The sequence below is a fragment of the Manacus vitellinus genome, unplaced genomic scaffold, assembly GCF_001715985.3.
Source record: "Manacus vitellinus isolate BGI_N305 unplaced genomic scaffold, ASM171598v3 scaffold_18_pilon, whole genome shotgun sequence".
Lineage (NCBI taxonomy): Eukaryota > Metazoa > Chordata > Aves > Passeriformes > Pipridae > Manacus > Manacus vitellinus.
In genome coordinates this window covers 1144727-1288905 of record NW_021939324.1, presented here as the reverse complement: position 1 = coordinate 1288905, position 144179 = coordinate 1144727, and the positions used below count along the sequence as shown (strand labels likewise).

General features: G+C 41.0%; 2 protein-coding genes across 3 annotated transcripts; one reads left to right on the top strand and one right to left on the bottom strand.

The window, feature by feature from the left end:
* The first annotated feature begins 2826 nt into the window (after window positions 1–2826).
* Window positions 2827–54722, top strand: LIFR (LIF receptor subunit alpha). 2 transcript variants are annotated; one of them, XM_008921614.2, is made up of 21 exons: window positions 2827–2917; window positions 10837–10943; window positions 22944–23098; window positions 23798–23918; window positions 26261–26412; window positions 28143–28306; window positions 29098–29272; window positions 29545–29814; window positions 31883–32012; window positions 33843–34006; window positions 35251–35396; window positions 37956–38121; window positions 38275–38345; window positions 38781–38994; window positions 46443–46622; window positions 48222–48323; window positions 49900–50067; window positions 50726–50887; window positions 51928–52021; window positions 52556–52634; window positions 53292–54722. In XM_008921614.2, the coding sequence occupies exons 3-21, from the start codon at window positions 23017–23019 to the stop codon at window positions 53928–53930; spliced, it is 3279 nt and encodes a 1092-aa protein (XP_008919862.2). In that variant the 5' UTR covers window positions 2827–2917; window positions 10837–10943; window positions 22944–23016; the 3' UTR covers window positions 53931–54722. The 2 variants fall into 2 exon arrangements, with proteins under 2 accessions (XP_008919862.2, XP_017925785.1); XM_018070296.1 differs by having other exon boundaries at window positions 2827–3241.
* Window positions 54723–66020: 11298 nt separating this feature from the next.
* EGFLAM (EGF like, fibronectin type III and laminin G domains) lies at window positions 66021–138685 on the bottom strand. Its single transcript, XM_029959025.1, is given in 24 exon segments — window positions 66021–67059; window positions 67599–67702; window positions 68773–68856; window positions 71402–71545; window positions 72400–72478; window positions 76967–77147; window positions 80620–80736; window positions 82293–82404; window positions 86802–87045; window positions 87780–87905; window positions 90773–90962; window positions 92813–92957; window positions 94029–94129; window positions 95257–95357; window positions 97830–98166; window positions 98411–98526; window positions 107103–107269; window positions 113786–113921; window positions 114174–114291; window positions 118616–118642; window positions 120271–120354; window positions 122269–122381; window positions 138560–138599; window positions 138602–138685. Coding segments are annotated over 24 exon segments (3105 nt in total). The 3' UTR covers window positions 66021–66904.
* Between the last annotated feature and the right edge of the window lie 5494 nt (window positions 138686–144179).

Genomic DNA, 144179 nt, shown 5'->3' with positions numbered 1-144179 from the left:
ATAAAAAAGAGATAACTGATACCAACCACTTGTAGTCTTCTCACCTTGAAACTTGTGCTATATAGTCTTGTTTTAAACAGTATCAGATCTAAAAAGTTTCTTAACTTTCAACTGAGTCATTAAAAATTGAGTCATCAATACAATATCAAAATCTTAAAATAACTTCATGAACTACCCCTACCTCTGATTTCTCCTGGCAGCTTCTTCTAATTTCACAATCACATTTTCCTGCTTAAAAAAAAAATGCAAACACCCCCAATTCCTGTATGGGATGTCTGTAAATCACAGGGAAGAATACCTTACTATTAAAAAAAAAAATAGTAAAAATGCTTGAGTTTGTGATCTAGAAAATTTTCCAAATCTTCCACAACTACTGATGGCACCATATACATGATGGTACCATATATAGGGCTTTCTAACAAGTACAATGTCTGTGAGCCTTTACTAAAGTTGAAATAACAGGAGCTGCAGAAAAGAAAGGTGATACAATTTCATGTAATGTTTTCAATGCCTTTGAAAAAAAGTCCCTGTATCATCTGTGGGTCTGTAATCCACAGCACATGTGTATTCTGCATCTCCAGAGCCTTGGACGCAGACTCTAGGGAAGGCAACAGTTAGTGAGATCTGGAAATGGAGAAAGGCAGAGGCAGTCCTCTCTTGGACAAGGGTGTACAATGCAATGTCCACCTTCTCCCCAAGCTTCATGGTGCCATGAGTATTCCCAGTTTCATTGTGATCTGGCTGCTGTTGCATGGAAATAGGGTAGGAGGCCTTCTAGGTTTGAATGGGAACTAAATAGAAAGATTTTCTTAGGTAACTGGCATATCAAACCTCTTTGTGCCTGGAGTGAAGTTTAGACCACAGAATTAGCCATCCAGCAGACCTTTTCAGGGGTAAGAGATTTGGCATTATGAAAGGCTGACTGATGTGCTGGAAAGGCAACTGCTTAAACCTACTAAATAGAAGATGCCTAATAGGATCTTCTCTTAAAGTCTATCCATCGGTGGAGTTAAGAGTGTTTCAATGCGCATCGAGAGAAGACACCACGTTGTGCTCGGGATTCCCAGCCTAGGGCTTTTCTTCAAATCATGTTTAAAAAAATCCAAGAATGGTATGTGGATAAGGAGACTCAATCCTTCTTGAGGTGATGCAGGCCAATCCATAGACAAGTCTCAGCGTTCAAGGTCTGAAGTCAAGAGTGTCTTTGAGCCAGAACAGCTCTGAAGTCACATATCTTGATGTATGACCCAACCACAAGGTTCATAAGATGCAATTCTGTTTGCACAAGCAAAAACACTGGAAAGAAGAGGAAACGGGGGCAGATTTCTTCTCTACAAAATAAACTGTATTCACTTAGACCAGGCAAACTATATGCAGGACAGCAGGACAATGTGGATTTCGGGACCTGAAATCATCTACTTATCCAAGATGGAACACAAGTCTGGCCCAGGATTTTCATACAATGCAGTTCCCTGTAATATGGGTTCTGAGACAATCAATCTGCAGCAACTTGGAAGCCACAGCAGGAAAACCTAGGCAGAAAAACACAAGGAAAATCCAGCAGTTACTTTTTCTGCCCATTCTCCTGTGGTTGACTCGGGCACAAGAGAGGAGCCACAAACTTGCCAACTCTACTGATTTTATGGGTCTCGTGGCATATTTTTTTTTTAATTGCTAGACCCTTGAGACTGTGGGATTGTGAAGATTTCAAGTTTAATTTAAAAGAGAGGCTGGCATGCAACTGTTGTGGCTTCCATGAAATGCTGGAGGTCAAGCCCCAGACCTCAAAAACTAGAGGCAAATACAAAAATAAAATGAGTCAAGAAGGGCCTGGGTCTGGAGGGCTAGGCCCACTGCGTCAAACCCTGGAGGGCTGGCAGCGCTGGAGGCATTCAAAACACTTTTCTAAGAATAATATCTGACCGTGTCACAGAGAGAACATGAAAGGCTCAGATCATATCCGTGACTTCACCTTCCCCCGCAGGGCGCTCGCCACAGCCCGCCGGGGACCCAGCCACGCCACCGAGTGTCCCCAGCAGCTCAGTCCCCACCACACCCCGGTGACACGAGTAACGGGGCCCTGCAGCCCCGGGCAGCTCCGACCCGGCAGCACCGGGGCTGCAGCAACGACAGGGCCGACGCCGGGCCAGGCTGCGGGAGCCGGCGGTGCCCGGGGAGGGCCGGGGGCGGGCGCGCTGGGCGCTTGCACAGGTCGCAGTGCTCCGCCGCTGGTGCAGTCCGCAGCTTTCCCTGCTCCTCTATCCTCACTCCTCCTCACCCTCCTTCTTCCTTCCCTTGTCCTTTCCCTCCCTCCCTCCGCTCTCGCTGCTAGCACATCCTCCTCCTGTCCGGCGCTGCGTCACTGCTTGCCCGCCGGAGCTGGGCCGTCCGGGAATCGCGTCACGGCTCCGCACATCCCTGCGGCAATTCGGCCTCCACAGGGCATCTGGTTTTTTGCGTCTTGTCTTTGTTGTTGTGCGAATGGCGGCGGTCGGGAGTGCCAGATCCTGCTTGTCACCTGGGAGGGGGCGGCCCGAGGGGCGGCAGTGATGGTATGTTCCCTCCATCCCTCCCTCCCTCTGCCCGCCCCGGGGAGGTGCCGGCCGGGAAGGGGCGGAGGGGGGTGTCTGCGCGGCGGGGATTTTCTGGGAGACTCTGAGCTCGCCTCGCTGGTGTCCTGTGGGTCGGGACTTCGGTCGGGCTGGGGACAGTGGGGCGGGGGCGGGGGCGGGGGCCGGCGCGTCGGAAGCCGGTGCGTGGCGCGGAGCGGGCAGAAGCTGCCCTCGAGGGCGCCGGGGGAGCACGGCGCTCCGTCTCCACCCGCTGCCCGGAGCCTGCGACTTAAATAGAGGCTGTGTTTTGTCAACAGCTCATTCTGCTGGCCGGCAGGTTGGCTGGTTCAAGGACTGAGCGGCGGGTAAATACTATTTATGCCTCTTTCTGTGATTTTATTTTATTCTATTTTATTTTATTTTGGATAAGCAGCACCCTTTTGAAAAATGGGACCTTGGGAGGACAATCCACAGTCCCTTCTGCGTTTGGGGAGCATCCAGACATGCTGGGCGCCTCGCTGCGCACTGGCTGTGCAAGGACTCCGACGCAGTGGAGACACAGCTTGCTGTGTCTGTTTTGAGTGATTGAATTTCTGATGTGTGCAGAGATCGTGTTTGAAAACGGATCTCTCAAAGCTTCTGAGGTAGTTCTGAAAAGAACGTTATTCCCTTGTTAAAATTCAACGTGTGTAAGTATATTTGGATGAGGCATATTGTGCTCGCATGCTGTGTTTTGCTTTGGTAGGAATTGGTTATATGCATGGTTTGTTTTTTAATTGTAGTCAGTGGTGAGTGTCTGGGAAGTTTGCTATCAGTGGGAATAAAGCTCTGGATAGATATTATAATCATCTAGTACTGGGGAAACTTGGACCATGAGCTGTTGTTTAGGAGTTGTCACTTTGATTCTTTTCCACAGACTTTCACACTTAAAAATCACCATTGAAAAAATAGTCAAATATTCATATTCAGTAATCAATCCATGCCCCGGCAAATTCCCTTCAGAGAAGCATGGGCATGGGGTAGATTTCTGCTGTCTTTGAAACCCAGCTTGACCTAAGTAAGGCACTGTGACTTGCCTTTGACATCTCACCTGCCAGTCCGTTCTGCCTTTTCTCCTTAATGTAGAAGAATTCTTCAAATTCTTCTCAAACCCTTAGTTCAACCCCACAGCATGAATCCAGAGTGTTAATCAGACTTAGGAGGTTTAGTAGCTGTGGGAAAGATTAAAGTCTATGTCATGCCGTGTTCCCTCTCAAATCAGCATGTGGCAATGCCAACTGAGACAGTATGTTGCTTGATGTAGATCCATCAGTGTCCACGTGCTTTATATATGAAGCTTTGCACATCCTGTAGGGAAGAATGCATGAATGCCTTGATCTGCAAAAAGTCTGTGCTTGTACTTAGCTTGTCAACCATTATATGCTGTATGCTTTTGGTGATAAAGATAAGCTTTGATTTTTGTTGAACTCTGTACATAAAGCTAAGCGTAGACATAGAAGTCATTTGGATTTGACCACAATGTGAATCAAAATCAAAACAAAAATCATTTATTTGATGGTGGGAAGGATTTGGATGTGGAAGAGGCAGAAGCAAATGCCATAAGTTGACTCACAGAATGAGTAGTGCCATATCTGCAGTTGGTTGGTATTTCTTGGCATGAGTTGCCTGTCATTACCTGGAGATGGGACTGCAGATTACTCCTGAGAGGTCTAAGGAATGACAGTCTAGTGTCAGTAGACTGCAGGTCTATGATCTAAGCTGGAAAATGTTGCAGAAGTGGAAGGCTTAAAAATCCCTGCGTTGGAGCTGATTTGGAGTGTAACTTTTAGGGAGTCACCTTATTTTGTTTATTTTCTGTTTACCAAGTCTTTGCATCCTTTCATCTTATTGCTGTTTCACCTATTCAAACTTTAATCAGTGTTATTAACTGATAACAGTTTCCATTGTGCACTCTCCAAACACACAGCTTTAGTTACCTAGAGCAACCCATGGCAAGCCCTATCTATGAGTAAGATTGTGCAAAATCCCTTTACAGGTGTGCTGTGGAAAGGGAGAGACTTAACCTTTAGGGGAGGGCATTCTCAGAGTTGCCAAAGGCAAATAAGGAATACATTGGAACAGCAATTTGGGTGGAGATGCTCTTCTGAAAGAGAGGAAGACTTTTTTGCAGGTGGCAAAGCTGTTGCTGGTATTTTAGCAGGTATTCATAAAGCTTTAATTTTCAAGTGCTTGTTGAGTTACAGTCTATGGCTATAAGGTCACGTCTATTTCAACATCAGGCAGCTCAGGGCTTTAGTAAATGTTCAAAAAATATCTGAATTTATTGACATCCATAGGTAATGCTAGAACAGAGTTTCTCAATGTATTAGAAACAGCTCTCTTAGAGTATGAATGTGGGATTGTTTAATCCAGTGTGTGACTGACAGCAAATTTTGTGCCTTATGAAGATATATTTAAACTTCATGCGTTGGTAAGAATTCCACCTGGCAGTCTTAAGCAGTCTAGATGTGTGTAAATACCAGCTCTGTCTTGCAGAGTGCAGTGCACCACAAGGCTGATGAAGATGGATTACGTTTTTCTGCAAATGACTTAGTCGATGATGTGACCAGGTGAATGAGGTTCTTTTCCAGTTAAGCTGTGTGCTAGTGCTCAAAGAAATGCAGAGAAAATTCGGCAGTCAGTATCAGTGTTGATACGTTAGTTGGATGAAAGCAAAAATGATCTGATATAGTTTTAAATGATAGTATTACCTTGCAATGTTTTTATTTGAGCTGTTGAAAGACAGGTTTTGGACAACGGAAGGGAAATCTGAAAAAAGAAACCAGAAAACTTCTTGGAATTAGTTTTGTTTCATTTTCAATAGTACATACTGATCTAGGATGCAGTACTAATTGAAACACTGGGATCTTAGATTCAGACGTGTTGAAATACAGAGAGGATTCAAGTGAAGGCATGTTAGCAATAGAAGAAAAGGTCTGCTGAAGGAGATTTAAAGATACTTGAATAGGTGGGAGGACTGAGAATGCAAACAGCATACTGATGGCTCTTTGAGAGGGGATGCTGTTCCTCTGAGTTAGAGGTTGATTCATTTGCAGGAAGACATGGAGAATGGGTATGAAAGGCAGTTTTACTCTGTTTACCATAACTAACTAGAATTAGTTGAAATTATTCATGTTTTGGTGTCTCTCCCCCTGAGATTTACTTATGACTACTTTTTGACTGCCAGGCATCAAATTTCTGTCTAAAAATAAGAAAAATAAATTGCTTCTAGGTAGGACTTAAGAGGTGGTTGTGCTCTGTACTCCCAAGCTGTTGGATGCAATTTCTTCCATTACCAATTAAATGTAGAAGACCAAAATAATCCTTGGAAGCAGGACCTAGAGTCCATAGTCCCTGGCTTCCAGTGAGTGCCCTCTCACAAGGACATGGAGTCCTGCTCTGAGACAGTGGTTACTTAAGCCTCAGAGAGAAATGCCATTGACAGAAAGGCTAGCGAAGTCTTCATCCTGACTTATCTGTCACTTTGAGTAGTCTCTGGAGGTGGTCAGAGGTGTTTGCCATACCCCAGCGAGTGCTACAGTGTCTCAGCTGCCTTAGGAAAGGGAACACTCCTGCCGCTTTCTTTTTCTATGACTTGATACAAAAAGCTTCTCATATTTCTGTGGAACTTGATTCTGTGGTTCTGTGCACTTCTTATCAGCAGATACAGGCAAGGAGTAATTTCTTTGTGAATCTTGAGTGTCTAAGCATCAGGCAGGTGGTGCAGCCCTGTCAAACATGAGACTGCATCTGTGCATGCTGATGCCTACAAAATTTATCATCACCTCTCCTTTTATTTTCTTTTCCCCCTCTCCAATACTTAGCTGCAGTTAAGTGGGATTTTTGAACATTTCTTTTGGTTGAAGCATCAAAAGTGTGGGATTTATAGGTGCTTAAATGTCACCAGGGCTCATCTTCCAGAGTCTTATAGATTTCTTCCAGAATTATTAGCATGGCAATGATGAGGGCCATATAAGTTCCTAGATGAACAGATCTCTTTTCTTACCTACACTTTGAGGGCTTTAGGGGCAGCTAGGATACAGAAAATGCAGAGGTTCCCTGTGTTCTTTGCTTTCCTTCCTTACTGACTTATTGTTTTAGAATGAATGATGTCTGGAGGTTCTTATTGCTTGCTGAGAAAAATATCTGGGGACTGTTTTTCATATGTACCATCAGTTTTTTGCTGATCATTGCTATCCTCCTTTCTCTGGAAAATTTGCAGTGCCTATATTTACAGACTGCTGGAGCCCTCCTGCGCTGTGTCTGTAAGGTCCTTGCACTCCTGCAAGCACCAGAAATTCTCAGCAGGGAGTTTTGCCACTTTGCTGCTGTCTGCCTTTCCCTGCTGCTGTCTCTTGGAATCACTCCTAGTAGCAGGTTTCACTGCAAGCAGAAAGTGCTTGAACTAAAAATAACTCCTAAGCCATTGGTATGAATGTTGGTCAGGGTGTAAGGTTTTGAAGGGCATATGTCTGCCCTCCTTTCCGTGCACTGTCTGGAGCTGGCACTGGAGTGGGGTCAACTGTTGCTACAACAGAACCAGCTTTCCCTTATCCCACAGGCAGAGAACTGCTGAGTTGTCAGCTGTTGAGTCCAAATTATGCCTTTTACCTCAGGGAGCACAAGTTATAAAAGCACGTGTCATGGAAACAAGGACAGCAGTGTAGCAATTCCCTGCTCTTTCTGCCTCACTTCCTACCCTGCGAAAAATCAGACTCTCAGCACAGCCCACAGCAGAGGATGGACTGCCTCTGTTGTCAGCTTGCTGTTAGTACCAGCTCCCCACTCTCTTGGGCTATATGTTGTCAGAGAGCAGAGTCTCCTTTCTCTCCTGTAAACCCAGCAATTCAGGGGCAGTTTCCTGCAAAACCAAAAGCACAGCCTTTCAGCCAGCCTCAGTCTCCTGGTGTTAATCCTTAAATAGATAAAGTAGCAGTTTTTATGCTGCAGCATCTTCCTTGCCAGTAGGCTGCTTGTGGTGATACAGTAACATTGGTTGGAATATTATTGTGAGGGTTTTTTTATTTTTTTCTTTTGTGTTTGTTTGTTCATTTGGTTTGGTTTGGGCTGGGTTTTTCTGGGGGGAGGGCAGGGGACAAGGGAAATGATTCCATATTGATGAATAACGTTATACCAGTGTTCTCTGCTGGTATTGCTTACTGCGTTTTGAACATCAGTCAAGAGTACTTCCTTTTGGAACATACACATATTCCAAAATTAGAGGTATATATTTTTGCTTGCTTTATACCTACAGTTACACTGGTAACAGCTTTGTAATATTGACTGAACCCTGATAGTTTCATCTCAAGGTTGCCTGGTAGTTCGTAGTGCCTAATCATGGAATTTAAATAAAGCAATGTGTTTAGGTGATAAACACTGTCTGAAAAGTATGCTGGAATGCTTCTTATGCTTGCATAATTTTGTCATTATTGCACAAGTTGCTTAAAGGTACAATAAAAGTACGAGTAACAGGGATGATTGAAGGTGGTTTACACTGTCAGTCTGGCTCAGAAATTGTCCCTGTTTTACTTCTGGGCCACAGCCAGCCATTTAAGCTAGTTTTACTCACTGAATAAATCTGTTACTTCCCTCCAAGAGGAAATACAAGCTCAGTTGACTAGATAGCATAGTTAAGGATAGTTAAGCATTTATTCTGGATGGCGTGGATATGGCCTATGGCAAGCTTGGCTAAGGTGGTGAGCAGAGCAAGCCAGCTCTATTCAAGCTGGCTTTATGCCCTTGAATGCCCCCCACATTGAGCCCTTGGGCATGACACACATTTCAGCCTAAAGCTTTAAAAACTTTTTTCTTTTCACTTCAAGGGCTTTGAACTCAGAAGCGCAGGAAAAGCTCTTTTGGAGCCAGATGGTGACCCAGGCCACTTGCTGCAAAGATGTCCAGTCCAGATTTGAACATGGTGGTCTCAGATAGTGTGAAGGTGATCCCATCTACAGCATTTAGGCTGTGGGTGAAGACACCTCCACACTGCTGTCCATCAGGGTGGTCTGAGCATCTTTAATATTCATGTTTTCTGTCACTTTATAAACTGCATTTCAAATTACTTGCATAATTGAGAGTTGCATCCCACATGCCTTGGAGAACCCAGATGAGAGGGAAATTTGGACAAGGGGAACAAGAGCCATGACTCTGCTGAGCATGTGGCTGGTCTGGGTAGGCAGTTTCCTTTTGGGGTTGTTTGGTGGTATCTGCCTTAGCCTGGCAACCCTTCTCCCTTCCAAACAGGACTTAGTGTGGTCATCCAGAAGCTCTTGTGCCAAGACAGCAGTGCTGCTCATCCTGTTATGTAACTGTTTGGATGGCAGATCATGGTTTTGCACTTCTTGAACTGAGTGATCTAATGGCCTCTCTTAACTGTAAAATCAGTGAGGACAGAGCTTAAAAATATCTTTCTTAAATAATTGGTTTTAATATTACTGCTGGGCAAAAAGGCTTCTTAAATCAAATAAATTTCAGAAGAAAATTATAGTGGTCAGTATTATAGGTGGAGCTTCTGCAGATTCTGAAGCCCAAAGATGAATGTAAGTTATAAGTGTTCCAATTGCAGCTAATTTTTACAATAATTCATGTTTTGGATCAAGTTCAGCACTTGTGGCAAAAGATATGTTTGACCTTTGAGGTTTTACAGCTAGTCTGGAGCTAAAACCAAGGAGATAAGCTTTCGAAGTTTAATTCTAGGCAGAAAAAAAGAGAGGAGGAGAGAGAGAAAAAACAAAACAAAAATGAGATTTATATTGTAGACGTCAGTGTTGTCTTGAGTTGTGTACAACAAGAACTGAAGTACTGTGTGTGTGAGGTGACTGTAAATGTCAGACAAACTCTTTTACTCCTCATAGGGTTTCTTCTGGTTGTGAGGATAATAATATCTGTTCCCTGGAGTCTACCTGTTCCTCTTCCTTTTCCCCTTCTTCCCCCTGCTCCAAATGCTTCCAAAGGTCATGGCTCTGGGAAATCTTTTAGTGCACAGGTCTCAAGGCACGTAACTCATAATTCATCTGCTAGAACAGCATTGTCACAATTCCCAATATAGAACAGCCTTCTGCTCCAAGTTAAATGTGACTGACCTCTCTCTTTTTTCAAGATGATGGGAAATTTTTGGAAGAAAGTATTTTTGACCACATGTTGCCACATATTTCAAATGAATCAGAATCAGTCTGGGTGTAAATCCAGCAAGGTGTCATGTGACCCTTATTTTAAATCTTGCTTCAAAGTCTGTAGTTTGTCCCTTGTATATTGTATTTCTTCACCATTAAGATGCATATTTATGTGAGATCTCTCCATGATTTCTGCTATTCTAGTCTGACATTGGTGTAATATGAACTAAAGGCTTTAATATAGGAAGCCCTATATTTGTAGTGAGCCCATATTTAGAAGGTTTTTTAGGAATGCATCCAGTCTTATTTTTTGTTAATCAGTTCCCCCCTCCCTTGGAGAGTTTTGCCAATGCTTAATTAGTTTTACTTTTTGCAATGTTCACTTTTCAGTGGAGGTCTACTACGTGGCATTTCCTCTGGTGTCTTATGTGGTGGGTTAAGTTTAAATCCTTTCTCTGTGCACGTAATTGAGACTGTGACCAAGCAACCTCACTGAACTAAATAGTTGCATTGTTTTAGCCTTTGCAACAACAAATGATCTCTTAGACCCAAACTGCTCAAAGTAATCATTTGATCCTTTTTATAAATCAACTTTGTACTGGATGAAACTACTTCCACTGCTAATGAATGACTAGTTTTTCTCTTGTGCTGTTGGATCAAGTGCTTTTGTAAGGTAACCTGATCTATACAGAATAAGTTGTGAGGACTTTTATTTTTGCTTGAGCTATGATAACTGATAGTTTGAAAATTGAATGTTTACCGGTTGCTTCCTCATATTTCAACTAATGAGTGGTGCAGCTGGTGTTAATATGTGAAGAACATGTCCTTGAAAACGTTAGATTCTTATCTGTTATCTTTTTGCCCTGCTGTATGCATGCTTGCTAATCAGTAGGTAACTCTGGGTTGGAATTTGGGCAGTGATTGCTGCAGACAAAAATGGGAGCAAACACTCAGCATCACAATAGCTGCCCATAGAATTAGGTCACTAACAGGCTTTCAGCAAAATAATGTTAATTTTTCTCTCCACACACTCAAACACTGAAGGTATATTTGTAATTCCACATCTTTTCTGAGTGATCCTCTAGTGTAGCATTCTTAGCAAGATATTAATTTCAGGTACCTTTTAATTTCAGGTACCTCATGTGACTGTCCAGTTCAGCATTCATTTCTCCCAAACCGAAGACTAAGGACTGAGCCTGTCACAGGCTCCTGCAGTTGGGCTCCTGCCAACAGTACAAATGTAAGTTTATGCATAAGCTAGAATTAGTCATCTACTTATGTGTTTGCAAATTCAAGAGCAATATGTATGTAAATGTGGTTACTGAGGCTTCTTATCTTGCATGAATCTGCAGTAAGTCAGTCAGGGGCAGCACTCCATGGCTTTGAAATACCCTCTCATCAGAGGGCACAGATGATCTCTGATGGCATTTAGCTGCTTGTTTCATGGGGCTTAAGAATTAAGATGAGTAAGGTGCTGCAATATAAACCCAGCTATCTGATGAACTGACACTTTAATAACGGTTTAGCAGGTATTGGTAATAATTGCCCTGAGTCTATCTCTTCTTTTGAAATAATGTGCATGTATCATGTATCTGGATGGGCCTGTTTTAGGTGCATGAAGAGCAGAATTTTTCCTAAGGAAATTCTGTTCCTACTAGAATAGAAGCTAAAAATAAACTGAAGCAGAACATGTCATTCATGTACTTACACCAAAAGGTTAGTTCTCCAGTTGATGCTCTCTTCAGGTTCCCCTTGCACCCATGTTCTCTCCCCCATGTCTGGGCATCTCAATCTGCAGCCACCAGAGAGACCATTGAGAATTGCTGCACGTCTCTCATTCCCACAGTTGAACTTGCTCAGCACTTTGGAAACAATAGCTGTTTCATTGCTGAGTTGTGAAACAAAAAAGTCAAACTTATCGGCAACAATGCATGAAAAATGTGATGAACAGCCTTCCACAGGAAGAGATTTTTCCATTCTGCTGTGTAGGTATACAAAATTTATTGGTGTCAGAAGCTAATAAGTAAGAAATCCTTCTTCTTTTGTACGTTATCTGCCAGCTCAATGCTGAGAGAAGTAAACTGTAAGATTTACTAATAATAGCAGGAAGGAAGAACCCTGTTAAGCAAAGATAGAAAACTTGGACTGACTTGTGTGTGTAAAATGCAAGGTTGTTTTTTCCTCTCCTCGGCCTTTTTTTATAGTCAACCTTCAGAAACTAAAAAAAAGAACTTCAGGAGGTGAATCTCACTTTCAAGGGAGGATTGAGGGAGAAGGAGCAGATGCAAGTTATAGATGCTGTAGTGATGGTCATGTGAAAGTGATGTGAGATGTGACCCTTAAAATTTCTGTTTTGTTTTCTCATTCAAAGTGTGAATCACCTCAGGAGAGACTTGTGGAACTGAATCACTCTATGTTCTGTTAGTAGCAGTCTCAATTTTGTATGAGCTGCTTTCAGTTTTAAATGGGGTGCAGCAGATGCTGCTGTCTAAGCACTTGCTGGTGGATTATACACAGGTACTCGATTTACTGCTCTTCCTAAGCTCTAAAAGAGACAGCAAAACATTGCTTTATTTTACAGCAATAAAAATTATGGGTCCTAACCATCTTGCATATTATTTTAAAATGTTCATATCTTCATTGCTTTGTTTCTTTCACTGAGCATTATTTTAATGATTCAGAGTTTGATCTAGCAGAGTACTTTTATAACAGTCCATTCTGAGACCCTCCATGAAACATCTGAAGAGCTTTGAGGAAAATAAAGAAACTTCCTAATATAAGAAAACTCCACCAGCAGACAAAACCTAAACTTTTCATTTAGATTATTCTGAATATACTTAGGAAGTTTTTTGCATCTCTTTTTTAGTGGAACTGAGAGATCTCAGTCTATGTTTGAATCCTATTTGAAATAATTCAGCAGAAATTGAGAGGAAAATTTGAACTTTATGTTTTCTTTTTATGCAATGCTCTTCCTAAACGGAATGATCAGTCTAATTTATTTGACAGTAAACTATTTATTTCGATTAGGGCAATGCAGTTAAGGAAGTGCTGCATGTTTGTAGAGGGGATAACATCAAGGAGCACACTAAAACTGAGATGAAATTCCGTGTTTTTTAGCAGCATCTGAGTGTATTAGAGAGGTAGAAAGGATAAAATGAATGAATCAGTTTATATTGAGATACTGGGTTGCTAGCTGTGCTGCTACAAGATACACAAGTGCACCATAAATCCTTTGCAGGGATCTGGGGACCTCTGTGAAAGGAGCAGAGTGGACAAGGAGGAGTAATATTAGCTTCAGACAGCTGAATTAGGTGTGCCTGCATGACTTTTGGGTCCATAGCTCCAGTGAAGGCTGTGAACAGCTAGAGGATGAGGGGGTACTGGTACCATGAGCAACTGTGCATTCTGAGTACTTAAGATTAATTTCTACACTTTGATGCCTTAAAAGGAGGATATGCATGTATATGCATAAGAGAAAAACTCGAGGGGAGTAAGGTACAACTAAAACAGCCTGTAAAAGAAATAAAGTTCAACTTCTATCTAATTACACATGGACAGGCTTGTTCTAATAATGTCATATTATATTGTAGACCTTCCTTCTTTGTCTTTGGGAGGGGAATAGCAGCATTCAGGGCCACTTGGGAGTGGGGCAGAGAGTAAAGCATTTGCCCCCCCCGGTGGAAGGGTAGTCTACACATAATAACATTTCTGCAGTATGTCGTCATGTGATATGTCACATACTTGCTAAGAGTGGAAATACAGCAGGGCATGAGAGCTTTTAAAGTTTCAACAAAGATTACTACAATGGGAATTTATCAGAAAATATAGATCTATAGTTTCAGGAATTGCCCATTTCCTTGATTAGTAAAAGAAATCAATTTATTTCTCGTAAGTGACTCTCATTCCTTGCATTCACTCTAAAAGAATATCACATGACTATTGCTCCTTTTTCTCAATATATTATTTAGTGTGAAAGCCGCATTTCAGCATTCAGTCTATTTATATGCTGTTTGTACACGTGGAGCCAGACTTTCTTTGGATTTGGTTCATTGTACCTTAAAAATAATTTTAAAAATACCACAGGTTTCGTTGTAAACAATGAAGGATTGCAACCCTTGGGTCATTGCCAGTTGTTTAAAAAAAATCGCACTTGGAATTACTTCAATAATTATCAGTGTTCTCTTATAAAACTAATTAGGCTTTTCCTGTGATGGAAAGAAGATTAAAGGTCATATAGTCCAAAATAAGTTCTTGGACATTGCCAGATTAAAGAAAATAAATTCTTTCATTAATTAGGTCAATGTATGTAATGTTTTATTAGTTCATAAGGATGTATAAGCTGAAAAGAACTGGCAGGGACAGAGTTATGCAGATAACATGACTGATAAGGAACAGCAATTTTATTCTGCAGACCTCTTTGTAAAATCTGAGTGATATGGTCTGGCCCTTGAACCTCACATGGAGTAAAGCACGGTTGACATTGTGGGCAAATGACATTTTCCTCTGAAGACTTGCTGTCTTGAGAACTACCTAGAGGCTAACAGTACACCCCCTCCCAAAACTGAAATGTACTTTGGAATAATTGGTTTTGAGTTTTGCTTCAGTTCTGTGTCGGTAAAATTCAGTAAGCACTGGAGAAGTGGGAAACATTCTCTGTGGGTTTTCTTTGGATTCTTGGTTTATATACTGCAAAAAAATGTGGATGCATTTGTTTCTATGCTCTGCACCTGTATTAAGTACTAAAAAGGTAGAGTGGGTAGCCATCGCAGTCATGATAAGAGGCATTTTTTATGTATGCAAAGTCAGACTTGTGTGCCTTTGCTCACTGTGCTTATTCCATGCTGTGTTGCAGAGCACAAGAATTCAAGGAAATGTGTCGACCATGAGGTCACCAAATTCAAGCATATCAGGAAATATGTGTAGCTGTATCAGATTTACACAAATACATCCTTCACCTCCAAACAATATTAGTTTGTCAGTTGTAGTAAGTATCAAGAAAATTTTTTGAATGGGTTAAAACACGAGTGTGTAAATGACTCTGAGCCGTTTCCTTATTCTGCACAGCACAATAGCCTAGGAGATCAAAAGTTTTCTTTTGGCCAGCAGTGTCCCCTAACCTTCACCCTTTGCTTTGTTCTTTGTTGAGATGATTAGGTGGTTTCCATCTGCACCTCGATGGGAGAAGAATCTGTGCTTGTTAATTTGAGCTGACTTCCTAAGGAAGTTGGACTTATCTGATCATGCGTTTTCTGTCCCTTTTACCCCTGCAATAACCTTTGGACACGCTGCTTAGGTTCAGTTCACTCAGGATGAGGAGATGAGGTCTCAGCATACCGTGTCCTAACAAGCTTGATGAAACCCTGCAGCTGGATGGAGAAACCATGCTGAGGAAATGGCTGCAGAGTGAAGTCAACCTTTACTGAACTGAAATCCAGACCTCTCTAGCGTGCCTTCTCTGATCTCTAATAAGCCTTAGGGGTAATCTATAATAACATTGGCCTAATATGTAATAACAATAAATCACGAACAGGCTTGCAGATATCCCAAAACATATTTAGTCTATTTTTGGTAGTATTCGGGTTCACTGTGTTTCTCAGAAGAGTTTGTTTTTTTGTTGTTACCATCTGGAGAGCAGTGGTTGTGTTCTTAGTAGTGATGGATATGCATGTATTTAACTACGTGCTTGATGGCTAATTGATATGGCAAGGACTTCCAGACTTGGGAGTTAGACACACAGTTTTCCTTTGAAAGTGCCTTTGTTCTTCTGAAAATCTCACACTAGGAGATCATGCAACATCTGACTTGGAGACCACTCTTCGTGGGATATGCTGAACAGTGTGTGAAACAGTTACTCTGGTAGGACTAAGGGTTTCTAAATTAACATATGGTTTAATTGGAGACAGGCATAATTCAGTGAGACCACAAGGCAAAGTGTGAAAAATGTACCTTTTGCTTGAAAAAGACAAAAAAATGTCATCTGCTAAGTTACCTTTTAGTTATGGTAAAAATAAACCGTCAGTTCCTAGAGTGTCTCTTTGCTTGTTCTGCCCTTTCAGTCCCCTGGTCTGCTTGACTGCTCCACCTCTTGAGTATCACTGTTTTTTTCTCTCCAGATCATCTGTTCCAGCAGGGATATTCTTCCTAGTGGTCTCAGTCTTGTTTTTGTTTGGTGGGATTTTTGGTTTATGGGAGTAACCTGAAGGAGTCTTTCATTGTACTTTCCAAACCCTTCACAAAATTTTATCCATGGCTGTGATTAAACTATGTGGTATCTGCTTCTGCTACATATTTTCCTTTCTTTGAAAAGGCAGGTCCTAAGGTCTCAGTTTCTGTGTGTGTGTTGATGTTGTGCTGTCCAGCTGGTGCTAAATACTTTCAGAGAATCATCCTTGAGTTGTGGCACTTATTCATGGATTTGTTGTCTCATCTCCTAGCCAGGTGAGGGTGCTTCTCATGCTGATTGCTACCTGGAAGCAGCCAACAGCTCTCCCAGTCTGCAGCTTGCTTATTTGTATTTGCAGTGTCTAACTGTCCTGGGATCAGGGAAAAAAAGGAAGAACTGAAATTACTGGAAAGCAAGGACAGCTGCAGTTTGGCCTTAGAACCTGAGAAAGTTGAAACACTTACTGCATCTGGGATGCACCTTTACTCTTATTGGTAAAATTTCTTGCCAAAAGGCTTACCTCTGTAAATGGTGCTTGTGACCAGGAAAATGCATTGTTGAAGTGTTGATCCTTACACTGTGTGTTGTGTCGTGACTTCTCACTTCACCTTGCAGAGCAGAGGCAGGATGAGGTGGCTGCAAGATAACTGCAGTGACTTCCCAGTATCTCAGAGGTGATGCTGCTGTTTGGCAACTAGAGAAAGCAGTGAGGAGGGAATTTTTCTCCTTGTGCTTGACAGGAAAAAAACCCGGCAAAACAAATGTCTCATAGGACTGAAAATTTGGCCTTGTGTACTCCTGCACATTTACTGAATAATATATTAACACCCTGTCTTTGTTTCCTTTCTTCCGCTGCTGATTAGGGGAGAGCATGCAGATAGGCAACTTGAATTATTTTATCAGCTTTTAGATAGAGAAATAGCAGATTCTTACATTAATTCCTCAGAACTGGGGAAAGCCAAATTCCCAAATGGGATTCAGTTTTCATTTATAAACGAGTTTTAGTGATTCATGTCCTGTGAATCTTTTATAAAGCGGAATGGTGCCATGTTATAAAACAGAGAGGGAAAGCCTGCATTTAGATTACTGAAGATTTTTGTCTCAACTTTGGAGATTTTTTAAAGGATGTGGAAGAATGTACTCTGTTGAAAAACAGCCAAGCTCCCTCAAACAAATCTTATTAATTCTACTTTCATTTTTTTTATTACTCAGATAGCTTTAAAGTCAAAGAATGAAGGCTGTGGGATCAGCAAAGCTGTTCTAAAGGAAACCAGTTCATCTTCTGTTTCTGTGTCCATTGCCTTTACTGTCAGCTGTATTGGCAGTTTGCTTGGTTTCCCAGAAATGTGTATTTCTGGCATGGTTTTTCAGATAGGGGAATTTTTTTTTTGGAAGCTTTCTGTTGGCAAAAGTAGGATGTGTAATTTGATATATGCGTTTTTATCTGCATGTAAGTGTGTTTTCTTTCATTTTGAATGTTGAATTAGTATCTTTGGGCAGACACAAGTAAAATGAGCTTTCTCTACCTGCTAAAAAGAGTAATTTTTCTTCTAGCAATAAGGTTTGATCTAGGTGTAGACTTAGCACCTGCATTTCTACTTGATTATTTGGGATTATGGCTGCTCAATATTGCCAAAAATGCAGCCTCTCATCAATCTCTACAACATTTTGGTGGTGTGCTATGTAATTTTCCTTGAGACCTTTTAATGTTCCGCTTGGTGGCAAATAATTGTCATGATACCTTTAATTATGGAGAAAAAAAAATTGCAACTTGAGAAAATTTATGGACAAGCAGATCTCTCCTATTGTGTTTAATACATATATTTTTACTGATTTTGACTACTATTCTCCACTTACAGGTTCCCTAAACCTTTTGTATAAGGTGACTTTTTAATAATTTCTTTTCTAGTGTCTGCTTATGGAGCGCAAACAGTTCTGTGAAAACTGCGGCAACTAATCCTCAATTCGTAGACATTTTTAAAAAACAAATCTGGAGGTTTGTGACTGTCGGATCAGACTGCAGGCAGAAAGAAGGCCAGAAAGTTTATTGATACTTTTTTTTTTTTTTTTTTTTTTTTTAGCTCTTTTGTTTGTTTGTTTTCAGAGTGGTTTCCAAGCACTTGACAATGAAATACACTCAGAGACCAGAAAACTCAATAGTAGAATAAAGCTTTGGAGAACTTTTGTGCTTAGAGAACTAATCTGTTGCAACTGACTAAAAAAACACTTTTTTTTCTCCTTTGAAGAGAATTGAGCATTTGGTCAGCTATGCTTTTAAAAAAGAAGATACTCAGAATCAGTTAAGCCAAGAAATAGATAATAAGAAGCGCAGTCAGTAGAAGACATACCAGTTATTTTCTGGTTTTCCCTTTAAGAGGTTAAGTCTAAAGGGGCTGGTAATGGCTTAAATGCTCCCCTTTTCTCAGGAGGTCACAGAATCTTTAACCTTCTTTACAGCTGACAAGATTTTGAAGCAAAGCTGTCCACAGATATTTTCCTAGGCGCACATTATTGTCCTGAGTACTGTTTCCTCTCTTATCTATCTGATCACCAGTAGTTGCACTGTCTGCATCAAAACATCTTTAAAAGTAATTTAAAAGTCCATGGTGGGTATTGAGCTGTTTTAAATATAAGCCATCAACTGTTGGCTTCAATGAATAGGAGTGTGAATCTAATTGTTCCTTTGCTACCTTACCTGCATAAAAGGGAATTTAAAATTTCTTCTTTCCAACCTCAGGCACAAGGGTAGTTCCATAAAGCTCTGTGCAGAAGTCATGACATCCCCATGTACTATAGCTTCCAACAGTTATTATGGAATCCTGTTTTTAGTAGATTCTCTCAAGTATGAGCAGTTATATACTGAAGCCTGTCAAGCCTTTGCTGTCAGTATGGCATGAATTTGTATGTGAATACTTTTTGCAGACACACATGGTGTTGTTCCTTAGCATAGGTTTATGGGAGGCTCTTTCCTTATTTGAAAATTTCAAAAGTGAGAGACCATTTCAGGCAAGGCCATTGACATGAATTTGCTGTGCAAATACACTCACGCTAAGTCAGGACGTTTGCAGTCCATTTGAGGATGAGATTGGAGTCTGAAGTACTTTTTTTTTTATTCATTCATTCATGGCTAGGCTTTGCAAACGAAGATTTGGGAAGGCTCTATCTGCATTTGTTACAGGCACGCTGGTGGCTTATGAGACCAATACAAGACAGACATATCCGATTGCAAAAGGCACAGCAGAAAGGCTCCTTAGATGGTATCTTCTGCAAGACACGATTCTTTCTGCGTTGCCTTTTCTCCTCGAGAGTGATCCTGCGTGTGTTCTCAAAGGAGACAGCTGCGTTATAGATGGTGTGTCTCCAGGCCTCCCGATTGGAGGCCAGAGTAGACCAGTTATGATGATCAATGTGGCCAAGGCTTAGATGTTGTTTCAGGGAGTCCTTGTATCTTCTCTTTGGGGCTCCTCTCTTGCGGCAGCCAGTGGCAAGTTCACCATAAAGCAGGATCTTAGGGAGGCGGTGGTCCTTCATCCTGGAGACGTGCCCTGCCCAAAGCAGCTGTGTTCTCAGTAACATGGCCTCTATACTTGTGACTGCTAGTCTGAAGTACTAAATAAACAGCTATGTGGCAGCTTTATACAGTATCTGGGGCTGGATCACATACTGAAATCAAGTCAACAAGGTCTGAATGTTGGGAGAAAGCAAACATGTCATGAACTGTGTAAACACATACTACGCATAGGTTTGCCATAGAAAAGTTCCTTCATTGTGCTTGATAATGCTGAGGCCTCGGGGCAGAGATATTTCAAGGCTGTGGATACAGCAGCTTTGGTTCACAGGGGAATATTTGTTCCAAGAATGATCAGAAATATAGAAACTGAGACTGGGAAATGGTAAAAAATAAAAAAAAAAATTTAAAAAAAAAATTGGAGTTTTTAAGGGAGATATTAGAGATCTGATATTAGTCATCTATTCTGTAAGGCATTTCTGCAAGGCAGAGGTTAAACTGTTCTTTGCTGGAGATAAGACAAAGTAATGTGCTTAAAATGGAGCAAGAGATAGTTGTGGAACACATTTGGAACACTGATGATAGTGCCAGTAAAGTGACACGAATATGTTGCCCAAGGAAATTAGATTGTTATGGGATTTGCTGTTGCTGGTATTATTTAAGATGAACAACTGTTAAAGGTGGTTTAGTTGCAATTTAGTCTGGTGGAGACAATTGGCTAACCCCCTTGGTACCATTTTTTAAAAATAAAGACTTGCAGTGTAAAGACGTTTGTGCTTAGTAGTAACTGCTCCTGTTGAGCTCCAGCCAACCATGGTCAAGATTTTGCCTTCCTCTGACTATGTTGAGCTCTCTTGTCCTAAATAACATCCTAAGAGTACATCTGCCTAGAGGATAATATACTTCTCATATCTTTTAGGCTAAGGAAAAACCTCCATGCCTTGTTTGATTTAGACTTGAACTGATGGGGGAAGCAGCTTTCATCCAAAGAAAGTGAACTTCCTATTTTTAATGTAACTCAATTATTTTGTAACTTTATAATTAAAACAAGCCTATAAATGGGGATCTTTTTTCCTGACTAACGGCATTTAATTATGTGACACGAGGCTTTTATTTGCCGACCTTTCAACAAGTTATAAAATGTTTGTAAGAAAACAAGAGCCAGGGAGTCTACACTTCTTACGAAAGACTGTGGTTAACAAGACACTCATCATGCCCTGCATAAGAGTACATAGGTTCCCTTCTGTGCCTGACTCTGAAACAGAAATTAAAACTATGCTTGAGTTAGGAGAACTTGGTATGACTCAGATATCTTGTAATGCACTGCTGTGATGTACTCTTAAAACTTCTGCAGTAGGACGACCACTCCATGTATTGAAGGAGGTGCAAAAAACCAGAAGATTTTCTTAAAACACACACACACATAGTTGCTGAATGAACAGGTTTTGCATAAACCTACAAGGTTAATGTGTTTAGAGAGTTGAGATTAATGCTACAGGCTTGGGATTTAGTTAGCATCACAGAGCAATTTTTTCTCCTTCAAGTAGCATATGTGCTTTCCTTTTTTTATCCTTTCCTTGACTGCCAGAAAGCCAGCTGATAGAGGATTGTCAGGTGATTGTGATACAGAACTTTAAATTTTAATTTTAGACTTTTCTGGAAACCAGAAATGGTCTTTGAAGAAGTCCTCAGAAACATAAAATTTACATTTATATCACAAGTAGAAATTAGTCCTTTTATTCATGTAACTCCCAGGTCTGTCTGAGAGGTCTTCAAATTTTTTATGAAGTTAGAGCTTTATGAGCAAGGTTCAAACCTGGAGGTAACATCCCATTTCCTCATTAATAACATGGACAAATACATGAAGACCCTGAGATACACCAAAATATGGTGGGGGACTTCAGGCAAAGAGATTATTATATTTTATGTGCTGGTGGATTCTTGATTCATCTTTGCCTAGACATAGATTTGTCAACCTCTTCTCTTGTTTTGGCTTTTAACAAGTTTCACAGCATGGATATTACAGATTACAAATATATAAAAGAAGAACTGAGTGCGTCTAGGGGAAGTATAGCTTACATTAGTGTGTTTTTAGTCAGGTTTTCAGGTGGTTTGAGGACATGGTGAAATTAAAATAATTTTTAAGTGTTTTTGTTCCCTCCAGACATAACAGTGGTCTTTACCATGTCTCATCTCTTGTGTACCTGGGACTTGCCTTCAGCCTGGTTATTGCAGACCAAGAGAAGGAAGGGAAGTGGCCCCTTGTGAGCAGCTCTGGATTGTTTGGCATAGTTCTGATATGTTTCTCCTCTCACAGTGCCAATTGGTGAGGGACAGAAGAACATTTCAGGCATCCCCAGCTGTCCCCTGCAGGAGGATTCCTTTAAAAAAATTAATAAAAAATACATGGTTTTACTGCAGGGATGAGGAAGCATACTCCTGGTAGCACAGGGGACTTCAGTGAATAGAGCTTTCTTTCAAAATTTCATAGGCTTTTAGGCAAAGTCTGTTGTTTTGACAATGATGTACATCTAGCTTTGGAAGAGATTTCAGAGACAACATCAGGACCCTTGGAGCCTGGACAAAATGGGAACAAAACTGCTCTCCAGGACAGGCAGGCTTGGCCATGTTCTAACATGAAACAGCTCCTGCTGTTGGTTGCTGAGAGAAGGCCTCTTGTTACATGGGAGTTACGGTCTCTGAAAGGGTGCTCAAGTCTTCAGAGATTTCAGGTAGCAGGTAAATGATGCACCAGGAATTGACTAAGCTTTAGGATAAACTTTCCTGCAGTTTTTCTTTTTGAGAACATAAACTGATGGTTGTTGATGTGTGAGTGGAACTAAAAGTGTTCCCTGGGTCCCACTGAAGAGTTGAACTTCTCTTTATAAAACATGAAACCCCTTTATCTTCGAAGAGCACATTAAATATAATATTCTAGATAATTTTTTACCTTGAGGTGTCAGTTATAGTAACAAGTATCTCTTGATAGACAAATGGCTCATTTTTTTTTCCATTATTTTTCCTCAAGGCATTATTATTTAACACTGGATTGAACCAGTGATCCTGGGTGATCAGATCTGGTTCTGCAATGTCTCGGGCATCCCATAGGTTTGAATAGTAGCAATATGAAAAATGAGAAGAGGAAAGAAGAAAACAGATGTTATATCCTGTCCCCTTAAATGCATAAATGAAGCAAGGGATGTTTCCCTTCATGGTGTACAAGATCCTTTGTGAATGTGACATTTCATCTAAGTTGAAGAGGCTTGTTCCAGGGGATGCCATGTCTGTTCTGTTCTGATATCAGGTGGTCCTGAATGATGCCTGTGGACCATTGAGTTTTACATGTCTATGATTCTTGAGGTTGTGTTTGAAATGTCTTACTGAAAATGTACACATCAAGGAGTTGTTGGGATAGAGAAAAGGTTTGCATGACAGACAAAGGAAAAGGAGTTGCTACGCCTGGGAACAGTACTGAAGAAGAAAAGTAGATGGAACAAAATGTGGCATTTGTGGAGTACCAGCTCTACAATTTATATGGAGTTTTTTATTATTTTTGTGTTTAATTTTAGAACTGACCAGCTTGTTGGAAGATGATGTTTATTCCTGCTTAAAGCTGCTGTTCTGAAAATAAACAGTAGAAGAATGTGGAAGAATTCAAGCCTCCGCTGCCTTTTAGCACTAGCTATTCTATGCCTAAGAAGCTTAGTATATAGCCAAGAGATAGGTGAGTTCATGGTAGTGTAATTCACTAATTACTTTTTTTTTCTATACTGACGCCTTGTAATTACATTGCTTTCCTACTAATTGTATATTCAGAAACTGTCACCTCTGTGGCCCCACACCATGGGGAAATAATGCCAGGCCTGGTTTCTGCTTTCCAGCACCCATCAGCATCTTGTAAACCAGTGCAAAACTGGGTGTTAAATTCTCCATAATGCAACTGATAGTCTGCATATGCAGTTGATGTAAATGCCTGCATTGAAACCTTCTTGCTGTATACGCCAGCTGTCTTCAATAATTTCACATGTTATCATTAACTGCCCTTCTGTCATTAATTGTCTTCCATGTGTAACAGTGGAGAAGAGCAAAAAAACTCATTAAATTTATCATCAAAGATTGAGGTTTTGCCATTGGCCCAAAGCCTGCTTATTAGACTAGGCAAGGAATGGATATTGTGGAAGGAGACAGCTACCTGTGTTATGCACAGGAGTACAAGCCCAGATCTTAGGTAATTCTAGAAAGCTGAGAGTCTGTGGCTTTCTAATCAGACACACAAATCGTTCAACAGTTTTCAAATACTGGCCAGACAGGCATGCAATAAAACTGTAAAAAGAAAGGCTACAGATGTGAACAATAGCAGTAGTTTTACAGTTGCTCACTTTTGACCTGCAGTTTTGAAACTGTATTTCTTCTATGATTTCAGGTTCTCTAGGGCACCCCCAGAATTTGAAATGTATAACGCACAATTTACATGAAATGATCTGTACTTGGGATGTGTCTCCTAGAAGAAAACATGGACAAACTGACTTTTGCTATGCTGCCAAGTAAGTCCCACATATACCTGGTTGAAAAATAGCAAATTGTGATGAAAGTTTCTCCTTAGTCACTGCCCATGGAATTTGTGATGCTGTTTTTTCCCAGCATCTCCCCATCACTTTTCCTTGGGTGGTGCTCCCTCCAGGCCCTGTTAACTCAGGCAATGGCAAGGTTTCTGGCAAAGTTATTCCACGCTAACAATTTGCCTGCCAAAATCTGCTTGCTCTTTTCAAAGGACTGGAAGATGCTCTTATTTACTCAGACTTCTCTGTGTGTCTGCCTATCCCTTGCTTAGAGTTTTCATGAGGGATATCTTCAAAACAGGTTCAGTCCAAAAGGAAATGAGAGTTGGAAGCAGCAAATCCTGATGTTATGGGCCAAAGCAGTAGAATATATGACATAAGTGTTGAGATTCACCTGTGGAAAAACAAGAAAAATCTCTTGGTGGCTGCCTTACAATCTTTATAAATTTTAAACTGTCTGAAGAGCATTGCATTAGAGGAAATGTACAAATTATTTCATAATTAGAATGGCTTTTGTGAAGTGAATGAGAGTGGAGAATTCTGAGAAAAGTTAAAAAACACCTTAAATCTTCTGTGTTTTTTTCACTAATGAGAACTACATGTTCAAATCCCCATGCAGTAGGTCTGCCAAATACTTATGTGCTAGGGATGAGTTCAAATCCATTCTGCATCTTGATCCTGCCCCTAGTCCAGATATTTATACAGTCTTTTTTCCTGTAAATTCTGCAGGCAGTCCAGACTTTTCCTTGGGGTCCCGGGGCTTGGCTGCACTTAGTCCACCTACATGCTTGATTCTCTGCGTCTCATTATTCCTGCTGCATTGCCAGCTATCATTTCTATTTAAAAAAAAATAATCCATATATGTGACATTGTGGCCAGAGTTCAGGAGTGCAGAGTTCAGGAGGTACTGCCCTCTAAACAGGAACAATCATGTAGCTGCTGCTGTTTCTCCTTAGCAAAGCAGAACAGGCTGGGGGCCCTGAAGCAAAGAGGATGAGAGCTGAGCTTAGTGCAAACATCCCTGAGGGAAAGAGGTTTTGTTTTTCGGTTGCCCAAACATCCTCTAATAATATCTCAGTACAGAAGAGGAATAGTCTTTCTGAGCACTCAAGTCTCAGCTGGCCTTCGCTAGCCCAGAGTCTTGCGTGAATCTTAAAGAGTTCAGCCCAAGCTCTTGACTCCTGCTGATGGGAGCTCGGGGTCCCGTTCCAGTTCATAAGTGAGTAACAGTCCCTCAGCAGGAAGTCTGGCATTGTTCTCTCTGCTTTCCTTCCTCCCATCATTGCCCCAAGAGGAAGGTCTGGATTTTTCCAAACTTTCTGCCTTTCTAGTTGCATATCAGTGATAATGAGCAAAGGGACTTGACCCATCCATATTATTGTTTCCTCTATATATCTGCATCCCCAAGACAAAAGCCAGATCAGATCGTGCTGAGCACTGCACAAACATTAAGCACAAGTTGTATTTTCACCTGGGATCTTAGCAGTCCTCTCCCCTGCCCTCTGCTCTTTCCTCATGAACTGAGCAGCAGAAGGGAGCTAAAAAATTTGTTCTAAGATGCAGACACAGGTGGTAAATCTGCTCCCATATGCCATTACTTTGAGAAGAAATGAAGGGAGAGGAAGTCAGGAAACATAAATGGTAGGGGAGATACTGTTAGGTTTGGGCTTTTGTTGGTTTTTTGGGGGGGTTCTTTGTTTATAATATTTTTTAAATATTTTTATTTTATTTTGCTTATTTTTAAATATTGATTCATGATGACTGTAGGTTTCAAAAATGTATCTTTTGCTGGCCTCAAGTTGTGCCAGAGGAGATTTAGATTAGATATTAGGAAATTTTTTTCACAGAAAGGTTTGTAAAACATTGGAACAGACTATCCAGGGAAGTAAGGGAAGTCACGAGCCCTAGAAGTGTTCAAAAAACATGTGGATATAGCTTAGTGGACGTGGTTTAGTGGTGCTGGTGCTAGGTTGACAGTTGCATTTGTGTTGAATAATCTTAAAGGTCTTTTCCAAACTTAACAGTTCTGTGATTTTCAATAAAAGATCGGGTTTTCACTTTGAACTGTTCTCTTAACAACTGGTAGTTGCATTACGCAGCTAGTGCACAGCCTATGGCTACAATGAAAGTGACTTGAAAGATGAGGAAATGCCTATTAATCTGATACTAACCAAAGCCCTTGGAAGTCTCACTCCTTCACAAACTTGATATGGAGCTCTCTGTTTATTAGAGGGAATTTGTGTTTTATTAGTGTCCAAGAATAGGACTTAACTTGCCTTAGCTGCCTATCAGCTGAAATAACTGCTTAATCCTCTCTGTCTTTTCAGTGACCTCCCCACTCCGGTGTGTTTTAAAACTAAGGAGAAAAGGGTTGAGATTCCAGTCCCACACAGCTCCAGCACAGTGACAATAACTACAAACAGCATCTCCGGAACTGCTTTGGCTACCAAAGAATTTAAAATTCACAAGAAAGATATCTGTAAGTATCAGGTTTTATGTGTGTATACAAAGCCTTTACACTGTGTTTAACAATTCTCCAGATGTGTATATGCTTGCAGTTTTCTTTGACAGTATTCCTGTAGCTAAAATGTTGATATACTGAGTCCATATGAAGCTACCGTGCATCATAGGTTTTTTTCTCTAATCCTTCAGAGGAAAGAAAACTCCTCTTACCCATAGCTCATAGTAGAGAAGTCAAGAGCAGAATGTGACAAGGAAAGCAAAATACAACACTGTTACATCCCCAACTCTTTGCCCTTTTTTATCTTAGTTATGAGTTAGGAAGGATTTGTAAACAAATTCCTAATCTACATACTGAGGTACCTGCATGGGTTTTAAAGTGCTTTTGGTCAGACTTGGCTTGGGAAAGGCAGAATAAACTCCCTAGTGTCTCTTCTTCCATTTTGGATGCTACAGAATGAAGTAGCTTACTCCTGCAATTTCAGAATACTTCAAGGGAAATTATATCATATGTCACTCCTGACAGGATCATATTGTCCTAATATATGCCAAATTTACCCGTTCTGTTCAGCTGTATATGAAACTGAGAAAATACGTTTATTCTTGGGAGATAGACTGCTTCATGTTGGAGTCATAAATAAGTCAGACTTTTTCCCACTTCTTTCCATACGAAGGAAGAAGTTGTAAACTGAAGATGGCACTGCCACCATCTTCCATGCTTGCTTTAGGCTTCAATTTTGGTTTGATTCCTTAGTCCTTTAGTGTAGTCAAATTCTAATGTCAGTAATATTCCTTATCCATGCTTCTGTTTACAGTTGAGAGCTGCTCAAGAACTTTAACAAAATGCAACTCACAAATATTTGGGCAACACACTGGGTTCTCCAGGATATTGCTGACTCCAGGCAGGATGAGTCTCTCAGGTTCATCACAGGTTATCGTAGGCAGTGTTGAACTGTGCTGAACACTTTGCAGCTCTCAGATCCATGTTCAGGACTGAATTGGATGTATCACACGTTTTAAAAATATGTTTTGTCTTGCAGCAGGCCAAATGAACTGCCATAACCCTTGTGTTACCATAATTCTTCCCTGCTTCTCAGTCTCTTGCTTCATCACTGCCCATTTGTAGAAGAGGTCTTCTGTTTAATCTCCCTGTCCTGTCCACATCATGATGTCATGCCTTTAGTATTTCTTCTAGCTTAAAATCACTTTCCCCATGGTCTTCTTCAGGCCCTCATGTGAGCTTCTTCCGTCCTCTGCTTCTACTCTCCTTTTTCCCTGCTATCATTTTTGTTGCAAATCCCCACTTCCTTACTGGTATCCAAAACTTACTTCTTTTGGGGATGGTTTTCCATCATCTTCCCTAGAAGTGTTCTTATGCATGCTTCAAAGACTGTCACCATGTTTCCTTTGCCTCTGCAGTATTGAATATCCTGTAAAAGACAGGATACCTTTCTTTCTTAATATGCATTATGAAGAGTCATATTCATGACCAGTTACTCGCATATCTTCATGCTGAGATATCAAAAAAAAATGCTACCTAGTGATTCATCAGCACTTGTGCTTTCCTGAGAACTTTCATGCTCAAGTAATGACAGAACCTCTCTCATTCTAATTACAGAGATTGAGTTACATGTTTATATGGCTACTAGCCAGTTCAGAGCAGAGAGACGTGGCTGTTGAACACCTGTAGGGCTCGTGTTGCTGACTAATGACTTGAGTATGGGGTTTTTTCTCCCTCTCTTTTTCAAGTGTTTATTCCTGTCGCTCCACGCATTCTTAGTTTAACGCCTGACTTTTCAACTTCCACATTAAATCTGAAGTGGAGTGATAATGGATCGGTCTTCCCAGATGGACTGGATGCTGTTTGGCAGATTCAGATACTCCGAAAAGAAACAATGGAAAAAGTCACGCAAGTAAGCCCTTTTCTTCCCTTATGAAAAATACATATGCAATTTTTGCCCTTGGTAATATTCTGAGGTCATTTGAAGAAAGCTGAGAATGATGAAGATTGTAGAGCTTTGTAGAACCTTCTAGTCATGCTTCTAGTATGTAATTTCTTTTTAAGTTTCAAAGTTATGAGAAGACTGACTACTATACTGTCAGTACTGAGTCACACCATTTTATTTTTTTTAATCTAGTACAGGGATTTTTTAATTAGAACTTGCTTGTAAATTTGGCAGATATTTTACACCATTGTCTCTACTTCTCCAACAGTATGTCAAGTCTTGGTCTCTGAATGCTCAGCTTGTTTTTTTCTTTTTTTTGTAACCACAGTTCTTCCAAGCCAATTTGTAGCTCTGTTCTAAGCATTTCAGTAATGGAGAAAAGACAAAATGTGCAGCCTGGGACATTTTAGAAAATTTGGAACATTTCACTGTCTGGGAGTGGCCCAGGATACTGGGATGCAGTATATACCTATTTAAATGCTTGGTGAGCTTCCTGCTCTCTCTCAAATGTCTGCCCTCTGGTATTTCTTGCAGACAGTCTACCTGGCTGGTGGGCTTTTTAGTAAGTTAGGCTTTTGTCCAAGTAAGTTCACTGTGCAACTGAAAGTTAGATGGGACACTCCAATAATCTCTCAGGATATTATGCTTTAATTCATTTAATTTGCCATTCTGTTGACACCTTGGAGATTATAAGTCATTATGAGCAGGTGTTTATAAGCTCTATCTTTGTTATTTTTTTGCGTGTGAAAACTCTGCAGGTTACTTACCACTCAAAACTGACTCACGAAGACATGATTCTTTCTTGGAACTGGACGTCAGATATGCCTTTGGAGTGTGCATCGCACTATGTGAAGATTCGCTGTTATATTAATGTAACACAGTTTGTTGGCGTCAAGGAGTGGAGCGACTGGAGCCCAGTAGAAGTGATCCTTGGTATGTTTGTTCCCTTGCCACCACAGGGACTTTGATTTCTTTGTAAGAAGTGAGCCAAAGTCAGAGAAAAAGCATTAGGCATTAATGGACTGCTGGCTTTGAGGATGTTTTGATTGGAGAAATAATGCAATCACTAGTTAATGAAACCTAGTAAACATTTATTTGTATGCATTGGAGTGCTCCTCAGTCACATTTTAGCTGATCAGCACCATATTTATAGCAAATTGTTCATGTGGGATTTTTGTTTGTTTGTTTTCTTTCTTCTCTACTAGGAAAAGATACCGATCCCAGTGAGAGTGGAGTGTTTCCTCTGGATACTGTGGTGGCAGTAGGTTCAGATGTAACATTTTGTTGTATCCATGAAGAAGGTCAGAACATAACAAATATGAGTTATGGATCAAAGCCCTACCCAATGATACAGCTGAGCAGTCGGAGCCATGCAATCAGAGTACTAAATGCCAGTGCCTCAGATTCCAGTGGAACAAACGTCGTGTGCAGACTCAACAATGGAATGATGGAGGGAACTGTCCTGTTTGTAGGATGTAGGTATCATTATGTTTACTAACCTCGGGAAAATCAAAATCATTTTGAGACTCTTAGAGTTCTGCTAGGAAACAAATACTACTGTGGCTTTCCTCCCCCCCCCTCCCCCCACCCCGCCTTTGGTTTTGAGCATGAACTGGGATTGTACTTGTTTCACTGCGGAAACCCCAGCTCATGGAGAAGACACCAAGTTTGGGAGGATGAGAAGGTACCCATATAAGCCCTCCTCTTTTAGAACCTGGCCCAGTGCTTCTTTCTTTGATCTCTTGTTCTAAGGTACTTTTTCATGATCTGGAACACTCAGTAGTTTATTGCCATATGAATATTCATCCCCGGTCTATATCACTGTAGGTTTACATCTGTTCTGGTTTAGTCCATGGCAAGGTGAGAGTAAGAGCAAGAATTGTAAATGCAAACTTTTTTTTACCAATCAGTCAAATGAAGACAATAAAACAGACTTGCAACAAAACATGCTCATCCAGGGCAGTAGCTCCTTGGGAGCTAATTACAGCAGAGGAGACCAGCCGACAATTCCTTTTTCCTGGACACTCTTCTAAAACACCCTTTCAGTATTTTCTTTAAAGGTACTGAATGACTGTGCGTCTTCTCTGCCAGGATCAGAAATCTGTTCCAGAAACAGATACCTGTGACTGAAAGTACCTCGTGTTTTTTTTCTCGTAATTGGTCATTTTAGAGCTTTGTGTGTTTTCCCCACATGGATTTTGAGAGTTATAATCTTCCGATAGCTGTTCATTATAATCCCATTCCCCATTACAAATGCCTGCCTTGAAACTTAGAATCCTTGGGGCTGAGGAAAGGGATAGGAGAAACTGGATTCATTTTCAAAGTGTGCTCTCATCTCCAAGCTGTGCTCTCATTGACTTTGTCTATTAAGTTTGTGATAGCAAATGCAAAACAGAATTCAGCCTTTGATGTTTTCTCAGTGATATGTCATTTTTACATTAATTGCACTGTATTTACTTTTGTGGGAGAATCATCCAGGTAATTAAGTCAGTGATTCAAGAAAGAATGCCCTGACAATCCCATAGGTTTCTCCTATGCAGTGGTTTTCAAAGAGATGAGATTCCAAGTCTTGTTTCTTGTCAGTATTTCTTCTAGTGGTGTCTACAGGGAGAGGACTTGTGATGGTCCTCTTGCTGATGAGAGACATTTGGGGAAGAAAAGGTAGAGGAAGGAAACATAATGCCTTGGTTAAGCCTAGGTCTGTGTTCCTTTTTGGCCTGCTGCTCATAGTTGGAACTAAACCTGCCACTGTCGCCTCTTGTGTTAGTGCCCCTTCTCTAGGGCAGCTATGTGGATATTATTGTGCTACCTTTGGCACACCTTTCCAGTCTCATACATCTCAAGTGTATGAGACCTGAAACAAGTGCTCTACTTACTCTCAAGTTAGCATGGTTGCCCTCTCTGTTGGGAACACTGCCCATCTTTTCCAGGAAGGCACTCAACACTGCCCTAGTAGGTCAGCAAAAAACAAGATTTAAAAGAAAAAGATTGGCACTTCCAAAGCCATGGGAAAGGGGATGAGCCATTCAGGCCTTGCTTTAACTTTCAGATTCAGTGTGGAATTCCTGCCAAAGGGACCATCTCCTTGACGTGACTTGTTTGGAGAATTCAAAACAGTGTTGGGGCTGGCATGTTAGAAAATGTGACGCACAGCCGACAGCTTTCCTGCATTGCTCAGCGGCTAAACTGATGCTAAGAATTTCAGAAAAGTCTTGGCAGAATTTCAGTGAAACACTTCCAGGTCAGAGCCTGGAGCTTGTGAACATGTTTGCATGTGATTTACCAGGTTACCCACCCACTTAGAATCCTCAAGTCAAGTGTTAGTCAGATGGGGCTGATAATAATTATCCATCTGTTTTATTGTGACTTTTTAAAGGCATATTTTTGTATGGTTGAAGTGTAACTGTTGCCATATATTTGTGAAGCACGCAATCCAGACCCAGAAAAACCAAATGGTGATGTTTTCAGGAAGCCAGCGACCCAAATGTCACACTAGAATGGCAGAACATCAGCTAACTCTTCTGGTTTCCTTTCATGCTACAGATGCTCCTGATATTCCCCAAAACCTCAGCTGTGAAACACCCAATTTCCAGATAATAAAATGCACCTGGAAACCAGGCAGACCCAGTGGACTGTATGGAAAACGAAGAACAAAGTACAGTTTATTTGAAAGGTAAAATTAATCAGCACTAAAAGGAGTAAAAGGGTACAACTGGAATACTTCCATTGCTGCCTGTGACTTACTGCTCCATGCCTATTTAAATGTGATAGTTTTCATTGTTTAGAGCCTAAAATACTTTCCAGGAGTTTCTGGAAGTTGTAACTAAACTTGGAAAACCCTTGTCTAGCCCTGCAAAATTCCAGTGGAAATTAAGGATGACTTTTCCCAGAGGTTTATGCCATTATGAACTCACAAGTAAATAAAGGGCATAGAGTATGAGGCTGCTGCCAACATACAGATAAGACCAATATGAAAATATAGGTAGATAATAAGTCAATCACTAATTTTTAATTTATTTTTTTTTTAATATGAAAACTGGGTCAGATTGTCTGTCAGACGTTTACTGAACTTCTGCTAGGCAAGATGGCAAGAAGCCCACTGAGAAAGAATTATAAAACAGGTCATGGTGCATTTCCCATGCCACTAGGAGAAACAGCAATGAGCCTACAGCCATTCTCCTCTCAGCATTAAGGATTAGATAGTGTCGAGCAGGCAAAGTATACATATTAACTGTATAATGTTGAAAGGGAAGAAAGCACTGATGTCATCCATGGAAAGTAGTTGAGTGATGTCCCACCACATTGTCTAATGGAGTAGGCCATGTAAGGCCTTAAAAGTGAGGAATCATTGGTTGGAATAGCACTTGCAGTTGGGATTCCTTGGTAGTTGTGATTAGAAGTTAGTGAGGAGTTAACAAAATTCACATGGAGAGGAGGCTCCCATGTAATGCCAAAGGAGCAGTCAGGAAAAAGAGCCAGGAGAGACCTGAGTCACACAAACTGATGAGAAATGGAGTCTTGTGGTGGCTTTGAAGCAAGTCAGAGGCCATGAGGATTGAGTTACTGCCATAGATATCACCCAGGGTGCTAATGCTAAAGAAGTCATTGGGTAGGGTGCAAGGAGGTGGACAAAAGAGAGCAGGTATTCAAAGGAAAGGAGCTCCAGTCACTCGCTGCTGATATTCAGCTTATAAACAAGGATGTCCAGTCTTTTTATGTTCAGCCCAAAGCTGTGAGATTGATGTGATGCATTTCAGGGTAAATATTCTCATTCTTGTTCTCAGCCCACACTGAACTATTGAAATAGAGAGTATGATGTGGAGAGAGCTCAGAGCTAAGCTAGAACACAATAAAAATGCCTGAAGGAAGAAGTTAATTAAATTTGTGCTACTGAATGAGAGGCTTACAGAGATTGTAATTAAAGCAAATATACATACATATATACAGATACACACTCTAGATTTTACCCCCAGAGATGTACCACTGGTGTTGGCTGTTACCAGACTGCCTCTCCTGCTGTTGATTAAAAAATAATTGGGAATAACGGATGTATTCCAGGTAACAAACTTTAGTTCAGATTTGACAGGGCTTTTAGAAGGACAATATGTGTAGCATCTTACTAGTTCAGAAAGCAATTAAAAGAATTCTTTAAATGTAAATGTATGCTGATCTGAACAAAGATACTTTGAGTCAGAATCTTAGTCGTAACTTGTGAGGTGGTTTTACAGGACCTACCTGTTTTCAAGGCTTTTGAGAAGTGAGTGAATGGAAATGTTATGCTAGTAGAAGAGGAGAGTTTCATGTGAGAACAGGGCAAGTCATGATTGTTGCCACTTTAACCTGCGTTGTGGTGTTAGATATGCCTCTGCAATCAAATCAATCTGTAAGCTGTGTGAACTGAACCCATCATTCTGTACCGTGTTTTCAGTCTAGAGTTCTAACTGTTGCTAGAAATTAACTTATTCAAAAATTAACCTTTTCCCTCTCCTTTTTTAATTTTTAGAACATCTGGTAAAAATGTTTCATGCGAAGTCAATGAAATGAACAGACAGCATGTCTGTGGCTTTCCAGTACTGCCTGATCAAAAAACCTATGATTTCATATTAGGTGTCTCCAACCCTATTGGGCAAGCAGAGTCATCTCTTTTGGTTGATATAACTCAAAGAGGTAATAGTAATGACTTAAAAAGGCAAAAAGATGTGTTTACTACATGCTAACCATTTGTTTGTTTGGTGTTTGAAGAACTCTGACATGATATACTTTTCATTATTTTGCTTTATTGTCACCAGCTTTTTGCTGTATTTAATAATTTGGACTTGAAAATAACTCAGGACATGTTTTTAGGCAGTGGTGTGTACATGGAGATGACAGTTCTCAATAGAAATGCTACCAGATTGTACACACTGCTAGTGTTGATATAAATGCTACTGGTGACCTAATAATTAGCTAGCTGCTGTTTATTGGGAATCATAGAATGGCTGGGATTGGAAGGGACCTTAAAAATCATTTAGTTCCAACACACCACACACACTCCTCCCACCCCAATTCCTGCCATATCCCACCTATTAGATTAGGTTGCCCAGCGCCCCATCCAACCTGGCCTTGAACACTTCAGGGATGGGGTCTTCACAGCTTCTCTGGGCAAGTTTATGTATTGCTTCATATTTTATTACACATCAGTAATTTAAATTTAGATGTAACTCTATGAACTGTGGATGACCTTGTATTTCAGTCTCTGTTTATAGGGCAAAATACCATACAGTTTTGCAGCATCAGGGTTTGGAGCATGAAAAAAGTAGCACAAACAGATAAAAGGTAATATCGGGACTATCAAACGCTGTTGGTAATAACCATGATCATCTGCTGTCATAGTTTGGAGAAAGAAATAACTTCTTTCATTAGACTTTCAGTTTAAACAAGGAAAGGGAGATGACCACCTTTTTAACACTGTCTTCCTCACCCTTTTCCTTCTGTCTCCTCAACCACAGCTGAGATTTCAGATGTTCCTATTGGTTACAGTATTCTGCCATCCCCCAGAAAACTGAATTTAAACATGAAGATGGTGCATTTTTTTTAATCCAGGTCCCAGATCAACTATCTTAAGATTAGAATTCTCAGAGTACTTTTTTGATAAGGTCAGTAAGAGGGAAAATATTTATCTGTGTCTCCAAGTTTTTATCTCATGTCTGGTACACTCAGTCTTAAGTAAATCTATTTCGATGTTTGATAGCTGAGAAGAGTGTCAGGAATGAGACTGCTCGCAGGTGCCTTTCAGCACCAGTTTTCCCAGTTGCTGATTGGATCACTTATCCTTCTGATTCTCTTTGATCTTTTAAAATCAGATTTTTCTGAACTGAAATGAATATGGTTTTTTGACTTAGAACTGAAGGTTTTTTCTTTATTTTTTTTAGTTCATCCAAAAACCCCAGAGAAGTTGACTGTTTCTGAAAACAACTCTACAAGCATTCATCTGCATTGGTTTATAAATGGCAGCTTTGCTGAGATCAGGCTTCTGTGTCAAATTGAAATTAGCAGTGGTCACTCTGAGCAAAAACTAGTAAGTGTTGTTTTTAAGGGATTATTTTTTGGCACAGACGTCAATCTTTTTCACTGAACTAATCACATTTCAAATTCTTTTCTCATGCTAAGAGCTTCACTCTGATAATCTTATTAAATGATTAATGTAGTAATGAGTAGAGGTTCATTTACTAAAATCAGAAAACTTCCTGTTCATCTCTGTTGTTGCCTGGTTTCTCTCTCTTTTTCTTTCTTTCTTTTTTTTTTTGTTTGTTTTTTTTAGGGTTTTTTAGTTTGTTTTTTTGTTTTGTTTTAAACCATTTAGAGCAAAGTCAAATTACACACCATGTTATTTGGTACTTGGAGACTGTGCATAGTGCTTTATGCTAATTCTTTAGGTAACAGTCCTTGTGCTTTGTCCTTCTAGGTGCAAACTTAACATTAACTATTAATACACAGCTGTTCCAGGATGCACTGCTGCCTTGAAGACTTCCATGGTGGTTGTTTCAGATCTTGTAGTCTGCAGCTGAATTTCTCTTTTCGTTTCTTTCCCCTCGGAGAATAGTTCATTTGTTTGCTGTCAGCCGTTGACATGCATGTGGCCATAACAGGCAGCTGCTAAACCTGCTTGTATGTCGGTGATGTAGAGACAGGATAGGGAAGGATTTTCCCACTGGGTGTATCAGTAGGTAATCTCCCAATGAGGAGAGAAGGTGGTATTTGTGGGCTGGGTTCAGATTTTCAGCCGTTCAGGCTCCCAGCTGCTGCCCAGCTTGGTGCTCTGTGTCACTGACTGGAGTTGCATATTTACTCTGCTGACTGTCAGAGGAGCTTAGGATACTAATTTAGACACCAGCATCAGACACTGACTGTAGGTGGTGGGAATATATCCTCTTCTTAACTGCTTAACTTAGTGTGGTGTGACCTGTGTCACTGGGGAAGCCTAATGACAGCTGCATGTTCAGTTGGCTTGAGATTTACGCCCAATTTCTTTGTGCATTCAGATCTCTGAGCATTTTGGGTAGGCACATGCTGAATTGTCAGGTCTTGCTGTACCGAGTCTGAATTTGTAATTTTAGCACATTAACCTCAGAGGCTGTTTTTTACAGTGCTTGTTTGATTTTTAGCAGTATTCTATTACCCTCTGCATTTAGTTGCTAGTTGGGCACAGCGGTTGGGCACAGCCTTGAATAACTTAGGTCAAACCACAGAAATTATACAGCTAAGACTGAAGATAATCATTATGTACATGCCTCTAAAATAATAGGGTAGTAGTTAATGCATGCTCTGTAAGACTATTTTTAAAATACTTTCAAAGCTCTTAATGAGTGTGTAAGCCTTAAGCTTTTATGTTTTCTCTGTAATGACATGTGTTAACTAATACCAGAGATAAAGTACTGCGAAGGAACTCATAGGTATTTTTCGAATACGAAGCTCAAAGCCTGGGGCACACAGTCATTTGTGAACTCTGCTAGCAAAGCAATCATCTGGGGCCGTGGAAGGTATTACACTTCCACAGAAGTTTGATTCCCGGCACCTGTATCAGAGCCCACAGCTACAGATATTTTGTAATGCAGCAAAGAGCTCCATAGAAGCTTTTAGAGCTTGTTACGTCGTCGCTGGTTGCTTAATAAAAAAACTCCAGGAGTTCTCCCTAACAAACAAAAGTAGCTGTGAAATTGTTATGGAGTTTTACATGGCATTTTGAGGATGTTTTCAGAAGCTTTTCCATCCGTATGAGAGATTGTTGGCTTTTCCAGTATTTTTGAAGTTGTCATTTGGCTTTAGAAGTGCACAATTTGTTGCATCTTAAAGTCACTTGGAATCCAGTTTTTGGCAGCTGTGGTGCACATGTGTTATAATTAGATTCAGTAAAAAATATTCCCAGGCTTAGGATTTCCTTAAGTAATCATGCAACTGAAATGCTTCCTAGACTCATATCATTTTAAGAATAATAGGAGAGACTAGTCCTCTCATAAGAGCTGTGAACTGAGGTCACCTAGGTTAGATTTGGATACTATCTTTGGAAGGAAAAATGGAGGAAGCAAACTATGATAAATATCTTGCTCTAACAAGCTGTCTTTAGTGTACTTCTGTGCATGTCTCTTAGGAAAAAAGCCTCTTTGCTGACAGTCTGATGTGCATGTGCTCAGGGGAAGTGCAGGTTCTGAATAACAGAGGTGAAATCCTGGCCTGCCTCATGTGAGCAGTTTTGCTGCATATAGGAGAGCAGGGGACTGGATGGGATAGATGGGAAGCTACAGCCTGCTACTGTGTGCAGAGCTCCTCCTGTTGAAGGCTCATCAGTGTTCCCTCTGCTTTTCATGCTTTACAACTCAAAAGGTGCTTCCTACTTTCATATTTCAATTTCTGTGCTATTTATGACTTTATTTGGGTGGACCTCTGAAAATTTTTCCTTTGTTTAGGGTGACTGCATAGGAAATATTTTTCTTTTTAATTATTTTCTTCATAGGGCTTGACTGCAGCTTTCACACTGTGAGCATTCTTGGGTAAAAATATCACCTTTTTAGGTAATGACTTGCAGCATAATCTAGGAGGAAAAAAATATATCATGTCAATTTCTGTAAATTTTTAACAGCTCAATATCTCCATACCTGGTGGGAAATCCTCAGCTTACACAGCTCATCTGAATGCATTGCACCCATATACCAAATACCAGTTCAGGGTGCGCTGTTCAGCTGCTGACCATTTCTGGAGGTGGAGTGACTGGAGCCGGGTAGAGGAGTACACAACATCAGAAGCCCGTAAGTTTATCTGACTCTTTGATGAGAAAATGTTGGACTTGTGAGGCCATCTATTTTAAAATTAGTCGTCTAAAAACCTAACTTTTCAATAGATGGTAAATTGTCTACTGTGCAACTTGGGAAAATAAACTACCACTCTTATGTTTTTCTAAGCTCCTGCAAGAGGACCAGACATCTGGAGAGAGAGAAGTTCTTCTGGAGAAAGTCTAAAAATCTTCTGGAAGGTAGATAGGACACTTGAACTTTTTATGTATATTATTTAAAATATTATGAAATGTAACTGTATAAAAAATATTTTCTTACACATTTATAAATTAGTGAACTGTATAGTCAGTAAACCATACTGCTGTTCTTAGCTTTTTTTTTTTGGAACTATCCATTGAGACAAACATTTTTCCCCAAATGAAAATATTATTGAAATTTTATAATTTAAACATTGCATTCAGAAGCATTTCACAGGAAGAATTAAACTTTTTATGCATCCCAGTTGAAAAGTAAAAACTTGGAAACTTATGTGCTAATTCTTCTTGCATAACTTTTTTGGCTCATAGTCTTATACAGACATCAGACTAGATCAGGAACATTAAATTCATATTTTCCTGTGTCTTCTTTTGTATATTGCATTTTGGGTTTAATGGTTTTTCTTTATCTATTCATAGCCCTTACCCCTTTCTGAAGCCAATGGGAGAATAATGTCTCACGAAGTGTCCTGCTACCTGCTAGAGACACCACTGGAGCATAAAGTAGTCACTGAACCCACAAACAGCACAGAGATAAAACTTGGAAAAAATGACTGTGTAATTAGCGTTGTAGCCAAAAACCAAGCAGGCTCGTCTCCTCCTTCAAGGATAACAAGCATGGAACTTCCAAGTGGTGAGTACTCCCAGCCATGAGTTAAACACCTTCAAAGCCAGAACGAGTTTGTTGATTGAAAAATAATGATTTGTTTGTTTTTGTTTATTTCCCCACCCAAATCTACTGGATAGGGGAAAAAAATGCTTCTTTGCTTTCAGTGTAGCGTCTTGCCAATGAATCATCATCATGGCTACGCTTCGCGAACGAAGATTTAGGAAGGCTCTATCCACCAATGAATCATACTCTCTACATAAAGGAAGGGTGATAGTGCGCACTCTTTGCAGCTATTTGCACTTTCTGGAGACCTCCCAGGAACAAAACGAATGAGACTTCAAAGCACTGGTGTGGATATTTAGGGAGCTGAGTTTATTTCTGTGTGTTCTTTTTGAGACACTGAGAAGTGTTACATGCTAAAGAGAATCAGAATAAAGTTTTGGGGTGTTGTGTGCCTTTTTGAGGCGAGAATTGTCAGTTCAATGCCTGTGAGCTCTGCAGGAGAATATTAATTGGGCTGGTTGGTAAAGTGTTGGCATCCTCGTGCTAGGCAGACAGTGTTTGAAAAGGAGGTAGGGCTTTAGCTTCCCAATTAAAGCACTGCTGCTCTTGCTGAGGGCTTTTGTAAAGGGAAATAGCTGAGCCAGATAATGATTTTCTGCTCATAACACTGAACCTGGGGAGAAGATAATATTGCACAAGGTTGTTGAGAGTCGGAAGTTGCTGCCAGGAAGAGTATAATCTCCCAAAGCCCAAACCTCTAGCTCCAGATCTGGCTGATACTCTGCAGGGGCCTTTACACAGCAAGGCCTCTCTCTGCTTGTTTGCCAGGAGCATGCATGGATCTGCTTCTCCTTGCCCACCTCATCATCATGGCTAGGCTTCGCGAACAAAGATTTAGGAAGGCTCTATCCACGTTTGTTACAGGCACGCTGGTGGCTTATGAGGCCAATACGAGACAGACATATCTGACTGCAAATGGCACAGCAGAAAGGCTCCTTAGGTAGTGTATTCAGCAAGACACGATTCTTTCTGCATTGTCTTTTCTCCTCAAGAGTGATCCTGCGTGTGTTCTCAAAGGAAACGGCAGCGTTGTAGATGATGTGTCTCCAGGCCTCCCAATTGGAGGCCAGAGTAGACCAGTTATGTTAATCAATATGGCCAAGGCTTAGATGTTGTTTCAGGGAGTCCTTGTATCTTTTCTTCAGGGCTCCTCTCTTGCAGCAGCCAGTGGCAAGTTCACCATAAAGCAGGATCTTAGGGAGGCAGTGGTCCTTCATCCTTGAGACGTGCCCTGCCCATCGCAACTGTGTTCTCAGTAACATGGCCTCAATACTTGTGACTGCTGCTTGTTCTAGAACAGACGTGTTGGTCACATAATCTGACCAGTGGATGATTAGGATTGTTTAGGAGGCAGCGTTGATGGAAGCGTTGTAGGAGACGCGGGTGGTGGCGGTAGACAACCCATGCTTTGGAACCATACAGGAGAGTAGACAACACTATGGCTTTGTAAACACTGATCTTGGTACTTTTCTTCAAGTGTTTATTACGCCATACTCTTTTATGGAGTTTTCCAAAAGCACTATATGCCTTTGCTAACCTCTTGTCAATCTCCCCATCAATCTTACCATCTGAGGAGGTGAGGCTACCTAGGTAATTAAACTGCTGGACTGATTTGAGCTCTGATTGGCCAATGGGGATATAGGGATGATGGAAGGCTTCCTGAGGTGCAGGTTGGTAGAGAACTTCTGTCTTCTTTAAGCTGACTTCCAGCCCAAAGAGCTCAGCAGCGTCTGCAAAGCAGGATGTTAAATACGGCAGAGCTGCTTCTGTGTGGGTGACAAGGGCGGCGTCATCAGCATAAAGCAGCTCCCGGACAAGATGGTTTAAGGTCTTGGTGTGGGCCTTCAGTCGCCTTAGATTGAAAAGGCTTCCATCAGTACGGTATCGAATGTAGATACCGTCCTGATCATCGAGGTCTGCCGTGGCCCTTTGGAGCATCATGCTGAAAAAGATTGTGAATAGAGTTGGTGCGAGAACACAGCCTTGTTTCACACCATTCTTTATTAGAAAGGGCTCAGAAAGTGCACTGCGATATCTGACTTGGCCGTGCTGATCCCCATGGAGTGAGATGATCATTTTAAGGAATTTAGGGGGACAACCTAAACGTTCCAAAATCTGCCACAGACCTTTTCTACTCACAGTATCAAAAGCCTTGGTGAGGTCAACAAAGGTTACATAGAGACCTTTGTTCTGTACCCTACACTTCTCTTGCAGTTGTCTGAGGACAGATACCATGTCTGTGGTACTTCTGTTGGCTCTGAAACCACACTGACTTTCAGGAAGAATTCCTTCTGCAATAGCGGGTATTAGTCTGTTCAAGAGTATTCTTGCCAGGATTTTGTCAGCAATGGAGAGCAGAGTAATACCACAGTAATTTGGGCAATCTGATTTAATTCCTTTCTTCTTATACAAAGTGATAATGACTGCATCTTGAAGGTCTGATGGTAGCTCGCCTAGTTCCCAACAGCGCACCACAAACTCATGAAATTTAGCATGGAGTGCTTGGCCCCCATGTTTACAGACTTCGGGTGGAATTCCATCAACCCCAGCTGCCTTGCCAATTTCCACCTGCTGTATGGCCTTGAGGGTTTCTCCTAAAGTGGGGGCAATATCCAATTCATTCTTCACCGGTTGTTGTGTGATGGACTGAATTGCTGAGTCTTGGACTACACGGTTGGTACTGAAGAGAGTCTGAAAGTGTTCAGATCATCGATTCAGAATGGAGGTTTTATCTGTTAGAAGCGTTTGACCATCAGTGCTGAGTAGAGGGCTTTGGACTTGGTATGTAGGCCCGTATGCTGTTTTCAGGGCCTCATAGAATCCTCTGTAATCACCCATATCTGCGCATAATTGAGTTTTTTCAGCTAGGTCAATCCACCACTTGTTCTGGATGTCACGGAGTTTCTGTTGGAGTTTGCTGCATGCAAGATGAAAGGCTGTTTTTCTTGCGTGACAGGATGGCAGTGCAAGGTGTGCTTGATGAGCAGTTCTCTTCTTCCTCAACAACACTTGGATTTCTTGATTGTTTTCATCAAACCAGTCCTTGTTCTTCTTGAGGGAGAACCCTAAGGATTCCTCAGAAGATTGCAGGATGCTGTTTTTAATATGGTGCCAAATTGTTTCAGGAGAGGAATCTGCAGAATCTGTGGAATGGTTTTCTAGTCTAGTTTGAAGGTTTGCCTGGAATCTGTCTCTCACTGTGGCTGATTGGAGATTATTAACTTGGAGTCTTCTTCTTGGGATATTGCCCCTTTTAGGTTTGAATTTGAGATTGAAGTTGAGTTTACAGCGCACGAGCTAATGATCTGTTTGACATTCTGCGCTGGGCAACACGTGGGTATGGTGGACATCGCAGACATCTCTCTGTCGCACCAAGACATAATCAGTGAGGTGCCAATGCTTAGATCGGGGGTGCATCCAGGTTGTCTTCAGACTGTCTTTCTGCTGAAAGATAGTATTAGTGACGGTGAGCTGTTGCTCCACACAGAATTCTAGCAGAAGTCGACCATTATCGTAGCAATTTCCAACACCAAGCTTGCCTAATACTCCTTTCCAGGCTTCAAAATTCTTACCTTCTCTGGTGTTGGAATCGCCAAGGATAATGATCTTATCATCTGCAGGCACCTTTTGGATAAGGCGGTGCAGGTCAGTGTAGAAATTATCTTTTTCAGCAAGTTCAGCTTGGAGAGTTGGGGCATATATACTAAAGATGACAACATGTTGCTTGTTGTGGAGTGGAAAGCGTAGGGAGATAATGCGATCAGAATGACCTGTCGGCAGATTTTCGAGTTTAGGAACAATAGAGTTTTTGATCATGAAGCCGACTCCTGAGAGATGTTTTTCGGTTCTGGGCTTACCTGACCAAAAGAGTGTGTAACCGGCACCATATTCTCTGAGGCTGCCTTCTTCATGAAGGCAAACTTCACTGAGAGCAGCAATGTTGATGTTGAGACGTGACTGTTCATGGGATATTAGGGCAGACCGACACTCAGGACGTCCGCTATCTGCAGAATCGAGCATGGTTCTGATGTTCCAACATGCTAGAGTTAATTTAGGTACACCTTTGGAGGCAGGTGCATGCCTTTGTCTTTTGATCTTTGTGTGACTGCATTGGAAGAAGATGCCCGTTGGCCTGCAGTTAACCAACCGGGTGAAGGTGGAGATGAGCTTTGTTTAGGCCACCTTTTCTAGGCCCCTCTCCGAGTGGAGCAAGCAGTGCTGTCTTTGAAAAGGCTGCTTGGTTGTTCGGGGTGCTACCCCAAGAGACTGTCATCTCCGGTCAGTCTCAAATGACCGATATCCTGAACCGCCTGCATGCGGGGTTGAGTCTGTGGCTTCCAGTGCACCTTTCACCTGCCGTTTCGACCCTCGCCCGTCACTACAGGGCTTTTTGCATGTGGGTAAAGCCTTCAAGCCTGTGCAATGGATTTTTAGGTGAGATGCAGTATGCGCGGAACTGAACCCACCCTTTAATCCTGAGGTTCATCTGCCAGGGCCGAGCGAGCTTGGACAGTGGCAGCGAGATCCTCAGGATGTAGGTTTGATTAGAGTGACCTTCTCTTAGATGGATGGCCTTACAGGGCTCAGCGAGCTCCATCTACCCAGGTTTGGGATTAGAGTTGTCCTTCTCCTAGAATGACTGTCAGAAGGCTAAAGAGCTCATCCTGCCCAAGGATGTATTGTGTCTGACCCTGCGGTTTTGGCCTGTCTGGCATGGGCGACCCTACCAAAAGCATGTACCATCACCAGCATAGCTCGCAACCACATAGGGGTACACAGGCTACGTTCCTGTTAGAACGGTTTGGGCAAGTCTTTCATTTCCTACTTTCCTATCACCTATCTATAAACAATCTGAAGGAGATACCCAGGAACAACCCTTTGTCCTGTCCACCATTCCAGGATGTAACAGAGCAAAGCAAATATATCCAGAACATGCCGAACCTGGGCAGTAGCCACAGATGAACCAAAAACAAACAGACAAACAAACAAAGCAACCGTTCTGGCCCCAGTACCCATCCAAGGCAGGGGTGCCTTTCAAGGCCCCAGCCTGGTCAGGACCCCCATTATTCCAAAAGAACCCACTATCCACCCTGACCTTATCCTTCACCTACTGTGTTACCGTATATCTTCAGGTGCACTGCTCACCTGCGACATTTCATACGGGATTGTCCCGCTCTCCCTCCTGCCAGTCGGAGGACCCCCTTGGCCTGCTCGACACCCTACCCTAATCCTTCCCCCCACCCCTGTGCTCCAGTTTCTACCATTGCCTCTTGTCCTATTGCTTGGCACCACTAGGCAAAGCCTGGCTCCATCCTATTGGCACCCTCTCTTCAGATATTGATAGACATTGATGAGGTCCCCTCTCAGTCTTCTATTCTTGAGTCTGAACAGGCCCAACTCCCTCAGTTTTTCCTTCATAAGAGAGATGCTCCATTTCCTTAATCATCCCACTGTACCCACTCCAGAACCTCCACATCTTTCTTCTCCTGAGGAGCCCAGAACTGGACATGGTACCAACACCAGTACCTTAGAGTATGTTCTTAGTCTACTTGTTGAAGGGAAAAGTAATTGTATGGGACAGTTGATTGAAAGTGCTTGTAGAGCTCTCCTTCAGCAGCAAAAGAACAAAACCCTGGGAATTGGAGAGGTCTTGTAATAGGTTTGTGCTGTGGGATAGTTGATGGCAGCTAGAGGTTTGCATTCATTTATAGCTTTCACTCAAGTATCTGATGTCCCCTTCGGTGTTACCCAACTTGTACTCATTAAAGATTTGCTCCCAAGTTGGTATAGGAATTATCTGAGTCACTGACTGGAGTCATGAAAGATGACTCATTCACTGAACTGGATGACATTTTTGCCCAAACATCTTTTCTGTCTTCTTCCTGTGTACAGTCTGTAAGTGCTTTTAATGTCCATAAGAGAGCAGTGGCTCTGAAGCTGGAGATCTGCTGAGGTTGTCTGAAAACTGAAAACACAAAGAAAGGATATTCTGCCTTAATTAATTTGTCACTGTCTCTGCAAAGTGCTCTGAAGAGAGTCGGGGCATATAATCTGGTTGTTCCAGGCTCTCCTACCACAGTAGTACTCTAGTCTAGTAGTTGGTTTCTCCTAGTCTACTTTGCAGCTATAAATGCATCAAAATGAGCAGTACTGCCCATGGTGAATTTCTAGTCATCCAGCTCAGGAAATGAAATTGAGTGTCGTGTATTTAAGCATTTTTCAGAGCACGTGGTCACAGTCAGTAAAACCTCTTTTCTGTAAATAGGAAAATTAAAGCCAGCTAATTTGAAATATTGTCTTTTCCAGCATCATAGAAGTGTAGTTTCACTGGATACATAGTATTTTTTTTGGAAAAAATACGGAACCACTTGTGGAGTTGACTTGGTTTTTTAATCGTATGTCTTTTTCTTGCCATGAGCAAGCTAGAAAAGGATTGTACACTTAGCTGTATGTTAAGATTATTTAAAAATAGACGTTCTTCAACATTCACAGCATGTCTGTGAGAGCAGAGTTTTCATAGCACTGATTCCTAAAAGCTGTCCTTGCCCCTCAGCCTTCCATAGTTTATAGCTTTAATAAAATGAAATAATAGACTCAGTAGAGAGCGTAAATGAGAACACTGAAAAAGGAAAACTAAAACCCTGAGATTGTTTTTGCAGATCTGTCATGGGGCCACTGCTTTTGTGGTGGCCTTTGGAAACCATCCCTTAGCTCTGCAGGGTCCCGGCTGATGGACAGCCATGGAGGGAAGCTGCAGGAATCAGAAGCTGTTCCCAGATCTGATCACTTCAAGGGAAGCTAAACCTTTGGTAATCAGAAACAAGAAAAATAGACAAAAGGCAAAGCTTGTTTGCTTTTGTTTTGTTTTGTCTGTTTGTTTGTTTAATTTACCCTTGGTAGACTGAAGCCTCCATAAAGATTGCCAGGGATGTGATTATTGCTGTTGATTCTTGGTGAAAAATGGTTGTCTGTGGTTGAGCGAGTGACAGCAAGACACTCTGAAAGAAACACAAAGCAAACCATTTGATGAAATGACAGCAGGAATTTATAGCTGGAGGCTCCTGCCAAATTGGTGTCAATTCATATTTGAATCTGACATCTGCTGTAAATCCTTACCTTGAAAAAGTGGTTTTTAAGCCAGTCCTGAGTTGCTGCATTTCTTGTCACCATACTTAAGGCTGGCTGAGGGATTTGCTGCAGGCTACATGTGATTTTGAGCACTCCAGAAAGCACAGCTGAGTGCAACACAGTTGCACGGTTGTTGGATTTCACAGTTCATGCACACCTCTAGTTCTTAGAAATGACTGCTGTTTATAAAGCTATTGTGCTGTGTCTGGAAGGCTTTCTTCATCTTGGGCTATAGACAAGTGTCTGCCCTCTGATTGATTTTTGCGTCACCTTTGTTGCAGACAATATCATAACAGGACAGGCCATGGCAATGGGGAATGGAATTAATGTTTCTTGGGATTCTTACCCCAACATGACCTGTGGCTACGTAGTAAAATGGTGTCGTTCATCTGGGTCTGAACCCTGTAGTGTGGACTGGCAGAAATTTCCTTCAAACACAACAAATGCAGTGATAAAATCTGGTAAGTCAAAAATAATTTCTTACTGGTCTTTCTGGAGAGCCTGAGGAGTGAATGGAGTGAGAGCAGCACCAATGCTATAGGTTGAAGATTGTTTCATTGCTGCATACTTGTGTAAATAAATGAAATCCTTCTTGGTACTGTGTTTATTTTAATTTTTTACACAGTCTTGCCAAATCCAAATACCAGTCTTGAGTTAACTTTTATCATCCTGTGTTTATTAACTGTTTTGAAATTACCTCTTCTAGCTATACCCAACAATTTCCTAACTTAGCCTAATGCATAATGTTTAATCTAGGGTTTGGGGTTTTATTTGGATTCCAAACATAAACAGTGCTGCTCAGGATGGGGGAAGACTAATCCGTTGTTTTTACATGAGGCAGATTTTTTTAAGTGTGACCTCCATGTGTTGGCTTGCTGTCAACAATTGAAATTTCCTGGAACAGGGCACATTCCAGGTCTCTAGATGCTGGTGGGCAGATCAGGGAAATGAAACTCAGCTGTGGTGCGACTAGGAGGAGCAGAAGAGGAAAGAGAGGACCCATGAAAGATACAAGATTTTTTTTTCTCTGCTGTCTCAAACGGTGTATATTTGCTTTTTAGAAGAGTTTAGTATAAAAGTCTCCATTCAGGAAAACAACTTGGAGCTGTGTACATAGGAAAGTTGAGGGGGAGTGAGACCCAGGAGGGTGGGGGCAACATGCTTTTCTGTCTGTAATTACAACACTGTGTCCGTGTTGTTTTGTTCTGTGCTATCTAGAGCTTGCTTTTTTCAAGCAGACAATACCATGTCTGTCCAACTACGCACTACCCTACTCCTGAGCTTTTCCCTGGAATGGTTCTTGCAGCACATTGTGGGAGTTATCAAGCTGCTAGGGCTGGGCTCAAGTGGGCAAATCCACCTCTGTGCTTAATTCAGTCAGGAGAATCTCTCAGACTGGACCTGGATGCTTTACCCACTTCTGTATAGTTTCACACTGGCATCTTGTTTAGAAAAAATCTTGAAAGTAGTGTACAGCCCTGACTTGAAGAAAGCCCAGAAAGTGGTGAATTATTTACATGTTGTAGTAGTATCAAACACCTGTGTCTTCATCAAACACATGTGAAGCGTAATTTTTAAGACTGTTTGTTTTTTAAAGTCAGTTCAGGACTGAAGTTCATTGCTAGGGTGCTTCATTATCACTTTTGAGCGTTATTTCCATATCTTTCATACTGTTGCTCCAATAAGACTGGTTATTTCAAATTGTATTTGTATTTCTGAGGAGGAGGCAGGATCTACATGGTTGCTGTGGGAGGAAAGGAAGGGGATTATTTCTGGTAACTTCAGTTTGTGTTTACCTATGGAAAGAGCAATTTATGCAATTTGAGTAGCTTGTTTTGAATCCTCTTTGTTTCGTACTAAATTTTCTCTGGGAGCCAGATTAGGTTACTGCTTCTAAACCACATCTGATGGCATGGCTTTTGTAGGAATTACAAGTAAAGATGGTATTTATGCCATTACACTTTGTAATTTTTTAATACATATTTATGTAATAGTCATGTGAAACTTAAAAGCATCATTCTTCAGAAGTGAAATATTCTTACAGCAATTTTCTCTTGCAGCTCTGTTTAAACCTGGCGTGAGATACAGTTTTTCAGTGTATGGCTGCAAATCCACTGGATATCAGTTGTTGAAAAACATAACTGGCTATATGAAAGAGCTGCGTAAGTGCACTTTATCATTCAGGATCTCTACAGAGTGAATTTAGACTATTTTTAGCTCAGTGTTGGCAGAAGAAGATTAAGACCAGAATCACCATGCAGTACTAGTGACTTGTGTTTGTTCTCTGTGTATAACTAATATATTTCTCCAGCCAGTTCCAAGCATGCAATAACCCCATGTTCTCCAGCTTGTGTGGTGGCACAGAGGTTCACTCTGAAGACAGTGGTCTTCACAATTGGAGGCACAGGCATAATTTGAAACACATGGCTGACATCACTTCTGCAGGAGAAGAGGCAACTTCTTTGATTCATCAAGTCAAAGTAAACTTTTGAGCACATTTGGTACAGCTCAGCAAATATAAAAAGTGTCCATAACATTTCTGTTTGAAAACGCTTCTTAGACCAAAACTAGAACTCAGAGCACAAGCCACTTTGGGAATTGTGCTTTTATTGTGTCTCATACCAATCCTGTCTGGGTAACTGGGGTTTGACCCAGGGCTGAACTTTGCTGGCCTGGAGATACATTAGTGTCTGAATGCTTTCTGTTCCCAGGTGTCTGAACATGACTTTCCCCTTTAAGACCACAGCTGTATTGTATTGTATTGTAACTACAACACCCATTTTGCTTTGAAGTTCAATGTGTGATCTGCTAGAATAGTTTGCCTGGAAAACTGAATTGCTGACATAATCTGAGCCCTTGGAAAGGCAGTTGTTTATTTCATTGCTAAGGTTGAAGGTGAGGTTAAGGCAATATTACCAGAAACTCAACTTTCAATCATTTGTATATCTGTAAAAATTCTGAACAGTTTCCCAGAAGAGTTTTCCATATGTGTTCTGACCAGATCAGGAGTTTTCAAGGTATAAAGAGTTTGGGGGACTAAAAATGCATTGAACATGCGGAAGAAACTTATTAGGAACTGAGAATGTATTCACGTTGCACAAGAGCACAGATTCGTTGTAAAACTTCAGATTTGCTTTTGGACAGATAACCAAGAGAAAAATGGATGCATTCTTAAGCATGATTTTAGCATTGGTAGATCAAAGGCAAATGTCAGGCTAAGTCCTGGTGCATGTGACCTTTCAGTAGGCTTCAGTTATTGGAATAAGGACTTGCAAAGACTGCTAAGGGTAGCTCTTTTAAGCTAAGATAGATTTCCATGATAGGAATGTGGAGTTTGTTTAATTTTAGGAAAAGCTATGAAGTTAGAGTTAAAGCCTTTAAAAGCTAAGTAATTTGTGTCCTCTGAATGTTTATAGAATCTTTCAGGGCTTTTTGCAGGAAGAAGGGTATTTACATGTATGAGTCTGTAAGAAGGCTGACTGAAGAGAAATTTTTATTTCAGCATCTGTTAGTAGATAATACTGGAGTAAATAATAACAATGAGACCAAGGTAGTTGTACTTCTGTAGCATTACCTACTAAGTCTTTTCACATGTTCTTAACAGCGAGGGAAAAAGTGTCGAGGAAAAGGCTGGAAATGCTAACCCTGAAATAAAACTGATTAAACACTTACATCGTTTCAGCATTTAATGTTAAGGTGATTTCTTACTAGTTTCTTTCTTCATAATTCTCCCTACAGCTCCAAAAAGTGCACCAAATTTTACTGTCGAAGAAACTTCTTCAGATTCTATATTGGTAAGATGGGAAGATATTCCTATTGAAGAATGCCGAGGGTTTTTAAAAGGATATCTTCTTTCCTTTGCAAAAGGTGAAAAAGATGCTTTAAAGCCTAGACTTTCAGAATCAGGTAAATGGATTGTATAGATTACAACTTCCTTGCTTATTCTATCTTCCTTTTTTTCTTTTTTCTCCTTTTTTAAAAAAAAATAATTTCACTTTAATAAAAAAGATACTTTAATAATAATTCACTTGCATTACTCATTGGCATAACTGGCCCCTGATATGTGACAAAGGCATTTAAAATAACCAGCTCCTTGTGTGGTTAGCACAGTTGTTTTTTAATATAAAGCAAAAGTTGGAGAAAACCCTGGCTCAGTCAGGCCATAAAGTTGTGCAGTGACTAAGCAGCAATGTGTCACACTGTCCTGTGCACAGATACCCTGAGTAGATGAGACAGGGGGAGGTTACATGGCTGTATTTAATAGGGTATATTCTTTCAGTGGCCATTTTGTACAGAACTGAAGCCTGACTCACACTGACATAAGAGGACAAGCAGGAGTGTAAGGAAATGAGGTCACTCTGCAGTGGCAACACCATACTCCTGTGCTGTTTGGTGCTGTATAAGCAACCAGCATTGATAGGATTCCTTATTTCAGTTTTTCTTTACGCAGACTGTTCTTCAGGTTTCATATGCTGGCTTCAAGAAAGTTTTGCTAAAGCTCAGGCTGTCTTTGTGAATCCTTTCTTACACAGTTATGCTTTTCTGACTGCTTCCAAAAAAACAGGGAATCCAGAACTTAAAGTTAACAACATCACTAACTTAACACAGAAGTCTATGAAAATACTTGATCTTCAAGGGAAAACAAGTTACCAGCTGGAGCTACAAGCCTACACTGCTGGTGGGTTGAGCCCTCCAAACAGCCTTTATGTCGTAACAAAGGAGGACTGTAAGTTGATTATCCCTGTTCATTAATAGTCTTAAGTACAGGAGCTGTACAATGTATATAAAACTGATTTTATTTTGTTGGATTTTTTCTGGTCTTCCTAGGGAATTTGGGCCTATAGTCTGATTTTTCCTTTATTTAGATGTTTATTTATAAATACAAAAATTGATACAGTTCAGGGTGAGGGAAAGATCCTTTCTTATTGCAGCTACTTTGTAGTTCATGGTAACATATGCAAGAAAAATAACTTCTAAGCTACTACTAAATATAGTGGAGCCTGAGCTTACTCTTCTCAAGCAGCTAGTTGTTTTGTCAGGTTTCCCATGATGAATATCTGCTAATAGATGGTGGGAAGAAAGACATTGTGGAAATATTTATCAGTTTCAGAATTGTAAACAGATGCCTCTCTGCTTTGAATTCAGTTTTATTGATCCCCTGACAGAAACAAACACAAAAAGGCAATTAGAAAAAAAAGAGATTGACTTTGGGGAATGAGAGAAAAAAAAAGTATTTCTAATAAAAGACACTGTGGTGCAACTGAAATACATGAAAAATCAAATTTGGGACACTTAATATCAATGGAGGAAGGCAGTGGGAATGTGTTGGAGCTAAAACCTGGGGATTAGAAGCCTTGTAAACCATATAAGAGACAGTGCAGTTAGTGCAATGAGTTGTTGGCCTATAAGAGCCATTACCAAAGGCTTGGCCAGCTCAGGTAGCATGAAAGTGCAATTCCAGTGCTTAATGAGAACAGAATCACAGTGGGATTGGTCTTGTGCAGCACATGAAGCCTTTTGCGAGTAAGCAATCAGATAGAAGTATCTGCTGATTCCTGTAGTTGTCACTGAATCAACTCTGTTTATTGGGTGGACTTTTGCCCTTCCAGCCCAGAGGAAGGGTAATGGTATAGGTCACACTTTGCAGGCCACTGTTACATGAGTTTGATGAAATGGTCTTTAATCACCGTGGATGTTGCAAAAGGCCTAAAACTTGCTGATAACTTTGGATATATATTTACTGTCCTTCCCTTTTTTATCCCCCAGCTGTAGGATTAATCGTTGCAATTCTCATCCCCGTGGCAGTGGTGGTGCTGCTTGGAGTGGTGGCCAGCATCTTCTGCTACCGAAAGAGGGAATGGTGAGTGCCTGCATTCAGTTCTCATCTTTTCATGGAAGTGTTGGTTTCAGTGCTAGGGTGTTCCACCATTGTAGTCATTCTTTGTCTCTAAGTACCCAAAGATGTCAGTGGGCTTTGTTCAAAGTTGGATGGCAAAAACACCTTGTAGAACGAGACACATTAGAGAGAGGTCAGAGTGAGGAATGCAAAAAGGTTTTTCAGGAGCCTGTCTCCCAGTGAGCACTGTTTATAAATGGTTCCCAGATGGAAATAAACTGGCAACATACTGTAATTTGTGCCATCCACAAACACTCAGGTAAACATCTCATCTTTGACTTTTAGTAAATGTGACATATCAAGTTCCGTACTTAAAAAAAATAAAAAAGAAAGTTGCTGTTTTTTCCATTATGCTCAGGGAAAGTTCAATGCACTAAATCTTTGCACCAGATGTCTTCAGTATTCTGAATTAAAGAGAAACGTCCTGACTCCTTTTGTGTATTTGCAATCTGTTCAAGCCTTGCTAACTTATAGAAGTTTATTCTTTCATCCTTAAAGGATTAAAGAAACATTTTATCCAGAGATCCCGAATCCTGAGAACAGTAAGGCACTGCAGTTTCAGAGGAACATCTGCGAGGTAACTCTGATTTTAAATCTAGTATTTTAAACTTTTGAAAGATATTGCAAGTTAAAGAATTCTTTTGCAAACCTTGACTCATCTGTTCCAATTGCAGAAAAAACCCTGTGGCAGGGGGAAACAAGCCAGTTTACTGAGTAACTTTGGTCAGGTTGTTGTTAGTGTAGTTATTTGTAATGTTTGCACTAGGAAAGGGCTGCTGCATTTCTCTTTTCCTGAACTAATGAGAAGTGTCAGTACGTGATAACGATGTGGGAGTAACACACCGATCTTCGTGACAGTGTTAGCAGAAGTAGAAAGTATGGGGATGTGTATATGCCATATCCTAACCTCCTGGTAATTACAGTAGATGGAAGTGGGCATTTAAACAGCCTTCTGGAATGGGTTATACAAAGCTGAGATTTGGGGAAAGAGTTCTCAAACACTTACTGCAAGATCTCAAGTCTCTTTAGTTTGTGTAAAATACTTTTAACATTAACAGGAATATGTGAAGAGCCAAAAAATCATAACCAGTTTTTGTGGTTATAGTGTATTAATGGCTGTGGGATGAGTACAATCCACAAGTGACATACTGGTGTAATTTGGGCGAGTTGTTGCTTTCATGTTTTCCAGATTTTTTGGCTAAGTCTTTCCCCCTTCTCCTTTTTCTCACTTCAGGGGAATAAGACACTTAAAACACTGGAAATGAACCCATGCACCCCCAATAGTGTTGAAGTGGTGGAAACACAGTCTGCAGCTCCCAAGATTGAAGACACGGAGATGATGTCCCCAGCAGCAGACACCACCGTGCCTGAAGATGGCTCTGACTCAGAAATGGAGAACCATGTTGTTGTGTCCTACTGCCCCTCTATCATTGAGGAGGAGATCTCAAATCCCCCTACTGATGAACCTGGGGGGTCATCTCAGGTGGTTTACATTGACATCCAATCCATGTATCAGCCTCAAATTAAATCAGAGGAGGAGCCAGAAATAGACGTGGTGACTACAGCAGGCTATAAGCCACAAATGCAGCTATCCGTCAATGCTACGAATACAGAAAGTCGCTCACCTGTGGAGGAAGAATTGGATAAAACTGCAGGTTACAGACCTCAAGCAAACACAAATGCCTGGAACATGGACACTCCGGACTCTCCTGGATCAGTTGAAAGCAACAATGAAAATGCATCCTTTGGGAGCCCATGCTCCATTAATTCCCGACAGTTTCTTCTTCCCCCAAAGGATGATGAAGACTCTCCTAAACCCATTAACATAGGGTGGTCCTTCACACATTTTTTTCAGAACAAACCAAATGATTAACAGTGAGTCCTTGTTGCTCCTGAACCAGCCTTCTAAATAAGCTTTTATTCCCAATGTTGTAAAGAAAGCAAGAAGAAAAGTGCAAAAAGCATGAATTATTCTTGGAGACAGTCAGCAGAAGTTCTAGTGAGCTGAACGTTACCATGTTTGAGTTAGTGAAAGTGTTAATATTCCATTGTAATAGAGGCCGAAAGGCAAAAATTATAGCAATTTAGTTATTACTCTAGTAAAATATATTGGATATATGGGGTACTGAGTTTAGAGCCCCTATAATCATAGTCAAAGAACTCTGCCTGCCTTCACATAGTGCTCCAAGATTAACATAGTCTCATGCAACTTATAACTTGGAAAGATTGCTTTGCTTTGTTGTAGTTGTTCTCAACCATGCAGACTCAAATGATGCAGCCCCAACAGGTTTCCTTACTGAAGGTTTAATTTATCACAAATGTCAGCCTAATACACGGAAACAATGTAGTTGGAAACCGTTGAGGTCTTTTACCTAGTTATAAACTAAGAGCAAATGAGAATGCTATTTTTTCCTTCTCTCATATGGAGATTTATAGTCACTGTTTAACACTTCTGAAGCAATGGCCATTCAAACCTGTTGCTTTTTAACTACACAATAGTTTCTGTACCTACTGTACAATGTTTATTCAATGTTTGACTCAGGGGTACAAACTTGGGGGGAAAAAGTGTAACACTGATTGAAACCTCAATAAGAACTGCATAAAGTTTAAAACTTTCCTTTTTTTTTTTTAACTTAGAATGCTCTATATTTTTTCTATCCTTTGGTTAAGGAGTTAATCTTTCCTAAGGTATTGCACTAATTCATTTTGTATTTAATAGCTTCTGCTCCAGACCTCCTGCTTCAAAGTGGTACAGTACTCCATTCACCCTTAGTGTCCAGCAGTCTTTGCACTATGCAGTAATTTAAGCCATGAGGAAATCTCTATCTGCTCACATTAGCTGTCCAAGCAGTTTGGCATGCGAAATTAGAGGTAGTAGTACTAGCTCCTTGAGAAGAAATTGCTCTTTGGATGGTCTTTACTGTATTAGCTTTGTATTACCTGCTGCCTGGCTGATCTCAAGTGTCTACCCCACAGGACCTTCTATACAAATCCTACCTGGGACTACAAGGTAGGATTTCTCTAGTGGCAGGGAGAAACCCAAGGAGGTTTTAATGTGGCTATTTCTACCTCTCCTTTACCAGATATGCGACGCAAAAAAAGCTTAAATTATGTACATTTTTGTGCTTAAAGGAGTGTTCAGAACAATCATCTTTTAACATGCTTTGTTTTCACTTATGCATCTCTAGACAGTTGTAACTGTAATATTTCACTGTGTAAACTTCAGACTGTGGCATACATGGATTTCACTAGCGTACAGGAGAAACTTTCTAATTTACCTGTTAGTTACTGTAAAACACAGTGGTGAGGTGTCAGATGTTAAACAGCTTGATCAAAAAGGGTCTCCATAAAGCCCTAACCATTTTTTTTTTTTAGACCTCCATTTCGTTAGTTACTTTGTGGGTAATTGCAGCAATGGATGGTGCAGTTTCAGCTGTTGGCATGTCTCTGCCTTCTCTGTAGAATGAAAATACAAAGGTATTTCAAAACTGACAAAAACGCACAACACTAAATAGTATCCAAATCATCATCAGTAACAACTGCTCGTGTGTGCCTTCTGGAAGACTGAACTGTGAAGAAGTGAAAAATAGTTCAGTTTGCAGATCTGGCAGGGGTGGCAAAGTGTCTCTGAAAAGACGTAAAGCACAGATAGGATTCGGCTTTTGAGGTTGAGTCTTGGAGTATTAAGGCTGCGAATGAAAAGATGGGCAGTGAAAAGAGTGATGTCCATTTGTCATCAGACATCAGCACAAGAGAAAGTTTCATGGCCTCTTATTCAGAACACTAATACATGAAAGGAAGCAGTTCTACCCATTGTGCTTAGTAGTTGACAAGTGGCTAAATCCTGATAGTAACAAACCTTTTTCACAATACCTCTTTATTAGAGCATTTCTTTTCGCTAGTGTAGATTTGGCCTAATGTGTTTGTCTCCTAAGAGGAATTTTAGCTTGTGCTGCCATATGCTTTTAATTGAAAGCAGAAGATGTCATGGACAGTGTATGAGTAGTGGTTTGCATTTTTTCATAGAGCAGTTTCTCAATGCGGAGGAGCAATCAGTATTGTATGGTGATCCAAATGAAAAAACCCTCCGTAGCAGAACAGCTGATCATGAAGAGTAACTGTGCTTTTCATATGCCTGTGTATTGCAAGAAACAAAATCAAACTGAAGTTTGAGAGTACTAGCAATTTTTAATTGAGCAGACTGGAAGTCAGGGCGGCTGCGGAGGACACACTGAGCTCACAGGCAGCAGCCCAAGACCATTTGCAGTGCTCCCATGGTGAATCACTTACACACAAGCATCACATACTCAGGTTTCTCCATGTGCTGCTCTTCCTATTCAGTAAAGGCAACAACATTTTAAATTGGTCCATTTCTAAGTGACTAGGTAGGGGAAAGCTCCACAAATACATGGTTTACCTTGATGCTCTTTCATCTAATTATTCATCTCTTTTTTTTTTTTTAAACTCTGACCATACCTTTTATTTGACTGATGTTCTTACTTCCAGGATGCAGGGCAGAAGAGTCCTGTTGACAGCAACAGCTTCAGTAAGAGAAGAGTAGGGCAAATGCAGGAGAGACACAGGCTTGTGCAGTATCTGTAGCATCATTATTGCTTAATAGTTATGAACCAGCAAGCAGTTGTCATTCTAGCACTTGGAAGCTCGGCTGCTTCATGTCTGTGGTTTCCTTTGAGCCTATTCAGTGCTGCCAATGTCTATCTTAGATTTTCAGCAGTGAATCCAAATGCTAGATGGGTAGTGGGAGGTTGAGTGCTAATGTTGTGATCATGTGAAGACACCTCTAGGTGCATGGAGCAGTAAGGAGGAATGACAAGGACTGTCAGGGAATGGACTTGCTTTCTGAGCCCAAGTGCCATGTTAAACTAGTAAAACATCTTTAGGAATGTCTTTGTACCAAATTCACTTTCAAAGCATGGTGCTCTTTAGCCTCTAAATGCTTTGATAACAATTGTAAGCTTCAGAGGGGATCAGACTTCTTGTACTAGTGCCTTTGGGCTTCCTGGTGAGCCTCTTAAGACAGTTTTTTTCTGAAAAATACCTTAGGAAGCTTGAAGTACTGCATTTCCTTACCATCACTTTCTGAAAGATCTTGTTCCTTTATAGATCATCTATTTTGTTTTAGTTCTTTTGGGGTTTTGTTTCTCTTTCTAGAAGAATAGAAAGTGCAGCTTTTAAAAAATTTAAAAAAAAAAAAAAATCACAAACAAACCAACCAACAAACAAACAAACAAACAAAAACCCACAAAAAACCAACAGCAGACTTCCAGAAGGGATATGACCAGAAGGGATTATGTCCAAAGCACTATTATGCCTAACTCCGTGCATCAATCCTGAAGTTGGATCAGTATTCAGAGATGTAGGGTATTAATGCCAAGCAGTTGCTTTCTGAAGAAAATCATCGATTCTGCTGCTTTTTATTTTTGAGCCATGCCTGTCATATGTGACAATTTGGGGTTTGTAATGGGTTTTTTGTACTGTTCACTGTATGCATGGAACATCAGTCACATTTGATGTAATGTTGTGCACTCTCCTATTTGACACATTCATTATTTTTGTTGTTCTGACATGCAGTGAGATCTGGGATCGCAGTTTTGTGTGTTAAATTTTGGGATGGTAGATCTGCATGTGATATACCTCACAGAATTACTAGTTAATATATCAACAAAATAGTAAGCTAATATTACAGGCAGGCAGTGAATTACCTCCCCTGCTATGCAGTGGCTGTATAGGCAGACTTCGAACCTGAAAACTGATGTTTGCTGTGGTAAGCTGTCTTTATTATCCCTAGCTGCTGCTTTCATGGGTAAACCATTTCCAAAGGGAACCAGTGGCCGTGTTGTCTGTCATGGCACAATTGGCAAATGCACCGTGTTTCTTCGTCTTGGATTGATGTGGGGGACCAGAACTTTCCCTGGCTAAGAACACGGCAGCAGCACACTCCTGCTGACCTCAAGTTTTAGGCTGCTCTGAAAAGGCATATTCAAGCTGCCTTTTTGTTGTTGTTGTTGTTGTTGTTGACAGGTTCAGCAGGGTAAAGCTTAGGGCTGTGGTGTTTCCTGTGATTGTATCCTCCAGGACACTTAGTTGAACATGAATAGTAGCAAAAATGAAGGCAGTTGGATGCATTGGAGAGAGAAGGCATTTAGACATCACTCTGAAAAGGCAATGAGAAATTGTTTGCTCTGTTTTTAAATAAATACTGCTTTGCAAATAGAATACTTGTATCCTACAAGTAGATAGAAATATAGTGAAAGAATTTTGAATACATAAGGAAAATGTAACATTCAGAGAATCAGGTTGCTGCCGAGGCTCTGTGTACCATGAATCTATGGAGAGCTTCCCATGTAAGTAGCATCTTCAGTTCCACCACAGACTTTGATGAAGATTTCAGTGCAAAAGACATTAATATTTTTAACACTACGTCCTAACCCCTTATGGACACGTGTGCCTGCATCGTTATGTACCTAGGTGCATATGGCAGAGGAATTTGGCTTGCAATTGCCAGAGTGATTTTTTTTTTGGAGCCCTCTGCATGAATATATGCCTTCTGAGATGCAGTTTCACCTAGAGGAAGCAGCTGCCATCTGCACTCCTCCCAGCACACTACACAGTGCTCATGATGCTGTGCATTAAATGGTGCCCTCTGTGGCTGATGCTCAGAGATACTGTTGGCACTTCACAATATTTGTTTTTGGCTTTTTCATTCCGTTTTCCTTAGCAAACCTGGAAACACAGTCCAAGAGCCCAAATGCTAGACAAGGATTCAAAAATGCTGGAGTGTTTAAAAACTAATTTCATTATGTTTAGAACTGTCTTAAATTATTAAATATCTCCTTAGAAGCTGGAAAAGTTTATTCCATAAAGATTTTCTTTCCCCTCCCCCATTTATATAACTTTGGATTTTCCCCAGTGTTTCCAAGATAGCCAGTGTTTGTTTCCTCTCTGCATGTTATGCAAACAAACCTCAGATGGTATTGGCAGGGTTTCTGTAACTTTACAAGTTGTCCCAGGGTGCATGACAATACTTTTTCCCTACAAAAATTCTATTAATTCCTTCTGCTTTTACAATAATAAAAATATCTCAGAGAACTTCTGCATTTTGGAGGGCAGGGATTCAGTGTCCCTGTGCAGGTGAGCTGTTCTGGCAGAGTGTTTCATGAGAGGACAGGAATAATCCCTCTCTCTTCTTGAGATAGCACTGCCCAGGTGACTTTTTGCAGCAGAACAGATGAAATCCTTATTTTTTAATGTGATATCAAACAAAATCTCTAGGTAGGTTTTTGGACAGTCCCAAATCTGCACTTTGACTGTTGCTACAGGAGTGGAGGTGTATGCACAACTTCCACAAGAAGCTTCAATACCTTTGCAACTCATTTGGTCTCATGTTGTGCAAAATGTAGCAAGTAAAACTTACCCAGGGACGAAGCAAAAAATTAAATGCTCTCATTTTCGTTATTTGGATTAAGAAAAACTTAAAAAATAAATAACTCAAGCAGGGCAAGGTAAAATAGAAACTGGCAAGGTCACACTCTTTAATAGTAATAAAAAAAAAAAGAATTCTTGAACATCACTTTGTCAGTGTTTCCTTAATGTGATTCAAGAGTGGCTTAGGATGAACAACAATTTTATGTTTCATAGGATGTCATAAAAGTTTGTGAAGCAGGGGGATATCAAAAAGAGAAGACAACTGAATCAACTCTTATCTGAAATCCTACTTGAAGGTAACAGTAATTTGAACTTTGAGACTGTTGTGGTGCATAAAACAGCAGAACTGGTGGAATCATACAGGTCACCCGAAAAAAACACACAACATTGTATTATAATGCTGTAACATTAAAAATACATACTGTGAACAGGTTCAATTTTTTTTAGCTCTTTTTATACCATATTTTTTACAGCATAAATAATTTGTTTGGAGATGTTTTTATGTTCTGTTTTTACAAAGATTTTAATGGACTTTTGTTTAATACTAGTGAAGATATTTTTTGCCAATTTGAAATAGTATTCTGTAGAAATTAATTCTGAGAATATTTTGTCAGCTTGATGTACTGATTTAGTCTTCATAACACACTAAATGTAATCAGTCATTCAACGTTTTTTTGTTGCTGAATGATACTGGAGTTTTCCAGCCTCCAAGTCCGCTATTGAAAAAGTACTTTTACAATTTTAGGAAAATCATCACAAGGCACTTTAATGAAGGTGTAGCATGCCAAGTAAAATACTGATTCAACAAAGTGTATCAATATGAAAATTTATCAGCTAAGCAGTTAAACAAATGCATGCTTGAAAAAGGAAGCATGGGATCATGTTGGGGATATAATATTTCAGTGTGGCAGTTGACATTTAAGACTAACCTAACATTAAGATACAACTTTGCATATGTTTTAAACCTAGTTTGCTTGCTTGTTGTAATTCCTGTTGTATTGCTTGGGTGTCTAAAAGTACGCATGTATTTAACAATTTTTGCCATACAATTGCCATGAAATTTAATAAATATATTTTCTTACACTCTTAAATGTATTCATATTCCTTGCTCTCATGTTTGTTTTTTAGGTAAGAGTTAAATTCTGCTCATGCTCCAGTACAAACAGAGTTATTCTAATTTTGTGCCAGAGTAAATAACCACAGGATCTGGCAAGCACAGCCTTAGCTTCCTGATAGGCAGAGTGGGTAGTAACACAGATACTCCCCAAGCAGCTTCTCCTGGGCACAACATGCTGTAGCATGTGCATACAAGGTTCAGTGAAGCCCTCCTGCTCTATGATGCAGTGATAAGAAGAAGGCCAGTTCACTTAACCTGTGTCCTCCGGAGCTTATGGCTCTAACCCAGCTGACATCTGAGATGTGATTTCCCTGTACACTCAGGCTGTCCTGTTTGCAGAGAGGAGCCACCGGAGGCTCTCCGTGGTGGGCAGGTCTGCCCAGGGACATCCCTACTCCAAGTGTAGCAGCAGGATGAATGGGCCTAGGCTGTGGGGTTGGTTTGGGTGGCACAGGACACTTTCTAAGCATGTTTTAGTGGAATGGAGATGGTCAGCTTCTGTTGTGGTTACAACATGGGCTTTATGTTTGAGGCCATTTATGTCTTGGCACGTGGTGTCCTAGTGACAGCCAAGGAATTTTGTGGCTCATCTAGCCACTAACTAGGGAGTGACACCTGGGCTTAGCAGCGTGTGCACAGAGAGGTGTTGTATTACTGCACATCATATGAAGCCACTATGGTGCCACTGTGCTTCTCCATCTGCTTGGAGGCAGTCTCAAGTCTGAGTCAATTCCTTGCCTTGCAATAGCAGAGTGGTGCAATAGCCTGTGGGTGTGACAGAAGCTAGGGAGGATGTGGCAGCTCCACTGAGCTTTGGGAGGTGGGTTAAGGGCACTATGTCTTTTAGCAGAACTGAAAACTACTGCTCTGAAAAACCTGAAAGTCATAGAGCTGTGGAAACAAGGAAAGGCTTCAGTTGTTCCAAAGATGAAACCCACAGCTGGCCTCTCAAGCCCTGATACTGCTTTGGTCAGTGCAGGCACAGCAGGCTGGAGTTCCAGACCGATCTCACTCCATCTTCTGGTTCTCAGAGCTAAAAGAACCCTGTTGGGTTTGATATTTAACATAGCTCACAGCTGGGAATCCCATCAATTGGCATAGATATACTCATGCGACAGCTGCACCAGAGAACCATGAAAGCGGGAGGCTTCTTCCCAGGGACCATGAACTGTCCCATTTTTCACCATTGTGATGAGGATGGGGAGATGGAGTCAAACCACCTGTGTTCCCTGTCCCCGTGTCACCCTGTTCCAGCACACATCCTTATCTTCTGCTTGACTCTCACTGTGCTGTCCATGCTGGTTGCTCCTAATGTGGCACTTGCTGTAGCATCAGAGTACAGCATTCCCCTGGATTTGCAACCACAAAAATTTTCTCTCAACACATAAATAAAGCTTACAGAGTCCCTGTGCATGGATCGTTTGTTAGTTATAAAAAAATCTGTTCTGGTAAGAACAATCAGTTAAAATGAAAACTGCCTAAACGTGATGATAAATTGGTGATTTCATTTTTGAATTCTGCTTTGCCAATGCCAACTTTAAAATCTGCAGAGAGGGGGAAAAAAATGGAAGTAAGAGAAATGGTAAAGAAAATGTTAAATATTGCTCCTTCAATGTTTCCAAAAGACAGAAAAATTTAGGAAAATTCCACTATGTCCACAAAAAGTGATGGCATACGCTGTCCCTACTGCCACTAGAAACTATTTAAAGGTCTGCAAAACAAAAAATAAGTTAGAAAGCTGTTGTTTTGTGACCCTGAACATGGGGTGTCTGTGCTGTGCAGCTTCATTTCTTCCTCACTTCTCCACCTATCTCAGTAACATAAGGTGCTGGAAAACATGCCCTGTGGGGACAGTGTTGAAAGGACCAGCACTGTTGTTTTCCTAGAAAGGAAGACTGAGGGAAGCGTTAAAAAGAAATAGCAGGAGGAGAGGAACAATATCGTCTTTGTCCTGTGCACAATGAACAAAGAAAAATGCTCTGTGAATGGATATCCAAGAGAAATCAGGGCAGTCGGTCAAAGCACTGCCAGGCAGTCCCCATTGCAGGGGGTTTGGCAAGAGGGCACTTTCAGATGAGCTGAGTCCTGTCCAAAGGAACAGAAAGCCAGGACCTTGCAGAGCTGCAGTGACCACATTAATCTGGTGCCAGCGCCAGGCTGTTATCCATGTGTGAAATGCCCAAGTGCAGAGTCAGGGACACTTCAACACCTGACACACAGTGCCCACAGTGACTCAAACAAATGAAAAAATGGACTGGGAGAGAGGGATGCACTTGCTGGAGCAGGCAGTGCCCCAACTGATGCAGACATCAGAGTAAGGTGTTGCTTTGGAGAAGGGAAAACCCCACACATACCACTCAAGAAATAAAATGCTGGTAAAAAGATACACCTGTCTGACAGGATGTGGCTGCTGCTGTCCATGAGTAAATCACAACTGTACTTTATCCAGTCCTCTAAAGTGAGGAGATCTTCCCCTTGAGAGGTTGTGCTGCCATGGAGGGAGCTGAACGTGCAGAGCTGGAATAGTGCATTTCCCAGTGGGCTTATTTGCTGTATGAACAGAATGAAAACATTCTCTAAAAAGCAAAGTCTGGCTGACAAAATAGTAACAAGCACAAAATTTTAACAGGCACCTACCGCAGGCCAATGCTCCACCGGGGAATGGGCAGCTTCCCAACACTGGCAGCCCCCTCCTTCTCCTCCTCCTCCTCCTCCTCCTCCTTCTCCTCTTTGCTTCTTTGCTCCCAGGGGCCAGGCTGGGAGGACTGGGATGGAAACAAACTCCTGGCCCCTCATCTTTGATCACCCGGAACACACCAGTGCAGCAAGGATTTGCCTACCATAGAGATCATTACTAAACCTCATCTGGTTTTAGTTTCCCTTGACTTCTCTTTTTGTTTTTTTTTTTTTCTCTTTTCCTTATTTTCCTTTAGGATGACCAGATTAAACCTAACTGCTGATTCCCAAGTGGTTCCCATGGAGATGGTGGAGTGATATAGAGCAGCAAGACACTCTTTGCCCTGGGCAGGGCAAGGGGCAGCCAGGGGGCAGCTATGCCCAGCAGCCAGTGCCCAGCACAAAGCCTGACTCGGTCCACCAAGGCTGGCCTGGTGGCAGGTGTTGAGCCCTAGTAAATGGAAGGTTGCATATTTTAGGATTAGTGTGGAAAACTAGGAAGAAATCCAAGAACTGGAGTTTAAGGAAGGGGATTAAATTGTAAAGAGAGACACAAGCACCTGTGACTGCTGCCTTCACTGCTGGTTTGCACAGGTGCCTGTGGCAAAAGAGACATGCTCTGTCAATGGGCAGGAGCTCATCCTGTTCAGCACCAGAATCATGCCTAGCATCTGAGTCAGCCCAAGCAATAAATAATGTGACTAATAAACATTCTTGGAGACAGCAAGCAGCACATTCAGGCCAGTTCCTGAGAAAATGACTAATCACTCTGCCATGCACTGTCCACCTTTCTTTTCCCTTCCCTGCCCCAGCCAGCATCAGAGGGAGGGTGGTTGAGGGCGGAGGGGCTAGCCCCTACTTGTGGTCAGATGTTCCTGAATTTCTGGCACCTACCTCCTGCTCGTCCCCTGGAGTGGAAACCGCAGCCTCTCGCCCAGCCCCAAGCTTCACCAGGGAGAGTGGAGACGTGGATGAGGGATGTTTCTCTGATTATCTTTAAAAGGATGCAGAAAGGACTTTTTTTTTTTCTTAAATGACTCAAACCACTTAGCATCTTTGCTATCCTACTCTCCCCCCCGCGCCTGGCCAGCACCACACAGCTGTGCTGCTCGTGCTCAGCCTGCACCACTGTAGGGTGATGCGTCGCCAGCTCTGAATTCTCGCGCGGTGATATGCGTAGTTGGAAACAGGCATTTGGGGAGCTGCCGTTTGCTGCTCTTCTTTTTCCACAACAACAACAACAGAGGTATTTCCTACCCGCTCCCCTCCCCACCCTCCATCTCAAAGAACAGCTTTTGTTTTGGAGAAGTACCGCCTTGTACTAAAACACCCCTGTATTCTGCAGTAAATTATCTTAAAATAGAGACCTCTCCCACCAGATGTTTGTCTTGGAACTGATCTCCAAACCCTGCGACAAAAATGAAAGGGTGGGAAAGGCGAGGCACATAAGACAGAGCAGAGGGTGATGCTGTTTGTGGACTGCTGTAGTCCCCCATCACTGGCAACACAAGAGGTCCCCAGGATTAGGGGTAGAGCCAGTCAAATCTCACTACTCTGTGCCAGCTCAGGACAGGTCATTAGCATCCGGGAAAACCCTTGAGCTCTTTAAATGTGAGTTTTCCCTCTCAGAGAGCCGGCAGCTGAGACACAACCCAAGCGCAGGCTGTGTCTGTCCACCACCACAGGGCTGCAGTGAGCAACCAGAAAGACCTTCAGCCTCCAGAGGTTTCAGCTTTCACCCTTTTTCAAACTCTGAACAATTCTCCTTTACATCCCAAGGCATCAAAATCCATTTGCTTTCATTTTAAAGACACACCTTGATCTTGTATACTTTATCCTGCTTTTTCCTGACCATGCACAGGTTTCTCCCTCCCCAAGCCAAACAAAACTTTACTTCTCCTGGCAGGAGAACCATGAATGTCTTTGCTTCTCCTGGCAGGAAAACCATGAGTGTTTCCAGCTCCTCTGCAAGCTGCCCATGTCTTCTACAGACCTTTTTTTAACAAAGTGCCATTTGACCAGGGGCCAGAGCACAGGTACACATTATGTGCTGGCACCACCATGTATTTTTGTCTTACTTTCTGTTTCTAAAGAAGTGCCTGCACTTGTTTTTACCACTCCTACCATTTCTACAAGGAGCACAAGATCTTTCACCTAAGCGATCTCAGTATCCCTTTCATCATGCAGGGCAGAGCTGGGGTCTCCTTAGGAGGACTTTGCATGTGCCATTATCCAGGTCAGCTATAGTTAGGATGAGTCTAGGGAATATCTTTGAGCATCCAGGGACCTAGGGGCACTCTGAGACCAGTAAAAATGCAGCAGAAACTTCCACTACTTCCACCTCATCAGGTCCTTTTAGCTCACAGGTATTTAGATGAGCTTGAGCCACTGAGGAGGTTTGTGCTTGTCCCACTGCGGGCATGGGGCAAGCTCTGGTGGGTCTTTCTTCTTCCCCCCGCCACCCCCAAAAATGGCTCACTCATCCACTTTGAACAAAGAATTAAGGAAGAAAAATCTCCATTGTCTAATTGTGTCTCAACAGCATTCTGTTTGCCTGATTAAATTACAGTTTGGTAATCAAGCTTCATAAGTGTTGTTCCAGTGCCTAGAAAACATATTACTTTAAGAGGACTGTGACCCACCAAGGTCTCTTGCAATCCCTTTTCTCATTTCTCTGGGGGAAAAAAAAGTGATTTATAATACCACGGAAGCAGGCATTTGCTCTTTTTTCCTAATCTTTTAATCTGTTTAAGACAGGAAAGCTTCATAATGTACAATTTCAAACTGTCAAAATTTACAGAACAAAAAGAGTCAGATGTAAAACTGGTCATAATTCACAAATATCCCCATTAAAACTGTATAATACAGACATTAAGCCACAGGTCACTTTTCTATTTTTAGGAAAGTGTGCAAAGAGCTAACTGTATAGTACACATAAATGTTAAAAGTGATGCCATGTAAGCAGGTCTGCTGCTGCTATAAAAAATAGACAAGTATAAAATTACTTCTACAAAATTGGTTGGTTTTGTTGCTTGTAATAAAAAAGTAGACTTGTAAGAACTTTCCTCCTCAACAAACAACAATATTTTGAAACCAGGGATTTTAGTTGTTATCCTGTTACACAGGATGAAACATAATTTAGCTAAATCAGAGAGTCGTAAGATCTGCTTGTTCCAGGACCAACATGTGATTGCTGAAATACACTGTCTGATGGTGTATTTGTTGAACAGCACAGTCACTGTACCACTGCAGGGTGGGATGATTGCAGGTGCTTTCTCTGATACCACAAAAGATAACCTAAGAACCACAACACAGTCATTGAGCTACTCACAACATCACACTTTGCCATTTGCACTGATGCACAACCGTAAGCATTCACTAAACACTGTAAGGGTAGAGGGCATGGTTCATACACAAAAAAATACTTGGTTTTATTTGGTCAGGAAAGGAGAGCGAATGAGAGGGGAAAATGTTCTCTTTTTTGGGGTTTCCCTTTGGCTTTGTCACCTTCCCAGATGGCGAACGTGGTCCAGCTGTAGAGGACTGTGTCACACTCGGCCACACACACAAGCACACGATGGGTCCTCAGCACCGGGATTCCTCTCTTGTCACTTAGTCCCACATGTGTTGATGTTCTTCCCATTGGAGGCGTCCTCCACCAGTGAGATGTGGTAATCAGTTGACAGCGTGAGGTGGGAGATGCAGCCCACCAGCCCCCGCAGGTACTGACGGTTCGTGTGCAGCGCAATTTCCTTCATGCCACCTGGGGGAAAGGCAGACATCAGAAACTCTTCATCAGCATAGGTGTCTGCTTCTGTTTGGCAGACTGCACACCCAGCAACACCATTAGCTTTCCTAGAGTACCTCAGAAGGGAATTTTGATTTACAGGTTCCTCAGTGTTGTTTTGAATACAGATTTTAAGTACTTGAAAATACAGAGGGGATAAGCTGGAGGTAATGAACTGGGATGATAATTATTTATTGCAGAAACTGTAGCATCAGTAAGAGCTGAAGAAGCCTGTGCCCAGATTCCTACTAAATTTGGTGTGGGGTTTGCAGCTGCCACTCACTGTTTCTCTGTGTACCTGCCAAGGGTATCACAGTGCACCCCACGGTGGACACCCCCCTCCCCCCAATCCCAGTCAAAGAGGCCTCCTCACACTAACCAGGCTGTGGACCACTAGAGGCTGCCACGTGATGCCTCCACCTTGAGCTGGACAGAGTTGGGACACTCTGCCTTGCAGCCAACCTTGCAAACACAGAAATTATTCTGGGTCCCAAATGTGAACCATGAGCACTCACCTACATAGAGATCCCCATTGATATTTAACTGCCTCATCTTCCCGGGGGATTTACCAGTCCTGGCACCATAATCATCCACGGTTACTTTGCCAGACTGTCCATCCCTGAAATGAAAAGCAAACCACTCTCATGTGTCCAGCCTACTACCAGGCAGAAGGAAGAGCAGCAATATCTTCCAGTGGCCAGGAGACCAAGGAAATTCAGTGCTCGGCAGGGTTCATGGAAGAGGCTTGGGACCGCTGCCGGGAAGCCCCACAGACAGTGTGTTACGGCAGTCCAAACTCTTCAGGGTGATTTTTTTTTTAATAAGGACTAAGATATCAAAGACCTGAAAAGGGTGTGGGACACATTTGCAGATAAGAAAGAGCTGGGAAAGAAGTAAATTGCACAGCTAGAGCAGAGAGCAGGATGGACAGCTTCTGACCTGTTGTTAAAAACCAAATCTAATATTAAAAGTAAACAGCAGAAGCTTCAACAGAAGGGAAAAATCATGCAAGCTGAAATAAAACATACTAAGAGGCAGTTTTGCTTCTTACTAGTGCCTTTTGGCCACTTCCATTCTAAGTATGGTCAAAAACAGCATTGACATAAAAGCCACTTGGTATTCTCACTGAATTTGGTAACAAGTTGTGCTAATGTCAGACTGTGATTTCCAGGGAACCAGCATCTCATGAAGAGAGGCATGTGTGCTTTCTGTGCTGGGCACAGTTACCTCCCATTAGGTAATGAGTTATAAATATCAGTTATATATACACTGCAAGATGTCTATACCTCCTCCAAATAGAAAAAGTAGGCTTACACTGTCCATGCTCCAGTGCTTGTGCCAGCCCATAAAATGGTCACTAGGGAATTTCAAAATGCAGACATTAAAGAAAAATACTTTTAATCCAAATGGTATGGGTTTAAGAGAATGTCTGTCACAGCCCCAGAATAGCCCTGCATGACTTTGGCAGCCTGCCCTGAGCTGTGCCAAGTTGGCACTGCCACCTCCAATATAATAATCTTTGTGTACATCATCCTGAAACAGCCAAGTTGCTAACAGTTCCACTCCTAAGCCGTGTCTGATTGTGGAGCCACAGTGATTCACACCCAACCAGCATCCAGACACACCAGCCAGCATCTTTAATGGCAGGGTGGCTCCAAAACACCTCCCAGATGAAGCATGTCTGCTTACCGAACAGCTTTGACCCTGTGCCACCGCCCATCGCTGAAAGAGCCGTTCACCATGATGGAAGCAATGCCGCTGCCCAAATTGTAGCTACAATTAAAAAAAAAAAAATCATTAAAGTGTTGCTGCCTCCCTCACAAGGACCAGTTGCCTGCCAAGTTGCTCAGGCATTCTTACTCCCTTACAGCTCAGGTTCTGGGGCAACCATTCGAGTCCCTTGGAATAGTCCCAACAGCAGTGCTCTTATTTTACAAAGTCAGGCTCACAGAGGAGCAGTCAATATTCCCTCCTCCCCAGGTCAGTGGGTAGCATCGCCACCATACCATGGGAACAAGAAGGGAGCCTCTGCAAGGCAATTCCACTCTGAAACAGGGGATTATGAAGGTCAGTGACCTTTGGCCTAATGGGAGAAACAGTGGGAAGTTGCAAACAAGGTTAATAAATACATCATTACAAAAGCAAATTGGCACAGAATCTATAACAAATTGACAACTCATCTGAATTGTAGACAAGGTTAAGACCTTTTAGAATGGATGAAGCCTAATAAATAAATGCAGAGATAATCATGAAGTTTCCTGCTTCTGCTGTCACCCTAATTATTTATTTGTGTCTGATTCTACTAAAATTATTCAGCAGACATAGCGTCCCCATCATGTTTACACTTCAGGCATCTTAATTTCTAGGTCCCAGAAGTTTGGGCCACCCTTAATAAAGGGGAAGTAGACATACAACACAGTGAGCTATTGGGTGCTCAGCTGCCTAATCCAGCAGGATGAACCAGACAGAGTCAGCTGCTGCCAGACTTCAGCCCATACCAAGCAAAAGAGATTAAAATCAACATCACCTCTTCAGAAAGGCTGAACATGAAGTTAATTCATGGCCAGGATAAGGTACTTGAGAAGAGAACATAAAGTCATGAGCTACCCAGAGCAAAATGGTTGCCCTGAATTTGTTTCTGCCCCAGGGGTTTAAGTGAGTCTCAAGCAAAAATCTCCTTTTAACACAGGATGCAGATACCAGCCTAGGTCAGAAGCTACAGAAGAATTTAGGTGTTTAGGATTGTATCAAGGTGTTTGTAAAAATGAGATTCATATCCCTTATGAAAGGGGATCCCTTACAACAGTGATATAACTTTCCACAGAAGCAGGAAGCGACAGAAAGGATTTACAGCAGCAGGTACGTTGGACAGGGAGTAATGCCATAGAAAATGGGAAAGAAAAGATAGGTTTTGGATTTCAAACTGGACCAGAACACAAATGTCTACACTTGGGCTACAGAAAAATGCTTCCAACCAATTCACAGCCCTGATATTCTACTGACCTCACCTTTCAAAAGGCCAAAAACTAGCATAAAGATCAACCTTTCTGAATGACCATTTTTTTTCTGCATTTATCCTTTCACCATCTTCTTTGTTGCCCTCCTTCAGTATGCAGTGATTGCTTATGAGAGTTTTACTTTTGGAAATTAATTTTTCATGTTCCTAAATGTAAAAGGTACAGTAAAATTTCAGTAAAATTCAGCTGTTTTCTCCTAAAACCTTTGTGTATCTTCATGTCTGAGGAAGAGCAACAACCTTAATAGAAAATGCACTGTGTCTGGAAAAATGACAGAATACAGTAGCTGCTTACTACCACGCATATCAGGCAGACAGGCTCTTCCAAAGACATTTAAACAGTGTGCAATTTCTGCAGAGTCACTGCCTTGCTTATACAATAGTGAGGAAACTAAGGATTTTTACAAAGTTAACCACTGAAAATCTCATTTTAAAAAAACTTAAAAGAAATTAATTTAAGTAGAAATGTGCAACTTATCTATGTATCCATGGTAACAAATGACAGCCAAGTAAAGTAAAAGATGGCTTCAAATTAGCTTAAATAACAAAATCTTTGCCATTTAATCAACAGTGTCTCACAACAATCCATAATGATTACATTTGTAGTTTGCTGTTTCAGTACTTGTCTGAAAAGGAATCAGAGGAAAGACAGGGCTTTCAAAAGACAGGAGGCCCAAAAAAGCATCACGCAAAAAGTTGCAGAGTCTGCCTGAGTACCTGTAAGGGAGAAAGAGGTTCTGGAGCAAGAACCCAACATTTCCCAATAGTCCCCAACTTCAGCATTTTGACAGCAGCATTATTTCTTAAATGACCAATTCTGTGCATGGTGGCACTAACAAGGCCTGGTGACAGCTGTGTGTGTGTCACAGGGTAGAATATCTGGAGGCTTGAGATGGCAGAAGCCCTGCTCCCATGTGCACTCTCTGGCAAAGAATGAGCCCACAGTGAGCACTGGCATCAGCAGTTTGTCCTTGACCCCTGATTCCTCTGCCAACCGTACCCTGCTCTGCTTAACTGAGATGGTGAGTGCTTCAAGAAGCATGATCCCCTCATAAGGTAACTTTTAGATAATAACAACAAAAAATTATGCTTTAAAAATTGGGAGAGAATAGAAATGATGCAAAGCTTGCAGCATGTTACCTGTTCAACTCACATCCTTTTCTAGACAGCAAATGGGACACAACACTGAACAAAATCTTGAGGTTCTGAGTGTATCACACTATGCCAAAGGACAAGTGCACTGGATGTGTTGTGACAACTCCTTCAATCCCTGAATATTCAAATATGGGAGAGGAATTTTACCTGAATATTAAAGCTCCCTCCTGAAGGCCTAGAGAGATGAAATCACTGTTAGCTCGCATGGGACTGTTTCCCCTCCACATCAAAAGTCCTTCCTTCATGGTAGTTTTAAATCTCATGAACACGTTCGTTCTTGTTCCTGATACCCTGTTTAATGTGGAAGAAAATAACAGTAAAATAGTGAACTAGGACAGTCTTCTTTCAAAAAAAATCATAAAAGATCATGCAGCATTTCTTCTTTGCTGGTCTTGTGGGTTGCTGTCTTGCAACACACCTACATGCTGATGTGTGAAGGATTCTGGTTCACATCCCCATTTCCAGCATTTCAGTGGAAGGGAATTGAATTTGTCCCTCCAGAATCCCAAACACAATAGATACTAGGTTATTCCACACAAATAAGAGAAAATCCTTTTCTCCTCAAGCCTGGTGTGAAATTCCAATTAGCAAATTTTGAGAATTAGCCAGAAGACAGTGGAAGAAGCATAAGAAGGTCAAATCAGGAAGTCCCAGTAGGTGAGAGCTACTGAGTTGCAGGTGAGGACATTGGTGAAGCCTCCTTTAGTCAGTGACTGAAATACAGGCAGATGGATGAATTTGTTGAAACAAGCCACAGTGTGCTGGGGATCTTCTAGAGTACCCAGCTGCCAAAAAAAAATAATTTTGAGGATGTAAATGTTAGGCTAAAGGAGGAGTTAAAGTCCTCAATCTCTTTAAAGATACAGGCTCTGTATGTCTGTTTTTGCTCTAAGGAAGCATGCACCAGTCCATGTCAGATGTATGCATGCCGTTTCTCTACAGGCTGCAAGATGCTCAGATATTATAACTAACTGAGCTGTAAGGATATGCATTTAAAATGTATTTTTTCCCTGAAATATAGAAATATGGGAAATATGGGAAATACAGCTTAAAACACCTAAATATACAACAGCCTCCCACATGAGGGTCCTAGCATTATAACAGTTAACAAAACAGAATATTTCTGTTCACAGCAGATACATTACCTTTTCAGGATATCTGGATTATCATATGTGAGGTAACTGCGACCAATAAATTGTGGGATTTCAATTGCTTCTGTAATGGCTGAGAAGTAAGTAAAAAAAAATGAAGATGAGTGTCAGTTAGCTGATATGGAAACAAAAGGAAAAAATAGAGACAAGACTTTTATTGATTTACTGCTTCATTGGCAGGCACCTGCAAGTGAAACAGAACGGAGCTGAACACACTCAGCTTCGCAAAAAGGCACTACCAGTTCATACCTAAATGTAGGGGCAGTAGTTAAGGCAATATAAACTGCTGACAGTCCCTCCACCTACAGTCTTCATGTCTTGGGCCTAATGTATTGCTCCACTGCAAATGTTAGCATAGAAGAACATGAAGTATTGGGAAAAGATTGCAAATTTTATCTTTATTCCTGTTTCCACATTATTTGATTCTCTATGTGATTTAACCTTCCCTCTTGCCACAGCTTATGCATTAACCGCCCTTGTTCATAGTCTAAGAAACTCCTCCCCATTTCCCAACAGAGCACCATATGCAGAGCACATTTGGGACCTCTCACCCTGCAAAAGAAGGCCAAGAGGCAGCACAGCCTGTGAGCTTCCCATGTTCTCCTTTAGTATAAAGTGACTTTGCACAGAGTGGCTGCTGTCAGTTCAGAGCTCACCTTTGGGGTGCAGTGTGGGGTGAGGCAACCTCCTGGGAGGATTTACAGGGGGTCCCTGGTCACTTTAGGTCTATTGAAAGTAACTGAGACCATGCTAAAGGCCGCATGGCAGAGGCTGTGAAGCCCCTGGTTGTGTGCATTTGACACTGCAGCGCTGCCTTGGAGGGTATTTTGCGTGTCCCTCATAGAGCATCTTCCATGTCTCTAGAGACAGCCCCAGGTACCCTCATGTTGTATGGCTGCTGAAACAGCAGCACACATTGCAGTCAGACCTGGAGCTGGTGCACTGCTGCCCGTGGAGAAGACTTGGTAAAATAACTCAGCTGTGTGTGAAATAAATCATTGAACATCCTTGATACAGAGCCCTTCAGTAGGCTTTGGAAACTGGCCTGAACAGAGTTTCTGTTGAGTGAACATCCTACATTTTGTTGCTGACGTTCCATAACTGACTGCTCCATTAATATAAGCCAGTTGTATAAATTACTTAAAATAGATGCCTTCATCCTATTTTCTTCCTTAGGGCTAATCCCTTCAACTCACAGCTAATCCCATCTATATAAATTTCAAGCTTTCCAGGGCAAGGATGCTTGCTTTTTTTACACAACACAGTGGCTGGTTGGGCTTTCAGAGTTCAGTGTAACATAGATACGCAACAATTGGTGTAGTCTGGCAGCCAGTAACAGCAATACGAAATTTAGCTCTAGGTGCCAAGACTGAGAATTTTAGACAGTGACAAATGACTGTTTTCATCCATAGTGAAATCAGGAAAGTTGCCTCATGTGTCTAAAGAAACCATCACAGGCCATGGCCAGTCTGCAGCCTGCCAATGTCATTGGAAGATTGCAAAAGATGTGTTACACTGACCAGACACTCCTTGCCAGGTCTGACACTTTCTGCACTGGAGAGTCTCTGACCATGTCGAACAGTAGCAGAGCATGAAAGGAGCCCTTGTTCCTTCATCACATCCTGCACTAGAGCCCCGCTGCTCTTGCCTTCAGCAGGGGAGGGTGCCTGTGCCATGCAGCAGCCCTTGCCCAAGCACTCTGATTTCCTCTTTAGAATTTGATATGCATTTATCTCTCTCTGCTTGCTCTTCACTTGCTGCACTGAATTTGGTTGTGGAAGACCAAACGAATTTTAGCAGTACCCTTGATGCATGCAGGATCTTTGCAGCTGGGAGGGAACTGGGGCAGTAAGGAGATCTAGGATGAAACACCTCCACTCTTTGCTCATTATGACTCAGCAGAGAAGCACCAAAGCTCCTTGTGACAAGGAGGAATGACTTCTGAACTGCAGGGCAGCCTGAGGTAGCACCTACCTCCACAAAACACTCAGCCAGCTGCCTGGCCCCTCTGCTCTGTGAATACAGGGACAGCTCTACAGCCACTGCTCTGAGCTTGGCAGGTGCTTTGGACGCAGTTTGAAATATCAACAGCATGAAGTTTAAGGAAGAACTACATAACCTTAGAAAATATTTTGGCTTATTGACAGAAACTTGCAAGGCTTAATGGAAACCCATCACCCAGACAGACACACAGTGACAGAGCAGTTTTCACATAATTTGCAGTACTTACTGTTTAGGCAGTAACTTCCACACTCTGCAGTGAGTCAGCACAAAACAAAACAAGAACATTCTGGTTTTATTATTCTAAAGCATAAAAATCTCCCTTAGTCTAGTTTCATGCCCACTTTTCTGCAATTGTGTAATCCCCCACGTACCATTTTCATAAGTGACTACAATCACCCATGAAGGTAGCACTCTTTTGTTATTGTTTTGCCCCAAGTATTTATGTTTGCCCACTCAAAACACTCAAAGGTGCAGACAGTTAGGACCAGCACCAAACCCTTCTGCTAGTCCTAGCTTTCAAATCCCAGTGACTCACAAAGATTTACCCAGCTATCAGCTCTAACCAGGAAATTATGAACATTTAACCAGCTCTAAACAGCACTTTGCTGTTCTACTCCATCTTGGAATTAAGTACAAAAATACCTTTAACATTCACCACAACTTGAACAATATAAAACCTAACAATGCCAGCAGAAACTCTATTGAATCCTCAGCTGATGATCCATTACAATATGAATCAATATCTCATTTACCTCACACCAGCATTATTTGAGTTTTTAAATGGTGTGTATAATTTTGAAGAATGATGTGTAGTCCCTCACAAGCACAAGGTTTTTAAGAGTGTGGAGTTACAGCAGCTCACCAGAAAGAAGCATGGAGATAGCACCTTCTCGTCACATAGCTTCTGAGTGCACTAACCAAAACCCTGTTCTGAAATAGAAGTGGACACAAATGTGCATCCCGCCTTTGCCACATCTGAACCCCACCAAAGAGACACAGGTAAGGATTATTTTGAGAAACCTGTTTCAGGTTGTCCTCATCAAGGCTGTCATGGACTGAGTTTCAGGAGGGACTTCCATGCTCTCTGCACATCCATTAGCAAAACCCTGGATTTTCAGTGGCAGCTGAAGCTGCACAAGTGCAGGGAGGGTGAGCTGCACCAGAACAGGAGCCACAGGTAGCCAGGACAGAAGCCAGGTGACTTGTGTTTTTGGACACTTTAAATGAATCAAGGTTGGATTCACACAGGAAGCAGCACCCAGGATCCAGCTGTCATAGGCACAAGGTGCTTCAGACTGTCTCTGAAAGCCTGGACACTCATTCAGTTGACAACAGCAACCAGTAGCACTGCTGGCACCACGAGCTTGGCACACTGCTCCCAGGGCTCAGCACAGGTCAGGAGCCCAGGAGTGGTGAGGAGCTCTGGCACCAGCAAATGGACAAGAGCTCATCAAACAGACAGGGAGTCAGACACTGAAACTGCAAATCATTCCCTTGCCTTTACTGCCTTTGGAGATGTCGGTACAGCTGCAGATACTCCTGACTTGGAGTCAGGAGTTTAGCACCCTGTACATACCTAGAAAGCCAAAATTCTAATTCTCCCTCCTCCCCACAAAGTAGACAGGGTAAATGACGTCGGTTTGGCTATTAGTTAGACCACAACAACGTAAGCAAAGGGGTTGCTTGCATTGTATCTTAATAAAATGCTTTTGTTCTAAGATGTTGTCTGTTATGAAGAAAAGGCCAATCTATTCATCACAGTTTAACCAGAACCACTGCTTTTAACTTTGAAGTCTATGCCTGTGAGAAATGAAGCAGTGGGTCAGTCAGACCTTTCGAACTGAGTTTACTGTTACATTACAAAACCATCCCTTAGGAGTTTTTCAAGACCAAGCCTGACAGAAGGGAAACATCTCCATCTAGTGGAATAACCCAAGGCACATTTTCCAAACACTTTTCATGCGATCCTAACACTTTTCTGAATCTAAGGTTTGAACTATTACAATGGCTCTGAGGAAAGACGAGTAACATGCACGTAGGTGAGTCTTCCTTCTTGGTTGTCTCTTTTGCCATACCAAGGTAGTGTCTGTGCAGATGATGAAATTACTATTAGAGTAGTCAGTGTCTAAAACAGTACTAGACCTTTTTTTGTATGAGAACAGTGTTTGCTGTCAGCCCCACGGATAAAATTACAAGGGTTATTGATGCTTGTGCTTCAGGATGTAACGCAATTGCTGGCTGAAGGACACTGTCAGGAATTCCCCCTTTGTATATCACTGCATAACTAGGGGGTTTATGCAGTTGGCCACCACAAGCAACCAGATACCAGGTTACTATCTATGGATCACAGCTCTGTGCTGGGATAACAGTTACCATATTCCTAAACAACAAAACAAATTCTTCCCTGGGTACATGGAAAGTGCACAGATGCAAAGGGAGCTCTGGCCTCCAGGTTTTCTATTTCAAGGGATGTTTAAAACAGCAGCTGTAGGTGCTACATCTTTCTTATTTTTGCAATCAGCTCCAGATTTCTGGGTTGAAATGCAGCCATCATTACCTTTTTGGCAGTGTTGGCCATCGAAGCCCAGGGGACAGTCACATTCATAGCTGTCCTTCTTGGGAACGCAGGTGCCTCCATTTGCACACGGTGAGATCACACAGGGGTGGGCAGCATTTGCTAGGTTGATGCCAAAAGTGAAATCCTGTTTCACATCAATTGTTCGGTCATTCAAGACAATCTATGTGTTAAAAAAAAAAAAAAAAAGGTAGGAAAATAAATTGTAAAAACTCCAAAATTTACAGTATTGTACTGCTGGTTAGAAGACTTCTCTAGAAGACGTCAGAGAAATGTAACTCTCAAAACTTGGCCCAAATCCTATTTCTTGTAATGTGTGTTTTCCAGTTGTAGAGGTCCAGCTCATCCTGTTGCTCACCTTGACTCACTGAAGATTAATTTCTCATGTGTAGTGTGACACAGCCTTGGGCAACCCCCTTATGGGGTGAAGCTGTGTGGGATTTACCAGGCTTGTGTCTGAATACTGGTAGAGTGCTTTGTAGCCAAGCCATGAGCTAGGATGGTAAAATTAGACGAGCACTGCCGAGGAAAAGCATTTCTGAGATCAGGAAACCTCTCAGGAGATGAATGTTGACAACAGAAATACTAAGCAGAACAGCTTGTTTTTTGCATTTTCTATTGCTTTCTAGTATCTCATCTTGCCTGGAAGAAGCTTGAGTTAAGATGAATGAAAAATATAAATAATGACTTCACAAAACTTTTTATGTAAATGGAAGAGAACTGCTAAATGGTGGGATTTTCCTAATGTGTCAGAAATATATGTTCTCCAAAATAAACCAACATTTGTATAATCTCAGCTGATATCTAGGCAAGAGAGATTACATGTGAGTACAGCTTCTGGTCTCAGCTACATCAGAAAAAGTCCATCTTCACAAACAATAGATTTTTAAGGTCAAAAATTAAAAAGGTAATAGTTACTCTGCCTCCTGGTAACTCAGACAATGCATTCTAGGGGATCCTAGTGGGAGAAGGGTTTGCATCAAGCATATATGCTCTATTCAAAACAGCCCCGCGCAACTCCAACAGCAGAAAAACATCCAGTCCCATCATATAGATGAACCAGGGAAGACTTCACTACCTTTTCAGCTTCTTTCTAAGTTTTGGCTACATTGTTCCAGAGGTTAAAAAGCCCACACTCATAAAAACATGTCTCTTATTTCTGAGTTTAAACTTAGCTTCAGATTCCAGCCTTTGATTCTCATCGAGTCTTTTTCTGCATAATTCCAGCACCTTGTATCCAAAGAAACCACGTAGGAACTAGCAGACCACAATAAAGCCAGTTCTCAACCTTATCTTAGTAAACTAAAGAGATTGTGATGGTAGGTCTTTTTACACTCAGCATATTTTCCAGTACTTGGTGATGTTTGTAGCTCTATTTCTATGCGGTTCTCCAAAATCCTACTATGTATAAAAACAGCACGAAACTAAATGTCCCCAGTACCCAAAAGGCAGGCAATACTCTTCCCTGACATCCCATCAGGTCTCTGAGAATACAAATCCAAGACTGACAGAGTTCAAGAAGCGTTCAGATGATACTCTCAGGCACATAGTGTGACTCCTGGGGATGATGCTGTGCAGGGCCAGTGCTGGACTTGATGATCCTTGTGGGTCCCTTCCAACTCAGCACAGCCTGTGTTTCTGTGACATCCGCCTTACTGAGTACATCATAGAAATAAGGGCTCACACTCAGAATTTCCCAAACCTTGTCACTGTCTTTACTCCAGGGCACAACTCCTCACCTTGTAAGTGTGACCTGTATTATCTGCTCCTAGGCTTCCTCTCTTGCACTCCGAAATGCACTGTATTTAGTCAAGTCTGCCTTCCCACTGTTGCTTGTGTGACTGACCTGTTCCTACCGGTATTACACATTCCCCCAGTTTCCCTGAACTTCATGTTTTCTGCTAGACAGCTGACAAAGACAGTGAAAAATGTCAGGTCAAGGGATAACATCATTTCCACCGAACTGCAATTACTTTTCTGTCCTTGAGCAATCATTAACATGATTCAGTACAGAGTTTTTCAATTTTTTAAATAAAAAACTATTATTAAATTTTTTTTTATTTGCTATTTGTTTGCATTAACCTGACACAAGAACTCGATGCTGTAAATGAGGATTCAGGGCCAACCTTCTAACTGTATCCAAATTATTTTAAGTATACTTAGGACGAAAAAAATTAGTTCAGTTTGAACTTTCTTTTGATTATTTACTAGGACTGACTATGAATTTATATTTTCTAGAAAAGAACTGCACCCATGCACAGTTGACCTCATGGGAACATTATCCCTAATGTCTGCCAACAATGGAAAAGATATCCTCCTTTCATGTGTCTCATATAAAATCGTATGAGGGGAAGGCAGTGAGGTGTGCATCTGCAGTGCAGTGTAAGAATACATGAAGGGGACTGGAATCCATTTTAATTTTTGAACCCCAGGAAGAACGAGAAGGCCGAGTGCAAGGTCCTGCAACAGGGTCAGGGTAACCCCAAGCACAAATACATGCTGGTATTAAGAGCAGCCCTGCAGAGAAGGACTTCAACGTGCTGGTGAGCGAAAAGCTGGACATGAGCTGGCAATGTGTACTTAGAGCCTGGAAAGCCAAACATGTCCTGGGCTGCATCCAGAGCAGCACGGCCAACAGGTTGAGGGAGGGGATTCTGCCCCTCTACTATGCCCCTGTGAGATCCCACCTGGAGCTCTGCATCCAGCTCCGGAGTCTCCAATATAAGAAGGACATGGAGCCCCTGGAGGGAGTCCAGAGTAGGCCGTGAATATGATCAGGGGGCTGGAGAACCTCTGCTATGAGGAAAGACTGAAAGGTACAGGATTGTTCAGCCTGGAGAAAAGAAGGCTCTGAGGAGATCTTATAGTATCTTCTGGTACTTAAAGGGGAGCCACAGGAAAGCTGGAAAGGATCATGAGCAAGGAGTGATAGAACAAGGGGAATGGCCTCAAACTAAGAGAGAGGAGGTTTAGATTGGGTATTAGGAAGAAATTCATCACTGTGAGTGTGGTGAGGCACTGGCACAGGTTGCCCAGAGAAGCTGTGGATGTCCCATCCCTGGAAGTGCTCGAGGCCAGGCTGGATGGGGATCTGAGCAACATGGTCTAGTGGAAGGTGTCTCTGCTCATGACCAAGCTAGGGGGTTTGGAATGGATGATCTTTAAGGTCTTTTCTAGGATTCTAGGATTCTTTTTCACTCACAAGTGTATTGGTTATGTCAGACATTTAACTGTCTTAGTGTGCATACACAAGTATTTGAGCATTTCTTCCATTTCTTTATTTATATATAATGGAAGTTTGAGAAACAGAGCTACAAACATCACCAAGTTTGAGAATGCTAATCTTCACATAGCTTTGTATGTCCTTCTGAATTCAATCCCATATGGCTTCTGCTCATTTATTAGTACAGTATGGAAATAAAGAGGGAGACTGGTAGTAGTAATAATTACTGGCTATTAAAGTTTAATGACTTTTCGCTGTGAAATAATTCTTTAAGCACTTTGTGGTGGGCTCCTGAGGTGAAATCCTAGATTATTTTGAACATTGCCAGTCGCATGAGGGCAAGTTTCCACATACAGTGTGCATTAGATGGGATGGAAATAAATGCCCCCAGTGTGTTTGTCTGGGCACATACCTTTTGGATGCTCCCGCTGAAGGGTTTGAGGATCCCAGAGTTCTTCTTCACATCATCATAATTAGGGACTCCACCAATAAATATTTCAGAGCTGCATTTAATCTGTGTAAAAGCACCCTGCAAAAACATAGAATAACATTTTATTAGAGTAGCTGGAACCATGCTTGTATCTTCAGATTAGCTTACATTAATTGTTACAGCTCTACATTAAATGCTATAAAGCTTACTTCAGTGCTTCCTTACTTCTGTTAATTGCATTTTTTAGTACAATTCTCTCAAGAAAGTCATTGTAGGACACTCTCTACTTGACTGTGCTTTATCCTGATCAGAAGTAGCTGGAAAATCTCATGTATTTCAAAATGGCAATACTGAAAGAAGAAAGAAAGGCGATTGACTCATTGTGTTTCCCACTGCACATCTAGCTTTATTTGCAAAGCCTTTAGGTACACTGGTGCAAATCTAGAACCCAAATAAGGTTCATAAAGCTAAAATTGGAGCAAAGTTCATCCAACAGAGACTAATTTAATGTTTCCAATGTCTGAAAAGATAACCTATAGCAAGTTATGGGGCTAAATGAAAGAAACATTGAGTTTGCATTAGTTACCAGAAGCAGTTGCTCAGGATACCTGATGGGAATAATCAGGGTCCTGGAGTGAACTAAAAGACATTTAACAGCTAACAACAGGATAACTCCATGATTCCAGCCCTGTAGAAGTTTCTGTGCTTTCTTTGTTGGCAGCTCCCAGCCAACCTCCTCCTGCAGCTGCACTGAAGCACTTAAGAGAAAAAAAAAATGAGAGTCTTCATCTTAACCCATGTATCTAAAGAAGTCTTGACCGCTCCAACTGAATGTTTCTCACTCAGTTTGTTTCTTGACAGACAACTGGATGTTCAGTTTATTTAAATTGAACAAGAATAGTCTAAGCCTCCCAGTTTGCTGACAAAGCTGCTGATTATTCTGCTAACAGGATCTGAAGTCTGGTTTTCTGTCCACACTGTCCACTAGGAAAGAATAAAGGATACTTTCTAAGCAGTTCTAACCTCAGGTTCTTGAGATAAAAAAAAATACTTTTGTGCTTGCATTTGAGTGCTTAGAGTGAATATCCCACTTGGTACAAGCACAATTTCACTTTATTACGAACTTGACTCACTATAATCTCTCGGTGAGTGAAGAACAAAATGCAAGTCATCAACCATTTGAATATTTCAGCTCTTACTCTGCCCTACAAATTACTTTTGCAAGAAGACAAGAAACAATTGTCTTTTGGCCTACCTTTCCAGGACAATATTCAGAGAGAGCTAAAGAACAGGACTTCGGGCACATACTTTTCAGCATAATTCTTCTCCAGATGACAAATTTCCTATAGCACATATTATTCAGCAGACTTAGCCACAAGTAAGTACCAAGAAAAGAACCTCCAGAATAAGTATGAACCAGACACAAAAATGTGAGTCCAGTTACATGTCAAGAGCAGGTAGGGATTTCAGCTGCTTCCCTGTCATCTGAGGGAAGACTTTGCTCACAGATTTCCAACTTTGGGCTTAAGATGTTTCCCTAATGTGTATACTTTTTTAAGCTTGTAAGAGCTTTGAGAGCAGACTGTATAGTTCACTATGCAATCACTTTTACAGTTTAACAGCTGCATTCAAGACAAGTCATATCATAAGCTCACCTCTGCCATCCCTTCCACTGGCTTTTGCTTGTCCACTTGTAGGATACCATTCTTCGCTGTGCGAGACACTCGCAACTCATGCCACTGACCCAGACTGACAGGTTCTTCACTCCTGTTTTAAGGGGAAGAAAACTTTCAAGTATGTAACACTTTGCCTTCCTGATATTTTGTGATGTTAAAAAGTCAAGTCCTCTGGGAGGATTTCCTAAATAAAAAAATAACCATAAGCCACTGTGATTCTTTCCTTATAAGGGCGTAACAATTTTCTGAGCCACATCAGCAAAGACCATGTTCCTACAGCAAATAACAAGCACTCTAGCCTGCGTTTTAGCTACCTCTAAGCTAGTTTTTCTGTTCAGTCACTTATAATGAGCAAAGACAAATTTTTGTCTCAGCTGTACATCCTCATTTCACTAAAAGCTTCCCACTAAATGATTGGTCTAGTCCTACATCCTTCATCCTCTTTTAAAACAAAACTACTTTGTGTTGGCTTAACATCTCATTTTATGCATCCTATTACAGTGACATCTATATACACACACATGTGCAGCCCGGATGCTGTACATTAACAGGAAGTAACTAAAATACAAGCCTAATGTGATGAGATCTTGGCTAGAAACAATAATCCCCAGCTGTGCAAAGTATTCACCAGTCTCAAAGGAGGCATTTTTAAACTGTTCAACTACTAGTTCAACACTGATATGAATAGCAGCCTGTATGAAGGGCAAAACCACATTTCACTTCACAAGTTTAACAGATCTTTGTACCTTGTTTTCAAATGTCATTTCACTACACTGGTTAAAACATTTTATGTCTAAACGAGATCTTGCAGGATTCCTCCAGGAGCAATGAAAACCTGTGTTTGATTCACTGGTCAAGCTGAAAAACCAGAAATCCTGCTATCTAGGACTCTTGGAGACTTTCTAGCTTCCAGTTAAAAAACACAGAATTTTTGGGGATGAAATAATGGCTTGCATTTTCAGGCTATTTACATTTAAAAAAGAAAAAACATTTTATATTTCAAAATGAAAGAAATGAAAAAAAAATGTGATTTTAAATAGTGAGTCAATAGTGATTCAAATGCTGATTCAAAAAGGTATATAATTTTGAAAATGTGAAAATAACAATTTCTTTTTTTTTCTTAACAATCAACTTGAGTTTTGAAATCTTTCTGTTGTATCTATTTTGATTCCCCCAATTTTCTCAAAGCCTGTTTTTATCTATTTGGATGATGCTGACAATAGTACTTGTCACTTCTGAATGACACTTGGTTCAGAAAAGCTCCATAAGAAAATATCATCAAGCAATGCCAGTCACTTCTTCATCTTCTTCTTCTTCTTCTTCTTCTTCTTCTTCTTCTTCTTCTTCTTCTTCTTCTTCTTCTTCTTTTTCTTCTTCTTCTTCTTCTTCTAATTTTCTCCTTCTTCTTCTACTTTTCTCCTTCTTCTACTTTTCTCCTTCTTCTTTTCTCCTTCTCCTTCTTCTTCTTCTTTTCTTCTTCTCCTTCTTCTTCTTTTCTCCTCCTTCTTCTTCTTTTCTCCTTCTTCTTCTTCTTCTTAGGTAGCACCATTTAGGGTTTAACTACCTTGGGTAAATCAATCAGAATTTAATCACCCTGATGAAGTCAATGTATACATATAAAGGGACCAGACAGCTTTGGCCACCTAGTAAGTGGCATTACAAACATTATCTCTTCTGATTAGATCATCATAATGCTAACTCACCTGCTCTGCTAGATTTAATTAGAATTAGGAATGACTGAGCCTTGCAGAGTCTTCACTTCAGAGCTGCAAGCTATTTCTTGGAATCACGGGCTTTTTGAAACAAAATTTTCTTCAGGCATTTGAACACTCCTGGCTCTTCACATGCTGTGAGGTTACTTTTCCCCATGTAAACTGAACCTTAAAAAATACACCAAATCATGAAGATCCTGATCCTGTGCATGCCTGGCCAAGGGAAATCCCAGGGAACAACAATTTCTCTTCTGAGATATCTTAACAAATAGTTCAGTTGCTGCAACCCTTCAGAATCCCTTCTCCATGTCAAGCCCCTTGTACACACTGTGTACTTCCATCCTGGAACACACCAGGAAAAACACAAGCTTCACCAGCATCAGGTTTCCTACTGCTGTTGCTGACATACATAAATAAGCTTGCCTCATTCTAATTAAAAAGACATTATAGTTGTGTTCTGAATATATTATATCTAACAGCCTGATGGTTCTAAGGAAGAGGTAGTCAGGTTGCCCAGAGCTATAGTCCCAGAGCTAAAGACAAATGGTAGGCATGAAGCAGTATGATGAAGATCAGGGCAGAATTTTAAGCGGATGTTGATCAAGTCAGCATGAAAAACAGGGAATCTATTTATCTTATGTAATCACTGACAGAGCAGACAACAGGGTGTGAGTTACACATGTTATCTAGAAAAAGGAGGTGAACAGGACAACCTGACAACTGTCAATGAAGTCGGGTTGTCTCATGAGTCTCCATTACTCAGCTATCTCACCACACTCTTTTCACCCAGTACAAGTAGTTCAGGTGCTAGCTGGCATCCAGCTTGCTCTTCACCTTTCAAACAGAAAGGGGTAGTGTCCACTCCCAGGCATGTGGCTGTGGCTTTTGCCACATTTTAAAAGTCTACATCTCAGTAAAACTTTAGTCTAAAGTGTTCTGAAGTGCTACAATATTCTTGGAGAAAAAAAAATTACTTCAATGTGTTATGGTTGTCAGTAACAGGAATTAGATGACCGTAATCAGTAAAGATTGAAGGCTTTTGTAAGAAGGGCTATTCTGGGTTGGAGCAAAGGTCTTCAAAATTAGCCATTTCTGCCACTTTTCAGCAAGAGAATAGAACAGGGCAAGTATGGAGTGATTCTTCCCTTGATATATCATCCTGGCTTCTGGCAACTTGTCATTTAGCAATTTCCTGAGTCAGAGGCTGCATCCGTACAATTGTGTTTGATCTCTCTCAATGGAGCTTTCTTCAAATCTGTCTAATTTTTTTTTTAACCTATTTATAGTTCTGGCATCTGTAACATGCTGTGACAATTAGTTTCCACAACTTATTTATGTGCCGTCTGAAAAGAAAAAATCAACAAAAATCCTTCTGATTCTTACACAGAAAAAAAATACAGAATAATTGTTCAACTCCATGTCATTCACAATTTAAAAAGCTTTATCATACTTCCACCAAACTCTTTTTACAGGTTGAAAGGTCCTGCTGTATTTGTAGAAGCTGTTTCATCCCCTCTCCTAGATATCAACACTACACCTCTTTTTTAATTTTGCTAATTTTTTCTGAAATGAACTGACCAAAATAGCAGCAAGTTTTCAAGACAGGGTGCATTGTGGGTTTTAGCAGAGGCATTGTTCCTTATTCCATTCCTAATAATTCTCTGCATTGTACTCACATTTCTGTACTTGCCTCTGAGCAGTTAGCTGTTGCTTTCACAGAACTATCCATGACAACTCCAGGATCTGTCTGACAACACTGTTTTTCCACAGCTGTACATTGTTAGGCTTGTGCATTATTTTGCATTTGCTCCCTTGAAATTTCATCTCTTATTTTGTCATCTGAATAGGTTTGTTTTCTTGAGTACTCATTCAGTGTAAAATCAGTACATTTCTCCTATTGCAGTATAGTCAAAATTCCTGATGTCCATCCACAGGAGTCATTGGTATGCAAGACTTGCAGGCAGTGTACACATTTTGTATAAGCTTTATATAGATTATTTCAAATATCAAGTCAGACTGCTCAAACTGGCAGACTCCTGGACCATACCCAACATACTGAGTGCCTCTGCTCAGCCCATCGCCTTTTCAGAAAGCCTAGAAACAGCTGCCTGGAAACTGGGCACTCAGTTACACAGAGAGGGAGAGCAGCCCTTTTTGAGGCATTTCATTGCTTCTGTCCTAGACATTAATTTTGGAATGCAATTCTCAAAACGTCTGTCTTTATCTGGAAACCTGGGGAACTAATTTAAACCACATCTCTTAGACAGCTTACTTTATATAAACTGGAACCTAGCCTCAGGTTCCCAAAAACCAGCACTATGAGGAAGTGGAGAGACCTGGAGATATACCTTCTTGTGTCACCTTCACCCTGGTGCTTACTGCCTGGAACTCAAAATCAGGGTGGAGGATGGTCACAAAAGTGCCAATATTGTGAAATCCTGTGGTAGAAAACATATGGATAAAATCCCCCAATTAGCTATGGCACAATGTCATGGAGGCAAGAAGGGAATTTGTGCAATACCATACGGACACAAAAGTAACATCTACAGTAAGGTGGTGGCGCTGATAATAAAGCTTTGAAACATAAACCACTTTAGGAAGAAAACCCTCTCCCCCTGAATACAGTTTTAGCATTTCTGTGCTAGGCACAGAAGTAGGCACCAGAGAGCAGTGGGCTCACACGCCTCATCATAGCCTGTTACTCTTTCCAGCCCACTCCTCTCCCAGATTAGCACCATGGCACTGCTGGAAAGGAAACATAAGCAATACTATTTACCTGATAACAGCTGTTCCTGAGCCACAGTCGAACCTGAATTCCACATAACCAGCCACCATGTTAATGGAGAGGAAGTCCTTGCTGTCTGTGTCGTAGCTGTACAAAAGGACACCAGTCTCTAAATCTGGACGAAATGTCAGCTCAAACTCCATGAAGGAAAGGTAATTCTGTGGTTCCAAGGGCCAGGGTGTGCTAGCAAATGATCTTAAGGACTCGTTGAACTGAGGTATGGCCAAGGTGAGTGCTGGAAATCCAGAAATCACAAGCAGGTCACTTAAAGCTCAAATGTAAAAGACTGACACTTACCAACCAGTATCAATTCCCTTTGTTAAGGAAAAGCTAACATTTAGCAAAACAACCTCAAAATTTTGTCATTGAAATTAAAAATATTTTTTTATCTTAGCCAACACCGCTTAATTCCCTCCTTTTCCAGGGACATATTAGTACTATGAAACATCACATTTCTTTTCTTTAGTGATTCACCATAAGGTTTTTCAAAGTAGGAAGCACACAACGGGTGATGGCATGAAAAGTTCTACAGCATAGAAAATAATGCTACATGTATTTTGCTATTTGTATCTCTCTGATTTTAGCAGGAAATTGCTATTGTGTCCTTTACATTTCAGAATATACAACTGACACCAGTTTTAGGAGAAAAGTGGGTATTTTTTTAGAATTAATGGTCAGCTATGGAGTGGTACATTATTTTAGCTTTTGAAAAGTAAGTTTGAGATGCCTAATTACCATTAGTTTAAATAAGCAAAGAGGTTTGAGAATCACTGATTATGTAGGAGCTGGAGGTAGCTCCAAAGTGGTGAGGGAAGGGTTTCAGTATGTGACTGTAAAAAGATGAAGTAATAAGTGCTCTCTTCTGTCAGTGTAACAGCACGAGACCTCCTCAGATGTCTCTACGTGGAAAACACATTGAACACTAAATAACACATAGAAAGAAATAGAAGCATTCCAGCACCCACTCACCTTCTTCACAATGATGACCTTTAAATCCAAGAGGGCAAAGGCAAATGTAAGAATCTGCTTTGCTCGCAGTACAGGTACCACTGTTGATGCAGGCTGCCTCATCACAGATGCCACTGCTACACTCACCTAAACACAGAGTCAGAACACCAATTTATCAGAGAATTTTGCCAGAGAAGATTTATTTAGCTGTTGAACATCACTACTAACTAATGAAATATGCTCTCCTGACAGAATTCTTTCCCATTTTGTCAAATGGTATACAGTTAAGACAAAGTAATTTGATTTTTAGTATTTTTTCTCTTAATACTAGACCAGCAAGAGACCTTACAAATAGCAAGAAGTAGCTGTTACTACAAACCATAGCAAAAATAGTTTTCAATCATTCCCTGAATTACTTATCTTCTGCTCTTCTTCCTATTTCCTCATTAAAAAAAATTCTCTAGATTGTTTACAAGCACTGTGACTTGTTTAATTTCAATTATCTTAAGTGCTTCTTTGTTCACTGTGAATCCATGTCATGCTGAGCATGGAAGGTGTTAATCATCACCAACTAATCTTATTAGCCAAAATGAGGTTGGCAACCCTCTTGTCTGAACTAAAAAGGATCCATATCATCAGCATATGTGCTTTTTAAGAAGCATTTCTACTATGCTGAAGCATTTCTACATCAACTGAAATGACGAGGAGATTATTTCTTCTTGCTGGAATTAGGCTGAAATTGTTGTAGAACAAATAACTTATTTTCTTCTTAAAACTGATATCTATAAATCAGATTATACAACAGTTAAATGTACATCTGATTGAAGTTCTTGTTGATTTTGCTTGCTTTCTCCTTTATTTAAGTTTCTGATCAAATAACTCTCTCCTTGTCAGTAAATAACAAACTGATCATATACATTAAGAAAACTCAAGTAAGATTTTTGTGGTGTAAAAATGTAAGCACACATTCAGAGGGACAAACTAAGAATTACACATTTATTTTGAGGCACATTGAAGTATCATCTCTGACATGACAAAAGTTTAATGAGGCAGCTCTGAAAATAGACACTGGGGAATAGGTTTTTTTATCTGAGATGACTGAGAGAAGTCTTACAAAACTATTGCACTATTTGGGGTTTTTTACAATACAGCATTCTGATTGTAAGGATGGTCTCCAGACCAGGATTTTACACATCTTCAATAATGTGCTGGTGATAGTACAGCCCCAGCTTCACAGTTTGAATTCCCATCCCATAGCCAGAAAGAGAACCACAGACAAGTATGCAGATGTCAGTGGCTGATGTGCTGGTTCATCCTGATCACTCTGCTGTTGGCAGTGGAAAATAACCTGACAGAAGCTGAGAAGCTGCAGCAGGAGTCCAGGGTCCTGCTGTGCCTGCTCTGAACCACAAGCCCTGCCTCCCCTGCCAGCCCCTTAGCTCACGGTCCAGTGGAACTTCTGCTATAGCCAGCAGAGGCGGTGCAGGGGCAGGATGGCCCCTCTCGTCCCCACCCTCAATTCTGTGATCCATGTGCCACAGCACCTCTGATTTATATACATTTTGCTAACAGAAAGAAAACCAAAAAACCAAAAACTGGCTAGCAAAAGTCATCCCCAAACCCTAGTAGAGTTTACTTGCAGGTTTTTTGCGTTTAACTTACATGACGTATTGTTTGCAAGTCTCTTCTGGTACAGTTTCATATGAATGTGTGCAGTCATGTAAGGACAGTAAGGCTTTATCACTCAGTTTTGAGTCACACATTGCAGAACACAGCATTTGTTTTTATTGATGTTGATTGTTAATGCAGTAGTATGTGGAGCATTCATGGATGGGAATGAAGCTAGCTGCAGCCCAAAAGCCCATAGAGATTAGGGTTCAGGGAACTTCAGCAGGGCTTTAATCTATCTAAAGTCCATAGATTCTCATTCTATCGTGAAATTACACTCTGCTTCCAAAGTCTTACTCTTTTCAGCAACTGTTTCTTGGGCCACTCTGTTCTCTCCCTGTATAGCACAGAAGTTTGATCATAGTATCTAGAGAATACACAGCAATTGTTAAGAAGTTTCTTATTAGTCGCTTCCTTCTTGAGGTACCAAATGCACAGCTAAGAAGAGAAGAAAGATGACTTTGTGGTTGAAGCATGGCACAGAGAGTTCAGTGATATGGCATCTATTTCTTGCCTTTACCACTTGCTCTCTAACTTGGGTTTACTCTTAAACTGTTTAGACTGGGAGGTCATTAAAGCAAGGATTTTGTTGTCCTGTTTTTTTTTTAACTTCCCATTACATGGATGAAATAGATTAGTAAGTAAAACAGGACTAGCCAATCAGCTTCCCTAGTTCTCCATCTTTTAATCCGTGAAGGGGAGACAATGCTATAATACCACTTCACAAAGCTGCTGAAAGTATTTATTCCTAGCTATTTTCAAATCATACCATGACTCTGGAAAGTAAAACAATGGATGGTAGTCAGGAAAGCCTATTTGCTTCAGCAGTGATGGGGTTTAATGGGGAAAAGCCCTCTGTAACAGCCACAGTGCTGCTGTGGGTCTGAGATATCCATGTACCGCTTTGGACAAGCGCAATAGTATCTTTAGGTAAAACACATTTTTTCTGATCCATATAGTTTCAAATACAACCTCAGCATACACACTATTGATTTCTGATGAAATGACTGTGTCAGTCAGGAGCATGAAGAAGCATCCTGAGAGATGCTGGCAGAAATATTGGTGCAAACATAACATCAGCAGCATGAAGATCACTGTTTGCTCATGAGATATAGTTTTACTATTTATTATGCACAATAACTGTGCCCACAAAAGATTTACTTGTGCAGTGTGATTCTACTATGCATTCGACTACAGACACACCACAAGCAATGTGCACAGAATAAAACCAGGCAAAAAACAGAGACCGCACCTTACATCTATCAAACTTGGACCATTGTTTCAACAGGCTTAAAAGTAACCCCTGGTTAATCACTGATTAAAGAGCCCCATACCATTACACTTACCGACATCAGCACCACTGAGAGCTTTCCCTAATGGCCAGGGTCTCATATCAATTATCTTTCCATTGATGCTGAGTGACTGGATGCAGCCCTGAAACCCACGGTTGGTGCCTGTGGCCCTGACCAGCCAGTACACGCTGGGAGCACCGCCAACGTAGAAAGGAGTCTGGAACGTAATTTTACTGTATTGGCCCTGCAGGGAAAACAGAGCACAACACCCTGTATAACAGACGTAACACAGGATATTAAGCCACAGTCATTACAATAATTTTTTTTTTCTTCCACAAAGAATTGTGTCAAGGAATAAGTGGGTTGCTTGCTGGTAATTCCTCTCCATTAGTCATTCCTCAAATCAGTCTACCATTTTAAATAAACTTTTTTGCACCTGCATCCATCAGCACAATAACAAACTTAAAAATCACTATGTTTTGAGGAGAGATTGTGATATGACTTTTGCTGCAATTTCTTCCTTTACTTTTGCCAAAATTGTTTGTCTTCTAAACATTAAGCCCTGAGGGACAGAGACCAATGTGATACTGCCTTTTGGACAGAAACCAGCAAGTGTTTACCATTGAATAATAATGAAATGACAAAAAACAAGAGTAAAAAAAAAAAAAACAAACTAAGAAAAGGCAAAAGCCAATAAAATTACCACTTGAGAAGGGTTCTGCTCACTTTGCCAGTGCTAAATTTAGTGCCCACCTTTTTTGAGGGGCATTAACAAGCCTACAGAAATGTACACATACAAGTTTACTAGCACTGCTACAGTGCACAGGAAAGAACAAAAAATATCAAAAAGCAACAGAACCTTTTTGGACCATTGAATCAAACTCTATGCTATTGTAGGCAACAGAGTCACAGTTCCTTCCACAAATTGATCAGTATACGTCTTTTGCCTTCTCCCCAGCAGTTGCTTCAAAACTTCACTGACCTTTAGAAGAAAATACTTAATATTCCCTGTTATTCAGGGTCAGTTTTAACCAATGTGTGCTTGAGACAGCACTGACCTTTAGTTTAAAATCTTTCTGGATTTTTCATCCCTGCCCTGCCCCCATAGTGTTTTAAACAATAAATTATATCACCATAGCCTATGTTTATTTGGCTAAATAAGATAAAGTTATTGAGTCTGCAGGTATTCACTTGCACAGTTCACTGCAGAAACTGTACATGTCTCCTGATTCACATATGCCCTTTGTGTAGCATTGGAAACAGAGAGCAATACGACAGACATTGAAATTATTTTCTCTGTCATTTCCAGCTGATGAGAACTCAATGCAGTGCAATTCTTTTTCCCTTTGGTGCTTGCACATGAAAGTGTACAGTAATAAGATGACTGAAGCTGCTTTTTTTCAGGGCTAGGAATGACATGCTAATAGTGACCATCAAAGGAAAGGCATCTGAAACAATTTGAAACTACCTTTTCTTCCAGTGCCTAATTTCACTTCTGTTTTCTGGCCATAGATGAGCAATATTTTACCCTGTAAGCCTTGTATGAACTTACTGGTATTAACATAAGTCAGGGCAGAATGTCTATTTCCATTACTCTGTTTAAATCTGTCTCCAGGATATGCATCTAATTACACTTCTGTATACAAACCTTGTGTGGTTATATACATATTATACATAAATATTAAATATATATACTTCCATGCCCATATGGATCTAATTTTTATGTCTGAAGAAGCAGAGCAGCTCTCTGAGGCTAAAAAAGAAAGCAAGCAGGGACAGCAGCTGAACAATCTAGTAAACTTCTAACAGCAGCCTCTATCTGAGACTACCAAAGAGTAGCAGAAGGGTGGCAGAGCAAGCGTGGAAGACAACAGGAAAACTGTAGTGGGATTTGGGGATATTTATCTTTGTGATTTCTAGACTACATAATTTGGAAGAGTAATCTGTACACTGGTACTAGTTCACTAAATGTCCCAACACTGATAAATAAAAATGCACCTTCTAAATCTAATCGGACTTCTGGTAGCAAGAAAAAAGTTGTCATCATAACTTTGAGATGGTCCAAGGTTGAGCTGCAGGGGCAGGATTACCAACCTGAGATTTTCCTGTCACAGGAGCATTGTTGTCCATCCTGAGCCAGCCATTCACCCCATCTCTGAACAACGTGACACTGTGCCAGTTCCCCAGCTTGATTTTGTTTTCACTCGTTATGACTCCAACTCCAGTGCCACAGTTGAACCTGGGAGCAGGAGACAGAGAGGGCAAGGTGACAATCTCACAATAATCAAATAACCAAAAGTCATTTTTAGACTCCAAATATTCCTTTTGCACTTGGGAACCTCTCTATTCCACACTGCATATAAACACAGGAAAATCAGACAGCAGGTCTAGTATATCTGTTCTCAGTTTCAAACTTCATCATCTGTCTTCCTACCGTGGAGAAGATTTTGCATTCTCTGACCATACCGACTGCATTGCAAAGTTTGCCAACAGCTGAAACTGTTTCAAGATGGAGTATTACAATCTGAGTTCCTGCTATCACAGTAATTTCTCCTGGGAATTTTTCTAGCTACCTTGTGAAAGGCAGTGCTACATTAATAACTCAGCTACTGTATTTGAAACTCAGTACTCATTGACAAGACCTCCAGGAGAGTCTCTGTGGAGCTGATTGCACACAAAACGTGCCATTTTGCCCCTCTGTCACACAGTGTAAGTGAACAAAAACACTACCTAAGGCACATCACCCACTTTGTTATTCCCCACTTTCAAAGCACTCATTTTCCTAAGTAAGGAGATCCTGGAGATACTCTTTCACATGCTTCATATCCATCGGACTGCAAGAAACCCTCTCCTTCATTTAAAAAACCTGCAACTGTCATCTAAACAAGCGATACAAGATGAAGTTCCTGGCCCCTTTCTGGATTTTCATACATTATCTGCAAGTCTTTTGCTGTAAAACAAAAACATTGACTATGCACCCCTCGATATACCATCACCTCAGCAAATATAGCAGCTCACTGGGACTTTTGATAACATAGCAATGAGGCCCAGACTAATGTCTTGAAGAAAACTGATCATTTTGCCTTTACACTGAGGTCTGAATATAACAGTTCCACAGGGTACAAGTTCACACACTAAAGAAGGATGAGAGAAAAAAGTATTAAAGAATTTTTAAATTAAATTACATTGTCCATTTTGTGCACTGCATGGAGCAGAAGGCAAAGACACTGCAGATATTCATCACATATAGCAGGCCCAGGAGGCAGAAATGGTTCTTTCTCTTTACATCAAATTAGGATGGAAGTTTTACCTGAACTGGAGGCTACGTCGGATAATTGCCAGTGACATAAAATCACCCCGACCATGTTCATTTTCTCCACAGTATAGCAGCAAACCATCTTCTGATTCAGCCTGTAATCATTGTATCAACATGAAAAATCAAAGTCTAAGCCTCAGCGTAACAGATAAAAGCAAGCAGCAGTGGGGAACTTTTCTCTAGAAAGGGTCAGCATTTTTCAGATCGAGTTTTTAACTTGCGGAATCAGAAATTGGTTGATCAATTTTGAACCCTGAACCTAGAAAATCACTGCCTTAAGTGGTTTAAGACCATCTACTTACAGTATGATACTATCAGACCTGAAAAAAAAGCCTGAAAGTACCAAAGACTGTTATACATGTTCCATATGAGACTTCTGAGCACAAAGTCTAGCAAGAACGTCCTAGCAAGCCTGTTAAGTGTAGCCACATTACACTTACTGAACATGAATACATACACCCTACTTTACATGTTCTGTGAGCCTGACACTCTTCAAGATGAACAACCCATGCCAGCAGCACTTCTCCATATGTGCATAACAGCTGACACAGCGGCTTTTTGCAGCCATCCTGCATTTTAAAGTGACAAACTGCCAGCAGAGTGTTACATCACCACATAAGGCAACAGACTGCTGCTGCTCTAGTGACAGTCTCACACCCAGGCTGTGAAGCTGGTGAGTCTGCCTTTTTGTGGAAGTAGGGATGCATCCAAGAGCTCGGCCACCCTCCCTACAGGTAGCCTCACCAGTTCTGTCCCTAAACAGAATTAACCCAAGCCAGACCTGCATTTTAAGTAGTAAGGTATCCTGAATATATTAGCTGGTGTCTCAAACTTCACAGGTGGAAAATAATGTGCACTTAAATCCTGGAGGACGGAAGAGGAGCTCTGAATACAGGATACGGTGTTTTGCTCTGTATGACAGGATCATAGTTTCTTTTAAGCAAAGATACTACATGCCACTTCCAAACTCAGTATTATTAGTCCCAGGGATTCTCTCATGCTGTGCCTACCAATAACGGATGCAAACATTTTAGCTGCTTACAAACTTCATTTACATTCACTGAAGGTTAAGCCAGATCTTTACAGATGAAGGTTATGTACAGGTTCACCACAATTACATTACAAGTTATACTGAAGCTGTTATTTTGCTATTGCCCACTGCAGTAGAATAAGTAAATAAAATTTAAAACTCCTATGTGAGCTTGGAATTGCTCAAACTTACTCTGAACTCAAGGGTAATTTGAAATGTCTGGTAGGATTTTTTCAGTGGTTCAAAGGTGATATATGAGTAGCCAGAGAACTGAGGATACTGGATGCTGATGTCTGAAAAGCAAAGAGAGAAGCCTGTTATTTAGCAGCTTTTTCCCATATAAAAATCGATATACGCATTTAGTACTAGATAACATCAGGTGGAAATGAAAGGAAGAGTTCCTCCAGAGGCCATTATTCAGCAGCAGTCAACAATCAGTTAACCTCTTGCCTTGTCCTCCCACCACTTTTCACAACTAATTCCTTTATTCCCAAGGACCTGGTGAACTTGGAAAGAAACAGGATACTGAGGGCCAAATACTGTTCAACAGTTTAATCACAGGCTTCAGAGAAAATTTCTCCAGATTTTCATCCTTGTTACAGAAGACAGAACCCATCAATTTTGTATTTATCTTCTTTTAGGAATTCATTTAACAAAGAGAGAACAAAGTCATTTTCTGTTTGGCAGGATTACGAAAACATATGCCGGAAGTGTGGCTCGATTCAAGGTTGCATTAGTCACTGCTGCTCCATAGCTGCTGCACTGAGCATCTGGAGAATCACTGGATGTCTCATAACAGCCCAGCAGCTTCCAGCACTTCCCTCAAGTTAGCTCAGGGCAGAGGCTGAAGAGAGTGATGGGAAGAAGAGGGTCCCTGTAGGCACCTCTCCATCCCTGGTTGCAACAGTGGCTCTTCTCATTGGTCTTGTCCACTGGCATTATCAATGCTCACTCTTCATTGTCTTATGTTATTCCCTGACCCTGAGAGACAATGAAAATAAGATATGTCTTACTGCTCCCTTTGCAGCTAATTTCCCTAAGAAGCACTGAGGAGAGACACAGTTTCAGGTCTGAATCCTTATTTTTGCAGCAGACTTAAGTCTAATGAGGAGTCCTATTTCTCTTAGCTATTTGAATACTGAGTGTGTTTTTCTTGCATATTTGCATCTGGATACAGTTCTCTCAGCTTTTTTGTTTGCAAGGTATACATTTTAGGCTGAGGTGAAGAGGACCAGTGCTATAAAACTGAATGCAACATCAGCAAAAAGCAAGCCCTGATCATAAGCAGAACTGACTGGACCAGAGTGCCATGCAGCTGTTGATTGTGAAGAGAAGTCTGTTTCTATTCAGACTAATATACTATTTAACAATATTGGCTGCTGAAGAGAAATTCAGTACAAAGGAATATTGGCCCATGGTGCTACTACTTACTAAGGAATAACACACTCCCCAGTGAAAAATGGTGGGTTTGGACTGATGTTAACAAACCCGCTCTGCAAGTTGTATACAGCTATGTCAGTTCAAATAAATCCTCAACTCTTCATATTTGATCAAGGCCTAAAATCACATCTGCAGCTGTTTCATGTCACTGAGTCACAACAGATTGTTTTCAGAATGAGACCTCTTTGCTCCAGCACTCCAGTTTGAAGACGATAAAACACTCTCAGTGTCTGTAACCCTGATGCATGACACTGTGCATCACGAAGGTCTAACATCACCCTGTTGAAGATACATGTGTCCCTGGTACTCTGCTGTGTGGCAGGGTCTTGGTAGGTCAAATGAGCATGCAGAGGGATGGACGGATCAGTTCTTTTTTGGCAGGAGGGATAGCACCACTATAACCAAGAGGACACTATCTTTGTGTGAGTTCTGGCATTCATCTGACCCCTTGGTTGCCAAATCAGAAGAAAAATTACTCTGAGGGGAAAAGTGTAACCTGCTTATGGCATGCTGAGGGAGCTGGACTGGTCTACCAGGTGATCTGCTCAGCACTAACTCTGCTAAAGGATGAGTTTAGGTTTCCAAAGGGAGAGATCAAGAAGACAACGAGGGAAAAAGAAGCAGGACGGCCTCCTTCAGCTCAGCAAGCTCTTGTCCTGACTCTGATGCCTTAAAAGAAGGCAAAAGGATGGGTGACAAGTCCTGATTGGGACAAATATACCCAGACTGCAGGTCATGCTTTCTGAACTGGGAAGAGGGTTTTATTCCTCTCTTTCCCCTGTCTGCCTGACATGAGTGCTGGGGTTACCACTCCAGCACTTCTGCCCTGCAGACAATGGGGAAAGCCTCCTCTGGTGGTACTTTTACAACAGGAGCTTTGACTCACATCCCTCCTGCAGGACCAGCATCATCCAACAGACCACACTGGAAATGGGAGTGGTTCAGGGCTCCAGCTGGTGACAAAAGGTAAGCATGAAAGGAGGGTTGAATATCTCTGCTGGAAGCTGTGGATGCCACAATGGACCCTGTCACACCCAGGTGAACATATGCGGCTTCATCACCCCCTCACTCTTAGGTGGAAAGAGGATTAACCTCCCCTCTGTACCTTCACACCGGTTCTGCATTCAACTTTATTAAAGAATAACTTTTTCACCCCTAACCAAGGAAAAAGAAGAAAAGGGTATGATGTCTGAAATGGGACGTGGAAGTTGCTGCTATCCTTAGGGATCCATTAAGCCCAGCTGGCTGCTTCCAAAGTGCGCTTTGGTTGGTTCCTTGCTTCAGACAAAGAGGAGCCAGCAGCAGCAGGCACACAGACACCTCACCTTCCGCACAGGTCTCTCCTCCTTTTCCCAAGTTGCAGTGGCAGCGGGAGCCACCCCGGTCATAGTCATTGATGCAGAAGCTGTCCACAGAGCACACGGCCTCGTCGCAGGACAGGTCGAAGAGCCGCGAGGCAGAGGACATGCTGCCCCTCCTCGCTGCCCAAGCTGTGGTTGCTCTCGCTGTGGTGGAAGGTCGTGTGGTGGTGGGAGTGGAAGTAGTGGGTTCAAAAGTGGTTGTAAGGACCCGGGACAGGAGCCTGGAACTAGACCCTGGCGCAACCTTAGTTTTGACCAGGAATTTTCTGTTGCCTCCTTTAATAGCAGGAAGCGGTCTGAGCTGAAAGGAAATAAAGAAACACCAATTCAGTAAAACCTAAAATGCTATAGGGAAATGAAATAAATAGCTTTCAAGATACAAATCTGAGGAAACAAACTCACCCTCAACAAAGAAAATGAAGCAACCACATCACTATATCTGAGCACATAATATCAGATATTAAATTACCTGACAGGACCGGACACTTTAAAATATCAATACTATAAAGAAAACAGAAGTGCCAAAATGAAATCTTGAAATTTACCTCTTCGATATAAATGTCATAGTCTGAATCATCAACATCAAATCCATCACCATCACCAGTCACTGTGTCTGTGATGTACCGATGCCCATAGCTTCCACTTCCTAACTCTTCAGAGCCTAAAAAGACATAACTGGCACATTCAGTTCATATATTTTTTTCTCTTTACACACAGCAATTCCGACCTTACCACCCTCCAATTCACAACGCTTAAATCTGAAGTAACATCATTGTTCATCCCGTACAGACAATGCAAATGTCAGCCTGAAGATGGGAGATGCTGTCCAAGTGATGTCCACACAACTTAAAACAAAGGCAAGGCCTCTATTAAGTCACTTTTTAGGTGATTAAACAAACAAAGCAGGCAAAGCTCAGTTCTCCCTCTGCAAACTGACTTTTATTCATCATTCTCCCAGGACAAAATTTCCGAGCTTTTTCAGCATGGACAACATTTTAGTGACAAATAGTTTTTAGGTCAAGCTTTTCCCTTTTATAAATACACAGTTCTGCATCTGCCCTACCAGCAACCAAATAAACCGTAACAGCAAAAGAGACGCACAAAGGTCGGGCATGCTCTGCTTAGGATGTAATCCACCTCCACTGACCCCAAAGCTCCTGAAATTAGCATCCTAAGTGTATTGTTAGACTATTTTTTAAAATGGAATTTAACACCTTGAAAAATGAAACACGCAAAAACATCTTAACTCAGAGGGTAGTTGGGCATGGGAACAGGCTCCCCAGGGAAGTGGTCACAGCACCAAGCCTGACAGAGTCCAAGTAGCGTTTGGACAACACTTTCAGGCACATCATGCATTTATTGGGATTGTCCTGTGCAGAGCCAAGAGTTGAACTTAATTATCCTTGTTGGTCCCTCACAACACAGGAGGGATTCTATGATTCTATGACCATGTGTTTTTCATGTACATAATCTGCTTCTGTCTCTCCCTGGAGCTCTGAACTCTGCAACAAAGGACTCTGGGCTGGGAATGGACAATTTTAACAGTAAGAGGATCCTCATAGAAAATATCTGTATTTTCTGCACTTTACAGTGCAAATTCTACTTAAACATTGATTTGCACTTTTTAGCTATTAAAATTTACCAGAAGTCATGAAGAAATATACTAAAAGCAACCACATCACTACAGTTACTTATCATTTCAGCAAGGTTAAAAACAGACATTTTCTAACCATTAAAACAACAGACTTATATATCTGCCTTTTCCATAAAGTATTTTCTCATCACTTAAAAACAGCATAGGTAACCCTCGCTTTACAAAGGCTCTGTAAGGAGCTGACTACAGCTGCTTGTTTATTTTAGCAGTCAGAAGATGTCGATATTTTCTGGTAGCTAGCAGGTCCTTTATACTGCAAGGTGCAGAGATGCAAAGTCTTGCTAGGCACTGCCTGTCTGCGGAAAGGAGGCTTAGAAAATGCCACTTGATGGTAGTGAGAAGTACTTCACTACCAGTACTAAACAACCCGAAGGAGCCAGAGAAAGCTCACGAGGCTCAGCAAACTTTCAGAAGAAGCAATGTGCACCCAGTGCTATTGGGCTGCTTGAGTCAGTCTGACTGGGGTCAGCCATCTCTCACCCCAGTGGACAATAAAGCAAAAGTATTTCACTGACCTGATAGGGACGGGAGTGCACTTATCTAAATCATTTTGTACTCTTTTCTCCTTTGCTGTGACTGCAACCCAGAAATCCCAGCAGACAGTTATGAAATCAAGCGTATGTGCACCAGATATGAACATGTGCCCTGCTTGGCTCGCTGGCCACACTCCATACGCTCTGTGGGAGTTACTTATCAATGGGGTTTACATGTTACATCAGCATACAGAAAAACTGGAGGCAAATGAGTAGAGGTAATGAGGCATACACACTTGCAACCAAAACAGCATGCTAGACTGGGAAAGAATATGGATAAGTCTTTTCACTCTAGCATGTAAAGCTAGTAAGCTGTAAATAATACAGCTTGGCTGTACATTAAACATTCAGCACCAAGTTCTACCAAATAAGCCGAGCAGAGAACTCTTAGCTTTATGACTGGTAATGAGATGAGGTACACTGGACAAGCTACATCCAGATTATTTCTGCTAGTGACTGTCAATACACAGGCAAGGGATTACTGTTAGAGAATCAGACTGCACATTTATGAACCGGTCCCAATCCTGCAACCACTGGAATGAATTCCAACGTATTGAAAACAATAGGTATTATCACAATGTGAACAAAAGCCCTTACTCCTCATATTCACTTTTACAGTCACTCAGGTTAATCACCTTCCAGGATAATTTTACTCCAGGCAGAAATGTAGGAAGACTAGAGCAGAGTAGAATAGAAAATTATTCTGTTGGAAGGGACCTATGGTGATTGTCTAATCCAGGTGCATCTTCTACACATAACTGCATCAGAATCCCCTTCTTTGGAAACAGTGATTCTATAAGAATGCATTTCTACAAAGAAATTTCTCTGTGTAAAACTTCAAACATAAACATTACAAATATGATTTGCAGGTTAAGAGAAACCATATCAAAGAAGCAGAGCCCAGCATTAACTCAGCTCCCAGTAGATGCAGCAATTTTCAACTCATTAGGAGAGTGTTTCTTTTAAGTCAAACCTGTGCTATTACTAATTGCCTTTGTATTATGTATCTGAAAGTATTTCAGAGCTAATTTAGTTCTTCTAATAAATGAAACTGTAATTTACCTAAGAGCAGTGAAAGCCAAAAGATAATTTGGGGAAAAAAAGGAAAAATCACAATCATTTGTCAGGGGAAACAATCCAATCTGTATTCAAACAAGCTGTGATATACAAACTCTATTTTCTAACTTAGAAGTCATAAGCTACAACAACATGTGTTATAGTCCAAATGCTGTCATATTTTCTCTCTTTTCAGTCAAACTATTGGCTTAGTGGGATGTAGGTTCAATAAGAGTGCCATATCTTCATGAATATTTTGTATGAATATATATATTCTATATATGAATATCTTTATATTCATACACATACACACACTTGCTTAGAGGTATGGACATGATTTTAACACCATGCCAGTTTTACAGAAGTGTAACTCTCCTGATTTGAGTTGAGTTATCACTAAAGTACATTAATAACTACCAGCATGCAATGAGACATGGTAACATAGGAGAGGCTGGCAGTTCCCCAAGCAGCAGGTGTGCTACTTTCATCTGGGAGATCAAAATGTTCCATGCTTTTCCAACAGAAGACCCTAGGAGACAAAATGTACCCACTATTTTAAACCAGACAATGACTCCTTTCACATTATTGAACTGGTACAACATTTGGAGCCTGGAGAGAGCAAAGAAGGTGACTTATTGTGTTTGGTGAAAAGACTGCTCTGAGGCCTCTCTTCAAAGACCTTCAGGATGTAAGTTTAGCGCCACCAGAAAAAATGTAACTTCAGAAGGTGTCCTAGTATCCACAGGTCTCTAGCACTGCCCCCAATCTCCAGTTTTACCCCTTTCTGGCTCTACCTGTCTGAGTTTCAGCCAGCACACCCTCCATTGCTCTACCCACTGATCCGTGAGCAGTTTGGGTAACTTCTAATGCATCCAGGAGCAATGCAGTCATGGAATGCACCTGCTTCTGATTACGCCCTTATACAGGTGAGTACACACACGAATGACAAGATGTAAGCCCACTGGCTTCTCAGTTGCATTCTTCTTCCTTACCCTTGGCTTTTGCTCCCTGGACATGGCATGACAGTCACATGTGATATGATGTGATAAAACTACAGGACAAACAAAATGAAAGAAATTAACAGGTCCTTTTGTAGAGAAACCCCCACATCACTGTGGTGCTTTAGTGGAGAGTTCATCTCATAATGGGTGGCAAATCAGGGACAATTAAGCAAAGTGGTACTCTGCAAATACCAAAACAAGACTGAAGAGATTATAAACATGCTATATTTAATTAAATATGTTAGAGTGTGGAAGGAGATGAAGTCTGATTAAGACCCTCTACTAGGTCCTATAATCCTGTTTAATTGAAAAACTCGTGGGGGTCATGAACCATAGCTTCTTTCCAAATAATCAGGGATTAAGTTATATTAAAGAAATCTTTCTGAAAACAAATAGAAAGCCACATAAACTTTTGTTTTGCTCATTAGGTTGCCACCAGCATGCTGATGAGACACCAGAGAGTGTAGGAGGCAGAGCAGGGGGCACTGCAACATGGGCAGGTTGAATGGAAATGTTAAGAGACTGACTGCCTTCATGCAGAACCCTTCACAAGTCTAAATCAAATACACATCAAGAGTATTTTAATGTGACTTTTGTGCTTCTCAGTGACTCACAGTGAGATGCTGCGTATCACTTGGCCTGTCCCTTGCTTTTTGTCCCTGTCCCTATAACTACCAACACCGCTTTTGCAAAGCCTTTGGAGATCATAGTTCTGTGGAAAACTTTCTCCATTTGCATTTTCTAAGACATATCACTATCATTTAAATCAAGGTTTGGGCAGAGACTGCCCTTTTCCTGTGCCTGAGCCACAGCTGACACATTCAAACTCCATACAGAGTATTTAAGCACCTGTGCCAATGCCTGGCTCAGAGTGAGCCTGGCGGTGACAGCCAGGACCAGAGGAAGGGATGTGCCCCAACTAAGCAGACACTTCTGTCACGTTTTCTGTGGAGACAAGCAGGAGGGTATTTTTAACAGAAGACACTTCCTTTGTTGGTCTGGCAAAGCCCAAGGCTGGTGACCTTCCAGGCACAGTGCAAACCCCATCTGTTTCCCGAGGAGGTGAAGGGTATTTAAGCAATGCAGGTGATGACACTTTGTTTGATTCTTGGGGAGAATTTATTTGTTGTTTCAAAACTGAGCATGTGCAACTTTTAAATTTTCAGTGAATTGTCCTTGACACATTGAAAGATCTGATTTAACAAAACCCCAACAACCCTATAAGTGAAATACCCACAACCTACAACTGTAATTAGGAAAGGCAACAAAAAACTGATTTATTACATCATTTCTGTCTAGAAAAAAATTAATGAAACCAAATCACAAATAAATGAGAGCCCTTGGGGGAAACTTGCCCTCTCTTTCATCCCTGAAAATGGAGCAATTAACCAAGTATATATTTTTTACTAGGTAAGTGGGTAACTGATTATAATCAAGGCCACATGTTCTATTTTCAGACCCTGGGAGGTCTGTCACATTAGGTGATACTGTCAGCATCCCTTTAGAGGAGCAAATAAAGACAATGTTTTCCTACATAGAACTGAAACAATGCAGTCAAGAGTACTGCAAAGCCACAGGTAGGTACCTTTTAAAAACAAAATGAGAGAATTATCTGTGAGAATGAGGTAAGCCCCAGCAGAAAACATCCCCAAGTAGTGTGGCCTCATCTCTGCCTCAGCCTTCCTAGAAGAGTTGCAAGAAAATCTATGCAAGGCAATACAGACCCTGAAGTTCCACTGCATTTGAGGTAATGCTGGGAATTTATTATTCATTTGAAATAAGCATCAGAAAAGCACTAATTATTTCAAGTCAGGCACAAGCATCCAGCATATACAAGCATAAAGCTACAAATTCTTGAAATCCAAACACACTAAGGTGCTTAGGTGCCAGCTCTATGTGAACTAAGTGTAATGCATGGAGCCAGTTATTGTATGAACTTCTGCCAGCTTCCTGAAATATTTCAGGTATTTCTCAAGAATACATAGGTAGTCAGAAAAATAGCATCAAAAATCTATGGCATGTGGCATGTTTCACTGTTTAGATTGGAGGAGGAACTGTGGTAATAATGAAGACAGTAATTCTTAGGATATGCACCCTGAAGAATAAAGATGCTTCAATTTCAGAGATGCCAACTGTCTGACACCTTTTCGGCAACAATAGGTGACTTGAGGTATCTGCTGGCGCTTTGAGACTGTCAAGCAACTGGTGCCACCTGAGATGCATTACCTGAGACATTCCCAGAGGATTATCAGGTGTCTGTGAGATGCCTGGGAGGCACATCCTGCAGTGACTGCTGAAAACCACCGAACCCAGAGGACCTCAAATACACTGAATGCTTATGCTTGAGCAACTGAAGTGAGTCATTAACTGTCCAAAGAACTGGGCTTTTTGACTACTAGAAGTGGGAAAATGCCTTCAGATACATAATGTGAATTAGGAGTAAGTTGGTTGCCCTTGAGTTTAGCATGCTTTTTTTTGTTTGTTTCAAGAAACTTGTCAGTGGTTTAAATCATTCTTCAGGGTTTTTTAGTGCTTTGGGGAAAATTAAATGTTCAGGCTATGCACAGCTTTAATCAAGAGCATTTTTTCACAACAGAAGTTTAGCTTTTCTACTAATTCACAATGTACTTGTGTATCTGGTTAATATCAAACCAGTCTCCTACATAGACATCACAACTAAAGACAAGTGAGAGCTGCTGTCAGCTACACTATCATCTCAGCTACAGCTGAGATGATCTCAGCCCCCAGAAAGCCACAGAATTTATTTCTAAAGGCATGCATCCTCCAATACTTTTGAACACCACTCCTTGCTCTGCAAAAAGCTAGTTATTGTGAGGGCAGGTATCCACAAGGTGACACAGGCTTTCAAGCATAGTGGCTATGCACAGTTTTTTAGCCTATTTTCAAAATCCACCCTGTAAACCTAGAGCAGACTGGCAAAGGAACAACACTTGCATTTGCAAAGGGCCCAGAGTTTGCCAAAGCAGCCCCAAGTACAAGTGACCTGATGCAAGGCTGGAGCACATTACAGACACGACACAGCCCTGCGTTGAAGGAGCTCTGCCCCTCATGAGGGTCTCTGTCCAAGCCCTGACAGCCCCTTAGTGCAGGGAGACCAACCTCTCAGCCGCTGCAGTACCCACGTGCCTGCCTTGGACCGGCACAGAATTTTTAAGCCCATTCAGAGAGAAGTGAAACATGCATAATGCATTGACTTTTCAGATCTGATCCAGGCCCAGAGAAGCAAGCTCATGTCCCCTGTGAACCTCTCCAGAAATCAGTGCTTATACACACTGGTTGTGAATTCGATTCCAACTTCTAATGATAGAAATCCAGGCCTCTGCAGAGCATGCAGCTTCCAAAGGCAAAGTGCCTTCTCTGGACTACTGCAGTAATAAGCAGAGCATGAAGACAATTCCACCCTTATTAAAAGAGCTAAACACTTTATCTTTTCTGACCGAAGGATGCAACCACCTACATCCAAAGATAAACAAAACACCAAGGAGCACACATGTGTGCCTGAGACAGCAAGAGTTGATCCCGGAGGATCGAGGAAAGGAGGAACCCCAGAACACACTGCACCTTCAGAGTTTTCACAAATATTTACTTCAGGATTTAAACTTATGAGTTCAGCAGCCCTAGCAAACTACATGCCAACTGTTTAAGTGACTGAATTTATGACAGAGGAAGAAAAAGAATGGAAACTACCTTATAAGAGTCAGTGAAAACAAGGATTCCAAGATAAGGAGGCAATTTAGAAATAAATCCTTAGAGGGTCACACTGGTGGATCACTAAACCTGTTGTCCACATTTCTGCAGCATGCAAAATCTTCTTGCAGAGCTCACAGTCCCACCCAAATATTCACTGCTCATTTTCTGCTAGTTAATTAAAGTTGATTTGCAAGTGAGGGGGGCAGAAAAGAAAAAAAGTCAGGTTTTCTGCTCTTTTTTATAGTTCATTAATCTGCTCAAATTTTATTCAGGCATTTTCTTTTGTGGTATTCCATCCCCTATAAATGCCTTCAAAACTGGAACTTAAAAGTGCTGATACACTTTTTTATATAAAAATTTGAAACATTAAGGATATAGCCCAGATAGTTTCCATAATTTGCCAGTTTTGGTTCCCTTTCCTCCATTGTTTCTCTTTGTGGCATTAGTTTTCTCTGTTTGAAAGATGCGATTTGCACAATTCCCAACACCCTCTGTGTTGGCTTGGTCAGGATCCTTGCATACAAGCTATGACTTTGGGTGTGATGAGGAGCAACAGCCCCTCAAAGTCAGTCCAGAGGCACACCAGCACTGGCAGAGAATTGTATACCAAGGAAGGCCAGCAGCAGCTGGACCCACACTTACTGCAATGTACATAGCCTACATTGCTATACAAACATAAATATAACAGTTCACAAGTTGGGATTTTGATATGTTTGAATGCGTTTTCATCTAAAATTTTTGCTATGCAGCTTCTGATCAGAAAGGGAGGTTTACTTCCTTATATAATTATATTCATGATTGTGCTTAATCATTTCAGAGCCTTCCTCCCTAGAAAACAGTACAGGTTTGATTCGGTCTTTCTGAGTTGCTGAAATTATAAATGTAATATATAAGATTCAGTTTCAAAGAACAGAAAAAAAGGTGAACAATAGATTTGTCTCTCCCATTTCTCCCCATGATATTCACTTATCAGTTCTGCATGATACCAGCACAAAAGTCAGTAAGTAGTGATCCAAAAATATCTGGCAATGACCTCCAGAGCAGAGAAATGGCATGAGAGCACTGCTGCCTGGCTCTTTTCAAATCTTTGTTCATAGCTTGACTTTCATGAGGTGCTGCAAGCTCCTCAGACAGGACCGAATGGTGTCAGAATGGGAGTGCCTGTGCTTGTAGAGCAACTTTTTCCATCAGCAGACCACCACAAACTGCCCCAGACAAAACTGATTTGCAGATATACTTTATTATTATACAGCTTTAATTGAAAAATGCTGGTTCTACTCACTGAACGTTCGGATGATGTCACTCGGTGTACTGGCAGGGCTTGATCCATAGGAGTTTGCTGCTCGGACAGCAAACTGATACTTGGTATTTGGGAGAAGTCCCTTGAGAACCATGGACTCCATCTGGATCTGCTCTCTTATTACCGTCCAATTGCTGTCAAGGTCTGGCCTTGAGGATCAAACAAAGACCAGATCATAAATAATTAAAGTTTGCTGTACAAATTAACTGCCTTTAAACTTTCCTGGAAAATACACAAATAAATGAGATAGAAGTCTACTAAGTCATCACTGAAACCCTTCACTCTTAAAGGACCCAGACTGTGCAATCAACCATTACTAAGCCGTGAAGCCTGTGATATCAAAACTGGGCAATCATACAAACTCAATATTCAGATTTTGCTTATAAAGCCAAGGAGGTTATTTAAAGGACTGATTGACAAATCCAGGTCTATTTATCTGTTTCACGGGTTTGGGGTTGATAGCTTTCAAGTGGAGGTCTATTAGCTGCACCTGCTTTATACCACTCGTGTGGCTGTATAAAGTAATACTTTGCAATAGTGGGAAAGATCCTGGTTTATTTCTAAGAGCTTGTGCTCCAACACCAGTAAGTCACTTCAAACAAGCATTAGCAAGATGAGAATCTAGTATTTGATCTCCCAGGTAATCAGGTTAATCCACACATGCAGGGATATCTGGATCCAAAGTCTCCTCTTCAGGAAAAACAACAAAGAAACCATGAAAACAAACAAACAAAACAAAACAAAAAACAAAACAAAAGAAAACAAAACAAAACAAACAAACAAACAAACAAAAACAACAGTCCAATCAACCACAAAGATAACCCAAAACCCACAGAACAATCATGCACAGAACATGACCTATATTTTGCAACAGCTTTCCTATGTCTGTCTTTGGACAATGCCTAGTTAACTCTTGATTCATACTGGAAGCCAGCTGCCAATAAATGCTTCTCTAAGTGCCATTATAATTCATCTGAAACCAGTATAACCATTCACATGACAGTTTGGTATCAAAAGTTTTAGGTTCATACACAGAGGGACATTGGAAAGGGCTGGTCTATTTTGAGAGAGTATTCTGATGTTTTCACACCATTTCCACTCTCTCTAAAAGTGGTCTCTTCTTACGAAAGAGAAAACAGAATGAGAAGCTAAACAAATACAAACAAAACAAAAATGTAAGCATTCATGCTAGGCCACCCAAAATATTAAAATTAAAGTTCATGAAAGTAAAATAGGGACAGAAATTGCTTTCAGAGAAAATTATTTCAGTGTCCTTGTGATATTTATTACAGGAAGTAAACTCCAAGTGCTCCCTGAATCTACCAGTGTTTACACAGGACTAGCTGCAAATGTCTCCAACAGTCTTTGAATGAAAATTATAGCACAAGGCAGGCATTTTGTATTTGTTTATTTTCAATTGGAAGGAAATGCCAAAGTCAACGTATGTTTTCTTTTACCAGTCAATACAAGATTTATTGATCACTGAAGTTCCATTGTTTTGTGCCAGCTTGCAAATGCAGTCACAAAGCAACAGCTCCCAGCTGCCTGGCTCCTGCAGTGGTACATAGGACACGAGTATTTCATTGTCTTACTAAAAATAAAAATAAAATCAGACAAATGCATAAGATGTAATGATGGCTAAACAGACTATCTTAAGTCACCCTCCACCACCATTTCCTGGTTGACAGTAGAGCATTTATTTTGGCTACTCTTCCATTGCTCCCCTCCTCTGAGCTTTTGATGCCTGGGCCAAAATGAAAATATATAGTGTTTTCCAAATGAAAACTGCTAACATTGCTTCCTTCCACACGCTTACTTAGTAGTGTTTTCAATTTTCCTGTACACATCCTTTTTTGGCTCCAATTCCCATCCAAAGAATTCCTGCTAGCTCAAGAGCTGCCTCACAGCCTCTTTGAAACAGACCTTGCTGATGTCTGTGCCCAAATGGAAACACACACCTCTGATGAAGGGACCCAAAGGACACATTGCACTCTACAAAGATTCAGGAGATAACAAACACAGGCTAGCCTTCAAACATGCTGTCTCTCACAACATTTCTTTCTGTAGAAGTTTATAACAACGGAAATTCCTCCAAACATGTAAGCATCTGCAGCTACTTCTTTGCTACTTCTTTGCAGCTACATTCTTTGCTATTTCTCCAGAACATTCTCTGTGCAAACAAATTGGTACAAGATGAAAACGTGGCAAACAGATGGGGAGAGGAACACAACAAACTCAGCTGGTGACTTATCCATGGCCAGCCAGCTCCTGGGTTCCCTAAGATGGGAACATTTTGTTGAAAACTGTCTCCATGGTTCTTCTTTTTGTGTGTGTGTGTGTCAAATTTAATTTTGTTGTTAACTTTTACACTAGAAGGGTTCATTTTGATATCGCTTTTCCCACCTTAATGCAGCACTACATTCCCCTGCATAGGGTCTCTCTGTCACACACCTTGCAGGGCAGCTCCAGAGGTTGTAACCGTGCATGGAGAAATCAGACAACTTCCACGGACAGAGTCTGCTCTTGAAGCTACAGCTGTGCACCTCCAATGCACAAGTGCCATGCAGAAAGAATCTTGCCAGTGACCAAGTCAGACTGTTTTTGAGATAATAAATATATGGCTAAAGTCAACAGGACAGAATGGGTATAAACCAAGGGCAGAATTCTCATGCCATACGTACCCAAAATATTTGCACTATTGCTTTATGTTGTAATGTGGAGACTGACTCGGCCTGAGAAAGGAAATCTTTCTGATGCAGAGAATGAAAATTTTCTACTCACTTGAACTTCCTTTTAAAATCACCTGGAAATGTTTTAGGAGTGAAGCACCTGCTAGCGATCCAATCTTTATAATGTTTTTGAATGTTCTTCTCTGCCGTGTTTATAATCATCTCAAGTGGCAAATTCATCTCTACAAACATTTTTAAAAAATATTCCTACAAATAATAAATACAATGACAAATACAATACATTCTCATTCACTACAAAAAAATTTCCTGTTGAATATAGCACACTATATGATATTATTTTCATTGATTATTATTATTTAACATCATTGACACTTTCTACAAAATATATCAACCCAACTACCAGGAAAGGAAAAATGGCCAATTCTTTAAACTCAGTCTCCTGTTAGATATTCCTCTGATCATGTCTAATGTTGTTAAGCACTTCCTCCCTAATTTCTACATCTTTCACTCCTCTTTCTTCATTAATTACCTTTTCAAGGATTTAACCCTCACAGGTAGTGAGATAAATGTTGAGATACGACTGTTTGATGAAACAGTCAGGAAAAAAGTATTAAAGGTATTTTCCCTGGACAGTGGGAGGTGTCTCCCTGGCCAGATCTTTTGTTTCAGGTTCTTTGCAAACAAAAGCAAACAATGACTGCCTAGTTCAGTGCAATGCTAGGGACAGATAATTCAACAGGAAATGAATTCAGGGATAGATTTTTTTTTGGTGGGGGAAGAGAGGGAAGGCTTCAAACTAATCAAGAAATGTGCACACAACATTATGCTGAATCTGCTCCACCCTAACATCTGAATACGGGCAAATCTCCCAGTTTTATCAGCAGAACCTGCCTAGTTCATTGCAGCAGAAGTTTCATATCACTATCAAGATACTGAAAAATTTGCCCTGCATGCCAAAATTAATATTGAAAGATTTTGATTTCATCTACGTACCAACAAGATGAAAAGAAAGTGACCTAATCATTTTAAGGGATACATTGCTAAAACATTTGTAGCTGCTATATGAAAATAAAAATTTGGGTAAGTTAATCATCAAGTTTAAAATATTTGGTAGGCATTCAACAGATCAAAAATTTGAATATTTGGAGTATTTGAGTGAAAATATCCAAGGCATTTTGAGGATTAATTTTTTACAGTGTCTTTAGGAAAAACACCCAAATCCATAGGCTGAAGTCTACAGTATCACTTTAGACGCTTTCATAAAAATGCCATTTGTCTTAAAATATTTCTCATCATTAACCAAAAGAGTATTTACAATGACCCTACAAACTTTTACAGACACTGTCAGCTGTTTTGGGTTTAATGAGTTCTCTCACACATTTCTTATGAACGATGAGGTGAGAATCGAGTCCCTACAGTCTCCCTCTTGATTTTCACCATTTAGACAAGATGGGGGTGTGGTCTCCTTAGCATCCTCTTAAAAGTCAGCAGCAGAACAGAACTTTCACTAGCCCAGCTCCTCCTACATCTGAAACCACCTGTAGCCCTCCACTGCCTATAGGGAACCAAAGAGTCCTAAGGGAAAACTATGCAAAGTGCCTAAATAAATCACAAAATTTAGACCCTGAGTGGATTCTAATATCTGAAAACAATTAATGCACTGAATTTTCATGAGGTTTTAACCCCTGATATCACAGTTGAGAAACTGAAAAGAGTGTTTTCTCCCAACATGTGTTTTCTAGTCATAAAGTTACTTCTGTAGAGGTGGAAATTATTTCAACAATGTGATACTTTTTAGACATTTGTGCTGCACCCAAGACAAATTAAACATTTGCATAAGAAAGTCATTGATTTTGCAAAAGCACAGCATAATGTATTTCTTTGACATAAGAGGACTTAATTCTAAATTTGCTTGAACCAATTTGTTTTAGTTTTACATTGGCTTAATTTAACAGCTTTAAGTCATGGTAATACATTTTATAGTAATTAAAACTATATGCAGCAAAAGACAATGAAACTTAAATGTTTACCTCTAACTGCTATTAGAGTTTATGGCTCATTGAACTTTCTCCAAATATATAATTAAGCTTCCAAGTCTAAGAGAGCATAATCCCAAAATTAACAAATGCACTTCCAGCTGAGCTTTAAACCTCAAACTAAACAGCGTAATCAAAACATTGTGCTGTTAGCAAATTCTTTCCCAAAGTCCAAAACCAACGAAACACTGAAATTTCAATCACTCGCATCTTTAGACCTAAACAGTCTAAAGGCAACTTTACATTCCCTGGCTGAACAAAAACATTCAAGGGTGCATTTTCAATGTGTCAGGTGGAGATGACGGTGCCCACTTCTTCTTCCATTAGCAGGCTCCTGGTGCTATGAAGGAGTGTACATAAACCTCCAGGCTCCACTTTCCAGTAAAAGCAGAGACCCTGTAGAAGTGCAGGCAATCAGAACTCAACAAAATCCCTCCTCCACCCATTGAGTAAATGAGAAAGATGCACAGAGAACAAAAGGCTCAGTTAAAAATTGTGTTCAAAAAATAGATATTGGAGAAATTTCTTGGTGATTCTACAGCAGAAATTGCACGAGGGAGATAAGAATCTTCAGCCCCCATGTCCAGCATCGCAGTGCAATGAACACTGGATGGCTTCCCACTAAATAATGGGGCATTTTGATCCAAAAAGTACTTCAGTTCACAAGTAGGTTTTCAGCCTGGGAATTCTTTTTGTTATATCTATATCTTCTAGATTGCAACCATACTTTAAGCACTTTGAAAATCAATAGTTCTTCCTACCTATCTCAACAACAACAACAATTCTTTATCAAAAATTACTCTATTTTCCTGAAGAACAATATTTTGACCTTTACAGAACAGAGTAGTTAAAGAAGCAATCCCTCTTCTTATCCAGGAACCTCAACCAAAACCTGTCATCAAGTATTCACCCAAAGGATTAAACTTCCAAAGGCTGAATTTTGCATTCACTGTAAGAGTAAACATAAGGGCAAGCAAATGCAAATAAACAGCTTTGTATGAACATATGAGCTCACAAAAGCATATGGACAGTCAAGTACCAATACTTGTTTGTGCTTGCAGATACAATCACCTCCTCCTGACCCTTCCTATGCAGCTTATATAAGCAACTTGATTAGTAAATTGTCACAGTTCAGTTCTATTGCTGCAAATTTTAGAGAGTTCAATGTAAAAGAACACACACACACAAAAAAAAAGCCCCATCCACACCCCCCTTCCCCCCAAACCCTAAACAGAGAGACCAACATTTCATGTAAATTTGATTAGCATTAGCATAAAAAAGCAAGTCTACATCCTGCAAGCTCAAGACCCAAATGACTTTGTGTTCAAGAGGTGTCTGTATCTGGCACTGGGTGATATGGTTTAGTGGTTTATGGACTATAGTGGCAGTGCTGGGTTGACAATTGGACTAAATAATCCTGAAGGTCTCTTCCAACTGTGACAATTTTATGGTTCTATAACTTTTATCAGGTAAAACTGCCTAACATACTGAATTTTCAATGCTTGGATTATATCCTATCCAGAGGACATAATCCTCTAGCCCAGAGGACTGCTGGCCCAGGGGAACTGCTCTGCCACACACTCTTTTCTCAGCATGGTTTGACAGCATTTGATGACAGGAGAAACTTAAAACTTCATTCACCAAAGCCATTATTGCAGGGAACAGATCAAATCAGACCTTATTTTTCTTCAATCAGAAAGAACAACTTACTGGTGATTTTATAACAAATTGGATTGTTTCTGGTTTTGTCTTTAAATTTTCATGGTAATTCAACACATACTGAGAGGAAAACAAAGTGTACTATACACAGTAAGTAAATAAGTTACGAAATGGATCTATATGCCGTTTAATAGTGCAGTTTAGGTTAAAACCAAAAACAAAAATCAAAAAACACTGCAATACACAAACACTGAAATTCAAGCTCCACTGGCAAACTTGCCTGATAAATTCCACCGTGTAGTACTGGATAGGAGAACTTCCTTCGCTCTCTCCAGGCTTCCAGGACAATGCAACTTCTGAATCAGAAACTACCACGATCTGGGGCTGGTGGGGTGGGGCCGGGGGCATGCACTTATCTAAGCCAGAAGAAGTGCAAAGGAATAGCATTAGAGAAGAAACTGGGCTACTATACACAATGATCTAACTCCCACAGACCCAGGAATCAAATTCATAGGCTTCTCCTCCCACCTGTTGCCCCTTTAAAACCCCACATTTTTGTAAAAATAATAGCAAAATATTACATAACTGCATAAGACAGTGATTTAGGTATGAGTGCTACAGACATATGCCTTTCCAGTTTTGCAACATAGCCCTGTATCAGGCATTACCTTGGGATAAGGTTGTCACCTCTCTGGGCATGCTGGGTCGTCCTTTTCCTGCCCAGCCATATGCTCCAATGCTAACACGATGTGGAGTGCCTGGCTTCAGGTCACCAATGACAACATCCTGCCAGAGTCAAGAGGAGACAAGCACAGCATGAAAGTTCTCCATTGTAACTGGGGATGCTGCTGTGAGCTGAGATTTGAGTATTTTACACGTCATTTTCCATGTACTCTCCCAGGAAGATTGTCCCTAGCCCAGAACAGCTCAAAAACAACAAACACAAATAGTACCACGTGTTTCCTCTCAAGCTGCAGCTTTGCCCCAGGGGAATCCATAGGAATGACCTGGATCCATTTCTCAGCATAACTCATAAGGTTGTAGATCATTTGCATTTACTATTCAGTTTTTTCCTTGGTGAAGTCAAAGGCACATACTATTCTTTCCCTTGAGCCAATTGCTGGTGTTTGGTATCAGTCTGGTGCATTTTCTCTCTCTCTTTTTTTTTCTTTTTTTGGTTGTTTTTATTTTTGTTTTAAATTCATAGGCCATAAAAACTCCTGAGAATGAAGCAATCTGATGCAGTGTGAACTGATGATCTTTAATTTCTCATGGAGCAGAACCCTATCCCATTACCTCTCACAATTTTACGAGCTCAGCTATCAGCCTTGACCTGAAGTGAGCATTTCCCTTATTTGTCCTTCTGCTATAAACACAGAAAGATTAACCCACAGACAACTACTGTAAGGGAAGTGATGCTCAACTCCATATGAAGACCTTGTGCTGATGAATACTGTTCAGAGGAGCCTGTTCAAATCTCCCAGAAATTAAAAAAATGTCACCAAAACATTACATTTCATCACTGGCTGCTGAATATACCACGGATGAGCCTCAGACACTAGATCTGATCTTTATTGGAACATGTGTACAGAAATTCAGTATTCTTTACCTGCAGCCTACCTCTAGTCTCTATTTTAATCTCAGACTTAGGAATTTTGACAGCATATACAAGTAAACAGAAATACTAGGTTCTACACCACAGACTGCTCTCGGGGGGAGGGGGGGGGGAGGAGGTCTCATAAAAAAGTATTTTACAGAGATTTTTTTTTCCAGTTTTCATTCTCTGATATTAAAAACATTAGTCACAGTACATGTGAAAATCCAAGATATCCTTTTCTCTTCATGCTGGAACAGACTTTAAATCTGCATTTCCAGTTTAACAGTAAACAATCCTAAAATTTTATTAATTGCTAAATCTACTTATGATGATCTTTTGGAAAAAACTCTCCCTCTCTAACCTTTGGGGAACTTATGTTATTACTATGTTTTTCGGCAACACCCTGTCATCTATCATTCCTTTGGCTGTGGTTTTGGAGCTCCAACACTGATTTCCTATTAACATGGACCACCTGACCATTATCCTGTTTTTCCATCATTCACCCTTGACCTGCTTGAATGGTCTAGATGAACCTGAGAGAGATGATAGCGATGCTGGAAAAGTAACTGTCCAAGGAGAGGTAGCAAGGACAGTCACTCTGAAAGATTAATCTGGGTCTTTCAGTTTCAGAGCTGAAGGCACTTAGATCTTTCAAAATGTGATCTGAGAATCCAGTGGCTGAAAACCCAGCACCTCCTCCTGGTGACAATACTAGTGACCCTACTCCTGCTTTTCTATCCTCTATGCCATACATACTGACTGTCTGCATTTAAACTGTGTGCATTTGTTCCTGTCAGTATTCCTCTTTCATTCTTCTGAGAAAAAAAAAATCCTTCATTATTTGTCTTACTGTTTTCACACTATTTGGGAACTTGTTCCCCACAGTGAGTTGGATATTCATGTACTTGCCTCATGTTATTACCTCCAGACCCAAGTCTACAATGAACTAAACAGAAGGAATCTTACTGAGCGTATGGCCAACCAAGATCAAAGTCCTAATATCTACTTAGGTCTTTAAGTTCAACATGTGTACCCTCAAAACCTCATGCCTTACACATGTGGCTACCTGCCTCCTTCTAGCAACACCCTCTCCATGAACACAGCTCTTGGACATACAGTGCTTATCCATGAGACCAAGTGTCTTTTAATCTTCAAGAATCAGGACATCAATGAATAACTGAAGATTCAGGACACCATAAAGCTACCCTGACCTGTAGCAATTTCAGGGAATACCCACCTTACACCAGAACACTTTCAAATCAAATCCTAGAGAAGAAACATGTTTCCTTGTACCCCATTGTCCAGCAATCTGTGGGTACATATTTCATCTCTTTTTTTTACTTGTATTTAGGAGATGGGTCTTAAAACTTAAACCCAAGTTTTCTCCCTCCCAGAAGAGACAGAATGGCCTCACAGATAACAAATTTAGGTAGTATATGGAAGAGTGAACTTGCCATCGTTTTTGTAATCCTTCCTTGACTCAGATTGCCTCTATATTTTGAAGCATGATACCCCAAACTGGACATTACATTGCTGATAAGGCTTCACTAGTCACCAACCTCACTTTCTGGTCTTACACAACACTCTTGCTAAAACCCAAAAAAATGGCATTTGATATTTTCATTCCCATCTCACATCGCTGAATGAAGTGAAGCATTGTGATGCCTTTTCTGCGGTAGGAGAGTCAATTGCACATAGAATAATCCATATGTCCCTCCCTGCCTGGCCACACAGCTTGCCCTCCCTCCAAGTGTGTTGAAACTGCTTTGTGAGGCTGTGCAGTAAGCTGCCTCACAGAAACTAGCATTACAAATTATTTTCCAAAGAAAGTCTGTTTTCTGTTTTGTTTAAATCCAAAAAACCATCAAACTCTTAACTACAGCACAGCTGCAGGAACTGAGCTGGGTTTAATGACGCTGTATTCCCTGATGACAATTCCTTCCCTGCGCTACTGGTCTCAGCTGGTCACTTCCCATTTCATACTGGTGTGTTTAGTGATTTGACAGGGAGCACTGTTGCTCCCCAGGGCCCTGTGCCCAACCTGAAACCTCCCATCTTTAAAGTCTACAAATTATTATTGATTTTTCTTCTTTTTTAACTACTTGTGCTCAGGTTCCTAAATGCCATGCCCATTTATAACAACCACCTTACTAAATCAGACTGGCTGCTGTCAATTGCATGTTCTCTATTTCATGATGATATACAGCTATAATACATTATTCACTTGCTAAGACACAGACATATGCACACACACATGCACAGAAACAGGCAGTGCAAATCACCTCTTGCTACAACCATCCCCCACGGAACAGAGAAGCCTCTAAGAAAGCAGCAGGGTTGTACCCAGCACCAGGAGAGGTGGCTTAGTGATGGAAACATGAACTGTGCAGACTTAACCACAAGACTATTGCAGATTTCTGTTGAGTTTGGTATGAATATAACAGAAAGCATTTCAGTGAGAATACCACTTCCTGAGGATTAATGACAGCTGGGAGCTGATTAATCCCAGCCAGTCATACTTCTCCACAAGTACCCCTCAGAAGTGTTATTTTTATCAAGCAGAAAAAAAGGGCCCAGCATGGAACTTCAGCTCTGAAATGTCACAATCCAGACTCAGCTCAGCAAGGACTGAACCAGATAATCCTGGTTCAAGTGCATCCCGAGGTCTCATCCTGACATCAGCCTCCTATAGTTAACCAAACTTCCCTTAATTCTGACCATGAAAGCTGGGCAAGATTCACCAACTTCATGAGATTTCTCCATTCCTACAACAGGTCTCAGGGAACAAAAGTTTGCAAGAGGCTGTTGGTGTTACGGATTTCCGTTAAACACTGAAATTTCTGCCCTTGTCCAACCCGAATCTCAGCAACTCTTGATTGCTTTCCCCTCTCAATAAAGCCAGTCTGTTTACTGCCCACAGGAATTAGACTGGACTGCATGCCATACTGTAAATAATCAGTTGATTCACCAGCTGCAAAGCCATTAAGAGAGTTAGTATTTATTTCAAATTTGTTTTATACCAGTAGCTACTCTCCCACTCCTTCCTCCTGGGCATTGCATGGCTGGCCTCTTCCTGAGCTTCTCCTCCTTCTCGGCTCTTGCTGGACTAGCTCAGATTTTTTCCTCTCCATCTCCTCTCCAAGTGCCAGACTTTGTTCTTCCCTTTTACTGTGTGTCTGATTACTTGCTTGTCCCCATCATTTCTAAGTACTCACTGCCTGGATGTATCTCATTCTTTACACAAATTTACTCCAGCAAAAAAAGAAAATCATAAATACCTATGATGAGTAAGAAAAAGGTTTATCCATTAGTAAAAAGGGAGCTACTTTGCCTCTGGATTTTGAGCTTTTGCTATTATTTGCTGCATTTTGTCCACAAAAGATCTAAGTGCTAACTATAATCAACATCTGAGATAAAATTTTGTGTGTGAATTTGTGGAAAGACCAGGTCAGAAACGTTCAATTCCATTTTAAATCACAGCTGTGACCAAGTCTCATGTGAAGCAATACTTACAAAAATTGCTTGTCCTTCAAGTTGACCCTGGAAAAAAGCAAAATAGGACTTGTTAAAGAACTAACATACTAATAAGGGATGGCAAAACCATATAAATAATGGGTCAGGGAATTAAAACAAGGCAAATGCTGCAACACATAGCAGTCTATTTGGCTTTTAATCATCTGCATGAGTATTGGGATACAGACTCTCTCCTCCCAGTGAGTAAGAAGTACTGCTGTCAGATTAAGAAAGAAAAACAATGCGCTGTTTTATCTTTTTTGGCACTACTAGCAGGAATGTTTTTTAGGAAAAAAAAAAGGCAAGAGAGGAAACAGAGATAAAGATAAGAAGTGAAAAAATAATGTGTAAATAAAGAAAAAATATATCATGGGAATAATATTCTTTCATTCACTGTGATACCAGAAACCTGCAGAATTCAGAACTGACAACCACAGTGATGGAAAACTGCAGGAAATCTGAGCATCCCCCTCATTCACACTTCTCGTGGAGAGGTTTCTGAGCACTGCCCAGAAGGGATCAGTGAATGCATTTTCTTGAACATCAGGTGGGGAAACTGAAGGAAGAGGGGTGAGAAAATAAAGGAGAATGAAGATGAGCAGAAGAGAAAGGAGGAAAAAAAATGAATGATGAAGAAGGATAACTAAAGAAAGATTGGAAAGCCTGCAATGGTCCTCTGTGAGCACATGTAAGCCTTTGTTCCCTGTGCTGGTAACATTGCTGTCTGGTGGACAGACTCCCGTTTGCAGAGCATGGTGTGAAAGTGCTCCCCTCACAGCACCCAACCTGTAACACTTTCACTCTCTGCTCAAGCAGAGTCCAGAAAATCTTTGTTCCCAACTTGCTGATCTCAAGGAGCAGCTTCTCTGCACTGAGGAAGCACTGACATATTTCAAGAATACCATTTAAAAGCAGACAGTACAAAAACCACTCAGAAGCAGGGAGAAATTGCTTTCATTTTGGCACTAACTGCTAAGCCGTGCAACAGAAGAGGATGGCAGTGTTCGTTCACAAATGGAAATGGAAAGAAGTGGGAAAGAAAAAGGAAAGGAGGAAAGAGAAGGGGACAATGAAAAACAAAATGCAACGGAGAGATATAAGAAAAAACATAACCAAACCAAACCAAAACAACAGAGACAAACAAAACAAAATAACAAACAAAGAAAAGCAATGAGAAAAAGTAGTGCTTTCAAGAACAAAATAAAAAAAATTAAAAAAAAAAAAAAAAAAAAAAAAAAAAAAAAAAAAAACCAGAAATTGAGGGAATCGTCTAGGAGATGAACTTGGAAAAAGTGCAACTAAAGCAGACATACTTCAGGAGGCCACAGTCTCACACAGAGACTAAAAACACACTGAAAACTCTGTGTGTTAACTCACACACCTGCATCAAGACACTGTAATACACATACATTGATATTGCAACTCTAACTGTGCACAGACTCAAGCAATTCCACCCCTTACATGTGTGAAAACACACAGAAAATGCATATTCAAAGTTCTATTTTAGGAGATGTCAAAGGTCAGTACTAGGAAGATACAAACAAGTTCCAGTTGTTTTACATGATAAAATAGTCAGACAACAAAGAGACATGTCCAAGTTCCCACTTGCATGTTCTTCTCCAGTGCTCTGACTGTTGGTGAAAAGAAATACTCACCATGCTAATCATATCCAAACTCAGGGGAACATCATGTGAGAGCTGTTTAACTGCTTTGTCACCTTCAACTTCTGAGTAAAAGACCTTGGGAAGAAGATATAGTCAAACCAGTTAAAGCAATATCTCAGTGCTTTAGAGTGACTTAAAAAATGAGTGCATTGTTATCATATTGTGGACAGCATTTGAGCCCACAACCTCCTACCTTTTCGAATGTATGAAAAGCTAAAGTCCTTTAACATTCCCTTCTCAGTGGCTAGAAGTTGTCAGTGTGACCAAAGGACACCATCATACAGGGTATATGCTGAACAGATATGAAACACAACCTAGATTTTAGGGCAGACTTGAACCAACTTGAATTGTGCATCATTTGTCTGTGGCCAGCATGGACAGCTAAAGACCTGTGGGACTAGTCTGCACAAGTTAGACACTGTCTTATAAGGAAGATGTTGACATTACATGATTATGACATTATAAAATTGCTCTATCATAAAATGTCTCTCCATGTCTGTTGTCATGTACTGGAGACTAATTAGAGAGAGTCTACTTTCCTGCATACAGAGACCCTGAGATGTCAAAGGGTCAAAAGTTAATACAGTGAAGATGATTTGGGTACAGCTCTATCAATGCTTTTTCTCACTCGTTTTATTATCATGCCACTCATGGGCTCAAGGCTTAAAAATAAACTGGAGCTCAGATGCTTGATCTACTGCATGAACAGTGAAAACTGTTTATGACTTTAGCCACTTTCTCACTGCATCTCTGTTTTCACACACAAGGGTGGACCCAACTGCATGCAGAGCCCAGCTGAGGCAGGTCCTGGTCAAGTGCTTCTTACTTCTAGACTACAAGTACTTTCAGAACAACAAAAACAACGCTGCACCTGGGCTGCACTGGTGTCATTTACAAGACCATGGGATGAAGGAACATATGTACCAGAAGTACCTATCGCAGGGAATATTCTCACTCTTTTAGTGTACATTAATAATAAAGGCAGTCAGGAGCATTCTGCTTCCCACCTTTTCATATAAAACTGAAATTTGGATATGTTTTTCCTCAAAATTTCATATCCCTCCACAGAAAATGCTGATTAAAAAATCTGCTGGTTTTTGGGGTTTTTTTGTTCTTGAAGGGGAAAACAACACATCCTAGTTAACATGCCACACCTTTGGTGCTAATTTCCAACTGCCTAACTTCCATTTCGGGACTGAATTTTATTGCCATGGAATACCTGGGTTAAAGCAATATCTAACAAAAAAGACTGAATGGCATATTAGTGCTCATTGCTCTTCTGTTTGCACACTAAAACACCGTAAGCAGTTTAGGTCAGCCATTCTCTTTTGCCCTCTAGGTAGAAGAGTAATATGGTGGTTTGGTGCAGATCAGAGACATCCTTACAAAATTGCTGGTTAAAACAGGAAAATCACTCAGCTTCTTTAACAGAAACTCAATTCTGAGGTGGCAGGGGAATAAAGCAAAATCCCTTTTGCTATTTAAGGCTGTAGCTAGGCTCCCAGGGACGCTATGCAGTACAGTTCCTATCAGGAGAAGAGACACTATGAAACACGCCTTTTCTTGTACCTGCTGCCAGTTTGGGAAGTTTTAGAGGGTTAGTTTGCACAAGATATTCCTGCTAAAGCAATTCTCAGGCTGGAAGTACAAGTCAAAGGATCTGAACGCACAGTGTAATATCAACCTGCTCTGCTCTACTTTACTATTTTATCAGCTGCAGAAAGCACTGAGACCCTTGCAGGGAAAGCACAACAGAAAAACAATATATATCCACTGCAAGCCCTTGGCATCCAACCCAAATTTCCATCGTAGCTTGTTCCTAAAATGTGATCTGCTTGTTTCTTAAAGTTACAGTTCAATCTGTTCAAGCCCACCGTCCCCAGACTGCTCTCCGGGTGACAGCACTGTTTGTTATGAGAACAGGCTCCCCCGCCCAGTTCACTGTGCCACATGTGCAGGCTGAGGCCACGGAGCAGAAGGATCACTTACTGTGTATCCCGTGATGGTGCTCGCGTGCTGCTTTGGCATCTTCCATTGCACGCTGAACGCTGTGCAGTTCAGTGTATCCAGCAGTATATTGAGAGGAGGCCCCAGCCTATCTGCTGAAAACAAAACAGCATTGTATAAGTAGCCACAGGACAAAAAGCCCCCTCCTTTAGCTACCTGGCAGGTATGAATTTGAAGAATAGACTTATGCTGCCCCTCATTCCAAACTATCAAACACAGCCCACTACTCAGATTTAACTTGGGTGCCCCTTTTCGCTTTCCACCTCTGCCTTACAAGGTGGCAGTGGAATACCAGGAAAGAGGGAGCAAAGGGGGACACCTCCTTTTCCCAGTGGAAAAGCTGTTGATCAGCTCAGGAGCACTCAGTGCCTCAAGCAATGCCATTGAGCAACCCATAGGCTTTTAAATGTACACTTGAGATGCTGGATACTACCCAGGACCAAAAGACAGGGACGTTTACACATCCATGGTGTTTGTACAGCCTGTGGCACAGATTCAGCCTGCTGGGAAAGTCTCCCAGGAATGGTCTTGAGGACAGCACATTTCATGAACACACCAGTATGGATATCTTTGGGGAAGGAAAGGAGTTCAACCATAGGGATGAGAGTCAAATCCTGCCACGTTGCCTGGGCCCCTACCCATTTTCTTCATTACCACAGACTTAGTCCCACGGATTCCTGCTTGTTCCTGGGGCTCTGAGCACAGCAGAGTGCTACCTCTTGTGCTCGCCTCCTGCCCTGCACTCAGCAGTAGCTGGAACCATGCACTACCAAGTACCATGTGCAACTGAAAGGGGAAGCAGAGATGAGCAGCCAGGGCTGGGGTATCACTGTCCACTGAAGAAACATTTCACATTCAGGAAACACCTTCCCAATATTCACAACACCCAGGGAGACAGATTGACATCACACATCATTAGTAATAATGAAGAAAGAATACCCCCTAAACATTCACTCTTAACATATTCATGGCATCCTTGTATTACTTTCTGGGGAAGTTCTATGAGACAAGTTTCCTGGAAGGCATAGTTGCCGAAAAAACAAATTTTAACCAGCAATGACAAACAGTCATGTAAGGCAGGCTTCAAATTCATATTCTGAATGCACTTTAGGCCAATAAAATTATTTACTGAAAGTATCTGGTGAATAATTTGAAACAACAAATAAATTTGAACAAAATTAAATCCATTTGCAGACTATCTGCAAACAGAGAGACAACATCTGTTAAATAAGGAGCCATGTCATGAATTATTCACTCAGCTCTAGAAAACACTACTATCTCCAGGTTGCAGCTGATGAAAGAGACACCGAGAGCCAAATACTGACCTCAGTTACACTGGCCTATAAATTGTTACTGGAGGAGTAAATACAAAGCCCTGACCTAAGACAGGGAAAATAAGAGCAAGGAGTCAGAGAGACCTATATTTCTATCCTCCTTGTTTAATTAACCCTAGAATTTAGAGAAAACTCTATGGAAATTAGAAATTTCCCTAGCACAACAAGGGCAGTAGCAGGTTGCGTGCTTGGGAACCAGGTGTAAGCACTGTATCCAGAAGCAGCCTCAAATGAAGCTCAGCGCTCACACACCACTGCCTCCTGCCCTCTCCGTGATAAAACTGTGCAAAAAGCAGGCACATGGTACTTCCCTTGTCAGGGAGAGGGCTGCCTCATGCCCAATCCAGGAGCCAAGAGGAAAAGGAAGGCCTGTGTCATCCCTGACCCATGCACAGACTTATTTCCTGGGGAGGACAGAGGGCAAGGCAGAGAGGAGTATCTCATGCAGTGTGGCAGTCCCACAGTCCTCTGCTGTCACCGCTCCTGCCCTGACAACCTAGCAATGTGCATCGGGGCATTCAGAGTCACTGCTGGTTGTCAAGAGTCTGAATTTCACAAAACCAGGCAGAAAGTAAAAAACGTCCATTTTTGGACTGAACTTTCCCTTTGCAACCACGGCAAAGTGACTGCAGGATCTGTCACAAGCAATGTTTATGGCACCGAGCTGCAGGAGATGTCATGGCTTTTGAACAACTCTACTGCAATACCATATCAAAGTGGTTTGCAGCTGATCACAACTGCTGCAACATATATTGCTGCTTTACTGACAAACTATTTTGAGATAAATATGAGCTTCATGCATTTTGCATGATTTTACGGAGCATCATGTATTAGGCGCACTAGAAACAGATACTGAAACTGGTCTAAATAGTTATGTCTTTATGTCAAATGTCATGTTTAGACCATTAAAAATAAAAATAGTTTCCAGGGGTAAGCCCTTTGGGTATTTGTACTCAAAGAGTTCAGGTCAAACCTCTTCTCAAAACTCAGCACAAAATCTCTTAACCTGGTAGCACCATTCACAGTGCAAAACTACAACAGAGCATACTCTCTTCTGCAGCCCACTGGATTGGGAATCTGCAAGCAAGGGAGGTGTGACTTATTCACTGCTTGCACATATTCTGAAAATCCACCACAGTGATGATCCCCTCTGGCAATGTGCTCTGCAGTTTGGTCTGGTGAATACCTCAGAAGGCATGGAGATTTGCTCTGATCATAAAGAATAAGGAATTAATTTATATAAAAAAATACAAGTAAACACATTTTGTACAAACACTGTTGTTCTCCTTTCTGGCCCATCAGGCACAGAAATTTCAATATTGTCCAAAATGGTAATGGAAGCAATGACTCCAGTCCCATGTAAAGAAGGCATTAACTAAAGGGGAGCACTGTTACACATATTATGACTATACATTATGAAAGTATATCGAATACAAGAAATTAGTGAGGATTTGGCTGTAGATAAACAATGTTGAGCTGACAATATTGTGTTTACTTTTCTGCTTAAAGCTATTTTCCTTCTCGCTTATACATCTTTGGCTCTGTACTTCTAAAAATGTGCAAAAACTGCTAAACCGGTAAAGAAGTCACCAAACAAGCTCTGCAAGTAAGCTGAAGAATACATGAGCCCTTTCCCTCAGACGGAGTAAATTTCACCATTTCCAAATAACGACCATTATTTAACTTCTTGCTTCACAAAAACAATTCAAACTAAAGATGGTAAAAAAGCTTATCCCATCTCAATACAAGTATTGCTTCCATTGTGGCTCCCTTTGCTACATACAACAGCCTCTGTCCACATATTAAGTGCCTCCTGGGAGTGGTCCCCAGCCTGGGCCAGTCAATTATGCTATTCTTTACTGTGATGAATTAAGCAATCTCTTCAGCCTGATCTTTTCCTTCAACTACTGCAAGAAAACTGCTTATGTGGACACAGGCAAGCTTCTCCTTCCTTCCAGTCATGGACTGAGCCCAAAGTCTTACTACAGTGATGAACAGTTATGAGAAAAGAAACCCAACTTCAAAAAAAAAAAAAAAAATTTCTAGTGTTCACAAGCTTCACATCTGAAGTGCTTTGGATGAGTTGGATAAAATTCATCTTTACTGTTTTACAGTGTACTAATAGTACAACTATTCTACAGTAAACTTCAAAACTAATTTAAATTTTAAATTAGGTTAAAATAATAGTGACAGCAAACAGATTTTTTTAGAAGTAGCGATGAATGCAATATCTGGAAGGATTGGTGTTAGAAATTTTTCTTTTAGAATTTTAACTATATTTTGCATTTTATCTTTTCTTTTTAGATGAATTTGCTGTTTCAAGGCCTGCAGGTAATCACAGATACTTACACATCATGAAATAATATGCAAATAATTCACTCATGCACTCCTCATGCAATAATATGGTAATACATTTCAGCGAAAGCAGATGGTTCGTTTCATCTTTAGTAGTTTGTGGGCTGGAAAACCAAAATCTTTATACAACATTTTCTGTACTACTACTAATGACAGGGCACAGGCCAATTAAAGGAGATAAGCATTTCATTATTTTACTTTTAAATGTCTCTGAGTAACAGCTAAGACATACTAACTGAAGTACTCCTTACTTTCCAGGTTGGTGTGTCTCCTATTTGTGTTCCATGAAACATGAGAAATTTGTTGATGAAATGCCAGCTATCACTACCAACATGTCACAGTGTGAAGAAATAGGAATAAAAAACCTCATGAAAAATAATTCAAACACATTTAAACTGAAGTTTTCAGAACAAAGGATTTTCCAGAAATATCCTTGAATTTCTTCTGTTTGAAACATTATTTCATTGCATTCACCAATTCATAAAACCCCCAAGTTTTACTGAAATAGCATTTTATCATTGTAATAGCTCCTTTCCAGGAAAACAGCTTGCCCATTCCTAGAAGTGAAACAAAATACATTACGGTCCACTCTCTCTCACTGAAATATTGGTGAAATCCTTATTTATAAAACAATAAACAGCAATAAGGTCTTTTCTTGTTTCCCTTCCTTTTACAGACAGAACAAGGTTATGCAAACACCAGAGTGGAAGGAAGACAGCATGACAAACTGAAAAGGTCAGGAAATTCTAAATGAAAAAAATGTGCCATTTTTATATTTCTTTGAAGCATTTTCCAGCTCCCACTGCCCTGCAGCAGTACATAAGAGAGCAAGAATCTCACAACCACAATAACTACAAAGGACAATGACTTGAAACCGGAAAATCTCAGCCAGTCTCTCCTGGTTCTGCACCCAGAGTAGCGACATCAACACCAAAAAAAACCAACAACAAAAAGGGGAAAACCCCAATAGTCGTTACTCTGAATGAGTTGCCTCTCACTGCATCAGATCCTGACAAAAGGAAATGCACTGGATCACCTGCACGTTGCCACACTGAGTACCAGCGCAGAGAGGGCAGGTAACATGGGCCTGTAAAGGCATCATGGGTTTTGAGCCAGACCACAGTGCACAAATCTTTGGAGAGACTAACCCAACCTTCATTAGTCCTTTAAAAATACTGAAAAAAACCCACAATGAAAAAACGCCCTCAACATTATAACAGCAACAGACTGTTACTGTTACAGGACCCACGTGATGTTTTTCTGATGCGTCGCTTATCTGCCACAGGTACATCTGAGGTGACAGTCACCAGGGGTTTTATAGGCTAAGGAAGGAGACAAAGCTCAGCACTTAAGCTACAGTGTAACACAGCAAATCCCATTAACTACAAACAGCCACAATGTCACTGGTGACTTTGTCGCAGCTTTTCCTGCTTTGCCTTCGCCCTGCAGGTCACAGAACAGAAAGACAGCAGTGGGAAGCCCTGATTCCCTCCCTACACTCCTCCCTGGAGCAGAGGTCTGCTCCTGGGAAGGCTCCAACTCTGCAGAGAAGGGAAGAAGAGAGGAAGTGAGCTCTGCACAGTGCACAGTGAGAACGAAAAGCAGAAAGTGCTTTCTCAAAAAAAAAAATTTAAGAAACAGATATAGAAAAAACTGCTTTGGATGGTTACGCACTGGAATCACTTTTGGGGAATTCCTGGTGCTGAAGGCTATAAAAAGCAGGGGACATCATATCTCTGAGCAAAGGTCTAGTTTATACCTAGTTTATACCTGTCTTGTCAAGAGGAACACATGGGGAACTCTCTGTGCAACTCTTACAGGTTTGTGTTCTTAATAATTACCAATCAGGAGGCAGTTTAACACAAATGCAAACTTGCATATACTGTACCTGCATCTGAGACAACTTGGTGAAATATTTCACCTGATGGAAGCATTTTCCGCTTCCAGAGTAAATGAAAGGGTTGTAAAAAGCCTCACCAAGACACTCCACCTGCATAACCTCAGGTGCCTTTCTGGAAGTCTGAGTCAAAATCTAGTGCTCAGTCCCTTAAAATCCAGCTTGTGCTTTGGCTGTTAAAGCCACAGAGCTGGGGCATGGCTGCCATAATTCTTGACATTTCTGCAGCACCTCGGCCTGGCAGGGGAAAATGGTAGCCAGGTTCCCATTCCTGGAGAAGGGGTGGCACTGAAGCTCACCTCACACTACTCCAGCCTACTGACCTGCTTGAATGCAAAGCCCAACATTTTTCCTGGCTTAGGATTTCCTGGCTGGGTTCTGTCATGTCCTGTCCCTGTGGATGTGTCCATGACTGGTGGGCTGCAGTTAGCCCTGCCTGCTGCCAGCACCCTGCCTGTCCTGCCATTGCCTGCCCTCTTAGTGGCTGCTTCACCAGTTTTCAAATAACTTTTTGAAAAAGTGTCTCAGAGGGTTAAGTGCCAGAAGGTAGCTGAAATCAAGCAACAGGATGACACCTTGTCCGTGCAACAGACTTTAATAATCAGTGGGACAGGCTGCTTAAGAACCAGTATGCCAATAGCTTATCCTGGCATTCCCTCCAACCCTGTCTCCCTCCACAGTTTTCTATACCTGGACTACACTGTGAGCATCCATCACTTAAGAAGCCACTCAGCAGAGGGGCAGTAGAAAGCAGCTTTCCAGCCAGGCAGCCCCATGGGTTTGCACAGGCTGCCTGAGATAAGCACAGGGGAAACTGCATCTGAAAAAAACTCAGCGATCCAGATGTGCAGTTCCATCCTTCCTCTGGGCAAAAGCAGCTGCTCACTGCCAGTGGCCAGGGGAAGGTCTCATCCCTTTCCCTTTGCCACCTCCCCACTCCTCCATCCCTCTTCCTCCAGGTGTTTCTCTCCACCTTCCTATCCCAGGGCTTCTCCCTTCCTCTTGGCACTGATTTGAGCCATGTGATAGAATTCAATCCATTTCCACCATAAAAAAAATAATAAAAGAAGAAAGCTGTTCTCTTTTATCTCGTGGGTTATGCATCTGAGGTGCTAGGAAGCACTAATACCATAGGAGCTCCAGAAAGCATGGCACTCTGAAAACAATTTGAAGCAGAAAGAGGAAAACACTAACAAAGTTGATCAAATAGTGCTTGAAGTTCACGACTGAGTCTTAGGCATTGTTGGTGAAAATAAACTACTAAGCAGGAATTTCACTGAAATGAAATGAAATTATAAAAATAAGGATAAAAGTCAGTCTGCTGCATTTTTGAGCATTTATAACATGGTACAATATATAAGAGAACTATATATGAAAGACTTTGTATTTATTATCAAAAAATACAGTTTCATTATATAGATAAAAATATATCTATAAATAAAAAGGCCAGTTAAACTGAAAAATGTCAAATAAATAATTTGAAAATTTCTTTTACCATCTATCAGTATCACTTAAGGATGTACTTTTCAAGTGTTTGCTATCCAAAGCTTATTTTCTTTAACAGGAATCTTGGCAAAATTATTCACGATACTTGAAAAATGTTCTCCTAGATGTCCCTTAATCTGTTTGCTTTATCTACTACATATTTCTCTCTTGCTGAAATTCAGAACAAAACAGCTCTAGAAGAAATAGCTTTCTTAGTACAAGAAACAAAATGCAACAGGAGCTTCCTGAAAAGTGGTCAGATAGAAAAAAATTACAATCACACACACTTTACAGACACACATGCAAAAAGGTTAAAGTACAAAGAGGACAAAGCTGACCACGTGACAAGCAACAAATGTGCAGGGTGAGGACTAGACATGTAGCATCGTGGTTTCCCACAATCCCTCCAAATCCTGAGTGATTGTTTTGAACCTCATTGCTCATTAATCACAAACTATCTGGTCATGCAACAGAAAGGATCACAAAATAAATGGTTTGTTATCCCCAAAGTTCTGGTACAGGCTTCATACAGCTACAGAAGACAAAGGGTAGCAACCTCCCACCAAACATCTTTGTACCAATCAAAACTCCAGCAAACACCCATTTCCCTGTAGAAAGCAGAGTAGTTTGTCCAGTTGGTGTTTCCAGTCCATGACAGGATGAAAGACAGCCCAAAGGAAGATGAAGGTGAGACCTGAAACAGACATTTTCAAGAGATTCTTGTGACACACTGAAAAATCGCAGAGGGGCTGAGGCTAGAAGGCACTTCTGGATATCACCTAGTCCAAACCCCTGCTCAGAGCAGGCTCAGCTGAAGAAGGTTGCTCAAGACTTTGCCTAATGGGATTTAAATATCTCCAAGGACAGACTTCACAACATCTCAGGGTAAATGCTCAGTCACCCTCACAGTAAAAAAAAAAGTATTTTCTTATATTTAAATTGAATTTCCTGCTTTCAGTTTGAGCCTATTTCTTCCAGTTCTGTCATAGGGCACCACTGAGAAAAGCCTGGCTCCATCTTCATTACTCCAACCAACAGCTATAAACATTTTTAAGATCCCCACAAGTGTCTTACTCCCAAAACTGAACTATTCTTCTCAGCTTCTCCCCACTTATTCATCTTCGTGGCTCTTTGTCAGACTCGTTGCAGTATATCCATGTTTCCTGTTTTACTGAGAAGCCCAGAATTGGACCCAGTACTGCAGATGTGTCCCTCTCATAGGAAGGATCACCTCACTTGACCTCCAGGCAACATTCCTCCTAATGGAGGAGTGCAAGAGCACATCCACAAAGGCTGCCACTGCACAGTGACCCTGACCTGACAGGAGAAACCTGCTCAATGGCAACTGAAGTTTTATTAAAGGCTGCTGAAGGCCAGGTTAGGGAGGAAATCCTTCTCCAACGCAGTTCCTCCATAAGAAATGGGACAATTTCAGTACCTTCTGCAGTCAGGAAGTGTCTCCATTCACCAGCACTAACAGTAAAAACCAGAGGAAGGTCTTTGTCTCTACTAAGTGACTGAAGTAGATGTGTCTTTTAAACCTGAATCCCTGCAATAATTTAATGTAGGACGTGGCTGTGTATCCATAAAACCAGTAACAAGCAGCAGGATGTGAAAGCTGGGAGAATGACAGGAAAGGACAAAACCTTCTTCACTGTAAGAGACAATGGGAGATGGAAATATATCACAGCATTAAGACCAAATATGTAAGGAAAAAAATAGCACAAGACCCAGACACAGTTTTGACATCTAGAAAGCTAGTGCCTAATGCTCCCTAATTCTCTCAAAGCATTCCCTGTTCCACTGGCACCCTGTTTTCTGCAGCCTGAAGAAACGTTTTGGGCCAAACCTGTACCAGGGCTATCTCACGCAAGCCATGCCCTTCTCTTACCATCAGCTGGTTCAAACAGCTTGCTTTTTCCCCCTTTAAACCCATTTTAGTCGTTGTCTATTCCTTTCTCCATAAGTGCCTGAAAGAATTGCTTATATTCTGCAGGTTTCTTCTTCTATCCTATGATCTTACGACACTGCAAGTGTAAATGGTTGGAAGGCACCAATCACACTACTGAGTGAGTCATTTCACACACACATGGACAGAGTCACAACTCTTGGCTGCATAAATCAACACATCACAGTGCTGCCACCATGACTGTTCATTAAGATGAGAACAGTAGCAACCTGCACACAACAGGTTCATGTGGGCACGAGAACATCATGAAATGGGAACAGGAACTAAAAATGCCAGCAGAATGCTGGCCTCCAGGCATGGCTGGAGTATCAGCTGCAACGCCAACATCTCTGTAAACAGTCATTTTCATAAAATGTTTGCTTATTTTTAGAAACATGTTACATTCTTCTGTAATTGTCTAGAAACCAGAATATGAAAAAGAGCTCACATTTCCGTTCCAAGGAACAAATTCTGGCTTCTGCTATGTCTAATTAAACCATAAAAGTTTTGGTCCTAGACACCTACTTTCCATCATTTGTAGTTTGACGGGTTTTGTTCAAGGGTTTTTTTCCTAAAATTATATTCCAGTTGAAATTTTTCATGCATGAAAGAATTAAACTTCAGTAAAATACTGTATAATTTTTGCCTTTAGGATTTTTTTCAGAAGATTTATGAGCCCAGCAACACAAAGTCAGTCTTGATTTAAAACTTTATATGTGTAACAATGCCTCTGACATACCAGAAGGATCAGAATGACTTTCTGTATTTGAAAGCAGCATGGTCAACATGCACAAGATGCCCCTTTCCCCTCATTTTAGAAACATGATTCGAAGTGCAAACTCTAAATGTACATAGGTATTGATATTTGACTCTGCCATGATTTTTACAGATGCCAGCAATTTTAAATTACTTTTAAAATTGAGAGAGGTGGGAAGCATAACATGGCTTGGGAGTCTTCCATCTTCAAAGATCTTTCTGTATGAGTTAAACTAGACTGACTATATTCCAAGGACATGGGGAAACCAGAACCACTGAGTGTCTTCTCAGAAGGACTCTCTTAACATAACTGCTATCTGCACTGTAATTAAAAAAGTATTTATTAACTATAAGATTAATATATATATATTATATATATGTATAGAAACACACCCCTATCATACTTATTAACTACAAGGTTTATATATATATAAAATCACATTATTATATATTATTATTATATTATATTATTATTATATTATAATATATAATATATAATTATTATTATATTAGTGTATATATATAAATGATATAATATATTATATATATAATTATATTGTTATATATTTTATATATATATATAATTATATTGTTTTAGATAGATAGATAGATATATAAGAAACACACCCTATCACTACTTGAGGATACACTCAGAAAGCCGGGTTCAGAATATGTTAGCACCTGCATATGGTTTATACCTTCTAGCTCTAAAAATTATCCATGTTAATTCTGGCAATGCTTGAATGAGAGATCTTTTTAAGAAAACTAAGCCAATGCATTTTGACTATTCAACGGCAGGGGCAGCAAGCCACCAACACGACAAAGTGTTTCTCCCACGGCCCCATAGCTGTTCTCTTCCTTTTGAACAAATGGCTCCCTGTGCCAATATTGTGTGGATTCCTCTTTCATTAGAGGTCAATATACCGTTGACTTTCCTCAGCGGTAATCTTTACTCCTGGGTGTAGTTACACTGCGCTCGACAGAAGAACTGGCATGCATTTGATGTGTTTCACATTATACACCTCTCACCTGCAGAGTTTTATGGATCATCACACAGTGTATCATTCCCTAGGCTATTTAGGTACCTCGTGATGAAGTTTTCTCCCTAAGCATCCAATTTGCAGTGGCTTAAGCCCTCCTGAAGCAGTTACTCTCAAAGATGAACTTGGCTGTGCTTGTTCTCAGCTCAGCAACCCTGAAAAGTCTGAAAAAAAAAGTTCATCTTTTGCTGTGGTTTGGACGTTCACGTTATATGAAATAACTAATTTGGTTTTCATATATAAGCATCTTCACTAAAAATAAAAAATAAAAGGAAATTAAATTTTGCCTAGCCCTACTCAAAATTATTTCCTTTCAGTTGGAATTAGTTATGAAGAACAGTTTGGGAGTTTGTTTGGTTTTTGGGGTTTTTTTTAGATAGATCATTTGTTTGCACAGAAAACCATTACAAAATTTCATTCAAGATCACACAGCTAACATAGTCTCCTGTGCCTGTGGCTTAAAAAATCTTTTGTTATGTGATCACAGAACAGTAGTGCACATTCACCAATAAATATGGCCAAACTGTACACTCCATAATGAAAAAACAGACTCTGCAAAGACCTATTCATGGCAATTTACTTAGATTTCAGGTATCTTTAATATCCTTTAATAACTTTTTAATATGAAAAACTTTCTTTGGCCATTTTAGGGTTTCACTTCCCTGTTGAAAATGTTCTATCAGTCCTGTTTTGAGGACATGAAGCAGCAACATTAGGCACCTTTTTTAATAAATTTTATTTCCAATAAGACCACATTAAAGGGCTAGAAACAGAATCGGGCACAAGTTTGAGTCCTAATGTAAGCGTGATCTGAGGAACAGGAAAGACCCAAGTATACTCTTAGCTAATCAATGAGTTTGAGGGGCACTGAAGGGAACTCATTCTCTGAAATTTTCCATTTTAAGACATGGTACTCTTCTGCTCCTTCAGGTGTCTTTTGGATGACTGACACTCAGAATCCCTGCCATTAAGTTCAAGATGAGTCTGACTGTTGTGTGTGCTCCTCATGAGCTGTACACAGTACACAGTGCTGTGCTCTGTCTAGTCCAGTGTATCTGCATATCTACCAGAGAAAAAGAGGGTGGTTTTTTGTGCAAGGAACTCTGGAAGATACGGAGGCATTTACCTACATACTATCACTAAATTAAAGTCTAGTAACACTGGTTAAAATTGGGGTAAAACTATGCTTATCCCAAGTCTTACCGCTGTCTAATGTGTCATGGTTGGAAAAGGATAAAAGCATAAAACCACTCTAATCCCATTTATAAAAATGAAAATCTGGCCTCAGAAGGACTGGTAAACTCTTAAAGACAGTCTGTGATGGCCTCAGGGCAGAAGGATTTCCCAAGGATTGCCCCAGTGCCTTAACTCCAAAAAAATCACTCCTCTCCAAAGCATCACTGGGAACCCCAATGTGTGGTATAGTATAATTCCACCAATATTTAAAATGTCTTGTCTTATTTTACCTTTCTGAATGCTGGTGAAAGTCTGAATAGTCATTTTAGATAGGGCATTGGGAAAATGGTGCCCAAGAAAAACGTTTACTGAAAGTTTCCTTTTACAGAGGAAGATAGCAATTTCAGGATGGACAGGACACAACAAGTTTTGCTGTGAGTGAGGCTAACTAAAACCAGAAAACATACTGAATTTACCAGAGTATGGACTCCAGAGCAAGAGCAAGTCCACCTAAAATAGGAATGTCACATAATGTTGTGGCGCAACTTATACCCAAATGTGACAAATACATATATAATTAGTGCTTGGTTGATTTTATTGGTGTTGAAGACATCAGATATTTCTGAAACAATAAAAGATTGATATTAATCTTCCCTTGAATAAATTATTCACATCTTCTTTATTGGTTTTAGTTCACAGACACGCACTATCTCTGACAGCTCTGCAGCCCTCATGTTAGGAATCATTTAGCTTGAGACTCTTTCCTCTTCTCAGACACTTCATATTCAGCAGCAAATCAACCTTAGCCTCTCGTGATTTACATGTAGGATTTATTATGACACTGAACTGCAATTCACTCTACTGTTGCTCAAAAAAAATTGTAATATTTAAAAACTCAAGCAAGTACGTGCTTTCCCAAAGACTGCTACATTTTTATATCTGTAGGCCTAATTTCAAGGCAGTTTTGCCTGTTTCAATACCTAAATATGGCTAGACTTTCAAAAGTGTTCTGTATCAAACAGCTCTTATTATAGTCAGATTTTCTAAAGAATTCAAGTATCACAGTGCCAAGTTCTTTGGAAAAAAAAAGTCATTTACTGTAGTGCTAACCAAGGTTCTCTGCTCTTTTCAAAATCTGGCCCTGATACTGAGCGCTATTCTCTTGTAAAGTCTTCAGACCTTACCCGATCTGATTCCTCCAGCACTTCCTCACAAAGCCAGTGATGTCTACCGGTATGGACATCTGGGAAATAGATACAAGCCGAAATCTTTGTTTATATTAGCTGGCAAGCATAATATATATATAAAACAAGCAGCATTCCTACGCATCAGATATGATTATTTTTACTCTCCATGCAGACCAACTTAATGGTTTTATTATTCTACAGGGCGTTGGAACTTTTCACTCTGTTACTAAAAAAGCATCAATGCAATACAGTGCAACAACTTTATGCCATGAACATACACAGGAAATCAGCTAATTGGTCAGCTCTTTCCCCTTTAATTCTTTAAAATCATAGAACCATTAAAATTCAATATTATTGTGTTCACATTAGCAGCAGTGTAACGTAGTGGGGGCTAGTTTTAGGCTCTCTAATCTTCAACCAGTTGAAACTTGAAAGAGAAATGGTGAAAACCTGTGTCTTTGCAGAAGGCAAAAGCAAGAAAACAATGCGAAAGCAGCAGTAAGAGTGCCAGCTTCTGGGAATACAAGATATAGAGAATCCCGGGCTAATCTGCTCCCAACCATGCTATTCACGACACAGTGTCTAAGGATTTGTTTTAAACCCTTCCCAAGGAGTCTGTCATCCTGTTTCCTTGTCTCCAGCAAATGTATTATGTAACTGTAAATAACTGTTCAAATGAGTTTAGCAGTCATCAGGATGTTTCATATTTGAGCACGATAGCCTTTTTCCCTGAAGATTAATTTAAGAAGTTGCAATACTGACCATTTGACTATATATTTTTAACTTCATAAACAGATTTCTCAGTCAGTTGCTTTCTTGGGATTACAAAATCGATCTTTGTAAGCTGAGCCCTGAGCTAAAACTTGGGGAAAATGGAGATGCATTTTACTATCTTTTTTCTTTCAAGCCACAGGACCTCCCAGTCAGTTCCTGTTATTGAATATGAACTCGTTTTATGACTTCTCTCTCAATATAACCTTTAGCTTTCACCTCAGTTACAATTCCTGTACAAATCTCACTTCTGTTGCTACTAAAAGGGCAAAGTGAAAGAAAAAAATATCTTAAAGAACTTTTCACTATCTTGTCTCTTCTTTATTCACTGATTGTGTGATTTTGGAGCTGTGAGTAAATGAAAGTTCCTTTCCACTCTTAACCATCCAGCATGTGATGTACTGCAGAATAAGGAAGAGACGTGAGTTACCTATGAGTTACTACACTTGTTCTCGGTGTTTTGATACCAACATTTCACAGTAAGGACTCAGCCATGAGGTTCTCAGAAGCCTGCAATTACAATAGCCCTGGGCAGAATGCAGATGGGATTTAAATCATATAGTGCTGCACACAACTGTCTGGGGGATTTCCCTCTTCAAATCTTGCTACAAGTGGATATTCAAATGTTTGCACAAATTGTGGAAAAAATTGTTCCAAATAAAACTCATTACTTCTTATACAGCAAAAGAAGTAAAAATGGAATGATTGAATCAGTCAGTGAACCTGAAATATGTTATAAAAAGTGAACACAAAATGTGTACTAACAAAAGTAAACACAATATTAGCATACTAATTCATCTCCCTCACAATGCTACAATTAGTTTCCAAGCTTTAAACTGTTTTAATGCACTGAAATTCATTTTCCCCAGGTCTATCATTCTGCTGTAACTAGGGGAAACAAATACATCAGTATCATACAGTAGAGGAATATTTAAAAATATTTATAACTTTCCATCCACAACTCCACATATCCATTTTTTTTAACACAAGCTACTAATCATATCATTCACAACGACTGTCTGCCTAATTTCCTCAAGTACTTAATGGTAGCTATTATGCCAAGCAAGGATCATGGGACTAGATCCCTAAGAGACAAGGTCAGACCAGTAAAATTAGCCATCTGTCCAGTCAGGGTTTTAAGCTCAGGCTGTATTTAAGTATTAAGATTCCAACTGTACAGTCATTTGTGGTTTTTTTCTCTCAGAAGCAAGAGAACGCACAATAACAACTCTAAAAACAAGCAATGCAAATCTTTAAACACTGTGAAATAAAGACAAAAAGGATCTGAACCTACAAACACTTTGTGAGCTGGGGTAGAATTTACTAAACTTACTATATTTTCAATTGAACCAATCCCAGTGTACTCAGTGATAGAAGTCACAGCTGGCCTCAAAGACTCCACAGTCTTGAACATAGTTATCTTCTCTTAGCACCACGATTTTTAAAGCATGCAGAACGTCAAACTTCCCCATGTACTGTGTCCCATCTCGCTGTTTACATTTTACCTCAGTGTTTCATACACTGCAGACTGTAAAAGGGCTGTAAAAGTTGCTCAGACTCCAAGTTTTAACTTTCAGCCACTAAGGATCACGAACAACCTCCTCAATCAATTCACAAACCGCCCCGACAGTCGTGAGAATCCTCCCGCAGGACACGGGTAGCGCTCAGACAGAAGCAGGATCAGGACCACATCATGCTTTGTACAGAATAACTACATATTTGGACAAAATGATTGCTTTCCTAGTAATTTTCCTTTCACGTTTACTACTCCATGTCTTATGTTACTCGCTTGCCACACACATACATGTCACAGCCACAGCACAGCCTTGCCGACAGATCACCTCGGACGTTCACCGGCTCAGACGTTCACCTGGATCCTAACTCTGCTCACGCAGCACCGCAGGTTACGGGATCCAGGGAAAAAGTCCTTCCGCAGTAGCCTCAGTCTGATCCTGGTCTGTAACTCGACCGAACCCACCGGCACTGGGTGCAAGATGCCAGAAGAAACGGATCGTACACCGATTCCGCAACTTCACGGCTCCCGGTGGCACACTCCCTGCCACTACCTTTGGGCATCCTCTCCTCTCCGTGAGTGGGCACAGCAGGGGCTCACAGGGCGAGGAGCAGCGGACGCCCCGCCAGGCACCCGCTCACGGACGCGCTCCCACAGACGGAGCCCGGCGGCCCGACCCGAGGCACTGCCCCGACACCGTCACCCTCCCGGCCCCCTGTCCCCGGCCAGGGGCAGCCCCTGTGCTAACGGGACCCGGCACTTTGTCGGTGCGGGGCGGGCACCCTCCGTCCAGCGCTGCCGCCCGCCCTACCTTGTCGGCGGGGGATGTTCCTGCGCGGCGCGGCCGCGCAAACCCAATGCAGCGAGCCAGGAGCAGAGCAAGGGCGAGGCAGCGGCGGGTGGCAGCGGCGGTTTGACAGCCGCCCGGCCTCTCCATGTGCGTGCCGCGTCCCCCCCGCCCGATGCGGGGCGGCTGGGGGGCCCGTGGCCGCGGGCGAGGGGCGCCGCCGGCCGCCCGCGCGTCCCTCGGGCGCGACCGGGCGGGGAGCCGGGCTGGAGCGGAGGCGGATCGCAGGGCTGTTACTTGCGCCGGACCAGGGACGGGGACGGACGGAAATGGAAGGGGGGAGGGAGGCTGGTGCCGGCCCTTTGATGGGATTACGGCGCCCGGCGCGGGGCACGGCGTCGGCAACCTCCCCCGCGTGGCGCCGCCCGGCCCAGCCCCGGATGGAGGGGTCGAAGGCGTCCCCTGCCGGGAAGACCCTCCCCGTGCCGCGAGACCCTCGGCTGGCCAGCTCTGCCCGCGGAGGGGGACAGTCAGGACCCACCCCTAGGTGCCGTGGGGCGGGGTGTCACCCCTTCCTCAGCGGGGACTCTTGCCCTCCCCCTTCCCAGGAGATGTCCTCGGCCCGTCCCGCCCTGCGAGACCCCAGCTCGGCTGCTTCCCACCCAGGGAGCATCGATATTGACATGGGATTCTTCCTTTTTTTTTTTTTTTTCCTCGGAGGTACGACCCTGAAGTACTAGCCAAGTTCTGGGGCAAAGGCGAAGCTAGGAAGAAGATTTGGCGAGGAAGTTGTTGCTGAATTAAGAGGATAAATTAGGTTTAATCCCCCCAGATGGAGGCTGAGACCTATCCAGCCACTCAGACTAATATAGAAACTCCTGTGGAGATTAGAAGGGATGGGGAGAGCTGGGGGGAGCAAGGCAAGGGGAAGCTCTGGGGTTTGAAGATCCCACAAAAAAGCAGAGATAGGCAAGAAGACCAAAACATCCCTTCAAAACAATATAGCATCGGTGGGACAAGAGACCAAATCCATTTGGTCTAGTATCCCATCTTTGAAATTTAACAGACAGAGGCAAGTACCAGAAACTTAATACCAGCACACATGAGATTATCTGCCCTCTGCTTCAGGTCTCATCCTAAGCTTGGTTAGTTATAAACCCTGAAACACCAGAGTTATGTCCTGAGGGTTTGTGTGGGCTTTGGGTTGGAAATCATCTTCATCTGTTTATATTGCTGTTTACTTTGATAACTTTCAGTGGGTTTGATGTCCATATAAATTATGTATATTTATACAGTCTCTTTTTGAATTCATGACACTGATACTCCGTTCATTGAGTTCCAGGCTGTAATTTTATGACATGTGGAGAAAAACCAGGAAGACATCAGAAGAAAAGCTGTCTCTCTGTGGGAACAATGCTGATGTAGGAAAATAAGGAAATCTGTACCCTTTCAGGGGATGAGAGGAGACAAGGAAATTATGATTAAGTCCTTTCTGACAGAAGATCATAGGAAGGGAGTTGGAGCCTCTACCTGTAAAAGTACTGTACGTACGTCGCAACGAAGTTGAAGACAATCGAAGTTCTCACAGGAAACAGCTGAGAGGACAGCCCTTGCTTACCTCAGGGACAAGGAAAGGAGGCAGACACCTGGTCCCCTTAGAAAGGGCAGAATGCAAGTTTCAGAGTGATCACTGCCAGGAGAGTTTGCTTGAGGCTGCAGGAATTAAAGTGAGGAGTAGTGGTTTTTAGCGTAATTGGGATGCCAGTGGTGTGTCTCTCTCTCACACCCTTATCAATCTGCCTTTGCAGAGAGGAGGAATTGCAGTAGGTATGGGAAAAGTGCAGGACTCATGGCAGGAATTCCTGGCAGAGTCAAGAACTGTGGTGTGATGTGAAACTGCAGTTCACAGGGAAGAGAATGAACTTTGGATTCCATATGTGCCCAAAAGTCACATGGGACTGCTCACTCGCCAGTAAAAATGGCAGACAGATCACAGCCAGGGGTGGAGAAAAGCAAAGACTCACCCTTATATGTCCTCCAAGCCATAGCAGGTTTGTACAGTGTGCTGTCATCAAATGCATTACTATTTCTGCTTTTCTTCTTACTTTATCTCTTCCTTTTTTCACACCCCTATTTCTATATTCTTTGCTCTGACTTTCTTTTCTGGCAGTACTCATGTTGGCCACTGTAGTTTGTCTTCTCACATATGCCTGTCTACCAAAAGTACTCTCTGATTAAGTTGGGCATATTGAGGCCAAACTGATTGGATCACCAAAGTTTACACCACTGAGTTTCCAGCAACTATAAGATTCAGATAGATTTTGTAATTTTCATTACAGTTTTGGAAGATTATCTCTGCAGCCATGCAAATTGGAAACTTGCCTTCTGCTGTGGTGGAGAGGGATATTCAGTTCTGGATGTATGGAAAGGTGCTCTTCTTGAAAATCCTAACTACAACAGCAATCCCCCATAAGCCCATTCAATTCCCTCTAAATAACAGCATAAATCCCAGTGGCTTTCTCACTGCTAAGATTTTTACACTCTCCTCATTGGCATAGTCCCTGTTGTCTTCCAGAAGTATACTGATTAAAATTAATAATGCTTGGCCCACATTTGTTATTGCAACCTCTCTCCAGAGGGAGAAGCATTTTAGTGGAGGATCTAGAATTAAAACTTAGAATTAGGTTTAAAAGATAAATGTATGCCTTACCATTCATTGATCTGGGAGATGACAAGATGAGTGAAGTTTTTAACTAACATACTTCTGACAGTGCTGAGTTTTAGAGGGATTCATGTGCCAGTCCCAGACCAGCTTGTGAGACACACCATCCTTTTACAGATGAAAAAATTACCTTTATCATGAAGGACTCTGCCGAGCTAGAGAAGCACAGTTGGTAATGACACACCATGGCTGCATGTTCATCCAGTTTTTCTCCTCATCCTCACCTGAAACTTGTTTTGTCTCGATTTGGCTTAATCAGTGGTCTGTGATTGGATTCAGCCCTGAAGCCATCCCTATGCTAGTGATGAGATTTTTTTCTGATTTTGAGAATACACAGATGTGTAAACTATCTGTCACGTGCCTGGTTCATCGGTGGCAACTATTTAGTAGTTGATAAGGACTGAGACAAAAATTTTTGAAAATCCATAAACCTAGGAGTCTAGTGCTGGTGGAGACAGTTTTCCATCATTATCTGCTAAATATGCTCCATCAAGGAAGATGTTAACTAAACCAGCATACAAATTTGGAGATTGTTGACCTGTGTTCAGGTCAAACGTTCCATCCTTTCTGTCATTCTGTAGCAATAGGAGGGAGTCAGACTCCAGTCCACAGTTTCTTACTCTGGAAAGCAAGAGGATACAATGCAGAGCACAGAATTTTTCCTTCATATCTCTTCTCTAAAAGGCAACACATGTGCATACAGCAATAGGAATGCAAGGAATGACGTCCTGGGAGGGCAGGAGAAACATTGTCTCCTAATTCTGCATACCCAGACCCCTCTAAAAGCTCCATCCAGAAGGTATGACTTGATTCAGCTTGCAACTGGGATTTGCAAGTGCTGAAATCAAGAGCCACCCGTTTTCTTTGAAAGGATAAAAATAGATATAAATGTAAAACATCAAATGCTCAAGTATGGCCACAGTCTCCATTTCAGGTTTTGGAGGTCCAGTGTAACAGGACTTCATTTTTGGGGTAAATTTCAATGTTAGCATGTGAGGACGCTCCAAGAAACAAAGCAGATATCTAGACTGTTAGTCATTCATAGTTAGAAATAGATCCCTACACTTATTTTCAACACTTGATTTTACAATAAATTACTGAGCAAGGAGTTTGCTGTGGAAGGACCTAAAACAGGATGTTTACCCTAAAAGTATTTAGTAAACACAGGGAAACCTTTCTCTGCGGACAGTTAAGTGAGCACATGGAGAGACTGGAGAGTGTAGGAGTCTGGCCACTGAGGTTAACAGGCTTTTCCACTGTGATTCATGGGGGCAAAGAAGCCATGTCTTTGCCTTAGGGCTTGTCTTCACTTGAAAGAGGCATGTAAATTTATAACATTTTCCAGAGTTGCTCCACATGTGGACACATTTAGTTCAGAATAGAATTAAAAGAAAACCAGTGAAGAAGTCTTTAGAGGTAGCATTATAAAAATGGAGACATCTATGTTGAAATGGAATATTTTACACCTTTATAGTTCTTTTGATGATGACAGTGGTGGGGGCAGTTTAAGACATTAAGAATGTGTACATTTTCCTAATTATGAAGAATGGATTTTTTTTTTTTTGACTGAAGACTCAAAAATTTTTTTGTTCTCCCTCTTTTTTATTTTTTTTAATAATCTAGCATTTTTAAAAGACAAATTCTGAATATGTGGCTTTGTGTTAGTTTGTCCATGATCCACTATAGATTTTTGTTGGGAATTTTTTTATAGGTTCCTCTCAAAGGAAGAGCACAAACTCTTGGCCTACTAATGTCCTTTTAGTATGCCAAGGTCATTCTACATATTTTACCATACTGGTATTAATTCCAACATAAGATATTGACTATGAATTATACCAATCTATACATGTGATAGATTGAATTATATAGAAGTGAGGATCTTTTTATTGGCTTTAGGAACTTCATAAATTTATGGAAAATAGAAGGATGATTACTCACTGGTTTTCAAATACAAATGTCACAAATGTAATATCATTTAAAATCAGCAAACTTTAATTTAGTGGGTCAGTTTAATTTTACAGAAATAACAAACAAATCATGGTATCTTATTATAATTTAATCAGAGAGCAGTGATGTTTCATGAATGTATATATTCGTTGCTTCTACTAATCATTATTATAAATAGTTGTCTGACGGGTAAAAAAAACCCAAACCAAATAACTAATTACCTGACAATTTAATAGTTGTTTACAATTCGTATTTCATTTATCACTTACAAAATGCCATAGATGTGCATGGAATGTGTATGGCAATATGCAATATTTCACCTAAAGCCATAACTCTTTGGAATACACTGATTTCCTCTGGCTTAACTGAGTATCTTGGATAGCACTGTTTCTGATACCCCAAGCCAGCATGCATCTGAACAGGTCAGGAAGTAAGTTCAGGCTGCCCAACAAACTCAGGGAGTAACAGTCATGGATACTCCAGGTTCCCCGCAGAGTTTGTAGGGTTTATTCCCTACTATATTATTAGGAAACATATAAAGGGTAATGTAAATTGAAACTACCTTTAAACAGTGAAGGGATGAGTTTATCCTATTAGGTTCTTAGTTTCTTACACCTTCTACTTATTTTGGATCTGGGTCTGAACTGAGCCTTCAAGGCTCTTGCTGTCTCTCTGTTTTCCATCAGACAGTCCATGGAGCCTTGATTTAATTCATTTTGGGGAAGAAACCCAAAACAATCTCTGCCTGCCATTTACTCATATTTTAATACAGAAACAACTGTACATCAGAGACATACTACCAATTTACAGATATTAAATGCTGAAAAAACAAAACCAAACAACACAGCATCAGTTTTCTCTTGTCATGTAAATAAATATTTTCCATATATTTATTCCCCAAATTGACAGTTTGAAGTCCATCACACTTTCCAAGGCCTCAGATTCTTTCTGTCCACCATTGCTCCCACATGGATT

Coding starts and splice junctions, on each gene's coding strand:
- LIFR (XM_008921614.2), top strand. CDS start 23,017: ATGTGGAAGAATTCAAGCCTCCGCTGCCTTTTAGCACTAGCTATTCTA. Junction 38,995..46,442: donor AAGCATGGAACTTCCAAGTG/GTGAGTACTCCC, acceptor CCTTTGTTGCAG/ACAATATCATAACAGGACAG. Junction 52,022..52,555: donor TGCTACCGAAAGAGGGAATG/GTGAGTGCCTGC, acceptor TCATCCTTAAAG/GATTAAAGAAACATTTTATC.